The sequence below is a fragment of the Varanus komodoensis genome, unplaced genomic scaffold, assembly GCF_004798865.1.
Source record: "Varanus komodoensis strain SLA01 unplaced genomic scaffold, ASM479886v1 scaffold2, whole genome shotgun sequence".
In the NCBI taxonomy this organism is placed as follows: Eukaryota; Metazoa; Chordata; class Lepidosauria; order Squamata; family Varanidae; genus Varanus; species Varanus komodoensis.
In genome coordinates, this window is record NW_025335568.1 from 14,189,289 (window position 1) to 14,316,784 (window position 127,496).

General features: G+C 43.6%; 1 protein-coding gene across 1 annotated transcript; it reads right to left on the reverse strand.

The window, feature by feature from the left end:
* Window positions 1-30,753: 30,753 nt before the first annotated feature.
* SNCA (synuclein alpha) lies at window positions 30,754-91,676 on the reverse strand. The gene is made up of 6 exons (XM_044429385.1): window positions 91,324-91,676; window positions 83,573-83,718; window positions 74,625-74,666; window positions 71,260-71,405; window positions 33,631-33,720; window positions 30,754-31,370 (listed from the first exon to the last, which is right to left on the reverse strand). The coding sequence occupies exons 2-6, from the start codon at window positions 83,691-83,693 to the stop codon at window positions 31,338-31,340; spliced, it is 432 nt and encodes a 143-aa protein (XP_044285320.1). The 5' UTR covers window positions 83,694-83,718; window positions 91,324-91,676; the 3' UTR covers window positions 30,754-31,337.
* Between the last annotated feature and the right edge of the window lie 35,820 nt (window positions 91,677-127,496).

Below are 127,496 nucleotides of genomic sequence, written 5' to 3' on the forward strand. Positions count from 1 at the left end.
GCCACAGCCAGTGGCTGCTGGGAGATGAGATGTTAGTCCTGCTTAGAATGTTCTCTGAAGCTTTCAGGATAAGGGACACTTGGTCAAGCCTCATAAAAACCAACCTACCAACCAACCAACCAACCTGCATTTGGTTTCTCTGCTGCCATTTCTTCTATACCACGCACATTTTGAGATTTCTCAGCACTGAATGAGAATATGCTTCTACTCCACAGACAGGAGCTGACTGACCCATCTTCTGCATCTCACTTGGATGCTGGCATCGGAATAGCATCCTCCACTACACCTAAGAGCAGTACACTACCATAACAGGGAAGATTTATATTGCACCTTCCCCTTGTTTGGGCTAACACTTTCAAAAGCCTTGTGGAGGTATCTCTCTTGCAATTTTTTAAAACCCTGTACAGTGAGGTTCTAAATCCTGTGGGGAGCTGCCATGCATACAGGAGGAATGTGTGTATAAGGCTGGTCTTCTCCATTCCTTCATGGAAGAAAATTCATGGTGCTGGCTCACCACTGTATCCAAGCTGTGACCCACCTGTTTGGAGGGGTTGACTAGGTATACATGTCTTTGGGCAGCAGGTTTCTAAGACTATCTTCTCTACCCATTTTAGCTTTAGCGAAGGATGAAATGCAGAACTCTAAGATAATTAACTGCCTGGGAGACAAAGTGACCAGCTATTTCAATGGACAAGGCAGCTTGCATTCCTCTTATGCCCTTCATCACATGTAGGTTAGGAATGCATGAGGAATTAGTTTCTACCAGAATATACATGGTTCTTATCATCCAGATTAAAAACAGATTCAGACATAATTTGTGACTGATATGAACCAAGTCTCCAATGTGATTTGTGGACTAGTACTTGCCCATGCCTTTCCAGAAACCTAGCCCAGCTGTGGATTCTGATGGAAGTGACACTTAAGTAGCGAGACCTCCTTTGGTTCTCAGGAAGATCAGCTATATCAAAGGGGTCTTCATGATGTGGGAGAGCCACCTTGAGAAGGAAGGACAGCTATGTGGGCTGGAGGTTGCAGTAGGCTTAAAGAAATGGCCACAGACATGGCAGATCTGCCCCAGAGCCTTGTAATATGTTTAATGCTCCCTTCTAGCCTGCTGTTCCAAGAAAAAGCCAGTGGAGAGAGAGGGAGTATGGTTAGCTGTAGGACCTCTCAGAATGCTGAAGTCACCTCAAGGCTTCCCTTTGTCTGCAGGTTCCCACATGCACCAGATGAACTGTCCCATCTTTCAGGAAGGAGGGTGAAAGATTCAACTACGTGAGTAACATGATATTAAAGCTCCAAACTGGAAAGAGAGAGAACTTCCATATGGATGCGAGCTTTGGGAACAGTGAAGTTTTTCCAGTGCAGATCGATTACTTGGGAAGAGGTGAACGATTGTGACCTTTGGAAATATTGGAAAATCAAATCTGTGAAGTTTGAGAAAAGATTTTGAATGTCATCTATCAATCACAATTATACTTTAAACTTCTGATTGTCCTCCATGTATGGTAACCAATCTGGAAAAGCTTGTCTCCAGCTTGGCGACCTTCACGGAATAAATATGTATAATCAGAAGCCTTCTTCATAATGACTGCAATACTTTCCAATTTGAAATTCTATCTCTCCAATTACTGAAGCTTGCAGTGACTGAATTAAAAAAAAAAGAAATCTCTCAGTGCTTCCCATTTTAATTATAATCTGCATTTTGAAGAGCTTGGCCATCATTCTGCCAGGAATATTATGCTGTGCACAGAAATACACAGCATAACCAGAACTCATCATTTAGCCAAATGATACCTTTGTTGAACAATAAGCTCGATTCCTTAATGGAAACCATTTTTTCAATTTGCATTGCTGAGAACACACAACAAATGCACTGTCAGGGAAAAATGGCATTGTGTTCAACATAATTGACTGCACTGCTGTGACATATAAGGAATTAAATGCAATATCCTATGCAGGTTTAGTCAGAAATAAGTCTTACTTCTTCCAGCATGCCCATAAACTTAGATATGATTCAGTGCAGAGAAACGTTTAAATGCATTTTTTACAATCTTAGAGAAACAAACTGAGAAGAAAAACCTGCATTTTGGGAGTTTTTGCCTAGCCATGCATAGTTTTAGCATGTCCCTTGTCAGACTGCTGCCTTAAATATGTTAGTAAAGTGCTACAGAGAAAGGGAGAATGGCAGAAATGGAATAGAATGAAAACTGGAGCAGAGGGCTATAGAGTTGAAAATGGTAAGGAAAACACATTGTTCCTTAAGATATATCTGCCCCTTTCTTTTGTCTCACAATAATTTCTGATGAAACAGATCTTGCAGGTTTTCAAAATGCTAGGAAAATCTGCACAGTCTAGACAGGAATGGGCCTTTGGTGTCAGCTGATTTACATGATCAGGCAGGCTGCTACCGCAGTCTAGCTGCACCCTTGAAGCTCATGTGCTTTTCTACACAAGGCTTTTAACCCAGCACTTTATCAAACCTTCTTCTTCCCGATTCTTTGCAGAATTAAGACTGGCTCCTTTACATGTGCTTTTTCCACCCTGAGTTTTTCTTTCTTGGCCTTTCTATATGTTCCATTGCACAACCACTAGATGGCACTGTGGTTTCACAGAATTGTGCCAATCCACAAGGATTTAATGTCTCTGTTCACAAATACTAACAACCTTTCATGGATGTAACAGTCCCAACTGCTAGAATAGTTGCAAAGAATGGGAAAGGACCTGCCTGACGAGATGCCCTGTGAAGCACTAAGAAATGGCTCTGAGTAAGGAAACATGAGCATCCAAAAAAATTCTCATGCAGGACATCTCTCCGTCTGCCAGGCTTTCTTTTGGAACAGAACATTGGTGGCAGTGGAAATAAGATCCTGGAATCTATATGCAACTAACCAGCACCATAGAGTGGGAATTTTGCCCCATCCTGGTGCAGATGACAATGGTGCTATCACACACTTCCAGCACTCTGAAAACAAACAAAAAACTGTTAATCTGTCTCTATTTAATGGGCAGTTCAATTAAAAAACACAGCCCTGTCTAATGAAGACATATGCCTTTTGCTGTGAAACGATGCACCCACAATTCATTGTAGAAAATGTTTCCCATGGTGTTTGGGGTTATGGCAATTCTGAAAGTACACAGTTTATGCTGCTTGAAATTATGTTGCAATTTGCTGGGTGTTAAGGGAGTTCAGGGCCTCAAAATCAGGCCTAATAGGGATCCTTTCCATTAAAAACAGTTGGCTCCAACTCCCGTTAGCAACACATTTCCACTGCTGAGCTGTTTTGTAAGGGGAACATTTGCATAATTAGGTCTAAGCATGCATGCAACTGTTTCCAGTGTTAGTAAGCAAGAACCACAGGCAAAGGTCTAATGTTTGCACAGGTGACCATAACGCAAAGGAAGCATAAAGATCATCCTCCTCACTTCCCTGTTGCTAAAAATACACTAAAAATAAACTAGATCACCAGTGTATTGATTACTATCATTTTGCTGCCTTTTTATGATTCCTTCCATCAGCTGCCTAAGGTTTATTGCCTAACTCTTGGTCAAATAAAGGTTGGGTCCTTTCTCAGGGGGAACCTCTGCAGGCTGGATCCAGCCAGGGGACTGGACGCTCCCAGCCCTTGCCCTTGTTGATTTACAGCCCAGCTCTGAAGGAGACCTTTAGAGAGAGATGCCAGCGGCCAGACTGTCATTGGGCAGTTTGTCGTTATTGATGTCTTCAGAATATTTTTATTTCACTCTTCAAGTAAGAAAAAAGTTTCCAGAGCAATTTAGTTATAACCAATATGAAACTTGGTATTGTTCACTGGTCTGGAATTTGCTTGGGTTAGGGCTACTGCTATCCAAATACATCGAATAAAACCCCTGCCCATAACCTTACAGTCTAACTGAGATACCCTGCAAAGAAAAGGAAAGCGTTTAGGGAAGGAAGAGGGAGAAAAAAGTAAGTTTTTCATCAGGGGTCCCTCACTTCTCCTTCAATATGGCCTGCTGGAAGGGCTGCTGGTGGTGACAGTGGCTAGAGGCGGTGCTTTCGGGGGGTGGTCTCCAGAGCTGGTGAAATGGCCCCACTCTCTCTAGCCATCTCCCTCAGTAGAGCTTGGGATGCTCCTTTAGGTGCTCCAGCTGTGGGAAGAAGCCCGTCCTGTCCCGTCCCTTCCCTTCCCTTCCCTTCCCTTCCCTTCCCTTCCCTTCCCTTCCCTTCCCTTCCCTTCCCTTCCCGTCCCGTCCCACTTGGGGCTACTATTAATGAGGTCCATTGGTGGCAATAGCCCTTTTGGGCTCCCCCAAGCTATTGCAGTTGTCTAAGAGGGAGGGTGGAGTCGCATCCTGCCCTGTCCTTGCATTGGGGTGCCGGTCGATGGACCATTGGTGAAGGGGAGCTTGTGCTACGTGTGAAGAGCTTCACTGTGGCTTTCACCCTTCAATGATCAGAATTCTGAATCAGGGAAGACCCTTCACAGGTGCACCAGGTGCCCCTCTTCAGATGCTCCCCCATAGACAGAGAGCAGGGGATAAGACATGTTGCTGCCTGAGGCATCCCCCAGCCCCTCCACATATTTATGTATTTATTCAGGACATTTATAGGTCGTCCATTACTGTCGTCTCTGGACCGCTTACAATATATTATAATCCTAAACAAAATAAATTGGCTACACCAATTTATCGACTGAGTATACACCAATTGGTGACTGAGTATAAAATGGCATGGTTAGAATAAATTAAATGAATAAATATACAATTAAAATTAATTAGCTTTAAAATATTGGTCAAATAAAAAGCGTATAATGATGGCGCCAGGCGGACCTCTCTAGGGAGCGCATTCCATTGTCGGCGTGCCGCACATAAAAGCTGGTGGACGGATCTATCCTCTGCACTAAATATGGCACAACATTCTCCACTGAATCGGAAGGCAGCAGGATTAATTAAGGGGCACAGAGTAGGTAGCAAGGCACACCGTGCTCCCCTGGAACTCCTTGGCCTTGCTGCCCAGCATCTGCTGCCTGAGCCAGCTGCCTTACCCTGCCTCATGGCCAGGTCAGTCCTATGGCTGCAGCCCGTGGGCATGGCTCCACTTCCCCCGCATACAGTTACTGTCAAAGCGAGTGGGGGTCCTGAAAACTGTTCAAGAGTTTTACCCTTACAGGGGAGAAAAATCTAAGCAAAGCACATTCTTCACACAGTAGAAAGTTAAGCTAAATGTTCTGTTTACTCTTGGAGGATAAATTCCATTGTGGGTTGGTGATGGTACACACCAGGCCTGGGCACACCTAGGAAAGAAATAGGCAATGGGTCTATTAGTCACACAATGTCACTGGGTGATTTTAAGGCTCCATCTGCCCATATTTCTTATCCCCAGAATAGTCTATTCTAGCATCAGGCAGCTTTCTCTCTGCATTGTGTCTTTACAATAGACCATTTCCTGCCTCTCCTGGGATGCAGCTTACAAATAGGTTAAGTTAGGGATGTCTTTTCTTTTGATTTCCCAAAGGTCACATGACACATTGTTCAGCATTGTGTATCACTGACATATTAAGATAAACACTGGACAACCCTGACAAAGGAAGTTTAACTGTGGTATGTCTCACAAGCTGCTGCGGACACAACACTGCAAGCCAAATTTAGCTTTACATCTCCAGGGAGGCAAGCTTTTCCTTCTTCCTACAACTCAGTCGATGACTGTATTTGCAATATATTGTGCCACATGCTTTTACTGAATGCCAGTAGGCACTGTTTTCCCGTCCCCCTTCTGCTTTTATCACAAGGGACAGATGACAGCAGAACACAAAGTGATTGTAATACATGAGAAAAGGAGCTCTTTTTCGCTGTTAAAATCAGCAGTCACGGTGCAGGAGGATGTGTCAGAGCACATGGTGGTTTCTGTGTAATCTGTGATTGCATTTTGTTCAGCAAGCCAGATCAGGTTGGTCAAGCTCAGCTAGTTGACTGGCCTCTGCCAGTCTGGAATGCAGGTGAACAACACACTAGAATGCCTACGAAATGCATTTGGATACCCCTTGGTTCCTTGTCTGAGAAGGGGATGGCAGGATTAAAGGGACAAGCCTATAGATGTGTAGATAAAGGTTCTACAGCTCCCAGCAGTTCTCCAGCAGCAGGGCTGGGTAGGGAATTCTGTGAGCTGCAGGACTTTTTTGTGTCTAAATATGCTCCAGATTGTACCCAAAACTAATTTATGGGCTGGATTAGTCTATGGGTTTCCAATTTGTCAGCTAATCCGTATGACTACTCCAACTGATTCCTGGAATCTCGCTGGCCTGAACCTTCACAGAGAAGTCTTAGTGTAGGGTAAGCAGCAGAAGGGAGATCTCTGGATGTTTTGGATGCCCATGCCAGCAGAGGCTTCTAGACACCTGTGTGTTCAGTCACAAAGTCATGCCTGACCCATCACGGCCCCATGGACAACGTTCCTCCAGGGTCTTCTGGCCTTCACCATCCTTGGAGTCTATCCAACCCCATACCCACTGCCCCAGTGACCCCATCTAACCACCTCAAACTCTGCCATCCCATTCTCCTTTTTTTGTCAATTGTTCCCAGCATTAGGCTCTTCTCCAGGGAGTCCTTCCTTCTCATTAGGTGGCCAAAGTATTTGAGTTTCATCTTCAGCATCTGGCCTTCTATAGAGCAGTCAGGGTTGGTCTCCTCTAGGACTGACTGATTTGATTTCCCTGCTGTCCAAGGGATTCTCAGGAGCCTTCTCCAACACCACAATTCAAGGGTGGTTCCATGGGGTGTTCATGGCAAGGGCACTGGAGTGGGTTGCCATTTCCTTCTCCAGGGGATCAGCTTTTGTCAGAGCTCTCTGCTATGACCTGTCCGCCTTGGGTGCCCCTGCACGGCACAGCTCACAGCTTCATTATGCTACCCAGACCCCTTCAACCAAGCCTGCCTTATTGGTTATTCACATATATCCACATGTATGTTCATGTTGCTAGTCCATGGTCCAAATGGATATGACCACCATTCATTTTGTGAGCTGAATAAATTACTGGAACCTGAAGAAATGCAGGTGGGCTGCACATAAGTGGCTATTAGCACATTTTCATAAAGACACTACCAAATGGAAAACTAGAAACATAACAGGCAGAAATCTGATGACACGACAATGGCTAAAAAAGCATAAGTAAAGTGTGCAAACCTTTTGCCTCCCAACATCACGAAAGGGGCCATTGGATTCTCCAGAGTCACCGCTGCAAGATCCTCTGACCTTGGAGCTGGGCTTGGGAGGCCGGGTCCTTGCTGCACCCTCTTGCATCTGGTGCGGAAAGCCACCCACCAGCTGCCCCACTACCAGTCCAAGCTGGACCTGGTAGGGCGGAAAGGTGGCATACTGAGGAGCGGGTGGGGAGGAGTCTGGGACCCAGGAATTATTCAATTTCTACATTCCATTTCACCTGCATTCTCCCTGAAACTAAGTCAAGATGGCTAAACCTGCCATACTTTGAGCAGGGCAGAGGATGTGTGTAAGCTCCTGAGCTCAGAGGGACTGAGAGAATTGCATCCTGTATTTGCTGGCCTTTGAAGTGTCAGAACTCTCTCTTTTCTCTTTATTTATTCTACAACAGACTAGTATGGCCATCCCTCTGGAAGACCAAAAAACAAAAACTAGGTCAAATACCAGAAAAGAGAAAAAAGAAAAGAAAAAAGGACTATGCATATATGTCACTGATCAGAGATTTTGTAGAAGCTAGAATTTACTACAATTTTTGTTTTCAAGGTTTCCCCTACTTTTACATCACATTTAGCAATTTCTTTTGGTCTTAATTTCACAGAAAATGTAGTAAAAATAAGAATACAAGCACCCAGTGTATCCAGCAGGTGGGGATGCCGTGCAGTGATTAGATTTTTGAAGCTAATTGTTTTTTTAACTAAAGGTTTCCACTGATTTTAAATATATATATATATATATATATATATATATATATATATATATATATATGCCTGGAACTAGTAGTTTGAGTGACATGGAACTAGTGCTGAAAATGGAATCTCTCCTGTGATGGTTCTCCTTTGTACCATATAGATACACTGACCCTGCCTTGTGATTAAGAGATAACAAAGTGAAGTGCTAAAGAGCAGTGCAAATAGAAAGCAATGGACACCTCAAATCACGAGAAAATAATAGTGCAGGTTACAGCAATGTGAGTGTGCAATAGTACAATACAAAGTGCATTCTACATTGTAAAGAAGATAATTTCAGTACCGGAATAGCTATTCTATGCAGTAAGTTATTAAAAATAGTGCAACTGATAGAGTTTAACATGTGTGTTAATGCACCATTCACTTCTTTGCTCAATATACTTCAGGGGAATTTTCAGGCACCAGGCTACACCAATTTCGTGCTAAATAGGCTAATTACCAGAACCTAATCCTAAGTAAACCCAATCAAATGCTACACCACATTCCCCACCCAGTCGTGGAGGAAAGCTTGGAGTTGTAGGACGTGTTTTGGTCTAAACTTGCAGTGGATTCCACCCGAAATCTCTTATACTTTACAAGTATCTGTAATATTACCTGATCTTTATCCCACGGCACCAAAAAAGATTTAAATGCTCCCTACACCATCTCTGTATTCTAGTTCCCCAAATCTGGTGAACATTAGATTTGGGCCAGGAGAGAATTTGCAAGGGTAACTGAACCAGACTGATCTTGGTTGGAATTTAAGGTGGGTTAGAAAAGTAGTATAAATCAGGTTTATGGACTATATGTAATGGTTTTTGAGTTTGTTATACAGTTTAGCTATGCTCAGCAGAGGCAACTTCCAATCATTCTGAAGCCAGACAAATAAATATTCAAGAGGATTGTATTAACATGAGAACTTCTGGTAAGGTATAATAGTAAGCAAAAGGCAAGTAGAAGAATAAGCCAAATATGAACCATGATAACTCTTAGCCACAGTGCATTGGAAAGCAGAGTGTTTCTCTTGCTAGACTAACAACAGTTTCTTGTCCCTGTTCTGGTGAAGCCATCTGGTGGGCCCTGGACAGTAACTGAGAGCCTCGGGGTCATTTGATGTCTCCCCTCCAGGGTTGAGACAGTGCTCTGACCTTGGAAGGGGAGTTGGAGAGCCAAGCCTGCCCTCTGCCCCCACCCCAAGCATCCAGGGTGAAAAGGACCATGGCAGTTGCTCTCCCAAGTCAGTAACTCAAGCTCGGAGAGGGGGCAAGGGGCTGTTTCAGTGGAGATGCAGCGATGAGTCTGGAGAGGTCACGATATAAGCAGTCTTGTACTTTTGTCAGCCTTACTTCTCTGAAATGTCCACTCCACTCCACTCCACTCCTGCCCAAAGCCAAAGCATTGTGGGCAGTTCACAACAAGGATGTGGATGGGCAAGAAATGGGTGCTAAAGGGACAATTTTTCCCTAGGGAGCAAATGCAAGGCATGAGAATGGTGGCATGAAGATCTGCTCGGCTGCTTTTCCAGCACTGTGCAGGATGATTACTAGGTCTCTGAATCTGGGGGTTATGGTCATCATGGACACAGTTGACATGGCTGCCACCTTTGTTTGCTTTTGCCCATCTGTGTTCTAGCAGAAGGTTGCCTTACTTGCTTCATTCTTGCTTCTATCACACTACTGGTTCACGGGAATTTCCTCCTCAGCTTTTCCCCTCCACCTTCTCCCGCCTCCTTTTCCCTGGTGTCAAAGATCTTCTCTCTCAAATGGATGCAGTGCTCTCTCCTCCCACAATCCCATGACATCCCAACTTTACCCAGCTTGGAGGCAGCCACTAGATGGTAAAGGAGCATACAGAAATAAAGTTGGCATCTCATCACATGTCACGGGGAGCTACCACGGAAAATGTTCTTGTGTTTGTGATTACATAGTGCACTTCTTATAAGAATGGCACTTGAAGCAGGGCAACTTTGTCTAGCCTGGAACTCTTTGTTGGCTGGGCATGATGGGAGTTGTAGTCTAACACATCTGGAGGCAAGCTGGTATAGCATTTCAGACGATTTTAGCATGTCATTTTTCATCCCCATCCACAATTATCTGTTTTTCTAAACTAAAAGCACACTTTAATTACCCTTCTTTATACCTTCCCTGGCTCTGTCCAATCCTTTCTGAGATCAGGTAGTCAGATTATTCTCAATGTAACCACAACATAGATTTACAGAAGGGCATTATGATGTTTGCCATTGTACGTTAGACCCTTTCTGACAAGGCTGCTGCTCCCAAAAGGCACATATCCTTCACAATTAGCAGCGACATGAGAAACCAAACAGAGGAGCAAACAGACACGCAGATGGAATAACCACACAGGCTGTGGATTCAGAGCCCCTTTACCTTTGCCCTGAGAAAATCAGGAACAGCATTCCTGGCAGCAAAGAGAAAGCTGGCTTAGCAGAGTTGACTCTCTACAGCTGCTTGCATTTTTCTATGGGGAAACTGAGTTTAGAAAACAAGTGGCATAAACAGAAACACAGCTTTCTCTTTCTCTTTTCAAACTGTGCCACATCCCTCAAGAATTTCCCCTGGCTGCTCATTAGCAGCTCAATGAAATACTGCAACACAGCTGCAGCTAGCTCCAGATTGGTTCAGAGCTATGGATCGAGTGGCTGCGGTGGGCGTAATGTAGACTTATTCTCAAAATTTTGCTCTGGTTTTACACTGTTATATCATACTTGAGACAGTGCCTTCTCCCTTTAATCTGCCTGTTCACCAGGGTCATTGGATGGCACATTCCTGGTGCTTCTTTATGGACTTATGGCCAGCCTGGAGCCTACACAGAGCAGGGCCTTCCGTGTGATGGCTCCCTTCCTGTGGAACTCCCTGCATCAGGAGGTCAGGCAGGTAGCACCAACATGGTGCTGTTTCTCTTGCCTTCTGAAAACACATTTAAATCAATAACCCTTCCTGAACTACCTAGTGATTTTTTTATTTTTTCTGTTTTTACATATTGCTTGATTGCTTTTCTCTGTTTTATCTTTCGATTCTTCACTACCCTGGGATCTGTATATTAGAACATGGAGTGGCCTATACATGTTGCAAATAAATAATTAAACAAAGTCATCACTGCTCTTCCCGTTTTATTTTATTTCAGGGCCATTTCACAGAGGATGCTGCAGAGGCAAATCCAGGTTTGGCCCAAAGGACCCAACAATATGATGTATCGAAGCTGTCATCCTATTCAAGTTTAAGCAGAAAAACGCCCCCCAGTGTCTACAAGCCCCTTTCAGCAGTTAGTTACCCTTGAGACTGGGAGGCCAAATAGCAAAGAACCAGTGTGTGCAGTGGTTAAGAATGCAGGACTGGGACTCAGGTGACCTGGGTTCTAGTCCCTGCTCAGCCATGGAGCCAACTGGGTGACTTTGGGTCACTCCCAGACTCTCAGTCCAACCTACCTCACAGGGTTGTTGTTGGAGGGTGTAAGGTTAAGAGCAGCAGGAGGAGAATGATGTAATATGTTCTGAGAGCATTGTAAGGAAAAAAGCATGATATAAATCTAACAAACAAACAAAAAGCTATTCGGGCCAAAGCAGCATTTCGAGGGAAGAGGCTAAAAATTAGGCCTTTGCTTAGAACCCAACTGCTCTGAGGAAGATAAACATGGATAGAAGCAAAGGAACTGGGGAAGAAGGCAAAGAAGGAAAACTAACCCAAAGGCTGAAAGTTGCAGCTACGTAGGCGCTTGTGCTCGACTTGAAACCTTTGTAAGAAGCTCAGGACAATAGCCCACACTTCTTGCATGTCCAGGGAGAGTCATATGGAGGGAATTCAACTCCTGCTAAGCACAGAATAGTTGCAGGGTGAAGTAATGAGATCCCAGAGTGGGCTCTGCCACACATGGGACCTGCCGCTAGGAAAGGATAGAGAGCAGCAGGGCTGAGAGAAAACCCTAGTCAAGCCGGCCTTGGAGCTGCCTTGGGAAGAATCTGCTCATGCTGTGATGAAGAGCAAAAATGGGCAAAGAATGCCCACACTCAAAGAGGATAGAGACCCCAAAACTGTAATTAAAAGATCTTTGTTTGGGCTCAGGATGTGATGCACCAAAAGGATCAATAGCTTGAGGGTAGGGAATAAAAGGGAACCTCAAGGATGTCCCTTGCTACTTGGTTGAGTTAAAGCTAGCTAGCTGTGCATCACAAAAGCCATGCTCCTGGGGGGATACAGAAGAAAAGGGATCCCAAGGGGTGCTCTGGCAGCATTGCACCTATCTTGGGGTGGGGAATGCTTCAGGACTGATGGCTGTCAGGAACAAGAAAGCTTCAGATGTACTAGCAGAGGTGCTAGTCCTGAGTTACTTCTAGGTACTATCCAGAAGGACCATTGCACAAGCAGTCACATTTCTGATTAGCTGCCACATTTTAATTCCAGGCTGCCAGCCAGATTTTAATTGGATTGGCCCATTAAAAGGTATCTGGTCTGGCTGAGGTGGGTGCTTGCTACTTCCAGCTGTCGGGCTAAGACCTTTACATTTCATTGGCGGAGGTCAGTTGATGGTGGCAGGGTGCACTGCACTCCCAGCGATTCTGTCCTGCATGTGAGGTGCAACACTCATGCTTTCAGGAATAGCAGGCTACTGCAAGGAGGCAGGTTAGTGGGGCTCACATAAGAGAGTGCTGCTGATCCACCCCCAGCCAGAAATGATTGGGAAATGAATGGAAATGGGAGTGGGTCCCACTTGTGCAATGGAGCTGGCAGGATGGGCTACTTGTGGAATGGTGTCACTGGATGTTGCCCAGAAGTAAGACTCTCTACTGGTACATCTCTGCCAATACATCCGAGATTCTCTTGCTCCTGAGAACCGTACACCTTTCCCTCTTGCTCCCATTCTCAAAACAAATCTGATTCTTGAGCCGATATGCTAGGATGATGCCAGCCTAAAGCACAAGAGATACAAACATAGGAAACTAGATGCATACAGAAGACCATTATGGTCAAGCTCAACCATAAAGTCCAACAAAATGGATCTCCAAAAGCCCAGCAAAATGCTCATTTCACAGACAACAAACTGGATCACAAACTGAACTTGTGTGCTGTGTAATGGGTGTCAGTTGTCTTGCAGGTATAAAATGAGGCTTGAAAAAACTGAATTGAGCCTATTCCTTCTTGGGCAACAATTCTCTGAGCTCCAGCTTTGCTTCTGGAAGGTGAGATTTCACAAATGTGCAAGCAAATAGAAGGAGGGAAGGAACCCATCTGGGCTGAGTTGGGCACATATGGCCCACAGGGCAATTGACACGGGACCCTTGGACTTGCTCCCCCTCTTCCCCATTGCAAGCTTCTTGTTCACTTGTTCTGGCTCAGACAAGAGCAAGGATGGCAGACGTCACTTCTTGGTTACTCCTCAGCTGTCTTCCCGTAAAGCAAGAAAGCAGTGGCAATAATAAGAAAGAGGCTGAAGAGCAACTGCAGGTTCACCGAGGCTGCCTTATCCAAGGGTCCTGAAAAACCCAGAGCAAGCACTGGAACTCATGACTGCTATCTTCAGATAATTACAGACTATGCTGCTGGAGGATTTTATCATCTTATTATCTTTCCAGCTTTCACTCGTAGTTACCCTGATTTATTTTAATGATCTGACCTGTTTGTACAGCACTCAATATCCCAAGGCTTATGAACAATTATGGCCCAATTATGGCCACTGGTAGCTACAAGGTAGAGAAGCATTTCTTCCTATCTGGATTAGAAATTAGAAGTGTATTCCCTTGATTTTCTCTCCTCCGTTGGCATGTCTTTGTGGTATGATTCATGAGTGGTATTCCCAGACCAGATTTAGTTTTAGTGCTGATATACATTCATACTAAATAAATGCTTTGTATGGTACTTGTGGAAAAATAGAACCCCCACAATTTAAATTAAAGCCAATTGTTTTGGAGACATTAAGCATTTGTCTCAGCTGTCTAAGACGATCTTCCTCAACCTGGAGCCTTCTAAATGTGTTGGTGAGATGGAGATAATAAGAGCGGTCGTCCAAACATCTGGAGAGCACAAGGCTGAGGGGGGTGCTTTAAGGGCCAAACTAGGCATGCTGTTAAATGGGTCTTTTGCATTTAATATGCAGCCCCTCACCCTGCCCAAAGGCAATTACCATCAACAGCAAGGGCTGATAATTACCAGGAGAGCAGCAGGCATGGGGCCATTTTAAACTTTTCCTTTCCTGGCTGTTGGTATAAGCAAACTCTCCTTCAATGGCGTTATTTGCATATGGAAAACATCCTCATTTTCCACCAATGGGGATTTTCCTAACGGTAAAGAAAGTCATAAAATGAAAGCAAATTATCCAAGTAATTTCCTTCATACTGGTATAGTTACTGTGACTGCACCAAATGTTTGCTCATTTTGATTTTCAATTAGAAAACAGACCTTACAAGGGAAGGGACAGAAATTGGTTAAAAATAATATTTAAATCCTGGAGCAATGAAGTGAGAGAAAACAGAAACTTGCAATAGTTTATGAATGTGTCTGCCATTCGTATAAGCATTTTCAAATATATTTTAAAACCAGTGGAAAAATCACTCTTGGGATTAGGCGAGAATATTGTGTGAGTACTAGCCTGTGGATCCCTTCCCCAGGCATAACATAATCCATATTTGTTTTCTTTTCAGAAGAACTGCAGCTAGCTTTTCTGTTTTTTAATCTGGCCCCAGTCCAAATCTACAATTCCGAGGGTTTTTCAGGGTGGTCTGCAGAGGAATGAGAGAGGGAGAAAAGCACATGTGCTTTGAGGGCAACACTGCACTGTTAAATTCCTCTGCATTCTTAAGCCTGGTATGAGCCTCAAAACAAGGGCCAAAGTGCCTGGATAAATTAGTTCAACAGGTGAGTAAGAAACCAAGGAAGGATTGGGGGAAAAAGATAGGAAAGGACACCTCATTGAGGAAGAACAGGTTACAAACATGCTCAAAATGGGAAAAGAAACAATGGTTTCCTCAAAGCACATGGCTGTTCATGTAGGCAGGCTTGCCCTTTTATGCTTGCCAACATGTTGCCTGCCCAGTGGAACCATTAGGCAGGCTTGTGGCAGAGCTAAAACAGAAGCCAGGTCCAGTGGTCCTTGGGGGCAAGCAGAATCTGCCAGCCATCACTGAATTCCTCTGCTCCTCGTTGTCAGGCAGCCCTCTGCTTTGTCAGGCATGCAGAAAATTGGATCATGTGGCTAAGATATCTGCAGAGAAGCGGTAGTGGTGCTGGGGCACAGATGGCACTGCACTGTGGACGCTTGATTCTTTCTCATAGCAGGCTACATGGAAACCAACTGGCCGATTCTAGATTCCCTTGAGCTGGATTCCACCTGTATTCACTCAGGTGAAAGATGGCTTTCGACATCACATTATGGGCGGACATTTTGACTTCCTTTTAAGAGGTGATCTACTGGGGCACATGAAAAACATGATGTGCAAATGGGTTGTCCGGGTAACTTTCCTGGTGTGACTCTAGGAACAGAATTTTAGATTGCCCTTGCATCACATTCAAGGTGAAAGCCAGGCAAATTTGCAGGTGGTGAGACTGGGGGTGGGGGAAGAGAATTTGGGAAACAACCTCCATGTTTTAGCTTTCGGTAACAGCCAGTCCTAAAGGAAATCAACCCTGCCTGCTCTTTAGAAGGCCAGGTACTAAAGCTGAAGCTCAAATACCTTGGGCAGCTGATGAGAAGGAAGGACTGATTGGAAAAGACCCTGATGCTGGGAACGATTGAAGGCAAAAGGAGAAGGGGACGGCAGAGGACACTGGATGGGGTCACTGGTGAGATGGGTGTGGGCTTGGGTGTACTCCAGGGGATGGTGGAGGACAGAAGAGCCTGGAGGAATGTGTCCGTGGGGTTGCAGCGAGTCGGACATGACTTTGCGACTGAACAAGAAACAACAGTTTGTAGCCAAAATCCCACAACAAACCACCAGGAATTTTGGATGACCGTTGGTGATGGGGCTTTGTGTGGTACACGATCCATCTGTGGGCATCATGCAGGCACAGATCTTGCTGCTGGGCAGGAAGGAAGACCATACCAGAGGCTTAATATTTGGTGTAGACACACGGGAGATCCTATAGTGCTGAATGTTTACCTGGGTTTAGTAGGTATGGGAAGCCACTACATCCCTATTTCCCTCTTCATAAATTCTAGGTAGAGTTTGTAACTCAGGAGGTACAGCACTTGTTTGGTATGGAAAAGATCCAGGTTGTGTCCCTGGATTTTGCTGTCTAGAAAGAGCAGTGGAAGACTTCTGCCTAAAACCCATTGGGCAGTACTTAGCTAAGTAAGCCCGTCATTTAAGCATTCTTTACCATTTCCTGATGTACATGTTCTTCTAAATTACCTACTATTTTCTTGGAAGTTAAAATATGGCAAATGCAAATGGATTTTCTGTGCTTTTTGATCACTATGGACATAATCTGATGAAAATGTGGACAGAAAAAAGATTGCGTATTGAAAGATTGATACTACAACACCGGAAAGATAAAAGCTCATTTCCAAAAATGCAATGGATTGAATATCTAATGATGCTTTCAATATTTGAGCAGATGACATAGAGGTGCCACTTTCAAATGGGCAGATAGATGGCTATTTGTTGAAGCTTATGTATAAGTAATGCATTTAAATGTATGCACATATTTATGTGAATGTGTTCATATATGTAAACAATTTTCCCTTTTCCTTCTTTTCTTTACATTTTGTATCTGTATGCAGAACTTATCATAAGGCAAGCTGGATTAGGATCAGAGAAAGGAGGAGTGAAAATTGATGCACCAATTATACATCAATAATTTAAGATATGCAGATGATACCATATTACTGGCAGAAAGCAGCAATGAATGGAAATGACTCCTGATGAAAGTGAAAGAAGAAACCACGGAACTGCAACTGAACATTAAGAAAACAAAACAACCTCCCCCCACCCCGTCCCTATGACTACAAAAGAATTACACAACTTTACAGTCAACAATGAAGACATTCACATTGTGAAAGAGTTTGCATGCCTTTGTTCAGCGATCCTTTCAGAGGGAAACTGCAGCTAAGAATTTAGAAGAAAACTGAGACTTGGAAGGGCAGCAATGAAGGATCCAGAAAAGATTTTCAAGGGGAAGGACAGGCCAAAGTATTGTATACCTGATCACTATGTAGGGAAATAAAAGCTGGATAGTGAAGAAAGCTGACAGGAAGAAAATACTTGCCTTTAAAAGATGGTGCTGGAGGAAAACTTTGTAAATATTCTGGACTGACAGAAAGATGAAGTGGGCCCCAGGCCAAATTAAGTCAGAACATTCCCTGGAATCACAAGTGATGAAGCTGAAGCTTCTCATACTTCGGGCACATAATGAGAAGGCCAGACTCACTGGAGAAGGCAAACATGCTAAAAAAGAGGAAGACCAACGAGGGATAGCTCAGCTCCGTAAAGGAAGCCTCAGCCTTGAGTTTACAGGAGCTAAACAGAGCTATCAAAGACAGGGCATCTTGAAGGGAACTGGTTTAGAGGGTTGCCATAAGTTGGTGATGACCTGACAGCACATAACAATTGTTGTTTAGTTTTGGTGACATTTAAAATAAGAAGAAATTGATCTAAGCAGACCAATGCTCTAGTTCAGCTGATTCCTAGTATGCCAGACTGTCTTCAAATTAGTTCCTGTTGAGTTGGCCATGGCAGGATTTACAGAGCTTTTGGGCTAATAAAGCGGAATATTAGTTTAGCAATGAATGAATACATACATACATACATAAGGCAGTTGCTAGTTGTTCAGACGAGCAGCTGCTCTGAAAGCCAGCATGGTACAGTGGTTAAGAGCACAGGTCTGGGACCCAGAAGATCTGGGTTCTGGTCCCCACTTGGCCACCAGCATCTGTGGGGAGGGAAAAAGAAGCTTTGACATGGCTCAGTGTGATTGATTTAAGTAGCTCCCTATCTCCTGGGCTTTGTGTGTGTGGTTCTGGCCATAGTTCAGCACTCATGTAGAATGGATGCATCTGGATTGCCGGTGATTTTACTAAATCAGCCCTGTCCAACCTATCCTCCCCTCCCCAGAAGCACTGGGTTGCAATACCCAGCATGTTCCAGCAGCAGGGTTGGCTTGGGAATGCTGCAAGCTGCGATCAAACACCTCTGGAAGATGCTGGGTTGGATAAAGCTGCACGGGAATAACATTTTATTAGATTAGAAGAACAATCTTATGCATCTTTACTTAGGGTCCAGGTTCAACTGAGTTCAGTGGAAGTTACTCCCAGGTAAGTGGGCACAGAATCTCAGGCCAGGCTGACTTGGGAGTAAGAGCTATTGAACACAGTGGGGCTTGCTTCTGAACAGACAGGTCTGGGATTGGATTCTAAGATCTGCAAGATTTCGAACCCTTGCAACCAACATGTGGGAAAGCCAGAAGTACAAATTACTTGCAGTCAGAAAACTTCTTAAAAATTTTGATTTGACTTTGCCTATCAGATCTGTAGGGGGTCTTAGTTTAGTGAAACATAAACTGGGTGCCATGTTTGGCCATCTGTTCTAATTCTTCAAAAGAACACAAGAAAACCTCTCAGCTCTATTTCCTATTATTTTTTGCAGACACAACAACACAAAAATAATACCAAAAACTTGGTGATACATTGAGAATTAAACAGAATAAAATGCTAATGCTGTTGACTCCATTTGCTTTGAAAATACTCCTGTGCCTTAACTATTCTGCAATGGGCAGAAATTCAGCAAATATGGGTTTCTCCATCCCTTCAGTTCTACAGGAGGACAATGTCACCTGTGGATTTCTGCCTGTCTTGCCTATACAAAAGGAAAAAGAATACTTTTATGGAGAGCAAAAATGGTGATTGCAGCTGGCCATAATTATTTGGTGTGCAAATACATAGGAATGAGAACAAAATAATATTGATACAGAAAGCCTGCATTCTGCTGTTGGGTTTTCACTTCCTTCGACTCCGTTCCTTTCACTTAACTGCCACGCATCAGCAGAACTGAAGACGTCAGAAGAGTTTGTGGAAGGGAGCTTTGCTGAGCTGCCCTATTGCGGAAACTAGCACTTTGGCTCATTTCTGAAGTAGCCCTAGCAGTGCCGAGCGGCCTTTGGATCAACCGGAGGTCCCATTAGCACAATGCATTTGGCAGAGGTGCAGAGACGGCGCTGAATATAGGATACTGGAGACCATCAGATGTTTGTCCAGGGTTGCTTGCTCTGACCGGTCATGGCTTTCTAGTGCCTCAGGCAGAGATCTTTCCGTCACCTGCACCATGGCCCTTCCAGTATGGCCCTTCCAACCGATGACACAACCATTCCCACCGGGAATCTTCTGCAGCGTTTCTTCTTCCTCTGAGCACTGCTTCCTCAGTGAGCCAAAGGTATAGCTTCTCTCCCCGACATGGGAGTTTTTGACATACAAATAGGGATCCCGCAGGAAATTTCCTGTACCTACACTCTCAAGTTTTTCCTGCACTGCATGCTATTTCCAGCTAGGGAGTGTGGATTTACTTTACTGTGAGAGCTGACTGGGGGGAAATCAGTTCTGCCTGTATGCTTTCAAAAGCAGCTTAATCTGCAGACTTGAACAGGTGGGGCCTTTCATGTACACAGATAAGCAGGATCACTTCTTAATGCCAGAACATCAAACTGTTGTTAAAGGCACTGCGGCCAATTGAAAAATTGGCAACCTTAATTTGAAATCTTTGTTCTAAAATGGCAGTTTACTGGGAAATGAACTATAATGAACTAATTATGATACAGAAACCTAAACTGGCAGTTTATTGGGCAATGAACTTTAATGAGCTAATTATGACATGGAAACCTCAAGGTGGTTGTTCACTAGAAATGAACTGCAGTAGCATTTCCTGGTTCAGGTCAGGTTAGAATTAATGCTCCCAGATGGAAAGACAGTACCTGTTATGTTAATTCCCTGAGTAATCTAATTCTCCACCAATGAATCTTTAATTACCTTTTATATTAAAAGCCAGGATTTTTATTATATCCCTCAACCCCTCTCCTTCCCAAATATCAACAAACTCATTAACTGAATGCGTGAGACAGCAATAAACATTTTAGAAGAACAACAGTCAGTAAAACCCTCCAGTATTATGAAACTGTATTATTACTGGTCTTCAAAGGATGCTGTAGAAATACACTGGCTTAATTATTTCCTAAGGAAAATTGGACAAATAGAGGGAATGCATATGAAATATAAGACAAATAAGCAAATATGATGAGATTGCAGTTTTTCCAGTTCTATAGTTTTAGGATTGTGTGTGATGAAGATTGGAATTGCAGCATTTATAACTCCTGTCCTGGGGTGGGGAACCTCTTGGCCGCAAAGGATTATGTTCATTCTCTTGGGGGCCACATTCCACTGGTGGCAGAAAGCTGGTGGGGTTGAAGTTGAAAGGGTTAGGGACAAGATTATCATTATTATTACTGTATAGTAATCACTCACTCGCGTGCGCACACACACAGAACATAATATGGCTTAAAGCTCTTAGTGCTAGTAACTAAGCATTAAAAGAAGTATTTCAACTTTTGGAATGGGGAAAACACTATACAAAAGCTGGGCAAGCACCAAACCATCTGGGCTGAGCAAATGGGTCAGGAGAAAGTGATATGGACTTCTTCAGAGGGCTGTACCGGGTTTGCATGAAGGCTGATTATTCTCTCTCTCACACCTGAGTGTCCCCCCCCCCCCCATTTTGTGCTGTGGTCCTGAAAAGAAGAGCCCTTCAGGCATGCCACAGTGTCGATTCTCTTGCTGCACATTTCATTCATATATATATGAACAAACAAGACAGATGAAATGCAGTCATGCATTTCTCATATTGTCTAGTATGGCCATCAAGTTATCCTGCACAGATTCTAAGCCATCTGAAAACTCTGTGCCGTGTATGCAGCCCCTGATCGGACTACAAAGATGGAGTCTGTACATGATGCTTATATAACCTATCGGTTACATACAGGTGAGAAGAGGGATGGGGATCCCATACACGGTATGGTACAGCCACATAAGAATACAACAGATGGGGTTAGGACAACACGATAGAGAAAGATCCTTCAGGAAAGACAGGCATTCACAGGTCTAAGGTGTGCTCCAAAGGACAGGACTTTCAGGACATTAGCATTCCTAATGTGCACATGGGAAGCGAGATTTGTAGCATGGATTCATGAGGTGACCCACTGAGATGGTCCTCGTGCGCTCACCTGCTTCCTCTTCACTCTCCCAGCACCAGTTGCTGCCACCGACTGGGCTGTGGTGGAGGAGAGGCAAGGGTCTAGTCCAGCGAGCACACAGGCATGGACTGTAACGCTGCTGCAAAACACAAACACAAACAAAAAACTCAACCAAGCAAGCAAAAAACATAGAGAAGATCCTTCATATTTTGATCAATGCATTATTTTTCAGACTATATATATATTCATTCCTATAAGGGGTGTGGTGGGGGCAGGCGTAGGTGAGATTAGCTTTGCAGCATTAAAATGGCAAATAGGTTTTGTTGCTGTTAAATTCAGTGGAGGGGCCAGGGCTCACCTCTATCATAAGGATTGGATGGTATAATCCGTCCCCCATCCCCCCCAGCCCTCGTGTTCTGCTAGAAGGAATGACTGCCTTTAGTTCTCCTCCCTCAGGTATTTTAGTGTAATGAGTAGACTGAAGGTCTTAACTTGATTCCCTTTGTTTCTAACTCCTCAGAGGTTTCATTAAAGCAGCTTAACACATCGGGGTTTTTTTTTTTCCAGCTTCTCATTTAGAATGGTGGTATTGCTAATGCACTATTAGCATATAATTCCTGACCTCCCCAAATATCTAGTAGTCGCTTAAGAATAATTTTCAAGCCATATTGAGTTCTGGAAATTTTTGACACTTCCAAGGTGTTGCTAATTAATATCCGTCTGGCTATCTATTTATTCTGTTATAAAGTGTATGAGGAATTAGGAACATTTAAGAAACAAATTGCTGCATTTAAAACAACACGCCACGATTGCGTGCATCATGTTTTTCTGTTCTAGTTACTACACAATTAAGCTGAGGATTCAGTTAGGGATGGGCAAGTGTAAGGCCGCTCATTCCAAAAATGAAGTCTTCAGTCTTCAGAATGTGAGACCTTGAGAGGAGCTGCCACCCAGGATCAGAGCAAGGGTCAATCATGTGCACCCCCTGCTCACAAGTGACCAGCCAGCTACTAACTGGAAACCCACAGCTGCAACAGGACCCTCCCACCAAAGTTCCCCAGCTTTTGGGGCACGTAGGCCTGCTGCCTCGGGTACTAGAGGCAGCATATGGCCACTGGGACAAGCGGCCCCTGAGAGCCCTCTCCTCCATGAATTTGTCCAGAGCCCTTTTACAGCCATCCAAATGGGTGGCCATTGCTAAACCTTGTGGGAGCAATTTCTGTGCTCTGTATGAAGAGGGACTTCCTCTGATCTGTCCTTAATCTTTTACCAATCAGTTTTATGGGCTGAGCCTGGATACTGTGGCAAAGAAAGTCCTTAATAACGTTCTGCTAAGTTTCACTAGGGTTGGGTGAGAAATTAGTTTCAGTTCCTTTTTTTATTTATTCAGTTCCTTTTTCAGTCTCCTATTTTTAAGGAGAATGTATTAAATGTGTGCTTCCCAGAATCAAACACAAACTGGAATATAACGAGCAGTCTGATATCAATGCACTTCTGAGTTTGTGATGTGATTCATTGACAAAAAATGTGTGTGGACAATAGATAAAAATGCACGTGAGAAATGCATACATTTGGGAAATGCACATAAGCACACACAATGGGGGGAAAGGGTGCATTTCATCCATGTGCACATTTGAGGCATACATTGGGGGAAATGTTCACAAAAACACACGCGGCATCTCATACAGAACACCCTCCCCTCCAAACTTGCAATGTGATATGGAATTAGAACAGGCTTCAAGATGGAAATTGGAGAAACTTGAAGAACTCCACTTTTGCTCATTTGCACAACCCTGCATTCTGCTCAGTTCCCCTGCCATGCAGAGCAATCTCTCCAGACCTGATTATCTCACCTACCTATGATTTAGGGGAAGCTAATACCCGCGTAAACATATGTACATGTGCCTGCTAAAATCTGAGCCCTCTTAGAATCCACCAGTGATCCAGCTCACTCAGTCAATGGGTAACCTTTTTCTAGCATAACAAAGAATCCAGGACTGGTTTGCCATCTGAATTTTGATCAATTGCCATTTCCCTGGTGTTTCTGTTAGGGCTGTAATTAATGCTCTTTTCTTATTGCCAGCTGCATTTAAAATTATATGTGAATATTTTTCCATGTAGTTAGTGTTGGGTTAAAGGTGGTAATGTAGCATTGGGACCCCAATATCAGACATTTTGGGGACCTCAAATCCCTTTCACTACCAAGAGGTTGGCACCTTTCTGCCTTTCACCTTTGGATTATAGGATAAAATATGCTCATGTGTGACATGTTCTTAACAAAGCATTTTGGAGTCCCCTTAACCTCATTTTGTTTCCGACTCCCATACATGAACCCAGTGTTAAGAGGACTTGCTGGAGCAATTGATTGTAATTCAGCCATGTGAAATGAATGGGTACGATGTATTCCAAGTAGAGTTAAATATGGATTGTTAATAATCCTTCAGAAACAGCTTGTCTGCTTTATTTTTCAGCTCAGCAGATGCTGTTTTCTATCTGAGCTTCAGACTACGTGTGGCAAAGTGATAGCATCTTCCAACTAAATAAGAATTGAAAAACCTAGAACACCTTTCCCCCTCTAACATGAGCTTTAGTGCAGTTAGACTCTGGAATGAATCATAGCCTATTATCAGTGTTAGCAACAAAACAGTTGAGGGATGTTGCATCTGCATGAAAAAGTTATCTTTCTTATGCTGGCCTCTTGCCTTGATCTCATTAGGGACCCAATTCCAGAATGATTGTGTACAGGAATGTCATTTTGCAGGATGGTCCTATAGAGTGAGGCAGCTGTCACAGGCAGCTGATTCGGTATGGTATGCAAACTCAAGAAATGCTTCGATATCTGACATTCATTCATTCATTCATTCATTGAGCCAGGAAGAGGGAGAGGTACCTGTGGGATTTTCTGCCCCAGGGGCCAGACAACATGGATTAATCCTGCGATAAGGATGATTTTAAAAAATACTCACCTCTGCTTTAGACCAGTGACAGATTTGGAATAGGATGCCTCTGGATTGGGGGCAAGGAACATTTGCTGCTCTGCCAGCTTTAGCAAAATATCTTGGGTTGGCCCTTATTGAAGGCTGATTTAAGAGCTCTCTTGCATTTGGACCTTATTTGGAGCTAGATAACATTGCACCCGATTTTAACTTGCAGGGGAAACACACTTGTAAAAAGGTTCAGAGCTGGCTCAAGCTTAGGGGCAAAATAAGCAACTGTGTAATTTGAAATAGATATTCACCCCTTGGAGAAGCTGCACCTATGAGTTTCTGCCTGCAATTCAGCTATTAAAAACAGAGACATGGTCAACTCTGGTTATACAAGAGTCAGAAAAAAGAAATTGAGAAGCTCCCTAATATGGTTTGTTCTCAAGAGGTTATTTTATTAATTTATTTATTTGGGTTTTTTTTTTTTACCCTGTCCAATACCCAGTGGATCTCTGGATGGCTTACAATTCAAATCCAATACATACATATATACCCAAATAATACAAATGATCCACAAACTGAGCATGAAACATAGTTAAGATTAAACATTGAAAGTACGGAACAATAAAAAGGTCCTGATCTGGCACCGAAAAGCAAATAACACTGGCACCAGGCAGACCTCTCTGAGGAGTGCATTCTGTAGCTGGGGTACCAATGTTATTTTTAATCCTGGAAGGTACCACCTGAAAACATCTTAGCACCTGGAAGAGTCTGACTGACACGTTTGCAACTTCTCACTTTCCATCCTTTTCCCACGTTCCATGCAGGCTCTGAGGCTTCAGTATCAGTCACTGCTTTCCTTCTGTATTTTTTATTTTGCTTACCATCTTGTCTGATGAAGGGCTTGGAGAACACAAAGGTTTCCATGCAGCTGTTTTGTCTTTTTGAGTTGGCGTCATCAAGGCCTTGCCACAAATGGATGCTGGTCTGTATCCCTTTTATTAACCTCTTTGATGCACTCTCTCTGTGGGCATAAAGATAGAAACACAGAAACAGGGTGAATCAGAAGGGGTCTCCTGGGCCATCTAGTCTGACCCCTGGCTCCAGCCGGCTCCACTCACGACATGTCCAGCTGTTCTCTTTAGCCTTGGCTGAAGGGACAATTAGGCAGCTGAGGGTACTCTGCCTCTTATTCCCATGGCCAGACAATAATAAGGGGCTTTCCCCACTCTGTCTTATTGGGTCTTCTGATCTGGTGTTAAACTCACTTCTTATGAGGTTTGGGACAGCCAGATCTGGACTGAATAGCTAAAACAGAGGTGGGCAGCTTCTTGCGCTGGGGGCTGCATTGCCCCTGCGACAGCCACAGAGGACTGCACTGCTGCCCCTCATTGCCACCAGATTTGATGCTGAAATTGCAGGGGCAGCAGTGCTAACAGCAAACGTGGGCATGTTGCCCCAGAACAAGGCATGTGGGAGTGTGTGTCTTGCCTGGAAGTTGAACCACACTTGGGACGCTTACAGGAACAGGATTCTGCTTCTGAACAAAACAGATGTTCCCTGCTGCCTTGTTTTCAAGCAGACCTCCACATCTTAATTCTTTTCAGAAGGCGATGGCATTAGGGGCTGTAAAGGTGGATGAAGGTGGCTGCAAATGCCCATGTGTTGCTCACTCTTAAGTTAGAAGAAATGCAACATTTTCAAACTAATGTTTCGACTTTCTGAGCATGTTTCCAAATAAAATTTTGGAATTTAGCAGAGATAGCAGTAAACATACAGGCATCTAGAGAGCTCTTCCTTGAAGAAATATGAACACACAGGGGTATGTTGTAAATGGATGCCCAGCTGATCAGGAAATGTGGGAGTCTATTTGTGGAAGAGGGCATACTCTTTTCTTGTTCTGAGTTATCCCGCAAGATTTTCAGTGGTATAATTGGATGTAACAAGCACAGTGTTGTCATGGTTGATGTTTCCAAAAAAAGGAAGATGAAGGCCTGTTCAGGTTTGTTTTTGTATGTTTTTAAATACAATTATTTACCCACAATGATTATTCTAATGAAATACTTTGCTCTTTCCCTCTATGGATGGCTGACATTTGAACCAGGCCTTTTAGTGAAAGTTTGATCCGTTGCAATTAGCAAAGATCATGTTTATCTCCATGCTGTGAAAAAATTCCACTGATGATTTCTGCACATCAACCCTCTTCAAAGTCACAGGAGGGGCCTGGCTGTGGATGGCTGTATGTTTTCCAGTAATGTCATAAACCATTCTTCTGTTGTAAGTCACCCCAAGATGTCAGTGGTGGATAGGTTAGACAAGCTTTAAATAAATACATTAAAAAAATAAAAATAAATACTGTTTGGATTCTGTTGTTGATTTGAGATGCAAGATGGGTCATATGATATTTGGAACCTCATGGTGACCTGCAAACATTTTGCATCTCATAGTCTGGCTGACAAAGAACTCTGTGTAAGTCATATAGACACTTCTGTATTGATAGATATCGTCTGGGTCTGACTGAGATTTAGCTATTGTGTATTGCATTCAACAGCATGAAAATGTCTATGAACTTTGCTAGACAAGAAATTTTTTGTGCACTCATCATTCCTTAGGCTCAATTGTTTCACAATTCTTTAGATGATGTAGTGAACTTCCAGATTTTCACTCTTGAGTGGTTGTTTAGTGAGGGGCAAGTATTGTTAATGAAAAAGAAAGAACATATTTCCCTACTTGTGTCACTGTGCTATTACCGTAGATCACAGAGCCCCACTTAGAGCATATTGCCATGAGGCGTTGTGCTTAACATAAATAATGAAATTACAAGAAAACATTTTTCCTACAATAATTAGTGAATGTGCACAGAAATATGCTAGAAAAGGAACATTTATTACAGTTGTTGCATGGCTTCTTTGAGGCTAAAAGGGCTTCTTTGAGGCTAAACATGCACATTTACAACAGAACCAGTTTTGTAACTCTGTTTTGGCTTTTCTTCATTTTTTAATATACCAAGAGCATCTCAAAAAATAGATGCCTCAGTCAATCTCTGAGAAGCCTTCCTTAGGACCATGGGAGCCATCAACATGAAATAGAAGGGTCTCGCATCTGGTATGCAGGCACTGATCTGTATAATTCATAAGTCTTCCGCAGTGTTAAAAATTACAGCATATTACAGGGGTACTCATACCCTCTAATCGTACAGCATATTTTCGTAATGGTTTCAGCATCAGGCCCTGCCGCAATGTATTCTTAGAGCTTCCAGTGTACATATTCTGAAGCTTCTGAATACACAGGAAACTATATATAGGGGTATGAGGGAAGGTACGCCCATTCCATTCTCCTTTGGGGAGCTTACCCACAGCAAGGTGGAGAAACAGTCATCTCAAATCATACCCCTCTCCCCAACTTCAATTTGTATAACCTGCAAATCTATGCGCGGGTCAGGGAAGGCTGCCATCTAGTGACTGAAGATAGTACTGCAGGCTTCCAATAAGAGACATATTTCACTTTTTATTAATTAGAATGAAGAAATGGGTTTTGAAACCTAAATTACACCAAGGAGCATACCCCTAGCATATCCTCCGTATGTACACTATGTTTTGGCCGTCTAGGTTTCAGAGTCTTGGAATTTTAGCATTTACAGACACCCACTCTTTTCGTCATTGAGGAAGTGGAAGAACAAGAGCAGTTGGCCATGTGTGCCTCCATCTGCGGACTGGGCTGGTGTAACTCAGGCACAGGTTTAACCCCTCATAGTACACTAGCTCTAAGAAGGCATTGTGTTTTGCATTGAAATGAAGAAGATTGCTTCCCCCATACAAGGAATGCTGAGATGATCACTCTCATCTGACCTACTTTCCTGGCTTTCTGGCTATTGCATCTGTTCCTCCCACCTACTGCTTCCCCATCTGTTCGGCACGTTTAGATCAGAGGAGCTTCCCTGAATACTGCTAAATGTCAGGTAAACTTCACAAAGGCCTGTGCCCACTTTTAAGCTCATGACAGGGTGCGGTTGAAAAAGGACTCTGTTGTTCCTTGTGCAGAAGTGCCAGGACTCAAAGAAAAAGCAAAAGGTGCCCTGAACTTTGTAATCATGTGCAGCCTAGATAGGGTCATGGCTTGTTGAAAACCATCGTCATTGCCATCCTTTCTGCCTCTTGAAAGGAACTCAAGGTAGCTTACAAATGTCTCCTTTTCTCCATGTTATCCTCACAACAACACCACTGTGAGGAAGGCTAAACTGAGTCAGCAGCTGGTGCAAAGTCAGCCAGTGAACTTGAGGGCCAAGTGGGGAACAGCATCCAGATCTCCTGAGTCTCAGTCCCGCATTCTTCATCACTACACCCGAATGTGGCATCCAAGATGGAACTTGGCACTCTTACTGGAAAGATAAGATCTTACCTTTTGTTGAGAAGAGCTCAGTAACTTGATGGATGCACCATTGTTGTATGATGGGCACCAGAAAAATGTTCAGCTTGTACTGAAAATCTTCTGATGGTGAAAGCTGCTTGACAATGTAACGGATTACCTCCGTAGGTGGTGGGCTTTTATTACCAACAAGTGGAGGTTGGATGGCCATATGGTAGGGATATGGCAGTTGCAAGATGCTTGCACTGAAGGGGAGGTTGGATCAGATGGCTTCCAAGTGCTCTTCCTACTTTAAAATTGAATGGTCCTATGACCTGTTGGCCTGTGACAGCATTTGCTCTGGATTTCCTTCCCCAGCTCATACTGTACTATGTGTGGATTGATTGTAGCTTGTGCCACAACTTGGGCATTTGCAAGAGCTTGTGTGAAGCCAATATGTGCAAAGCACTCTGTATCTCTGGGGGTGAAGCATTTGGGAATCTCTGGAGACATGCATGTACTCTCAGGAAAAGGAAGGGGGAACCCTCCTAAGGACTGCAGCAAACCAATCAGGAAGAGGCTGTTGCATTCCATAGGTAAGAATAGGGAGGGAACCGGGATTTTGCTCTCAGGGCCTGCCAGGAAGTGAGGCAAGGGCTGGCGGATGGCGAGGGGAGCATGGAAACCATGCTGCCTGGGTAACCATACAATCATCTAACTGGCAGGTTTAGACAAAATCCATGTGCTGTGTAAACAGCAGAGGGTTGTTTGCTGTGTTGTGTGAACCCACCCAATGTCTGGGTGTGAGTTAGCATGCTGTTATACCCACTGAGGGCAGAAGAAGAGAAACATTACTTCTGCTTCATCTCCTAGCCCAAGCTTATATTATACTCTAGGGAGCTTTGCTTAACACACAGAATGTATTATTTTCAAAAAAACAACCATGGCAGCTTGAAGACTGTGCAGCTCTTTGGATCTTACTCATCTGAGCTTTGCTTGGGGACATTTTTTGCTGGGTCCAAGTTCCACTTTGATATCTGCAGCCTGTTGTTTTCTCTTCCATGGTTCTTCAGGTAACAAAGAAAAATTTGGCTTTTCATTTATGTGGCAAAAAGCCTTCACCACCCCTACAGGAATTTCATTAAAATGCAGCATATTACTCATGCACTGCATTGCATCACATGCACGCACGTGCGTGCACGTATGCGTGTGCACACACACAGGGTTGCCATGGAAACCCTGGGAGCCTATGGGCAGCAGGCCTTTGGGCCATCTGCAGAAAGATTTTTCAGAAAGGTACGTGAACCAGATTCACGATGTGCTTGCAAATGGCCTTGAGCATTAAATGATTTGGCTGATCTTTACCTAGCAAGAAAGAAAAAGATTAACCTAAAGAAATCAACACACTTGATTCATATGTTTCTGGTAAACGTATACACTTCATATTTTCCAAGGACACTGGCTTATAGCAATGCAGTATGTTGGCAACCCAGCACTGTACTTTAAATAATTAATACCAAATTCTTCATAGATACCTATGAAAAATACACTCATTTTTCTGCATATGTTCTGCCTAGGGAAAGCTATGCTATTAGCAAGCTTGGAAACCTAATATCATGAAGATTTCTTGCAGAAGTAGAATGTAGCCCAAGCTAAATATATACCCTGCATCATATTTTGTTTCCCTGCGTTTATTGGGAAAGACTGGTAGGAAGGCTGGTCATCTCATTCTCCCACCCAGAGTTTTTTTCCCAAGGTATGGATAGACACATCTCTCAGGTTTACTTCCTCCCACATTTGATTTATTTAAATCTTAAGTACCATGTGTCCCAACATGAAAAAAAAAAAATGTTCGAAGGCTGGTAAATTCTTATCAGAACAGAACTGAAACAAAATTCTCACCCATCTGCACTGACCAAACTGAATGCAGCTAGTTCCAATATGAAGAGGACCACAGGTACTTGCCTACCATATAAGACTGAAAGCCTTGCAGGAAAAAATTGGTGACCCTCTTTCAGCCCTAATGTGGATTAATACACAGGGATACATTTTGAAGAACTAAGCATTCAAAGCCCCAGGGCCTGGGTGGATGAGTTTGTCAGCTTCAGTTTCCGCTACAATTGATTTTGGAAGACACTCCTGCATTTTGTAAATGTTTCATGCAAAACACAGGGAAACAATTCTCAGCCAAGCATATTCCAAAGCAAGGTGAACATTCTCCCTCTCTAGCTCCATTTGCTGAACCGACTGCAGTACCGACTGCAGTTCCTGCGGGTACAAACGTGAGGTTGCTCTCATGTCGTGTGTGGAGCAACCACAATCCTGATCCTTGATAGGAGCAAAAAGGGGACGATTTCTTTCTACAAAAATGTAGAAACTCCTTTTTGAACAGGTAACATTGTATTTATTCCAGTTGGACACCGTTATTTACAGATACAAGGTAGTAAAACGTGTCACAAAACAAAATTCCACAGTTAATATTTATAGGTGCATAGTTCATGCTTAATCACTTTATGTATAAGTATATATGTATATATAGAAATATATTAACAACTTTCACAATAATTTCATCATTGGACAGGAAAGGAATAATAGGAAACATTAAAAAATTTTCTTATCCTTAAACAATACCAAAGTACCGACAATCTATGAACAAAACATAAAAAGCTTTAGAAATAAAGAACAGACACTTAGGTGTTTTTTAAAATTGTTTTCAAACTTTTTAGAACCCCAAGTCACAATATCTACACAACAACAATGGCTCTGAGACCCAGGCTTCCATTTTGGAGGGAGGAGGCAGGTCACCGAAACGAGAACTGGACACGGTTAGAGATGCTCCAATCACTGCGGATGGAAGACTTCAAAACTATAAAAATAGTTTACGACTGGGCACATTGGAACTCAGCACTTGTACAGGACAGGATGTCTGTGTTAACAGGAAGGAGGAGATGGAGTTGGGCAGGATTCACGCCTCAGGCTCATAATCCTGGTACTCTTCCTGTTGAGAACAACAATAATCAATATTTGTGAGGAAAAGGAAGAAGATACGGAGGAGGATGAAGCAGAGGATGGCAGTATAGAGGAAGAGGAAGGGAGGAGGGAGAAGAGAAAGTGGAGGAGGCAGAAGGAGAAATCAGAATTTGGATCAAATATATGAACCATTCCAGGGATAAGTCTCACTGGAGTGGTAAACCTGCGTCCAACTTCTATTGCTTCAGATTTCAGTTGGAGGTTGAGAAGCCAGAATGCGCTCCCAAAGGGGTAAGGGGAGATTTGTACACATAGTCAATTAGCAAACTGGGGTGAAGACTGATTTGCTAACACCTAGAGAACACTCAGTTCCCAAAAACCTAGTTTTCAGGTCTGTGGAAGAAAGTCTGCAATGGGAAGGTTTCTAACCAGATCTTGTATTGTGAGACATTTCTGTTTTTCTTGGATCCTACAGAATGTTCTGCTTTAACAATGGAAGAGGGCTTGGACCTCTCTCAGCTGCAAGAGAAGCCCCTGCTAATCGGGGTTGCAACAGAATAACGCTTGCACTTCTTCCTTCCTATATGAAATACAGCAACTCGGACCACAGGTTGTGTTTGGGTCCATGTTTGATATAAGAATCAGACACTGCATAAATTCTGGTTAGGAATGAAATGGAATCCTCATACATCCCAGGTTGCAAGTCTGATGGATTTGTTGATTTTTGTGAGTTAGTCCAGTCCTGCTTTGCCTTGCAGTGCTTTGGGTTCTTCATTTCCTTTTGGATATAGATTGGAAAGGAGAGACTGTTGGATTTGGCCAGGCCTGCAACCCTCGACTGTCTTATCCATTTCACAATGGCTGGATGGATGCTTATATTCTATACCACAGCAATGGTGAAAACTTACTGGAACCCTTTCATCAGGACCTTGGTGAGGTGATGGTGGCCTTCTGAGGAATCAGTGCCTCTTCCCTAGCAACATGGGCTTTGGTTCTGAAGGTGTTTGAAGCAACAATCTGGGTTTCCCACAGCTTTTCTTACACTGAATTCTCACCCATGTATAGTTTTGGTGGGCATGAACCAGATTGCTTCCTCCCAAACCTCCTCCAACCCTGGCCAGGTCAACAGCAGGATAGCTCAGTGGGGCAACAGTGATCATGGCTGGGCAGCTATGTACTTCTCTCTGGTCTTCCACTAGCCAAGACCAGATTGGGCCAAGCCAAGGGTCTTGTCTCATCCCTGGCACTAGCTTCTGGTTTTGTACTGAGTTGGTTCTTCTGATATCTTTTGTTTTTGGTAGGATCATAAGAATATAGGTCAGATGGAGCTGGCATACTCCACTTAAAGCAGGAGGCTGAACTGAAGGCAGGAAGCTGGAGCAGAGCGAAGAGGGCGCTGCTTTTATGGATCACACTGGAGAAATGTAATATATCGTATTCTTTTGCTTCACACTAATGTTTACAGAGGAAAAATGTAGGCTAACTGCTTTTAAATTTGGTAAATGTGCAGTTTTAATGGTGCTCATTCTTTAGAGAACATTGCAATGCACTGACATTCACAGTGCATTAAAATCTGTAATTCTGTATTTTAAAAATTGAGCAGGGAGATCTTTGTAGGATCTTGCTGAAGATGGATGGTGGGTGAGCCTTTGCAGAAAGGAAAAGTGTTCACAGGAAATAAAAAAATCTACATACTAAACAGTTTTTCTGAAATGGAATTCTTGGAAAAAGCAGGCTATATGTGCATTTTCTTTGATAATGATCTAGGATCTGGTCAAAGTTGAAGTCCTTACATTGAGTTCACTGGCACTGTAGTATAAAATGGAGAGGTGGAGCTCAAACTTGGACTCAGCTTCAGGCAGCATGGAGAATGGCTAAAAATGGGAACTAAACTTTAACGGATTCTTACAAAATCTCTTTTCCTAGAAATCTTGAAGTACATCTTCTTGGGACCTCTAGTGCAAACACCTTACAGTAGTCTCTACTCCATTCCAGCAATGGGTGTGTGGGTTAGAAATGGGTTGACTCATGAACCTGTATATAGGCACAATCCCCAGTAAATTCTATTGGTCTTTTCAAAACTCTTTCCCCTTTCCTCCAAGTTTCTCCCTTTCCTCAAGATTCTCCTGAATGTGAAATTTGTCTCAGGTCTTCTCAGCTTCAGCACTATACAGAATTCTTTCAGTGAGTGCAAGCCAAGCTTAATGACAAGACAGTTCTTAAATTTCCCATTTCCATCATACCCATTACTGATGTAACCTGTGAGAAGCCATCAAAGAAAGATTTACCTCAGGAGGCATTTCGTAGGCTTCATTGTCAGGGTCTGCCTGCATGTTTGTGTTATCCATAACTCCTTCCTGTGTGAAACCTTCTTCATTCTGAGGTTTAAATGAGAGAATGAAACAATAGAATGACACGGACTTGTTGCAGTTTAATCTGAAATAGAACTCTTCAGTCTCCATTCCAATAAAGTATTGTGTGGCTCATTTTGGTTAATGAAGTACTGAGCATGAAATGTTACATCAAGAGCAAAAAATGAAAGAATTCTCCCAGCTACAGGGAACTGATTGAGAGAACAACAGCCTTAGTATGCTAGTTTTTGAAAGACACTTCAGAAATATCTGTTGAAATCTTGTGGGTGAAAGCTGATCTGCCTGAAGCTGTTCTCATCTGCTCACAGGCTTCCATATTGTGAAAATTTACCCAGCTGCCCTTCATGCTTGAAATGTGGATTCGGGCCATTTCCATTCCTCAGCAAGAGTGTATCTGAGAATAGCTCTCCTCACCCTCAGCACCCACTCTGGGTCTAATGCTACATGCTAATAATTATAGCAGAATTCTAATGCCTTAGCAAAGCAAAGCAAAAGGCAGATCTTCAGGTAGAAGCAAAGGGAGAGAGAAATGGTGCTTAGCCTGTCCTCCACCCTTCCTCTGAGTCAAACTGCCCATCCTTAGTGGCTTTCTCTCCTGTGTGGCTCAAAACAGGCCTCTGCGACTAGGGCATCGTTATATGTGCTACAATGGCAAGGAACACTTCAGGCTTTGCATTAAGAACTGCTTCAATTTTCCCTATATAGGTTTGTCAGCAATTTCTCTGGGATAAGGTTGTCCATGGCTAATACTGGTGATGGCAATATGCTACCTCTAGTATCAGAGGCGGTATACCTCTGCACGCCAGTTGCTGGGGAACATAGGCTGGAGGATGCTGCTGCACTCAGGTCAAGCTTGTGGATTTTCTGTGAGCAGATGGTAGGCCATCATCCAAATAGAAAGCTGCTAAGATGACCCTTGGCCTGGTCCAAACACTGATCAGGCCTTGCCATCTCCTATCACTGATTGGCTGTTTCTAGGGAATTTTTTTTGTTGATTTCAAACTAGGTTTATTTTGCAGTAGGAATAAGTATCCTTCTGGCCTATTCCTCAGGTGTAAAAGCCAGAAGGGGCTGGAAGGTTCTCTTTATTTAAAGAAATGCCCCATGTGTTAGAGATACCCCAGAACAATGCTTTCATGCTTGCAATAGCAAATTATTATTAACCCATAAAACCCTGGACCCATATGGAGCAGATTAGAATGGCCCAGAACTCCAGCTTCTTCATGAGCCGAAGCCACCAGATTCATCAGAGTGATGATGGACCAAACTTCACAGATGCCATTCTGGACAATAGTCTGTATTCAAAAAAATAGCTCAGAAGTTCAACTTCCAAATGAGCTGCATCAACAAAATACACAACTGTATGGCAGGTGAGGAGGTTTAGTCAGTCATAAAAGGTCCACAAAAATCACATGCCAGTTCTTCTAAACAATGGTCCATATTCTGGGAAATAGGCTGGAAAGGCAGCATCCCAGTGAGCCAAACCAACCGAATTCAGCAATCAACCATGCCTAGATGAGAGGGATGCAATAAGATAAACAAATGCAACCACCCATTGTTAGAATGAAAAGCCATCTTCACTGTAGTACAGAAATACCATCCAATCAAAACAAGTTTAAAAAGAATTACGTTTCCTCTTGTGCCATGGAGGTTCACCTGCCTAGGTAGGCACACAGGCCATTTGGAGCTGAGGTTCCTCCTTCAACCATTCAAAAGCCACAGACTGTTTCCTTGCAAAGTGTTCTTTACTGACCCAAAAGCACAAATCACCCAGAAAGAACTCTGAGCACACACAGAACAGTTTGTTGAGCCCACTGTAGGTTTCGCCTCCAGGAACTCTCCTTATGAGCCTGCCTGGGCCCTATTCCTTTGGGATGAGCCTTCTGAAATGCCTCCTCACTGCACGTCTGTCCTCTAATTGGGGTGTCCTCCTCTGCTCATGGGGTAAAGAACCAGGACTGCCTGGTCTGTGTCTGAGAAACTTCCCTGTTCTGAGTATACTCCCACCAGCTATATACCTTGGTTATTCCCAGAGACTGCCTGCCCACCTGGGGAGTCTGGCCTTGACATAGGTGCCTTCCCTCCTCCCATCCCCGTGTCCTGGCATGGCCCACATTCCCAGGCTCCCCCCAGTTTTGCCTCACATTCTGATTCTGATTCGGATGAATCCCAGTCAGAAGTCCTTGAGAACAAGCACTCAAATAGCCATCTTTCTCACTCCCAACACAGACCGATACATGTCAAGGCCAGAATGCACATTTGGAATCCTACTGAGGGGGAAAACCATTAGAGAGTGATTTGGAATAGGAAGCAGGCAGGAAAGACAAGGCTCAACTGCCCTTTCTCTCCATTGTTCCCAATTACTCCTTCTTGAAGCAGCGTTGCTTTTTGAAAGCAAAGGTCAGTGAGAAGTGAAAATTCTTCATTTTGACACAGGTTCCAGTCATTCTAATGGTCCCCAGGCTACTTTTCTACTTTTCATTGAAATGAAAGGCATACATATAATCATATGAATAATATGATTAACAGCATGAATTCATATCTTCTATAGTGCTGTCTCTATATTTCACATAATAATAGAATTTTATTAACATATAATATAAATTAATATATATGAATGAATTAATAATGCAATCTTTCAGTTGCAGAAATTACATTTTTAGTATCAGTATGAGAACTTATTTTCTCCCAGTTCAGAATTTTAGATCTTTCAGTCATGCATATTACCATTTTTTTGTTCATGCTCAGACTTTACCTGATCACCTGTTCTACAAATGGGAGGCATTCTGCCCCACCCTACCCTCCTGACTGCATTTGCTAAATGCCTTCCCTGGTCCAGCATGCATATTTTGCATGTGGTTTGTGTGCATCCAACAAACATGTAGTTCTACATGACTTGCAAGTAGTTCTTGCATTGCAAACAGCACTCTGTTGATGTTTGCCTCTCAGAGCCTGGCCCATCTTAGGTAGAACACTGAAAAATGTCTAAGTGGTCAAGGCATGGGGAAAGGAGAGAGATCTGGAAAATTATGACACCTTGTTGTGAATGGAGAAAGACTAACAAATGTCAAAGATACAAGTCACTTTCCTTTGGATATAGTTAAGGACATGGCACAAGAGGAAACATGAAAGTGCTACATGGGGCTCCACCTCCTTAACATTCTGTCAACCCCCTAAACCAGCCTTCCCCAGCTTCCAGATGTGCTGGTCTGCAAATACAATAATTCATAGGGATCCATGGGCATAGCATAAATCTGGAAGGCACCAGTTTGGGTAAGGCTGCACTTCACCAACATGTTTCAGAAGCCTACACACCTCAAATACAGCACAGCCTTTGTCAAATTTTGTGTGGCAAGAGCAAAGCGGCAGAAGCAAATGCTTCCAATGCCCACTGGACAGTGTATCTACTCGGTTAAGCAACTTAAAGAACTATCCATGGTGCTGAACATGTTTTGGCAGTAGGTTTCAGCATCATAGAATGCTTCATGGATGATACTGGAGCCACCATCCTTCAATGGGGTGAAGCTTCCAATAACTAAGATATATACCAGCTTTCCCCAACAAGGTGTCCACCACATGGGTCAGCTTACAATTTCCACTTTCCCAATCAGCACTTTCCCAATATAATCAAATTATATTGATTTGGGATGATCGCTGGTACAGTCAGACACATCTGTACAGCGGTAGTTCCAAAACTGTGTTTGGTGGAACCCTAGGGTTCTGAAAAAGCCATGCAGGGGTTCCATGAAAAATCTCAAAAATCAAATTTAAAATGGATTTTAAAATGAAACTGCACAAGGCCAACTATTTGGTTGTTTGCTGCTTGGACACGAAATGACAAGGAAATGCATCACATCATTTGTTTCCTAAGACTCTATTATGTAGTGTTGGGAATAATCAAAAGAATTCATTTGGGTTATTCCCATATAATTGCTTTATTCATTTGTCATATTTAAAATGTTTTCTCTTTATTTCTAAACCTTTATGTTATCCAAGCACCCAGGCAATAGGAGCAGATGAAAGAAGGAAGAATGTTGTAGGTTTATTTATTTATTTATTTATATTGCGATTTATATCCTGCCTTTTTCCTACAAAGGGCTCAAGGCAGCTTACATCATCTCTCCTCCTCCATCTTATCCCCACAACAACAACCCTGTGAGGTTGGTTGGGCTGAGAGTCTGTGACTGGCCCAAAGTCACCCAGTTGGCTCCATGGCCGAGTGGGGACTCGAACCGGGATCGCCTGAGTCCCAGTCCCATGCGCTTAACCACTACACCATATAGAGTTAGGGTTCCACGGGGAAAAAAGTGTCTTCCAAGTTCCAAGGTTCCATGAAAGCGTTTGGGAATCACTGCTGTAGAGCATTCAGTTGGGGAAAGGTGGTGTACAAATATGTATTTCTTTTGACTCTGTCTTGCCTCTGGCTTACTAGAGGGAAATGTGGAATGAGTGGTCATAGTGAGCTTGTAAGCTCTCCTTTGAACTGCTTGTCTGCAATGCTGATGCCTTCCCCTTTTAATACATTCCCCACCTAGAAATAGCTTCTATTTTCTGTATTCGATACTTTAGCAGCACCTTTATTACTCATTTTTTTCTTCCAAATGCATTTTCTGAATTTTTGCTAAAGTCTTTCTAAAAGCGTTAGGTCAGATCCTGACTTGATTTTTTGTGTTCAACTTGGGTGTTGTTTATATTAACTGGAACAAAGCTCAACTCATTTAGTCCAGATCCAACCCATTAAAAATAAGCATTTCTGTATTCTGTTTCTCACAAATTAGCTAATCCTAAATTTGTTTTCTCAGAAGTTGAATGGACTCGCTCCCAGGCAAATATGCAAAGGATGGCAGATATATTACATAAACATAAAGAGTCATGCAAACTTATGTGAAACCACTGGTAAAATTTGTTCTGAAAGGTAGTATGAATGCATTGCCTGATCTCCAGTTTTTCTTTTCTGGACACAACAGTACTTTTGGGAAAGTAAGAAACTCCTGTGGGCTCCACCACAAAATGGCTTACATGGAAGATAGCTAGGTAGCCATATAATGGTTGCTGTGGGAGCCTGGCTAATCAGAAGACAAGCAATTGACCCAAAGAACTGGGTGGATTCACATGGCACAAGAAGTCATGGTGTAATAGTACTGTTGTGGGTCTGTTGTGTTGTCTGGAACCAGTTTTGGCATTCCTGTATGATAGGATTAGTTTTCTGAAACCATTGACAGAATCAACAGTCTGTTCTAAGGCTTCCATGCTTCGCTGTCTCTTTTCCATTTCTCCAGAACTGGGATCACCATTTTACCATTCTTGGTATAGAAATACCATAAAGTCCCCTGGCAAGAGCAGCCATGAAAGTGGTCGCTTCTAGCCTTCAATCTCTACTGCTTTCAGCTGCTTAGCCACAAACTTGCTTTATTCCCATTGGAAGAGTAATGTGTCCATCTCCTTGCTTAGTTTTGGAAAAAGGCAGCCAGTGAGAAAGCACATGGCTGGAGAAGGGGGTGGGGTCATGACACTTTTTTTTTCATTTAATAAAAAAAATGGTAGGGACTGGAGTGGCTGGGAAGCACCGCAGGCATGCAGGTATGCTCAGGAGAAGGAAGGGAAGGGGAAGCTGCCTCAGAACCAGAGCAGGCCGATCAGCAGGAGGCTGCTGTGGTCCATAGACACGAATGGGCAAAGGACAGGCATTTCACCCATGGGGCTGCTGGGATGCATGGAAATGCTGAGGGAGTGAAGGAGGGACCACCGAAACCATAATGCTTGGGAAACCACATGATCATCTGACCAGTACATCTGGGCAAAATTGAGCACAATAGAAACAGTGCAGGGTTGTTTTTGCTATGTCATGTGAACCTAGCCACTGAGTACAAGTGGAGGAAAGTCCTGACTGACTTCTAAAGCCAGTCCACATATTTGATCTACAGATGCCTCACAAAATACCCATTTAAAGTTACTGTCCTTTGTATAATTAGTCAGTGGTAATTGCTCCTGAGTGATCCTGTGGAGGATTGCTCTGCTCATCTTACACACGGCCACAAGCCTTTTTCATGCTCCAAAGGGAAGGAAAATGCCCTAGATCAAAAAGAAAAGGTTTTTCCTATCTTGATCCCAGGCTCAGCCCTCAGAGGTTCACACCTACAGCATATGTGAAGACATAGGAAAAAGCCGGGGAAAGCAGAGAAATAGAGCAAGGCCAGAGGCTGGGAAGTGGAAGAAATTTTGTGTGAGTGTATGAATGTGAGAGAGAAAGCAAAAGAGTGCGTGAGCGAGCAAGAGTGAAAGGTGAGGGTGTGAGAAAGAGAAGGAGCAAAACCAGAGATGGGGAAAGGAGAGCTAGAGTGAGGGAGGGGATAGGTAGAAAGAAAAAGCAAGGCGAAAGGTTGGGCGTACAGAGTACATGAGCAAAAAGGGAAAGGACTCTGTAGATGGAAGACGGTTGGGCAGAGCCAGGAAACAACCCCAGCTTCTCTTCCTGTCCACCAAACAGATCAGCAGAAGGTTCCAAAGGGGGACTGAGAAACTGACACCACCCTCACTTGTTCAATGTGCTTTTCTTGCTTTTAAGGGAAAGCCGTGCTGAGCAGCAGCGGAGGTCCTCACAGACGCCACACGGGTTTAGCGTTTTAGTCCAAGCAGCCTGAGGGGCTCCTTCATTTCCTTCCATATCAGGGACAGTTCTGTGTGCCTTCCACGCGGACGTGGTGTCAAATTTTAAGAATTTGGCCTCCAAAGCTACAGATATTATACTTTATTTACTTTAAAAAACACCTTCCATTAAGATTAATAGGAAATAATTTCTTTCCACATACGACTGATGATCAGCTTTGAGTTTTGATGGTGATGGCTTGTGTTAATCCTAACTGCCTCCTAGGGGACAGATAAATGTGCCTATTTTTTTTCCTCTCACATTCAGATTTTTTTTTAACCTCAAGCTCTTCCTATCCCATTTATGAAGGAATTTGCAAATTTTGGTAAGTTCTTATAAGAACGAACAGCACAAAATTCTCAAACACCCACACAAACAAAATGAAATATATTGCTAATTCTGTACCATCCCTGTCTGCCATGGAGTTGCTGAATAGAACAAGCCCTTCCAGAAAAGAGGTGGCAACTGAATTTAGCATGTCTGGCTGCGAATGATGGCAGCTGCAAGACATTTTTTGTCTAAGTATGCCTAGCATTGCACCTTTGAGCATTCAAAGCACCCTTCCTGGTTAGACAAATGGGCCAGTTTTCTCCATCTCCAATATTTGGTTTTTTAAAAATATATGTCTCAAATTGTTTCCTTCCAGTTTATGAAGAAATATGTGAATTTTTCTTACGTTCTTATATTAAAAAAAGAACAGCATGACATTCACATCCATCCCTGTTCTCTCACTCTATCATTAAAGAGCCTTTTTTTTTTTTCTTTTGACTTACCAGCAATGGAATACATTAAGCAAAAGCTGTTTGTGAAATTGCTCTTGAGCTTCCACAAGGGGAAAACGAAAGTGTACTGTCACATGTCATCAGTCGTGGGAAAAACAGAAGGTGACAGATTTTGCTAGCATCATGAGCAAATAAAAAAATTACTAAAAGGAATGTTGGCTTGCTAGTGCAGTTGCAGACAGAATTAAAAATCATGATTTCTGGGTTAGGCCCTAGTAGCTTTCTGAAACGTAAGCCTAAGCGCTTTCCTTCAGCTTCAGCTAATCCATCAGCTGCGTCCCTACCTGGAGGACGATTGCCTAGCGACAGGGATGCACGCATTGGTTACTTCCCGGTTGGATTTCTGCAACGCGCTCTACGTGGGGCTGCCCTTGAAGACAGTCCGGATACTTCAGATGGTGCAAAATAGAGCAGCCAGGTTGCTGACGGGGACTGGGCGTTAATCTCACATAACCCCAGTCCTCTACTAGCTTCACTGGCTTCCCATCAAAGTCTGGGCTCAATTCAAGGTGTTGGTCATCACCTACAAAGCCCTTAATGTCTTGGGACCTGGATACTTGAAGGAACACCTGCTTCCATATTTGCGCTCCTGCCCCCTGAGATTGGCAGCAGAGGCCCTCCTCTGGGAACCCTCTTTGAAAGACATCAGGAGGCTAAGTACCCGGAGGAGGGCTTTCTCTGCGGTGGCGCCCCACCTATGGAATGTGCTCCCCAGAGAGGTCTGCCTGGCGCCATTGTTATTTGTTTTTCGGCGCCAGGCTAAGACCTTTTTATTTAAACAATATTTTAACAATGTTTAATATTAGCTATAGGTTTTAATTTGCAGCTGAAATGAATCGGGTTTTTAATTTGTATAGTTTGTTTTTTGGTTTTTTTTGTACCATGTTTGTTTATTTATGTAAGCCGTCCCAAGGTGTTAAGCAATGGGACGGCGTACAAAAACTCTAAATAAATAAATAAATAAATAAACTGCCCGATCAGTGACTGACGACTGGTCTATATGGATAAGCAGAATGAGGTGGCTTACCAAAGGGGAGCTGAACCCAAAGCCTGTGAGCCTGATCAAGTCCATCAGGCACTGCATCCCAGGCCCCCTGCACAGGCTAGATGGCCAGGACCCTTTTCCCACAAAAGCCAATCACATTGGGACTGCCTGACTTTTGCACAGCTTTCCTCCACCCTATCCAAACATACTGAAATCCCTCTCCTAATGCTTAGTAGCTGCTAGTCAGAACTTGAAGTTAAAATGTGCTGATAGTTTTGGTTTCTGGGGTATTTATTTCATTTTTCTCCCCCCTCCCCCACAGTAGAGCGTCTCTGAAACTGAATTTTGCTGTTAGCCAGTAAAAGGTTTGGTCATCCCTGAGGTTCTGGTTTAGATGACGGGTGAGGAGTATCTCCTTTCTGAATGCCCCCTTATAGAAAAGCCTCTCTCAAAATATAAAACTTGCCAAGTATGGGTGAGCGATTCATCCAGTTCACCTTTCATTGCAAACTTAACCACATTTGCCGTTCCTAAACATGAACTGGAACACAATAAGATGCTGAAATCCACATGTTTTCTTAAAGTTTGAAACGTCATTTACAAAAATAACTTACTAATGCAAGCCAAGAAGCAAAGCAAAAGACAACACCAAATAAGAAAACAAAATCAAAATAAACAAACACCTTTAGTGAAAAATGGAAAACATGCACAAAAATGTTTCATTCAATGGAAATACTGCAGGCAAACGTGGAGACCTTTGAAAAGATGTATATGAAAAGGTATGCACAAAAATGTGGACGTTTAAACAAAAGTGTTCATTCATGATCTGTTTTTCATGGAAGGCAGGCAGGCAGGCAGGCAGGCAGGCAGGCTCTGCTGAATACCCTGAGGGTATGGAATGGGCTTCCATGGGAGGTGGTTGAGGCCCCATCGGTGAGGTTGTTCAAGGATAGGCTAGACATGCACATGGTGGGGAGCTGGCTGGAGCTGGGGGTCAGACTAGATGGCCCGGGAGACCCCTTCTTGTTATATCCCAAAGGACGCCTTGTCAGTCCTTGGCAAACAGACCACAAGACCAGAGTGGAGAGGAGGAGACGCTCCTTTATTTTACCTGCGCAGGGACCAACACTTTAGTAAAGTGCGGTGCCTATGTATGGTATTACAAGCCTTTTTATAGCATTTCTTTATCTCTGGAAAAGTACTAACGTATGTCTTCGGCACGTCTCTTGCCACAGTTTCTGCTGACCACCCCTAATCGTGCTGGTATCCAGGTCTTGCAGGCCTCTTAGACATGTTATCTTCCCTGCCTGACCTTGCGCTCGTGCTTCTTGTGCAAATCTATCACCACCTTGATCCTGTTTTTGGTTTTGCATGGTCATGCTTGCGTGACTCTGAGCGGGTCGGGGTATACCCTGTACCTTTCAGATAAAGTAGTTAGCAAGTAGGTGTGCCGTGCGCAAGGGTGGGTTAGGTTCAATAAGCGGTAAGCGGATATTCTGTGCTGCTAGCTAGTCCAGTTCACTTCTGACCCTCTCTGTTTCTATGTTTCTAACACAGTGATGGCATTAAATGAACTCAGTAGTAGAAAAATGATAATCTGAGAGAAATCAAGCTTCACAGAGTCATTGCTAACTGAGGCCAAGATGGGCTTGAAACTTTTACCCTACATGCAAGGGAGACCCTCCGTTAGGCAGAGTGAAGCAGCCACCTCCAATGGCCGAAGCTGAGTGGAGGCAGCAAGGAGGCCTTGGGAGGAGCCACCTGTGTGCCCTATGACCTACTTTTCACTCTCTAAATGATCCTCCTGGTTCAAGTGCAGTGGAGGATGCTGCCCCATCATCAGCCAGTCCAGTCAATTGTCATACATGGAAGGGAAGAGGCCACCATCTTGTTCTCCTCTTTAGGCAACAAAATGTCTTGGGTCTCCCATGTCCGCATGTAAAAAATCAACATGCTAAGCAATCAACATAATGTGCACTCTGAGTCCCCCATAGCTTTCTGTCAGTGTGAATCAACTGCAGATTCCCAGGGATTCCACACCCTCTCTGTTCTCCATTACAACTGGCCATGGCTTACCCACTCTGTTCATCATTACTGTAACCCACATCTTGGCTTTCTAGGCTCATGCCTAGGTATATTCTCTGACCTGTCAGCCACGCTGCTGAGACTCTGCTTGAAGGATGAAGCACTATAGTTGCCTTATCTTTTATTTGTATGCAATTATTAATTGGTGCTAAGAGAGAAATGGATCTATCTTACCATTTCTAACAAGGTTTTCTTTTGCCAATTAACCTTAGTAACAAAAGTTAGCACTTTCCGGTTAGTAATGTGATCAAATCTATTATCTGTTGTTGAGCATGTTTATCTAGTGAACCATACCTTTCAGCAACAGCATTTAAAAAAAACAGATTGAATATTTTACTGTATCATTTAAGTAGGGTTATGCTTCTTAAGGTATCTGTGATAGCCACAGCTAATAATTAATAGAGATTATTATTTAAATAAGAAACACCTCTGAACAGGCAGCTATCTCTTCTTTCTTCATTTAAGACACCAGAAGAATTAGCATAATTATTCCTGATAACATTACAGAAATCTAGCTCTTTTAATCAGCAGAGTTTATAATAATTTCCTGTCTCCAGCCATTCCTCTCTGGTATGCACTGAAATATTTAACACTTTTCCTCTGTTACAAGTTCAGCCTGTTCTTAATGAGACCATCATGTTTAACAAAACCCTTCGCATTTTCAAATGTGGACAAATTAGATTTGCAGTTCTGCTTCCCTGCAGTTTGTAAGACCCTAATGATTCAGAGGAGACCAATGGGTTGTTAGACCTTTGCCTGAGGACCAATTTGAAGAAGAATACTCAGGGAGCTACTGCGGCAGGGAGAGAGAAAGAGAGACTCCAGTGCTTGACTGTTTACTGAGGTGGTGGCTCCAGGTATTTGAGGACCCTCCCTCAGGGCATCAGCAGGGCACTGTCTACTACTGTATCCTGCTCTTGTCTGGGTGGGGAACCTCAGAGCATGCTCAGCCATGCCTACCCTTGACACCAACCCTGGTTTTATGTCACCAATTTAGATCCCTGCAAAGGAGAGTGTCATTTTCCTGACTCTTTTGTGGGGGATGCAAAATTTCTGTGAAGTTTTTGGAGGAGGTCAGTTGTGTGCTTCCTTTAAGAATGGAAGTTGTTTCTGAGATCACCAATGCTAGAGTGCAGAGTGCTCTTACTTCTAATTATTAGCTTTTCACTTTAAAATGACAACCTGCTGCACTGTTCTCTGGTGCTCCGTAGCTTCCCTGTCAGGGTTGGAACATAACAAAATAAAACACTTCAACATTTTATTTACTCAGGTTTACATTTCTATCTGCCTTTTTTCTCGCAAGGATCTGAAGGCAGCTTATATGAAGCTCCTCCTCCTTTCCGTTTTATCCTCACAACAACCCTGTGAGGTAAATTGGACCAAGAACACATGACTGGCCCAAAGCCACCCAGTGAGCTTCATGGTGAATAGGGCAGTTAAGCCTGGGTCTCCCTAATCTTGGTCCAACGTGCCAAAATCTGCCCCACATTGAAAGCAAGGCCTACGGCAAGCTGAGCCTGGCGCTGTGTGGAGGGAGGAGACATGGCAACGTCGTGCTTTGGGCTCATTGTTTAATGTGGCCTATGAACTGGGCCAGCATCTACAGACACAGAAATGAGATTTGTGTCGCCATCCCATCTCATGCACTAGATTTCCCTCCATCTGTAATCACAGGCAAATGCCACTGGAAAATAAATTTCCCAGCAAAACATGAATAAATATGCGGAATGGGCTGTCTAGGACTGACTAATACTTGTTCTCCTTCTGTGCACTATTTGTCTTCTCAGAATGAGCTAAGAGAACTGTAATTGTCCTTATCTATGATTAATGGAGGGCCGTCCTTCGTAGAAGAAAAAGCTGCCACCTCAGCCAAATTGGGTCACAACGCTGAGAGGTGTATTCTTGATTATATGTTTATTAATGTCACTAGAAACACCCCCATTCAGTGCAGCCTGTCATGACTAACAGTTCAGTACATGAGGTGTTCATTACCTAGGAGTAATGTTGAAAATTTGGGAACAATATAGTAGTATTTACATACTGTTCAGGGCTGCTTCAGCTCTTTATCAGATGCTGTTTCTGTTTGCTGGTGCTGATCAAGCACCAGCCCTTGTTTGTTCATGTTGTCTGGTCTCTGGCTGGCTTTGGTATCAGATGACTGTGAATAGGACAGCCACCACTATCTGCAGCACCACATTACACTTATACTCTGATTTTCTGCCCTCTTGTAAGGAACCCAAGGCAGCTTAGATAATCCTCCTCCTCTGATTTCTCCTCACAACAACCCTATGAGGTAGGCTGGGCTGAGAATGATGGACAGGCTCCAAGCCACCCAGTGAGTTTCAAGGCTGAGTTGGGACTGAAACCTGAATCTCCTGAGTTCCAGTCCAGGACTCTAACTGCTACTCTCATCAATATTCATCTTTGCCTTGGAGCAATGCTGAACCAGGGCGAAAGAAAGGGTGGACAATAGCCTGGGACATCCAGACTCTTAATGGGAGCTATGAATAGGAGTTTGTTCTGTGATACAAAGACCACTTTGAAATGATTGGAATGGAGAGAGAGCCATTTTGAAGGAGGTGATTCAGTTCTTCCTTCCAGTTGCAGGAAGAAGGCAAGCTCACTAGTTGAAAGGGAAGTGAGAGAGTAAGAATCAGATGAAGGGGGAAGGAAGCAAGGTTTTTGCTCTGGAAAGGGTGGTTAAAGGCATCCTCTCTGAGAGATCTGACATAGGGGTATCAGATTTGCTGTTGGAATACAGCTGTATGCCTCTGTCCAGGCTTAATTTGTATATTTAAAAGAAAGTTTACAGAGAAGCTTTTTGTGAACTTTTTCTATAAGGGAAACCAAATCCAGGTAACAGTTATCTCTGGAACCTCTCACTGATCAGGTAAGCGGGGAACATGTTAAGAAAAGTCTATGGTGTTCTCTCTCCCCCCCACCCTCTCCTTGCCCCCTTCCAGGTTTATTTTTAAACCATGGAACAAATGCCCTTGGGTTCTAAGTAAGCGGAAGAGGAGATATGGCACAGCCAATGGACATAGTGTATACGATGCTGGGCCTTCAACAACGGACAATGGTGCGAAGTCCTTGAGCAACTTGGGCAGGTATATCCAGGGATGTAGGTAAGGAAGTTCAGGAAACTAAAGCTGTAGGGCATTTTTCAGAGCAGGAAAACTAGATTCACTGGAGAACTGAAGAACTCTCTTTGCTCTGGCAATAAATGAGGAGGTAGCAACCAAGGTGTTTTGTGACAGATGATCATATAGGAAATCAGAGAAAATAATCAGACAGAGACCAGATACTAAGTTTCCTCTTTGGGGAAGGGATTTTATCTTCATGCTAGTAGTTAAAATGCTAATGCTTCTTTGCAAGATGGTTTGCATTTTTAATTAAAAGCTAAAGGTTGTATTCCAAGATGGTATGTTAAAGTTGCAGAGTGCAACCAGAAGGAATTGACATGAAGGTCAATGGAGCTTACTCTGTAGGAAGCATACTCTGTAGGATTGCATGTATGCCTCATAAACTCTAAGAGTTTATTATGGCTGGTTGGTTTGCCTGTTTCAAGGACCTGGATTGTATGATGGAGTTTTTAACTAGTTAGTTAATTCAGTATAAATAACAGAAAAGCAAGTGTTTGCTCACTCTCTCCCCCCCCCCCCCACACTGCCCCCTTCCTGGGAGGATGGCTATGGAGCTGCCATACTGAGTTTCCACTCACCAATGTTCAGCAGTAGGACCCTTTTCCGCCTGTGAACTGTCAGTAGATACGTACAATCACAGCTTCTGCCCTTAACACTACACAACAAGCGCCGGAAAAGGCAGTGACATATGGGACAGGGCACAGGAGAAGGCCTTTCAGGGTTATCCCTGTCATGTCAACCTCTATTAGGTGAAAGTAAGAAGCTCATCGATGCGGACACGCTTGAAAACCTATACCAAAACCTAAGAAAGGGCCCCTGTTGATTTTGAAGTGGATGCCCTGCAGTTATTGACATTGTAAGTTTCTCTCTCAAGTGCTCCCTTTAGTACGATGCAATACACTACCCTCCATTTACCCAGATGATGTTCAAAATTTCTGCCAGTTGGAAGAAAAGGCATCACTCAGTGGGAGAAAGTACCTGCAGTGATGATTAGAACACTAAAGCTTTCTGGATACCCTCCAGCAGCAGTAAACTACTTGGGTAAAAAGCAAACATTCAAGAACATGAGCACAGAAGCTAACAAGTATTTCAGATGTTTGTTTATTGTTGGGAAGCAGGCAAATTATTATTATTGGCTTGAAGGGTGCAGGTTGTGTCTGCCACTGGAGGATGCTGGTGTTTGGCTTTGTCAGTCTTCCTGCACCAGCTGCGCTGTGTTTATTACAGCCGCAGTGGTAATTGTTGTAAAATTGCTCTCTTCCTCTGCTCAGCCGAGGCAGAAGTCAATACAGAGTTTGAAGCAGAGTAAGAGAGCATTCTCTCAGGCTTACCTGGAGAGGAGCCTCAAAGCCTCAGATGAGAGAAAAGAGGGGCCCACTATTCTTCGCCATCCTTGTACCACTTTCTTGGGATTGAAAGGATCAGAGAGGGGATCCTTTTCAACAAGTTGGTGCATCCATTCCTTTGTCTCCTGTGCCCATCTTTCTACTTGTGTCAACCAGAAATGTTCCCTCTTCTGGTCTTTGACATGCTCTAACTCAAGAGTGATGCAGAAAATTGGAATGTGATCTTGGTCACAGTGGGTAGCTCAGTGAAAACATCAACCCAGAGTTCAGTAGCTGTGGAAAAGGTGAATTTCACCCTTAGAAAAGGGATTCAGAATAAAACCAATGCTTTTAAATAAATCTATGATGTCAGCAATACTGTGTACATAATACAATGAGTTCTGGTTGCTGCAGCTCAGAAATGATATAGTAGAGCTGGAAAAGATGCAGGAAAGGTTAACCAAACAATGGGACAATGGAACAGTGCCCAAGGATTCAAAGTTCGGTGCTTTATATCTTAGAAAAAAGGCAGGTAAAGAGAGGGGGGCATGACAGAAGTACCTAAAATTATGGACAATGGGGTAAAAGTGGCCAGAGAAATATTTTTCTCCTTTTCTCATATTATCAGCACCAGGTGTTGCTGCATGAAACTAAATGGTGGGAAATCCAGGAGAGGAAATTTTCATTGATATAGCAAATAGCCAAACTATGGAAGTAATTCCCACAAAGAATGGGATATCCACCACCAATTTGGATGGCTTTCAAGGGGGATTTGACGAATTCTTGGAGGTTAAGGTTATCAGTGGCTACTAGTCATGATGGCCATATACTCTACTTGGGATTAGAAACAGCGTTCTAGGAAACCGTTGCCCTCATGCCCTGTTTGTGGCCTTTGCATTGGTATCTCACTGGCCACTGTGGGAAAGGGGATACTGGACTAGACAGGGGTTTGGTATAATCCAGGAAGTCTCTTTTTGTGTTTTTAAAGAGTTAATAGTGAGAAAATAGACTTAAACGGCTTTTTATTTATATTTATTTATTTTTCAATTTATATCCTGCCTTTTTCCTACAAAGGGCTCAAGGCAGCTTACATCATTCTCCTCCTCCATCTTATCCCCACAACAACCCTGTGAGGTAGGTTGGGCTGAGAGTGTGTGACTGGCCCAAAGGCACCCAGTTGGCTCCATGGCCGCACGGGGACTAGAACCCGGATCGCCTGAGTCCCAGTCCCACGCTCTTAACCACTACACCACACTTTTCCTTCCCTGTAGCCAAGGAATTGGGCATACATTGCCCATTAAGTATATCACACTAGTATTTTTTTAGCTCTGCAAATTTTCCTTAAATTGCAAAAATCCCAAGAGGAATAGAACCCTTCAGATGATGCTTGGATGTTATAACCAAACCACAGAAAAGTTGTCCTTAGGAGTTTTGTGAAGATCAGCATGTTTGCTGCTATTCAGGGATATGTTGCACTGGAACATAGACAAATGATTCCACTCAATGTCTCCTCATACACCCTGGGAACAAATGCAAACCAGATGTATTTTTGCTCTAGGAAAAGTGATAGCAGTCCAGGTGTGCTGACTTGCTTTCAGGTTTTATAAGGTAAGCATGTGTGCCTGCAATCATGCTCTCTTTAGATTTCATAATGTGCCTTGCTATTAAAGCCCCTCTACAGAGAACAACTGAATATCACCCACAACTATCAAAAGAATGGACCTCCCAGGATGTCCCCAGAGTCTGAATCAGGAAAGTTCCAGACTGCTTGTCTGTTTGAAGGTTATATCACTACCAAGGTTTTTATGTTTAAGAAGCTCTGGACACCTGGAAAACTGCAGTGTGATTAGAACACAGGTGGGGAGCATAGAATTCTATGCTGTAATTCAGTGGCAAAGAAACCAAAAGGGGACAAATGTTTTGATGTTTCAATTAAAGTTAAAGAAAAAAACCCACACTTTGAAGCCAAAATGCAGCGGTGTGGCAGTATGGCACCAACTGGGGGGGAGGGGAGATCCCAACACATTTTTGTTGTGTACCAAATTTTAGTGCTGAATTTTGGTGGGGTGGCAGCACTGGTGGAGTGTGAGGTAGGGAAAATTGGCCATAAGTGTTTGGAGGCCATCCACCTCTTCGTTTAATAGCCTTGCCTATGAGAGCACCAGGTTCCTTCATGCTCACAGTTCTGCATGGACATATTCAATGGTACTTGCTGTTACAGCAGATTGACTTGGTAGTGAGAATTCATAAGAATGCAGCCTTCAGACACCCAAACTACATGCCTGAAACTGAAGCTCTTTTAAAATGTGAACCAAATGATAGTGCAGACTTGGCTGACACATATGGCTGCAGTCTCCTGAATTCCAAGACAAAACATGCTTGCTTAAATATAAATTTCTTAAAAGAACAGTAAGATTATTCTAGCAAAGTCTCCCTTACTGTACAAGAATACCAACTGACACAAAATGAACAAGCATGTAAGTATAGAAATCTTTGACTGTAGAAGCTCAGTGACATTTTGGCTAAAGGTTCTTTCCATGGGGACAAAATTAAACACAATTTGCACCCTGCCTAATTCTTCTACAGAACTTTGTGTACCAGGAAACACCCCCCCCATGGAATATATTATTTCTTCTTGCTCTGGAATTGCAAACTTCATACTCTGTCCCTCTCTTAATGGAAGACAACTGCCACAAAGAATCCCAGATTGTACATCACTGGAATAATGATAGCAGAGGCAAGTACTGTCACTGGTTCTTGCCTCTGCTATTAGGAGTTCCAGTATCCCCAATTTCCTGATGGGACACTGCAACCACCATGACTACTCCTGTATACACCAGGAGTATACAGATACTAGCAATCATGGCTGAATCATTTAGAAGATGACTACATGATTTTATTCTTTTAAGTGACCAAACACAATCTTAAAGTGGGGAATGGGGGAACAAGAGTTAGCATTTTCAAGGATTCTTTCCCATGGGAAAATAAAGAGCCAGTGGGGTATAGTGGTGAGTGTGTTGGACTGGGGACCCAGGAGACTGGTTTTTAGTCCCCATTGGGCTATAAAACTCATTGGGTGACTTCAGGCCATTCACTCACTCACAGCCTAATCTACTCACAGGGTTGTTATTGCAAGAATAAAATAGAAGCGACCTTGGGTTCTGCCCAAAAGGAAAAAGGCAAGATACACATGGAATGCAATAATAGCAAAACAAATTGCCAAATCAACATTTAACACATGGCATTTGTTGCAAAAAGGCAGAGGTATTTCCCAGCTCAGGGCAAATCAGAAGATAGATTTAGATCCACTGGCAAATCTACAAGTGGTGTGCAGTTAATCAGCACAGACCTCTAACTCCAAATTGTAGTACAGCAAAGTGACATCTATCCACTGTGCATACACTTTAAATTATACTAGTGAAATGAAGAAAGTTTAGGCTGTGCAGGAACAGGGATTTGCTCAGAAGGACTGTGACCTCCATTCAGTTCTGGTGTTCAGCAGAATTTTGCACTAGGCTCAGGTTATTGTATCTTAGGTTCTGGTAAAACAAAAACAACCGCATAGCTCTCACAAGGCTGAATCTGCCCATCTCTGTCCCTGGCTCATCCTCATAATTTCATGGCATTACACAAGATGGAAGATTATCACCAGGTACAATCCACTGAGATTAAAGATATGATTGAAAAATCAATGGGAGGTGAGGCTGTTCAGATCACGCATGCAGCCTGAGGATAACAATCACAGCCCTCCCTCCCACAAGTAACATTTGTGGTGGAGCTAATGAATACTGACAAGCTGTCTAGAATTATGTAGTAATACCAGCTTTTAAGAGCTCACTGGCGCTGCTACAGAACTCAAGTTGGGTGTGTTATTTCACATTTGCATAGATGTTCAAAGCCAGAGGAAGGAAGAAAGGAGTGAAACATGGATTTTTATCCACTCTGATAATAATTCCAAAGCAATATCCCTGAGAGATCATGCTTGCAATGCAGCATGTGAAGTCTGCCTTCGTTTTGTTCTTCATGTTCATGTCCACACCTCGAACCCAACAATACGTTTCTACATGTGAGTGCATGAAGTTCAGTCCCACCAGCACCTTGGAAGGCCCGTGCGAGCCACCAAAAGCCAGCTAATTAATCCGACACTGGTAGGACCTGGGAGGGGGATTCCAGTGTGCTCCTGCCCCCTGCCCAGCCACCTTGCAGCCCTCAGGGAAAGAATCATGCTGCCTCCATTCCAAGCTGCCTTGGGTAGGTCTGAAAGGAGGCCTTCCAGCCCCAGCCCCACCTTTGCCAGTAGAGGCCTAATGAGAGGGGAAGTGGCAGTCCTAAGCAGAGGGTGGGAGGTAGAAATGGCTTCTGTCACTCCTCCTGTCCTGCTTGGCCCTTCCTGATTTTCCTCCAGTTAATTCTGAGCAAAAGGCCAGGAAAATCAGCACAACTCAGCCCGCTGGGCTGCAACCACCTTGCTTCTCACGGACAGGGAAATGATTCTTGTTTCAGTGGTGCTTCTTATCTAGGGAAGGTCTTATTTTGAGCTGTCCGTGCTGCTGAATCTATGCTGGGGATAGAGTTAAGCACTGTGGGTCGCTTCAACAGAGTTCAGAATAAAAGGAGTCACCAGCCTTCACCTGTTAACACGCATTATAAAGACAGCCAACAGAGGATTTGAAAGTCAAGTGCTTCTTCTGCACACTGCTGCGATCCTGTCACATGTGTATGCACATGCTTTCCAAACCAGGCAGGCCAGCCTTTTCAAAAGCTTCTATTTTCTATTTAGGCATGAAAAAGCACTTTCCAAATTGCTGAAGTATTTACCTGTGACTCAGCCTGGCAAGAAAACATCTGACAAGAAGGTAATGAGATCTCCCCAAAATTCTGGGAGGGATTTTTTTAGACCATTTGTTTGTGGAAAAGCTTTCCACATTAGAAACATCCTTTAGAGAAGCACACTTGGCACAACTTGGGCCTACATCTTCTGTGAGCCCCAGCTTGCAAGGCTATGATCAGAAATGACGGGACTTGCAGGCCAAACCTTCTGGAGAGAGCCAGTTGAGGATGCTGCCATGTGCTTTCTCTCAGGGTCAGATTAGCTACGACATCAAACAGGGTTGAATTCCATATTTGGGATTCTTCTCTGCCTCTTATTATAAATTGAGGTGAACTGCCCAGAAAGCCTTGGCTCATGTCAGTACAGAAATGAAGCAAGTAATAATGATACCAATATTAAACAGTGAGATACATGATGTAGAAACATGATATGGATCCCGACCATGTCTGGGGAAAGTTAATTTATTTCCTATGCTGTCTTCCCACTGAAAAGCTTTCCCGTGCTGCTATTTGCTCTGAAGGCTGCTGTCTGCTACAAAAAAATTAGAAGAAGGGTGTGTTCTGTTGGGAAAATAGCAGAAGGGTCACACTCTGAAAATAAAGAGCTTGCCTCCCCCAGATCTCTCCTGCTTCTGTAATATAAAGGGGAGCCAAGCCTGGGATTCAAAGACATCCACATCACACATAGTGTAAACCTCAGTGCCAATTTCATAATGTTAGGGACATAAGATGCTTCTTTAGACTGAATCAGGCCGTATGTGCCTCTAGTCCAGTATTACTGACATTGATTGTCAGAGGCTCACCAGGGTTCCAGGCAGGAGTCTTTCCCTGCTGGCTCAACCTGGGGAATGAATCAGGTAAAGAATGTACTCTGCCACTGAGCTACATCTCAAGTCTGCACTGAAAGTAGAAGGGATGCCAAGGTCACTAAACTGTAACACCCCCTGGCAGTTGTTCTTCTGTGCTGTCAAGTAATCTCAAACATATGGTGATCCTATGAATGTCCCATCCATGACTCCTGCTCCTCTCTTCTAAATTCCAGGCTGCGGCTTCCCTTATGGAGTCAATATATATACTTCACCAACTCAGTTACTACCATTTGTCCCTTAGAAATATTTGAACAAGAGCAAAATAAAATTTCAGTGCTTCCTTAAGCAAGACTTTCCACTGCCCAGCTGTCTCTCTAGAAGATGTTTGAATGAAGCTTTTATGGTTACTGGATGCTACCTTACAAATCTATTTACCAAACTTAGGGTACAACCCTATGACCTCCCAACATCATCAGGGAGGCCAAAGGATCCTTCAGAGTCCCAGTTTTCAAGTCTTGCAACCTTGGAACTTGGACTCCAAAAGCTGATATGCTATCCTATCCTCTCACAGCCACCTGCTAGCAGCCTCTCTCCCAATATTGCAAGTGGGACTCAGAGTGGGTAGACAGGGATGTGGCAGGGGGTGGGAAGGGAAGGAAGTTAAGGTTGCAGAGTTATACCAGTTTCAATCAGTTCCTGGCCTCCTTCCCTCCCTGGTATTCTATCTAGAAGGCCAGCAATGTCTAGAGAAAATGCAGGGCATGAGCCAGACAGAGGATGCATAGAAGCTGCCAAGTTTGATCTATTTGTCATGTGGACAATGGGATTGTGCCTCACTTGCTCCTAACCCGCATTGCATTTCAGATGGACACAAATAGCTAACAGAGCTATGGAGCTCCTCCCACACTTTTCTGTCACAGAATTATGGAAATTAATGCTGAAAGCCCACTGAGAAAGAAAGTATGAATTCTACTCTAGGTACAGAACTTTCAGTTTTGTTGTGTTCTCTGCTGACAGTCAGCTGGTTTGCATGCTATTTGCTGATTCATGAAATGTGCCCAATTTTAGAATTAGGGATTGTGTCATTTGGTATACCACATCAAGTAACAGCACATCATGTAACAAGAGTACAATAATAGCCTGTCTTTTTTGCAGAATCCCTGAGCCCAAAACAGTCATTTCTTTCAAACCATGGATGTTATACATTTAGGGATAGATGAGCAATACGTTTGCTTCATGGTTTAAGGTGAATGTACCTAATTTTGCACAGTTGCAAACAAACTCAAAAATTCTCTTTGAATAGTCATCCTTATCTAAATTTTGCTATGGAGTTCTTTAATCCAAAATGTGTATTTTAGAGAAAAGTGGGCATGTAGATGCATGTATTTCTCAAAGCAACCTACCAAAATCCATTATATTAGTAAAATTGTTCACACAGATCTGTACGTTAGACAAAATTGTGAATAAAAATACAGGTACTAGGAGAAATGCCTACATAAAAAACACATGAGTTCCCTTAAGAACTTAAAAACCCACCTCAACATTTGGGATGAACCAAAATAAAAATCAGAGTTGAGTGCTGGCATCATTGAACAACAGAAGCCATGCTCATTGTTGGTTAACTGTGAACAAGTCATCGTCCACAAACTGAAAACAAACCATGGGTTCTCTCCATGTGTTCTTTGTGGTTAACCAACCATGGATTGCTGTTTCAGTTGGGTTCAGACAACATGATAAGCTATTTCAGTGGGAACCCATGGTTCAACAAACCACATTCAATCCAGACTCATTCCTTGAGTGGGCTATTGTGTTTAGCTTTAGTCCTCTTGAGAAAAGGGAAGCAAGATAGATGTGGACAATGGGATTGTGCCTTACTTGCTCTTAACCTGACAGATTCCCATTCCCAAACCAGGTTCTTTACACATCGCTGCCATGCAAAATTATCTTGCTTTATGTCCAGCCATGCACACAATACTATTTTGCTTGCACACATTTTGTGCACCTTGAAGCCTTCATATTTGGTTTGTTGGCCTAATATAAAATCTAAAGATATAAAGTGTGTAGCTTTATTCAGAGGTTTTGGTTCTTAGCTGAAGCTGCTACATCAGAGAAGGCCAAGTGTTGACCCTTGGGATAATCTTCTAAGATCATTTTCTAATTCAACAGTTTGCATTCTTAATAAATAGCCTTTTTTGTATCTGGTACTTCAGATAAGGGAAGGAAAGGGGCATTAACAGAGAAGCTAGTTTAGGTCACTTTTGTTCTTCCCACAAGCCACTGCTTTTTCAAACTACATATTCTAATCTCTTATGTCAATGTGAGGCAAGTGGTAGATCAAGGTCTACTGTAGAGTTTTGGATGTTTGCCAGCTAAGATCTCTGATTCCTCAAACAATAGCAACATTTAATCCACCCACCTGTACCTGGGCTGCAGTTATGTTGCTGAGATAAAATACTGGTGGAGGTAAACTGAGAATACTTTGTTTTATACGAAAGGACGCATGAGGAGTTTGGCTCTAGGTTTGGGTTACGATCCATTATCAGATTTTCTGCATTTTTCATTGGTTAGGGTTTTGAACTGGTGGCACAGAGAAGTTTGTTCTGTTCACCTGCCTGCATGTAAAAGAGAGAGAGAAAGAGAATCTCCCCCCGCCCCCCACCGTGGCTTTTCTCTTAGCAAAATCAAATCCCATCTTGAATCTACTATCAGCTAGAGGAGAGCGGGGAAGGGGAAGGCAAGTGCAGTGTGGGTATGTTGCTTTAACACAGACATTCAAAGGACTGCTAGTAAGAAGAAAATAATTACATAACCAGAAGCTGTGAGGGAGCGCTTTGCAGCTAGAGCTTGGCTGAAACCTGTTATTCCTATTAGTTGTCTGTTGTTAGGGTACATCACAGATAATAAATAATTATTTACCAGCCTATTAACAATCTTCTCTCACCTACTGCTCTTGACCTTTGTGGGCATCGTCTTCAGAGAGGTCAGGGCAGCAACAAAGGTAGGCACGATTGGGCACTTGCCAATGGCCCATCTCTTGGTAGTGGCCCAGTGGCAAGAGCCCCCTGGAGTTGTTCCTCCTCTTCACCATTGCACCTGTTTGCTCATCTGCCTCCAACTCCAGCCCAGACAGCAGCAATGGTGAGAAGTGGCAGCAGGAGATGCCTCCGCTGACTTGCTCCGTGACTCTGCCTGTCAGGCAATTCCCTGGTATCTCCAGGATAAGGCAGGACAGTTACTGGCGACAGGGGCGCGGAGGTGGAAGGCTCACTGGGCAAAGGGGACTATGGAGCATCTTGCTTAAGGGTCCTCAAAGAAGGGTGTTGTAAGTGCTCACTTGCCCTTTGACAAAAAAGAGGAAACGCACCGCCCAGAAAAGACCAAAGACGACATTGCACATGCCAATTTATATTTGGAGGTGAACATTTGAAAATGACTGGCAGAAATGGAAAGACTGGGCTAATACACAGAATTCTTTGACCACATGTCCTTTGTACCCATCCATTCAGACTGCTATCTGGACCCCTAACTGGTCACAGACAATGTCAAGGGCCCTGCGGCTCTCACTTCTTAAGAACCTTTCAACCAGGTGTTAAATCAGCCTTTCCAGTAGAGGACTGTCTTCTGACAGTCCTTAAAATAGAGAACTGGTCATAAATAGACCCCCCCCCCCAACATCAAGCTCAGCCATTAGTCACGAGCTGCAGCTGTCCCGGCTTCTCACTGACAAAGTCTGCTGCAACCTCTCCACTGCTCACTTATCTCCTACTCAATCCTTGCAAATGGGAAAGTGTTTCTTCAGATCGCACAGCCCAATAATTACTTATCTGCTTAGTCACTAAGGAGGAACAGTCTGCCCAATTGTTTAGGTCTCTCCGCAAGCATGCTATTATCTCTTTCAGTGGGATGCTCTGATAAAAAGAGAGGGGAGGGGCACTACGTGGATCTCATGCATTCTGGATTTGTTCTGAAACTGCATTGCATCTTCATTTTACTTGACAAATTTGGCAGACAATATTCCTGTGATGTATACCAGTAAGCATTAAAGGTGAGATTATTTTGGCCTTGGTAGGGGTGGGAGGACATTGTCCTATTTTCAAGCTGTATCTTTGGAGATAGGAATTTTTATGAATCGGAATGAATTTCAAGATGGTGTTCTTACTAAAAATGCTAAGATCTTGAAGTGCAACCATCAATTTCAGATCTCGAACATTCTTGAATTTGTGAATGCATATTAAAGAAATGGGCTTCTGACTTTCAGACTCCCCTTGGGTTTATTAAACCATGCCAGGAACCTGTCAAGCTGCATCCTGTTGATAAAATGAATTTTGTCTGTGAGCAAAATTCCACACGGACGTCTGAGAACAACTTGCTCACAGATAAGATGCAAATCTCTGAAGCTGGTTATATCTCTGCAGCAGGGGGCACCCTTTCAAGCAAGTTTGTAATCCTATTCTTGGAGTAAGCCCCATGAGAGCCAGTGGGACCTACTTCAGAGTAAACCTATATAGGATTGCCCTGAAAATAGAAGGAATGGTGATTTGATCACTGAAATAAAGCTGTTTGCCTACACCAGGTCATCTCTGCCCCCAGATTAAAATGGAAATGGACAAGTACCTCTCCCCCATGAGTGGAAGTGGCTCCTCCTCACACACAGTGATCTTGGGATCCTACATGGAGTAACCTATGAGCATTTTAGGTAGTGGGACAGAAGAGGTACAATAAAAGATATTCTTTGTAAGAGGGGAAAACAAAATGTACTGGACATGCAGGGATGTGCAGTAGCCTACAATACCAAGAGTGCCTCCAGATTAAAATACCTTTCTCTCCAAATTTATAGTTAAGCTCACCTGGGAGGAACACACTGCTCCAACTGACAGTTCTGTCAGGGTACAAGTTTCTCTGTCAGGGTACAAGTTTCATGCATCATCCAGAGAATCAAGGGGCACAGAGAGACCGTGCCCCCCACTTCTAAGAGGGACATAATACCAAGGGGCAGAATCAGCCAAGCCAGGAAAGGAACGGCTATGCTCTGATAGCCTTTGATTTCCTGCTGAAGAGAGTGATGAAAATATTGTAAGTACAAGAAAAAATACATTCCACCTGAGAGATATTTTTGAAATGCTCTTTTCTGCAGGTAAACAGGGGTTGGACCTGATGGTCCCCTGGCTCCTTCCAACTCTATTAGTCTATGGTTTTAAAAGCAGCACCTGCTTTGGTCACATGTACTCACTTCCCATTTGAAAGACCTGTGAAAGAAAGCCTTTCTCTTGAAGTGAACAAGAGAAAGGCTGTACCTTTTGCATGGTAGCCATACTGTCCTCTCAATGATACCAAAGAAGTGGTCCTGCTCAGTTCATTGGCTGAAAAGGTTTCCTCGCCCATGCCAGATAAGGAACTGTGGAGCCCTTGACAGTAAATCGTACAATGCAGCATTGAGAACTCTCTCCGCTCCTGCATGCTAACAGGACCCTGCACGAACAAAGAGGACATTTAAGCTGACCCTTCCATTGGCCTTTTGGTAACTCTGCAGTAATTAAGTATGGAATGTCATTTTGCATGGGAGTTATGTTAGTTATTCATAGCTTTCAAGTGTGTAGGATGTATAATTGGATTTAATCGCTGACATACTATTTCTTACTGACATTGTGTGGTAAATTGGCCTTGTAAGAAACCGCAATGGAAAGAGGAAAAAAAGCACCCCTTCCTCTTTGAAAGGTGTGATGAACAAACTTCAGGTTTGTGGGATCTATTTTTTAAATTGAGCGTGGAAGTCCACCTGCCGGAAGCTGGTGCAAACGACATACACTTAGTACAACATGATTCTGAATCCTGGAATTCGCTTTGACCCTCGGAACAGAAGAGAAATCGCAGCTTTTTGACTTGAAAATGTCCTCCTCAAGCTTTCTTCATCTCTGCAGTATAATTTAAGTTGGGGAAATTTTGTTGCTGCTATTTGTAAATCAATGGAAGTCAGAAATCCTGGTCAATCTACTGTAAATCACCCAGAGAACCACCAAGAGATTTAAATCGAGCTGTTGCCTACCCCTATTTTGGAGAATGTGGTTCATTTTGGAACATAAGATATGCCTTATGTTGGGTCCATCTTGTGTTCTGTTTAAAGGTGTATCACCGGTGTCTTTCCTAGTGCCTGCTCCTTTGGATCCTTTTAAGTGAAGATACAAAGGAATGAATCCGGGCCCTACTTCTTGCAAAACATTTATTTGTCTACTCTGTCAGGCCCCCTTCCTGTCTAGAAAACTGGATGTTTTTATTGATTACATTTATATCCCACTTTTCTTCCAAAGAGTGCAAGGTGGTGTGCACATGGCAAAACTTAAGACCATTAAGGCTCTCTGAAACACATTCTAATTAATTTCTATATCAAATTGTGAACTCTTTTTCATTTTTGCATGGCAATTTGTATGTATTGTATACACTTTCCCAAATGCAGGCAATCTATTCCGCACACTTTTGAATTGCGTGCCATTTTCTCCTTTCAAAGAAAGCACATTGCTGCCCATTTCTCCAAAGTACATGGTTTTTCAGGCACATCTTCAAATGTATGCAAGCTTTCCCTTGCCGTGTGTTGCAAGCTGGGAAAGCATGGGTTTCATCTGCAATTTGTGTTCAGGGCTACATTCAGGTGTGAGCTGGGTATATCCTGTTCAGAACCAAACTGAAATGGAATTCCTTCTCTGCCCACCCACCCAATCCACACCGCAACCATCTATCATGTGACATTACTGACTCCAAAGTCTTCCCATCAGGTTACCATTGCAGATAGTAATGAAGCATCTTGTATTTCTCACCCTGAGGAATTAAGTGCTAATTCCTCCACCCACTCGCTTTCCCCAGATGCATTAGCTTGGCCACTTCAAAAGCCCCCTAATGCAGGCAAGCACCAACTGTCTGTCTGCTTCACGAAAGCAGCCAGTCCTTAATATGTGAGAAGAGCTACATAGTCTCCATTGTGACAAATACCATTTTTCTGTCTTTGGGGAGAAACCAGAACAGAGGCAATGAGGATGTGACAGACCATTTGTGCCAAACGTGTCTGCTCATTTGTGCATCATTAGACAATTCCAGGGGTACACAGAATACCACGATTCCCCTCGTTATAGATTTTCCTAAAAGACTAGCATGTGATCACCATTCGTTTTGATGGTTTGGAAGCAAAAGTTCCTTCCTACTTTTTCTGAATAGCAAAATGTACTGAGCGATGTCTGTGGATCTGTCTTTGGAGGGAGGGCATCCTTTGGACTGTGGAATACTTTAAGGGAAGTAGAAGGGAGAATTGGAAGGCGTATGAGATGACAACTGGGGTGCTGGTGGGAAATTGGTCAGAGGAGAGGGATGGGGGAGGAGGGTGAGCTGATCAGCTGAGCAGGATTGGGTTCAGGAGATTCCAGAATCTGGGCCTGTGCAACCAAGACTCCAGCTTCCCGGGAATTCATTTCATTCTTCCCCAAGGAAACACTCTGTTTTTAATCTTGTGTGATTGTCAGTGAAATCTACACATTTACCCAAAGAGATACTCCACATGCAAATAACTCTCTTCAAGCCAAGGGCTTAATTTTGGTTTAAAGGAATTCTCGCAGTGGGGGAGTTCCAGCAGTGGGTAGGGCCAAAGGCAAAGGGATGGGATCAAATATTTTTAAAAATCAGCGTTTGGTTCATTAAACCTCCTGCTGCCAGCAGCTAAGCAGTAGGAGTATTTCAACCTTTTTAGGCTGGGGGAAAACTGTAACAAAGCTGCGAAAGCACCCAACAACCCGGGATTGGGGGAAAGCAGAAAGGAGCATGGTCATCTTAGGAACTGTAGAGAGCTGTACGGGATCCCTGAAGGCTGGCCACCCCACTCCTGTTAGCTCAGTATGACCATAAAATGATATTAGTTATGAGCTTTCCTGAATATGTATTTGCAGGAAATGCAAAAAGCAACACATCCCGCATTTTGCATTTCCTGCAAAATGTAGCATATTTTACAACATATGCTATCCAGGCAACCTACATATGATGATGATATCTTGATATTAGTAGTAGGGTTGGAGGTTTAAAGGAGCAACCCTATGGACAGCATCTGAGGAGCTATTGGGTTTTGTAAATTCCCAGAACAGATGTTGGAGACAGAACTCAAATCCCACATCCCTGCACAACCAGAGCAGAAAGGACTGGAGCAGCTGCTTTCCAAGGCCAGGAAAACCATCCTGAAGACAGTGAGGAAGGGGACTTTTGAAGGGCAGGGAAGAAATTGACCAGAGAGGTTAGCTTGTTAGTTATCTCTAGCCTTTTCCCTCCTACCCCAGGTGTCATCACTAGAAACTGTGGTACAGTGGTCAAGAGCATGGGGCTGGGACTCAGGCGATCTGGGTTCTAGTCCCTGCTTGATCATGCAACCAACTGGGTGGCTTTGGGCCAGCCATGGACTATCAGACCAACCTACCTCACAGGGTTGTTGTGAGGATAAGAAGGAGAGGAGGAGGAAAATTATGTAATCTGCCTTGAGTCCCTGGGAAGGGAAAAAGGTGGGATGTAAATATAAAAAATCAAAATAAAAATATGTGTAAATGACCATCTCATGAAATGCATGGTGGGAGGAGCAGGAAGGTGTAGATTCTCTCTGTCATTCTTCCTGCTCTGGAGAGGAGGCTTAGCAGCCTCTGAGTTTGGGGGTTTACAGCCCTCACCTTAAAAGAGCAGCCAAAGAGGGTGAAAAAAATTATATATGTATATTGATAGATTCTAATCATACACTGCTGTCAGTAGCAGGGTTAGAGGTTGAAATCCATTTGATCAACCATCAGCAAACGCCTTAGTGAATTAATAAAGGGAAGGCCCATTTAAACAGTGAGTGAGGAGGCAGCAAATAAAGAGCCCATGGAAGAAATGAAATTTGTTTTTGTATTTTCTTGAGTTTTCTCCTTGCTGCCTTTTTCATTTTTCCAATGGAAAAATTGAAACTTTTGGTTGAACCCAGGGGAAAAAGACTCCTATGAAATATTTTCTCATTTGGAGAGAGTAAAACACTGTACTCGTTTGGAGTGACTAAAGTACTTTTCATGAGAAGAACCCAAGGTGAGGTCTAAAAGGACGGTGGTGAAGTTGCATTGCATGAGCAAGCCCCACCCACAACATCTGTGTCTTAGCTACTCAGTCCACAAAGTTACTGTGTTGAGCTAGGAGGTCTGAAACCTCCTTTATCGCGTGGACAATTTTATCACAATTACGTGAGAGAAGCGCCCTTCAGGGATGGAGTGGGCAGAAACGAGGGCTTTCAGGACAGCTCTTGCAGGCATTGCATGCCCTCACTAAACTCCCACTCACTGAAGGTGCTTCCACCTGAGAATCAGGTATGTCCATCACCCCAGACCGCATCCCACCCTATTCATCAGGGTCTCCTTATCCTCTGCGCAGCATTTTGGGAGACCGGAAGGACTGCCATGACAAGCTGAGGGTGGGAAGGCCAGTTGCATAAGCCTCTGCCCCCCACATGTGCAACATGTTTGTTCAAATGCTGGCACAGACACACCGAACAGCCATGACTTTCTCATAGGGAAGTCATGACCTCTTTTCTGCCCCAGAAAATGGTGGCACAGCATTTGTTACGGAAGCAAAAACTTTCACATTTTGAATATGAATGATCTCTTGTGTGATATCAGCATGCCATGACAAGACATAATGAAAAAGGAAGTTGGCCATTTCTTTAGAAAATGACTGTATAATCCTGAAAATCAAAATTACTCAGTTGAGACTTGAAAGTGAAACATGCATGATTTTCATTTCCTCCTTCCCCATTCATCTAAAATGGCTTTAACTCAGGCACATTGCTGGGAAATGCTGCCTGCTGCTTGAATGTGGGCATACCAGCTTTCCCCAGTCCAGTGCCCTCCAAATAGGTTGGTTGCTCTGCAGCCGAGGGCCCTGCCGTCCGCTGTGGGGTGTGGACCGCTGGATTGCACCAGGAGAGCTGGGGAGAGCTGCACTGCACCAGGCCAAGTGTCTGAGAGCATGTTCGCCCGTCTCTTTAAAACTAAACAGATTGCTGGAATCATATTGGCTCTGGTCCTAGTCAGGCATGGGGGCTGGGGTTGCTCAGTGCATGAAAACATTGGTGGCTTAAGCGTAGAGCTAATCCATCTCTATTGGGAGACAGCAGTGAAACGGGAGGCACCAAAGTGAATACTGAGCCAAGTCTGTACTACATGGTTGTTGATTGAAATGTCACCCACTTGAGGCACAGCCAGGGGGTTAACAGTCCAGAAGACAACCTATACTTGCATGGTGTTGACTTGGCCTTCTCACTTCCATATCCTCCCAGAGAGGACAGGTGGGGGGGGGGGTAGAGTTCTCCCACTATTGCCATGTTGTGGATGCTACTGAATTTAATTGCTTATCACTGGGATAGTCACCACTACTGCTAGATTGTCGCTTAGGTCCAGTTCACACACAGGATAGATTTTAGGGCAGCCCTTCTTGTGATGGGCCAGCATCCTTTTCTATCGATGGTTGCTATTGCTCTTCCCTCCACAATCATGATGACTAGAAACATACTTTCTTGCAAATGTAACACAGCAGAGATTCATGGAACGTTAATTTCCCTTATCAAACCTGGGCTCAAGAATTGTTTTAAAGAAAGGAGCATGATCAGGTACTTGGTCCTATTTTGACTTTTAAAACTTATTATTTTATAGCCCTGTATCATTATCATCTTGATGGCTAGAAGGCATATGCTCTAGCCAGATATATTGAACATCGCAGTTAATTGGTAGCTTACAGCTGAGGATGAATAATACTATTTAAAGGGCACAGATATTCTGTATTCTTGAGTAATCAAGCTAATAGGCTCATGTATCTTTAAATGTCATTAGTACAAGATACACATTTTAATGGCATTTGAGGAAATGGCATAAAAGACTATCACAATATAGCTTCCTGGCATTGCCTGGTTCCAGTAATCCATTCTCCTGGGTTTGCTTCATGGGCTTTGGCACATAAAGAATGACACTTCTGTAATGGATCCATTCCAACCATTAAGCAAAACACCAGCCAAATATAAAAAAGGGAAGGAACACAGAGAGGAGGAGTTCTTCACATCCTCTAGAAAGTCTCCAGACCTATCCAAAGAGAAATCTAGCATGGTGCTTGAGATAACACAACAGCACAAATTTGGACATTGTTTGGTGGAGCCTGAAGGAGAAAAAGAAGAGGGAGGAGGAGCAAGAGGGGACTTCTGAGAAAAACCTATAACAAAGCAACTGCTAATGGGCTGTACATGGAAAGTTGGAAGGCGGCCACCGACATCACAGTTACAGCAATTACTCTTCCCAGCAGGGCGTCTGGGCAGGAAATAAAAAGCTTTCTTCAGAAAGCTCTGACATATTTCACTGTATTTATTTAAGGCATAGTCCTGGATACGTTTGGGCAGAAATAAATGCTACAGTGCCCAGTGTTCCCCAGCCTTTCTTTAAACTGGGCTTGGGCTGGACAGCCTTTCAAATGGAAGGCTGGCTTCTGCAAAGCAGAAGCATCACTGTATTCTGATATTGGTGTTACAGCAACACGAACATGGTTACCAGAAAGCTACGCCTGAAGGATGAATAAAACAGCCTATCTGATTGATATCTGGTGCCCACAAGTAATAAAAATACAGCAGCTCTTATCTTAATAGCTCTTTACCCAGTTCCTCAGTGATTTGTTACTTGTGAGTTGTAATGTCTGAAAACTGCATTATAAATGCACAGTAAAGTGCCATCTCTTTTACCCTTTAATCTATATGTGCTTAAAAAGAAAGTGCAGAAAATGCACAACAGTATCTTTAGAAAGAAACAGCTCTTTAAAAAAAGAGACAGAAAATGCAATTTACTAAGTGCTTTCCTAGAAGGAAAGAGTGATTTGGAGAATTCCAAAGCTCTTGCTGTTTCATCTGGTTTTATCTTTAAACTGGACTTGGGCTGGACAGCCCTTCAAACAGAAGACAACCGTAAAGTAGGACGCATGACCACTCCAGAAGTTGTTTGTCAGTTGGTGATCTCAGAGAACATCATTTGTCCGGAAGATAAGTAGCGCAAAAATCTTCACAGAGAACTCCAACAACTTGAAAAGCTTGTGTGGGAGGTGGAAAGGAAAAGTGCTAAATATGCATTTGGTCCTGTGAATGCTGTTCGCACAACTTGCCCTAAAAAATATGCTAATGTATTGAATACAGTGCTGAGTATAGGTTTAAATAGGGGTGTCTCACCAAGGCCTCCATTTAGGAACAACTGAGCTTTGAGGGGGCCCTTAGCTTAACATGCAGGAAGATATTTTTTGTTGTCCTCCATAGTTCAGCTCAGCTGAATGGTCGACCATTCTGAAAAAAGAGGGATTCCTAATTGAAGGAAGATGCACTGTAAGTTATCGCTTGAGAGATAATGGGTCCTTGGCCCTTCCTTCTTGGCCTTAAGTTACATCTAAGAGTTACACCTTAAGAGAAAGACCTTCCTTTGCTCCTTCTCCATGGTTCAGATGAGTTGACTGGCAGACCACTCAGATAATGAGTGAATATTAGTGGACAGGAAGCTCGACCACAAAAGTCCAGCCTGTCCTGGGTCTGAACTGTGCATAGGAGTGACTGATTCTTCCTGTTACCAGTAGAACTCAAGGCCTATTCATTGATTTGGGATCAAGGTGGTAAGGGACTCACAGGAATGAGTGGACTTGCCCTGTGCCCTAGATGCCAAAGCACATAATCAGCATCTGTTGAGAGGGCTGGTACAGGCATACAGATATACAGTATTGCTGCATTAGCAGGAATAACTGCTCGCTTCATGGGAATGTAATGCAACCGGAAACTACCAGAAACTAACACTTCTGGAATGAGACCAGTTAACAGAGGTTGCAGAAGGAGCCATGCAGACCTGGGTCATTTTGGAAGCAGTAGCTTGGGGTAGTTTCTTGGGTGGTGCTAGTGAACGCTTCTTTTCACATGGCGCCAACTGCCATGTCTGCTAATGCCATGTATTTAGAGCTGGTGGATTATCAGGACTGGATAGTCCCTGGAGAGCTTGATGCTGCACATGAATCCTACAGGAGACTCATGAATTGGCATCTTAGGGTGGAGCTAACATGCTCTTTCTCCTCCAGGGCTATTTGTACTGGACACCTTAATAGGGTTCCAGCTCAGCAGAATATTGATTGCTAATCCTAAATACCCTTGGGAAGTTACCTTTCTCCTAGCTTCCATCTGGAGAGTTGACTACCTTTCCCTTTCTGCTGAAATAGTTCCCTCTTGCCAGTGTTACAAACAGCATAAAAACTCTCAAAAGAATTAGTTTTTTTTGAAGAGGTGGTTGAAAGTATACATTATGCACTACTTTATTCTTGACATTTGATCGGTTCCAATGTATCACTCTTAATTAGATAGTCAAAATGTGTGCCTGCTGGCAAGGTCTACTCTTTTTTGCCATGCTTCAAAAACACTCTGTTATTTAACTTAGCTCTTTTATTGTGCTTCTAAGAACCAGTCATAAGGGGATACCAACTCTCTGATTATATAAGAGTATAAAAACCCACCTGTAATGTTCAATCATACTCAGGCATCACAAAAAACGGAATCCTGAGTGTAGCCAGACTAGGGATGGGACAGGACTGTGCTGGAAAAAGCAGACTTCTTTCTCGGGACCAAAACAGACCTTACATGAAATCTGTCTGGCAGCAATGCCCTTTTATCATCTTGACTATAGGCTTGGAATGCCGGCCCAGTTCTTAAAGGTCCCCTAATTACTCATGCTAGGATTAATGTCACCACACTGGGTGCTGGTGTCACTTTCCCTTTACTTTCTCCTTTACTTTCTCCCACATAAGGGAATGATTGTCATACACTTCCACAGGCAGAAGTCGAACACCCTGGGTTCTACTCAGTACCATCTCTGTGCAAGCTGGAAGCACTTCTATGTTTTGCTGATCCTCTCCTTACCTGCCACCCTTCCAGCCACAGAAGGTCATGTTCTCCAACCTTCAAGAGCATCTTTGGGAGAGGGAATGGGAGCTGCAGTGAATGAGTGGGTGGGGAGACCTGCAAAAATGGGGCATCCAATCATGTGTGAGCAGAAGTGCTTTCTGTCAGGGAAAAGCCACAACTGGATGCAGACCATTTCTTTTGGTGGGGCTCTCATGGTCTAGGGAAAACCTGGCCTCAGTCCCTCACACTAGGTGGACACAAGGGCATGGGGACCACAACAAATGTCCTGCACAGATGCCATGATGGCAGTACTCCTGCTTATTATTTCCTCTGAAGAGCCTTAGCATTGTTCATGATCTCCTGCCTCTCAATTTTATCCTTATAACAACCTGGTGAAGAAAGCTAGAATGAGAGTCGGCAGTTGGCCCCAAATCACCCTGTGAGCCCCATGGCTGAGCTGGGACTTGAATCCAGGTCTCCGCACTCTTGAACCCCAGTCTTCTGGTCTGGCACTATAACCACTCCATTGCACTGGCCTGCTCCTGCTTGCTGCCCAGTGGCTGGTTCTGCTTGAAGGGCTGAACTGGGAGCTTCCCTTTATTTGCTCCAAGGACTGAGGATAGCAAAGTCACATTAAAGGGCCAAGGAATTTCCAGAACCCACCTGATCCAGAAGCCTATTGTGTCTCAGACATTATGCAACCAGCGCTCAGTTCTGAGTCAAGCTACACAATACACGCCAGCCTCCTCAATGGTAATTCTAGCACTTTTCCAATGTTATTGGATGGATGTACCACGAGTTTAAAGGCATGGCAATGCAGGTCCTCCTCCTTCATTTGACTGAACATCACGAAAGGTGTCTCATGGTTGAATCGCCTTTCCAATGGCTGCCCTTTAGACCTGTTGAAGCAGGGAATCTTCTCTCTGCCGGGAAATGTATTCAGTCCCTCTTCTGCTTTTCCAGGTCCCCTTCCCTCATCTGCTCTCTGCAGGCACTCTTTTGATATTAGAGGCTGTTCTGATCTCCTTTTAAAAATTATGCCTGGAGAGCTTTGGATGATAAAAAGAGCATCCACTGGGATCTAGTAAATGACCAAAGAATTAAGCTATTATGACATATGAGTGCAAAAGCTGTTAGAAATGGATGCATTTATCTTGCATCATTGACTCACATCATAAATTTATCCTGACGTGGGTTGAACAAGTATTTAATGGAAGATTAGTATAATCTTTAAATAGGCTGTGCTTTAAATGATAATGAATCAATGATTCTGAAAAAGTGGTAGAAGCTGAATTTGATTTTATATGTGATAAAATATTTTTATTTTATTTTCCCAGTATATCATATATAAAATTAAGGGCTATAATTTAAATAGAAGTGCAACCTATCTCACCCTGGTGAAGAGAACAGGGCCTGCCTGCTCAGTCCGGGTGTTGCTGTTGATGGGCAATTTAAGGCCCCTGATCTCCTGTTCTAGGGTTCTTAATGTTTAAACTGGATTTGTTCATATGGCCATTCAAATAAATCAGGGGTGCAGAACCTCAAGCCTGGGGCCATCTAGCTTTTGTCTGGCAGCCCTTTCCTTTGGCGGTACCCCCTTGTCTCAACCACCCTTCAGTTCATGGTTTCCCAGCTTTTGTACATGTTACCCTACTTTCTAAAAGGCTTAGTAACTGCAAGTAAGTGCTCTAAGATAAAATATGTTGGTGTTTTGAGGCCCATCCCTTTCAGCCCCACCCATGACTGGAATATGACACCCAAGAACTAATCTGAAGCTGATCTTGGTCTGAATTGGAATTTGGCCCTCAGGCTGAGAGAGGTCCATCACCCCTGAAGCAGAGAATGCCTTTGCACAGAAGGTTGTCCTCTGTAATGCAGGGGAGACAGCCCCGCTAGTTGTCTTCCCATACCTTTGCTACACCATCATGAGCGTGCTTGTCAGAGAGCTACTTGCAAAGGATGGATAGAACTTGCCTTCCAGCAGTTGACAGAGAGGAATGCCCACAAGTTATAAAAATATAACAGCTTCCTCCTGAACAGCTTTTCACCCAATTCCCTGATGGTTCGTTCTTGTGAGTTACAAATGTTTGAAAAAGGCATTCCACAAAGACACCAAACCGAGTGTACATTAACCACCACTTGCTTTATGCTTTAATCAATAACCAAAATCCTTTAATTCTCCTTTAACCAATAGCCAAAACCCATGACTAGTGCAAATGTGGAAAGAACACTTCCACCATTTCTCTAAGGAGAAGCAACGTCCAATAAACTTCTTTCAAAATAAGACAACATTGAGATAGAATGTGCTGTTTACTAAGTGCTGCACTAGAAGCCACAAGCAATTCAGAGGGAATTTCTATCCCTCTATCCTCATCCTCGCCACATAAGGGAAAGGACGGTAGCTCAGAGGGAGAAACTTGTGGTTTGCACATGGAAGGCCTCTGGTACACTTGGAACTATTACACTCTCCTGGTACTCCACAGATGGTCTGAAAGGCCAAACTAGGTTATTTGGATAAATTGCCTGACCTGGTAAAGGCAATTTCACATATTCCTGTGTTTAGGTAGGCACAAATCCTCACTCGGCTATGCAATGGATGCATGCAACCTTGGACCAATCACTGCCTCTCCTGAAGTGAGAATAAGATCTGGGGAAAAGAGCCAGATGGGGAGCACGAAGGGTGCTATTTCGTTTTAAAATGTAGCCACCAGTGGAACACACTTGATGTTCATAATGTGCAGATTCCAGTGCAACGAGGCATGGCAGGCTAAGGCAACACATAACACAATGTTGCAAAGGGAAATGCATAACTCAGACATCTCCTCACGCATTAGGTTTATCCAGAAATGGAAGAGAAGAAAGATTTTTTTAAAATCCAGAAGCTCATGATGACTTAAAGATTCTTCATTTTGGTTTTTGGTTTACAAAAAACAACAACTGTGACAACTATATAGAACAACTGCAGTGCTAACCCCCTTCCTATAAAAGCAGTTGAACAAACCTGTTTGGCCAGTTGATCCTTCTTGACAAAGCCAGTGGCCGCAGCAATATTTCCTGCACCTTCCACCGTCTTCTGCGCAACAGCTGTTACTCCAGTCACTACTGCTCCCCCAACATTCGATACCTGTTCCTTAGTTTTCTCTGCAACTGTGGAAAGGTGGAAGGTGAGGAAGGGAGAAAGTGTCATTTCTCAGTGTTAAGCTTGAGGCAGTCAGCATTTGGTTAGAACACCTTGCTCCTAAGTAGAGCTGTTTCGAGCTACTGGGGCCTTTTCTTAGCTCCCTCCTTTAAGGAAATGTTTAGACCTTCCTGCTGAAAATCATGGGTTAAACATTTACTAGTAAATGTACAAGAGGGGGATTCATAGCTAGGGATGTGTGAGGAATCAGTCCAATGGTGAGAATCTGTTGGATTCCCAGGGCTTGGCTCTTTGGATCCCGGTCCACTTTGAAGTGGCCCAGGGTCTGAGTTCTTGGTGAGGGTGGTCAATGACTCCTGGGTGCTCACCAGGAATTGAGTTCCTGGTGCTGCATAAGCTCCTCTTCTGCTCCAAGGGCAGTTGCCCTTGGAGTGCCTACAACTGCAAAGAAGGCTGGGCATGAAGGGCTCGCCAGGAAAGCAGTTGCTGGCGACCACTGCACCTCTCCTGTGCCAGCTACAGCTGCCTTTGGAGCTGCTGCAGCTTGCATTGAAGAAGGTTACCAGTTACACCACTGGGGCTCCACGCTTGTTCACGGACTTCCTCTCAGCTTGGCTCACCAAACCGAGCACAAGGGGAAGCCCACAAATGCTTGGAGGGATAGATTCCGATAAGGCTCGTCCCAACTATAATCACAAAGTTTCTTGTTGCAAACATGATGCAATTATGTTCATGCTCGGAGGAGTATGATGTAATACTTAAGTCTGTTTAACTCTTTCTTTCAGACAATGGTTTCTTTAATGCAAAAATCCCTGAAACTTGTTGATTGCTTCTTAGAGTCACTAATTGCTGTAATATGGAGAAAGGTGTGTATCACGACAAGCGACTATGAGTGGTTTCCACACTTTGCAAGTTTTTGCATGAATGTGCCTGGCAGATGATCTGGTCATCATGGTAACTCTCCTCCCTCCCTCCATCTTCTTCCCTCTCAGTCTTCCCGGCAGTCTCCCAGGAGACACCATGGGGAGGGATGAGGCTCCTCTCTTTGACAGCTGTGACTGTGAGCCGAGTCCAGCTTGCCACAGCTGTCAAGCAGTCTCCTGTGCAAACAGGGCTCCTGCCCTGAAAAGCAGCACAGAAGAAGAGGGAGCCGATCAGGCATCTTTGCATCCTGCTCCAGATGTGGAAGGAACAGTGTCACTCAGCTTGTTCCCCTTGGTCACTCTTGCTTGCAAGGAGGAATCCCCACCCCGGCACCCACCCAAGTGCTTTTCTCGTGAGTGGGAGAAACGAAAGGACAAGCAGGAGAATCTGCTGAGCAATGCTGCTGCCAATTGAGCTCCATCACCCAGTGGAGTCCCGCTGCTTGTCCTTGTGCATATGAGGAGCTTCTCTCTCTTGTACATGAAAGGGACACCCAGTGAATCACCCACTTCTGCCCCTAAAAGACCTTTAGAGCAGGAGGCAGGTGGAAGAGAGATGTCTCCAATGGTTGTGCAAAACAGCAGCTGTCAGTGGCATTCCCTGGCTAGCTGCTTGACAAGGCTAGTAATGGGCTGCTCTTGACAAGTAGCTCTCTGTTTCATGATGGGTTGTGTCTTTTGGGTTCAGATGACACAACAAGCCATTGGGGTACCAAGCAGCCATAGGACAGACTGTTCCAAAGAGCAAACCTACCATGCTAAAATACCGCAGTGGGATTCTGACAGCATGACAGACGAGGAATGCATTGAAGCATGGTGGATTCCATCCCTCTAGCATTCATGGAACAAAGGTTGCACTACCTGCGATCTTCTTCCACGAAGGCTGCTGCATGAGATGCAGAAGAGGGATGCTGCTTGCACAGCATTCATCCAGGGCTCCATTCTTGGTGAGTGCTGCATGAACAACCTTCTTCTGTGTTATGTACAGCAGCACAAAGGTTGCTACGGATGGCATGGAAGCATGGGGCTCAATTCCTGTCCAGTGCTCCATGAATGCTGCTCACATTCAACAGAAGCTTGGACACATGGCTACTTCAAAGAGAAATGAATGCAGAGAGCTGAGCCCAGGAAATCCATCAGATTCCCCACCCACAAAATGGAGTGCTCACACATCCCCATGGCAGACCAACAATGGTAAAAAGCCACCGTGGCTTGTCATGTCACTTCAACCTGCCCATGGGCTGCTCTGCGTGGTTCCAAAGGATGAGAGTCACTGGAGAATATGATACAAATCTTCCTACAGCCTTTCTGATCATCTGCCACAGAACTGAATTTATAGACAATTGCCGGCCCTGCAAGGGAGAACCACCTGTGGAAACAGCTTTCTATATGGGAAAGGTAAAGGTAAAGGTTTCCCCTTGCCGTTAAGTCCAGTCATGCCTGACTCTAGGGGGCGGTGCTCATCTCCGTTTCCTAGCTGAGGGAGCCAGTGTTTGTCCGCAGACAGTCTCCGTGGTCATGTGGCTGGCATGGCTAAACACCAAAGTGCACGGAACACTGTTACCTGCCCACCGAAGTGGTACCTTTTTATCTACTTGCATTTGCATGCTTTCGAACTGCAAGGTTGGCAGGAGCTGGGACGGAGCAACGGGAACTCACCCCACTGTGCAGATTCAAACCGGCAACCTTTCGATCTACCAGCCCAGCAGCACAGCGGTTTAAACCACTGCGCCGCCTGCAGTCCCCTTCTATATGGGTAGGAGACTCAAATGCTGCAGTGCATTCCTATCCCCATGGTGATGCTCATCCAAACCCTGCTGAGCCAGCTTGATGCACAAGAGTGTCACCATGTGTATTGTCACTAGATGGGGGTCTACACAGTACGCGAGAATGGTGACTCCCATGCCAATTGTATAGAAATTACTCTGGGGTTTCTCATTAGGAATGGCATTCAGTACCATGGACAGTTCCTCTAAAGTGCAGAATAAAAGCTTCATTGAGTCCACTGACATAAGAGGCATTAGCTCTCCCACTAAACATATTTTCTAGTCCAGCATCTGCTACTGATGGTGCACCATTCGGATTGTCAGTGGAATGGAAGCACAGCAGAAACTAATATCCTAAGAAATTTATACTTATTCATTTCCCAGTGAGACAGGCTACGTGTTTCCAGGATGCTTGATTGTATTATACACCTACTCACCTCCATGAAACTGAGCCTACACAAACATAAATATCACTTTAAGGGACAAGTGGGAGATTTATTGTGTAGATTTAGAAACAGAAATGCAATTATGCACTTACCTGTTGTGACCCCATGAACAACTCCCTCCTTGGTCTTTGAACCTGTGCATTAAAACAAGAAAGCAATCATCCAGTGGACTGAGTAAAACTAGTCTTAGTAAACACAAGCATAAAGTTAGCAAATCACATTGATTCAAGCATACCTCATTTCTCCATACTGTAGCAAGTTCCTGAGCAATCTTTCTGCAAAGTCAGTCTTGTAAGAAAACAAAAAGTACCAGTGATATTGGGAGCCTTTTGCTTTAGGGAGACCAAGTTGGAGCAAAGTTTCTACCCTACAACCCTGTGAGTATGACCCAGTGAACTTCCAGTGAGTAGACTTGATTGAATTTAGGGTGGTGTGAGGCATCTGATAGGAGAATGGGAAACCAACAGATTTACATGGTTTAGTGCTCTGGATTCTGGTTTTTGAGCCCCGTGCTGTGAGCTCAGCCAGTTTGCAGACTTCCTTCTCTAAGACAGACTGTGGCTTGTGCAGTTTTTTATGCTTATGACTTTGAGGCAAATAAGCACATAAAACCATGTGGTTCAGAGTCACATTAATTGCAAGTTGTGCAAATTATGATTTCCACAAATTGGTTGATTTTACACCAATGCTGCTAGAACCACATGGTTTTAGGGTGCTTATTTGCATACACATTCCAATAGTGATTTTTAAAATCAGTTTACATAATAGATAAGATCCAGGCAGGGTGAAGACTTCTGAACTGTCAAAGGAAAGAAGGCACACATTTTCATGCAATGAGTATACGCTACTGTATACTCTGGGTGCAAAAGGAGAAGAAAAGAGTACAGTTTAAACAAAAATGCAAACATGCAATCCTATGCATGTTTCCTCAGCAGTACGTCTTGCTGTGTTCACTCCCAAGTAACCTGGTACAAGATTGCAGCTTAAATGTCAGCATACTGCAAAAAGCTGCCACCATACGATCTATGTACTTGCCTGCAGGCTGCTATCTGGGTGCTAACTGGCAACAGTCAACCATGTTAATGGCTCCTTGCATTGAAACACGAATCAGACTGAACAGTCATTCAAACAGAAGACACTGCTGGATAGGAGCTGGTTCACCAGCAGCCCTTCAAAGGGAGAAGGGTCCTCTGCAAATGAGGATGCCTGGTCACCCTAGATCCTGGGAATGAGACTGTGGCTTCTTCTTGGGGGCTTGAGTATGAGGACTGTCACAATGACATTTGAACACTGGCCACTTACACCAGCCTATCTCCTTGGTGTGCAAACTCTCACAGAGAGAGAGTTTCCCAATACTCTGATTGCTAACACTGAACAGATGATCATTTGACTTTTTTCTAATTTGAAGGCCCAGTGCCAGCCTCCTCCAGAACACACATAGAAGGTCTGGCATCCTTATTAAGCAGGTTACTTTCTGGCTCCATAATAAGCATGAAGTCATCTTTCATGACAAAGGCAGAGCTGCCTTCCTTGTGTCCAAAACGTGTGTTGATTCCCAGATTCCCCAGCCTCCCTTTCCTCACTGGATGCCAGTTATTTTCAGCAATCACATGCAATGGAGAGGGTTCCTTGGTGTGCGGGGTGTGTGTGTGTGAGAGGATGGAAGACATACTGTAGCAGGTGAGCTTGGGGAAATGCTCTAGTTTTGCTAAATGGCCTCACTTAGTAAATCGAAGGAAAACAAGCCCCACACTTTTGCTCCTGTGGGGTCCCAAACCCTTGCGTGTCAGGTAAGTGCAAATCTGCTACAATGGCAGAGAGAAAAAGCTGTTACTTTCCCCTGGGGAGAGGCTGAAGAATCTGGAAAAGGACTAACATGCTCCTACCCACCCATATAATTTTTTACAATGTAAATTGCCCCTTCTGAGGACACTGGGCAAGGGAAAGGGTTATATAAGGTTCTTCACCTGTTGCAGTGCAGCATAAGGAGCGGTTTGCATTTACACAGAGCAGGGGATTAGAACCTAGAGCCCAGGAGTCCAGCCCAGCCCCCTGGAGTTCTTCTGATGAATGCACTGCCTTCTCTGGCGACTTCCTGCCCTGACCTGCCCTGCCCTGCGCACCAGTTATTTGGTGGTTTCTTGCCTATTGTGCTCCACTGTTCCATTATAAAATGGTCGAGCGCTGCTGCTAAGGCTCCGTCAGTGGCAGCAGCAGCTTCAAGCTAAGATATGTGAGTATCTTGGCCCTCCTCCTTTGCCGACTGCCCTGCTCACCAGTGGAGTGTTCCCCCTGAGCATTTTGCCGTACTGCAATTTGGCCCTTGGATGGAAAGAGCTTCGACGTCTCTGATGGAGGCCCCCATTCTGGCCTTGCAAATCTCTGCTGACAGGGAACAGGGTCGCCTGTGCTAGACCTGCCACAATGACTGTGGGTGTTGGATCCCTCCGACCTTCCCAGACTGAGCAGGAAGCTTCGAAAGGGGGTTCTAAGCACACTAGGCTGAACATGCTAACGATCCTCCACACAACCAAGGAGGACAATGACTTGAAATTCCTGATGACGGAAGGATTCTATTCATGTTGAGATGAACTCAGTTGGAATGGCCCTTCAGACCCTCTCATGGATAGGAACTCAGGAAGCTGCCATGTCATGAGTATCCAGTCCAGTGTTGCTGACACTGACTGGCAGCAATGGCTCTCAAGGGTTTGGGGATTTTTTCCAACACTACCTGGTGATACTGGGGGACTGAAGCTGGGACCTTCCTCATGTGCTCCACCACTTCCCTACAGCTCCACCCCAGGAAGTGGGACCAGCACATGTGGCCCATCCCCTGTAATGGCTAAAAACTGGAACGACTACAAAAGTCTTAAATCTTCTGCTATTCCTCTCCAGCTGTGCAGCAAAAGGAGTTACTTGTATAGGTTTCAACACATCAAATTGCAGCTTCCTTGCCTCCAGTCTAGGTAAAACCTAACATTTGTTTAAAATGATATCCTGTCTATCTGGCTTCAAAACAGCTTCAAGAATCTCAGAAAGACTCGAGCATATAAAAGCAGAGGTGAAACCAGGAATCACGGCACTCAAGAGGAGTAACATGCATAAAACAGTAGTTTAAAAGAGGGCTGTTGAGCCGTTCTTTCCCATCAGGCCATCTCTTCAGGCTCTCATTCAGGGGCTTCTCCATCATCTGCTACCAGATCCTTTAAAAAATCTGCAGATGTCAGGACTTGAACCTGTGACCATCTATTGCAAAGCAGATACTCTGCCACCTTCCTATGTGAAGCAATTACGGTGCACTTGTGATTTCTCACTCACAATAGTTCACAGGTGCTTTGCCATCCTCCAGTCCTTTGCAGCCATTTCCACAGTTTTTCATTTTAGGAAACTCTGGTGCTATTTGTGCAATTCTGCTTCCCACAGCATCATCTAGTACTTGTATAATGGAACATACAGCAAGGAAGATCATTCAAAACCCTGGGGAAAAAGCTGTGCAAAGGATCCAGTCTTACTCCTACCAAGTGTCTGGAGGCAGAAGCCTTGGCAAAGTGGCAGGTTAAAAGCCTCATAGAAAAGCCTTAGAGTCCCACCCAGTTTATAGCATCTTTTACTTGAACTGAAGGAGGAAGACAAGTCTGCTTAGATCAGCATCATCACGTCAGATAAAGAGAGCCCAAAGCAGTTGTGTGAACCAGCTGTTAATTAATGCTGAAACTTTAGTATTAATGTCACAATACCATGTAAATGTTCCTACTGTATTGAATTTCATGACTGGGAACTCTTAAGTCACTAATAATCCCTGCCATCTTTCTATTATGGGGCCTGCAATGCATCAGAATAGCAACAATTAATGGAACAATTAGCGAAAATGAAACATGAACTTTGGAAAATTAATCAAATGAAGGATGAGAATTTGCTGTGCACTTTGAAGTCAGTGGGATGATTAATGTACTTAAAAAAATATGCTGTGTCGTTAAATGCCCTGCTGAATACTCCAGTGGACTGATTCCGATATTAAACTTCCTTGCTCATTTATATGTAAGTGGCAACAAAGAGACAATTTAATATAGTCACTGTACTTGGGAAGGAATAAGCAGGTTTCCTTTCTTTGTTCTTCTAAGAAATACACATAAGGTGCAATCCTGTACATACTTAGAAAAAGTCCAACAACTCCTACTAGCTGTTGGTGGAAGTACTGGGAATTATAGAAGTTTTTTCTGCCTGATCTTCATAGGATTGCACTCTTATACTACCTCCCACCCTGAGGCTATGCTCTCCATTTTCTGTTTCAAAGGATGGATCAGCCGGGGAGGTTTGTGCAATGGGTCTTTGCAATGAGAATTGGGCTGTCCTCAGAAGCACATCCACATCCTCATCTGCGGAAGGCTGGAGGAGATGAGTGAGAACTTGCAAACTCTTTCTTGGGGGAAAGGCACAAAGCCTCTTTCATGGGTTCAGCATAGCAATGAACTAAATCAGGTGATTAAAAGAAAATCCCTCTCAGCTTGCTTTGGTTTAATTTTGCTGCTACAAACTCACATTAATATTCTCCTGATTTAAATGTCGTGATGTGGTTTATTAAAAGGAGAAAAAAGAGACTGCTTCTATAGGAAAAATAAAGGCTGTGTTTTACCATCACTTGTGGAAGGACCTTCCATGCATTTTGTTCATAGTGCAAAGCAGGGAATACATTGCTCTTTAATTGGCAAGTGGAGGAGGCATTCTTCACAGCCAAATACCCCTTCCTAATGGTAGGGAGAACCAAGAGTTTTCTCTCAAGGCAAATCAATTATGTAGCTTTCTATTTCTTTTCAGCTGCTTGCACAACAGATGGTGGTGGGGGGAGATGAGATAATGAAACTCAGTGAATGCATGTTCTAAAGCAGAGCTGCTATGGAAAAGCTGTCCTCACACCAGCCATGAGGCATGAATCATGCAGTCATTCAGTTCTTTGCCATGACTGGAACCCCACCGAAACTGTCTGTAGAGATGTCCATCAAGGAACAACCCGAAATACATCCAGCATCGAGCATCACACCCTGGCAAGAACGGAATCCAAGGACAAGGTGGGGTGATGCAGATGGCGGCTGGGCTGCTTTCCTGTGCATGGTGGGGGGTGGAGTCAAGCTTGCCTTTTACCCTGGCAAGAGGAAGGGTTTTCTTCAGTCCAGGGGAGTTGTTGGGCGCTTTCTTTGCTTCCAGGGGCTGGCAACTGGGAGTCTCCTGCCTAGAGTCAAAAGTGCTCTGCAAACAATGAATGCAGCTCTCTGGCAAGGAAAGCCTGTAGCATTTGTAAGAATACTTTTGACATGAACTGGTTATCCCTAAGAGACAGAAGAAGAGCCTGCAGGAGCAAGCCAAGGGTCCATCTGCTCCAGCATTCTGTCCACACAGTGGCCAAATGGTTGCCCACAGGAGACTCACAAGCAGGACACGAGTGTAACAGCACTCTCTCATCCATGTTCCCCAGCACTGGTGTACATAAGCATACCACTTCTGTTATTGGGGGCAGCATGTGGCCATCAGGGCTACTAGCTATTGAACGCTTTCTTCCCCATGAATTTGTCATCCAAATCAATGGCCTTCACTACCTCTTGTGGAAGTGCATTTCACAGTTGAACTGTGTGAAGAAGGGCTTCCTTTGATCTGTCCTCAGTCACCCAGCAATCGGTTTCATGGGTTGATCCTACTGGGTTCTAGAATTATCACTAAAGGAAATAAATGCCTGCTTCCCCACACCATGTGCTTTTGTATCCCTATCAGATCTCCCAGTGCTCACCGGTTCTCCAGCTTAAACAATCCCAGAAATCAGTCCTTTCTGACAGGGGAGTTGCCACAGCGACTTGGCCATTTTAGTTGTCCATTTCCAGCTTGACACGATCTTTGTTTATACAGGGATCAGAAAAGTACAAAGTATTCTAAGTGCGGTTGCACTGAACAATTGTAGAAGAGTGGTATGATAGTGGCAGTTTTATTTTCAATTCTTTTCCCAATTATGCCTTACATGGAATTTGCCACATGCTGGGTTGACATATTCACCATATTCACAACCCCAAAATTTTATTCTTGTTCAGTCACCACTACCAAGGATCCTACTAGCTTATACCTGAAGTTGGGGTTGTTGTTGTTGTTGTTGTTGTTGTTATGTCCTAATGTACATCACTCTACATTTGCTTATATTGGACCACATTTGTCATTTTGATGCCCATTCTCCCACTTTGGAGAGAGCCTTTTGGATTCTCACTGGGGGTCCTCATGCTCAGACAGCTGTGTTGAATATTTTAAGAGATACAAGATTATGTGGATGGTCAGACTAAAGAGTAGGCTATTTGCTGAGTTACTCATGGAAGCAAACTCCTTGGAACAGAAGAGATGCTTAGGGCAGATCTTCAAAGGCTGGGCCTGGCTGTTTGAACCCTATGAAACTTCTGAGTGAGGTCATCCAAAGTTTTGGCCTCAGTACACTGATGACACACAGCTCTACTTCTCCCTTTCATGCTCAACAGGTGTGGATGTCGATGTGCTAAATGGATGTCTGGATGGGTTGGATGAGGGCTAACCAAGTGAAACTCGATCCCCAGACAAGAGTAAGATGCTTTTAGTGGGTAGTTCCTCTATTGGATAGAAGGTGTCCAGCTTGTTCTGGATGGCATTGCACACCTCCTGAAAGAGCAGGTTCATTGATCCTCGTTTGTTCCTCAAGGATGAAAATATTTCTACCAGCTTTGGCTGGTGGCCCAACAATGCCCCGTTTGGACAGGGATAGCCTGATTTCAGCAACCTACTGGTAATCTTAGATTACTGAACCAGCCCTAAATACACTGTAGACTAAGAGTTAGGCTTGACTGTGGCCAGATTCCCATGGACAGCCAAGGAGCAGCAGCATCATTCACTATTGCAACAGTGGGCGACGGATGACCCTCCATATATCTTCAGATGTCAACTTACACCATTCCTCAGCATTGACTATGCTGGCAAGAGGGGAGAAAGGAGTTACGGTCTAACATAATCCACAGGGACATAAATCACCCCTTCTTATTCTGTTGTACAACAAAGATGCACTACCCATCATTCCTGCTCTGCCATCTCCACTTCATTGACAAAAGCAATTCTCCACAAAGAAAAAAAAGCCATTGTCCACTGGCATAGTGTAAGGAGCCCCCACTTCAATCAACCAAACTGAAACACCACAAGAGTACACCAAAGGGACGCATGCATTCTATAGCTTGTGCCACAGCACCCGTGCAGCACGCTTGCGATTCAGCCTACACGCATTGGCAGAACATTTGGCTCCACCATTGAAGCATGAAGGCTGGGTGTGTATCGACCAGCTGGTCAGCTGGCTGATGAAAGGATCCTATTCTCCACTATGCCAAACCAATAGAGTTGTGGACAAGTAATAACGCAACCCTGACTTCATAATTATTAGGTGCCTTTCTTGGGTTGCTGACGACTAGGCACCTGGGGCATAACAGGAGTGCGACAGTTGCCCACCACAACACTTCACATCTAGATGGTAGCAAGAACAAGACACGTGGGTCACCTGATCACAGTGTCCCCTACTGGGGTGAGTCAGGCTGCATTTCTTTTTAAGTTCCATTAATGATTTCTACATTTGCATCCATGTAAACAAATTAGCACATGCAAATATTATGCAAGTTTTGTATCTTTTTTCCTCACTTTCTGAAGATGCAGAAAGTGAGGAAAAAAGAGGCCACCTTTTGGTGCTAACAAAAATGTTAACTAAATAATGGGGAAAGCACCGGTAAGGGCAAGTTTATGTCCAAAATCATACACAAAAGTGGCCCAGAAAGGTGGAAGAAGGAATACAATTAAGGTTGGTAGTGATCTTGTGAATTGGGATCCACTCAGTACACAAAACAATCTTCAGCCACCTTCCTTAGAGAAAAACATTCTACCCTCCAGCTGTAAAAAGAACAGAAGCAACAGGTACTGGTTTTCTTGTTGTGAAACTCAGTGATTAGGAAGGAGAGCTCCTCCAAGGCTGCCATTGCTGTCTGGCTGCTTGTATTCCTTCAAGAACACTACAACTTTGGAGGAGAACATTAGGAGCCAAAGGAATATTGGGTCTATCTAAAACATGGTCTTAATTTGGTTTAACAGGCATTTCTTCTTCCCAGGTAACCCCAGGATTCACTTCTTTCTTTAATATCTTATTACCACATCTTTTTCCCGAGGAGCAGAAGAAATATATGTGGGTCCTCCAACTACATTTATCTTCATAAAAATCATGCAAGTTAGCTAAGGATGTGATATCAAGAGATCGCATTGGCCCAGGGCCACCCAGTGACTCTCATATTCAGGTGAGCTTTCCTAGCCCTGTTCTGGCACTAAAGGGCTTCTGCAACCCCCTGGTGCGCTCCACACCCTCCAGCTGTGTTGGATCACAACTATCATTCCCAGCCAGGCACCTGGTCCCAGAAGACTGCTTCGTTTGGAAGGAACTGGCTAAGACACAAAGAAGTTGCCATTTAGACACATCCAATGCTCTTTTCACCCACAAGTCATTGCAGTAGCCATCCATCCATCCATCCATCCATCCATCCATCCATCCATCCATCCATCCATCTCATCTGTACCTCAGTTAGACCATTTGCTTTTGACCTTGCAGTCACATTACATGCACATGTTCCCTTTTTTATGCAGACCTTCTAGGGCCCCAAGTGCCCAACCAAGTCTGTTTAAAGCAGTGGTCCAAAAGGCCTGAGGGCGGAATCTGGTCCCCTGGGGTTCTTCAGAAGGCCCCGTCCCTCTAGGGCCCCAGCACCTTTCCCCAAACACCAATCAGTGGGCATTTACATGCAGTTTCTCTTAAAGACTGAAATGCCTCTCCTAAGGCTTCAGTACTATCTGTAAGAGCTTTTGGCTGAAATAGGATGGGGTATTTTTGGTGTTAGCTTCTTCCTGTGGCTTCATCCCCAACCAGAATGCAGCCCCTGAGAGGTTCTCCAAAATGGAATCTTGCCCTCAGGCAGAAATAGTTTGACAAATCCGGATTTAGAGCCTCCTGCCAACCTACCCATGTAAAGCATGCCTTCTTTCGTTTTCCCAGCTGCATCCGCCATGCCTTGCTTGGTCTTCTCAGCTGCTGCCACGACCCCTTCCTTGGCTTTATTAAATCCTTTCATGAAAACATCCATGGCCAAAGGTTGTTTATATCCAGTTCTGGAAAGAAAGATAATAGAACAAATGAAATGGAGTATGGCATTTAATATTCGTTTTGCATTTTGCCTGTAGCTCTGGGGCTACAGAAGTAACGGTTAATATGTTCTGGCCCTTTACAGTGTCAAAATAGTCACAAAACGAATTTGTGTTTCAAGCAAAAATGCCAGCAAGGAAAGATCCGGCTGGCTTGAAGTGCATGTAAAAGCTCACTTGTAGCTCACCATCTCGTTCTGGCCTTGCAAAACTGCTCTCCTCCTCTTCCATCCCCCTCCACACCCCTTTCCTTGTGTCTCTTTTTTTTCAGCTGATAAACTGGATGGTGGGATCTTGCTCTGTATCTCTGATTGATATTAATCGCCGTGAAAGACTAATTAAGAGCCCGCGGAGTGGCTGAAGTGGTGGACTGGGACTCACCTGCCGAAAAACTCCCTCTCTCTCGACAAAGAAGCAAGCAGTAGCAATGATGAAAGAAAGGATGAAAAGCAAGAGGAACTGGTCACCAGGGTGGGAAGAAGGTAGGTCCCTCCCCCATGGAGGGGGACTAGTGACAGGGTCTTACTGAACGGCCCTCAAAACTGGGAGCTGACATTGCACCATGGTGATGCACACATTGATGCACACATTTTATCATCTTTTCTATCTGCATTTTGCAGGTTGTCAGACATGGTTTGCTTCATTGTTTGATGGAACTGGCTTTTTTTCCTCTTTTAAGAATGCACGAGAACTTTGTTCCTGTTTGCAAATGTGCCTCTGCACTATGCGCATTTGTGCTAAGGGACATTTATGCAAATTGCTCCAAAAGATAAAGCAGTCTACAAGTCCAAGGAATCCATACAGCTTGAAAAATGCTGTTGAGAAATCCACAGGTCAGATTCATGGAAATCCAAAATAGCTTGAATATGTTGCAGATTCCTTTGGCATCTTTACTTTCTCCCTGTGTTATTAAATCTTGAATATGTTGCAGATTCCTTTGGCATCTTTACTTTCTCCCTGTGTTATTAAATCTTATATGCAGGCATCCTTTCCCCTGCCAAAAAGCTGAGGAAAAGCTAACTGTAAGTTACTGGCTAACTGTAAGAGGCCAGAAAAACAAAGCTGTATTGTGTTGCAAAAACAGCTGGTGAGTGCAGAGCTTGAATGAACTTGGAATAATTTTCTCTAAGGAAGAGTGCTCATCATAGAATCATGTGGTTGGAAGGGGTCTAGAAAGCTGCTTGGTCCAACCGCCTGCTCAATGCAGGACTCAAGTCTCCCATCCAGACTGTAACCAGGCCTTGGCCTGTGTTAGACTAGGTAGGATCAGGCACTTCAGACTAGGGTGCCATGCTGCTCACCCAGGAACTGTAGCAGCCAAACATACCTGGCTGATATGTAAAACAGCCAGAACTCATGGATCAGGCACAGGTACAGCTTGTGCCTCTGTTTCTTCATTTTCTGTAACCTTGCAATTGACTCTTTAGAGCAGTCTCTGTGGCATTGCCCAGTATTATCTTCACAACAACCCTGTGAGGGAAATCAAACTAAGACTAGCTTGACTGAACTCAAATGCCCTGCTTAGGAGCAGCCACTTTACCTGCTAACAAATATTGGTCCTTGCTCACTGTAAAACCATGTTCAGCATACACAATCTCCATTCAACAGTGAGTCATCCCTTGACAAGACGTTGAGCAACATGTCTCCAGGTGATGCACATCATGTTCATTTCATTGAGCATCATGTTCTTTTTGTTAGAGCTTACGCCTCTAGTCTTCCTAGTTTACCAAAAGCAGACACTCACTTAATGGATCTTTCAGTTCAAGACCCTAAAATAGCTGACAATTTAACTACCATTTATAAGTCTCAGTGATGACGAATGTATGGGGTGTGTGTAGTCATTCCACTTGCCTTATTTGGTTCTTCTGTTTATCACGTTTGCATCCTGCCTTTCTTCCTCCAAGGAGAATGAGGGGCATAGACAATCCACCTCCTCTCCTCTTTAGGTTAGGTGAGGCCAAGAAGTGGCAACTGGCCTGAAGTCACCCAGTGAGCTTCCAAGGTGAGTCTGGGTCTTGAACCCAGGTCTCCAGAGTCCTAGTCCAGCTCTCTAACTGCTGCACTGGATTTCTTCTTTGACAGTGAATTTTTGTGTGTTTATTATGTTTCCTTGTGTCACCATAAGGAAAGAGGAAATGAAGACTTCCGATTAATGCCAGAGAAAGAAGTACTTACTTATAAGCATTAGGAAAGCACAGCGAAGTGGCCAGTTTTGCTAATAACGTGACATATTTTGGGTGGTTAAAACTCCAAGAGGATCTTTCTAAACTGGGAGATTATTATTATTACATTGCATTTTCATCCCAGCTTTTTAGCTCTTGTAAGCAATCCAAGGAAACTTACATAGTCCTTCTCCACTCCATGTTATCCTCACAACAATTCTGCGAGGTGGGCTAAAGGTGTCAAAATGGTAAGTGCAATGCAAGGAAATGTATAGTAATGTGCACTGAGCCAGCCAGCCGGTCAGCAAGCAGGCTTCAAACATAAGCTGATGGGATCTCGGCTGGCAGTGACTGACCAAGTGAGAGATCTTAGGGCTGTGATGGACACCTTGATGAAAATGTCACTCTACTGCACGGCTGTGGTGAAAAACGCTTACTTAGGAAAGGAATGGAAAATGAAGCCACCAGTACCATACTGTCCTGATACCACACTTGGAATACTGTGTATGGGTCTGGTCACTACATCTAAATATTTCTATTTATTTTATCACTGGGAAAAAGTGCAGAAATGGGCAGCTAAAATAATCAAGGGTCTAGGAAAACTGCATGGGGAAAGGTTACAGAATATGAGATTTTTTAGCTCAGAAAAATGGTAAGTAAGAGGAGACCTGACAGAGCTGTGCAGAACTTTGCACAGTGTAGAGAAAGTGAAGAGGGAGATATTTTTCTAGATCTCTCCTAATACTGGAACTCAGTGGAGTCATCCCATGAAGTGGATGGGTGGGAGATTCAGGAAAGAGTATAGGAATACTTTTAATTGTAGAGTTAGAAGAGTCAATGAGCCCATGAGGTCCAACCCCCTGCTCAGGGCAGGACTCCAGGACAAAGCATCCCTCATATATGGCTGTCTAGCTGCATCTTGAATGCCTCCAGTGTGGGAGGCCCTTGACTTCTCGAGGGGTCCATATTGCCTTAACAGTCAGGAAGATTTTCCTGACGTTCACCTGGCATCTGGCTTCTTGTAACCTGGGACATTATTCCATGGTCTGCATGGAATTGAGAAGAGATCCTGACCCTCCTGAGTATGACAGTTTTTCAAGTACCTGAAAAGTACTACCATCTCTTCTGTCAGTCCTTCCTTCTCAGGGCTAAACATGCCCAGTTCTTTCAATCTCTTCTCACAGGGCTTTGTTTCCAGGCTCCAATCATCCTTGCTGCTCCCCTTCATATCTTTTCCATTTTCTCTGCACCATTCTTTAACTGTGGGGCTCAGAACTGGCTGTAGTATTCAAAATGAGACCTGACCAATGTTGAGTAGAGAGGAACTAGTACTTCATGTGATTTGGATACTTTTATTAGTGCAGCCCAAAGTAGTATTGGCCTTTTTTTGTAGCCATATCACATTGTTGCCTCATATTCACCTTGTGATCTGCAACAATGCTAAGATCCTCCTTGCTTGTATCTCCCATCTTGTAACTACATCCATCTTGTTCATTTTTCCTTGGGATTTGTCCCTATTAAATTTCATTCTGTAGATCCCAACCGAGTCTTCAGCCCATCAAGTTCACATTGAATGTTGTTCCTGTATGTCAAGGTATTAGCTATTCTACCCAGTTGTGTGCCATCTGCAATTTGTTAAGCTTCCCCTGCCCCGCCTCATTAATACATGATTAGTTGGCTAATAAACATATCATGGGACACTTTGTCAAAAGCTTGTTGAAATCGAAATATATTATATTCATAGCACTCCCAGGGTCTATCTGGGAGGTTACCCAATCAAAATATGGAATTAAATCAATCTGGCAGGATTTGTTCTTGTCGAATCTGTCCTGACTTCTAGTAATCACTGCATTGTTTTCAAAGTGTTTGCAGAGAAAATGCTTCATAATCAGCTTCAGAATTTTCCCTGGGATTGTCAGACTGACTGGTCTGTATTTCCCTGCTTCCTCCTTTCCCTGCTTTTTGAAGATAGGGATAATGTTGCCCCTCCTTCAGTCCTGTCCTGTCCTGTCCTGTCCTGTCCTCCATGCTTTCTCAAAGGCAATGGAAGTGGTTTTGAGAGTTCTTTTGCCAGTGCCTTTATTACTCTAGGATGAAGTTTATTAGGTCCTGCAGTTCTCTTCACTCAGTGCATATTTAAATACAGAATCCACTTCCACAACATGTAGTGATGACCACCAATAGGGATGGTTTTAAAAGGGGATTGGATACATTCTTATAGACAATGCGTATCAATGCCTACGACCTGATGGTTGTATGCTACTTCCGGTAACAGAGGCAATATGTCTAAGTACATCAGTTGCTGGGGAACATGGGCAGGAGCGTGTTGAAGCACTCCTTTCCTGCTTGTGGGAACCCATGGGCAGCATGTGACTGTCTGCACACAAGCCTGAATTAGATGAAATTCGTGGCCTGATTCAACACAGCTTTTCTTACGTTTTTATCGACTGCAACACCACAGGTTTAGAAATAGTACCTTTAGCAGCCCATTCCAGTTTTTGTTAACTAAAAAGTTAACTCTACTAAGTTCACTTAAGTTTAGTCTTAGCTGGGGAGCATTAAAATTGCAACTATGCAGCTGAATCCTAGACACTATTTGCATGGCACACAAGGCACTAAACAGACATGCTCTCAGTGGGATGGAACTCACTCCGACTCTGATGGCCAGGGCTGATAGCAACTGCAGTCTAACAATGTTCAGAAGCCAACAAATTGCCCATCCTTGCAATTCCAAGTGTGTGGAATTGCAACCTGACTTTCCCTGTTCAGAAAGAACTTTTCATATCCAAAAATACAAAAGCTACCCTACTGAGTGAAATAAAACACTATCTAGTCTGGCATTCTGTTTCCAACAGTGACTGTAAAGACAACAAAGAGTCCTTTGTCATAGTTACACTCTGTAGTCCCATTGTGTTTTAACCAGTTTTGAAATAAAACAATCTTGGCCCCAATCTTGCCATTCTTTCCACAGAAAGAGTGGAAGCTGCACTTTGGTGATGCTGCAGCTAGCCCTTCTGAATGATGATTAATTCTTTAAAAATAGGAGTGTGAATTGTTAACACACCCTGATGAAAAATATCCAGTTACTCTTAGGGAACGGGGTGATGGGGAGGAGCATTAAACCAAATGGTCTTTTGGGGAGGATTCTACCATGAACCGCTGAGATCATGCTAATTTAGGCACCAGCCCTCTAGAGTAATCCCTTTAACACACCCTACATCATAAGGGTTAAGAGAAATAATAATCACAAATCCGCATGGAGATACAGTCACTTTCAGAGAAATTGGGGAAAAACCAAATCTTCACCTTGATTTAATTCTACACATACACCTTTTCAGGAAATTGATCCTGCCTCTCACGTATCTGGCAAGAAGATTTATTTCAGTGTTGATCCGGTTGATCAAGGACATAAACCTTGAAATCAGCCTGGATGCCAGTTTATGGGGTGTGGGGAGGCAAGAGTACAAACTTCCTCAGACTTCTCAAGAAGGTATCCTATAGCTCTTGCCCTACTTCTCCTGAAAGGAAGGTAGGTCCGTAGATATTTGACTCCACACATACACAAAGACACACAAGACCCTTACACAAAGCAGGAAAGACCATTAGTCCAGAAGGGGTGGGAGAATGAAGACCCCATATCCAATCATTCATCATCATAAATGAGCTTGTCTGTAAGCTCCAGCAGATCTTGGAAGGTGAGACTCCCATGTGGTGGCGGCTTCCGCCGCCATTCTTGGGAACCAAGCCCTCTTCCATGGGTGCTGTTCTCCACATTCCAGCAGAGTTCTTCACGGGGCAGGAGGTGGGGAGGTGTGCACAGCCTCTGCCCATGGTGCACAGACTCTCAGTGCCACCGTGGAACCAGTTTATACCTCTGTAAGTACCTCAGGGGCTACCACAAAGAGGAAGATCAAGATCTCTTCTTGCTGGTGCCAGAGTGTAGGACACGGAATAATCAATTCAAGTTGTAACAACCCAGATTCAGGCTGGACATCAGGAAGAGCTTCCTCACCATCAGAGCAATATGACAGTGGAACCAGCTGCCTAGAGAGGTGGTGGGCTCTCCCACACTGGAGACATTCAGAAAGAAACTGGGCATCTGAGTGGGATGGTGTAACTTGGTGACCTGCAAGTGCAGGGGGATGCACTCAATGGTCTTCATGGCTCCTTCCAACTCTACTGTTCTATGATTCTATGAGTCTCCCAAGCCTCTTTCAAAGTGCCATAAGTCTTCTCTTGAATACTAGTCAGTGGCGCAGATAGGGCTGAAGTTCCAGGATCCCACAGCTCTGTGAGGTGGCAATGCTCACCCAGACAGCAAAAGGCTCAGAAGCCAACTCCACTTAATTACTGAAGCCATGAGGGTGCTCTGATTCAAGTGAGTTTAAAATGCAACTCTGCACATGCTCAGAGGAGGTTGCATGCTTGCTTGCTGTCCCTGAGCTTGGCAAACAGTTTTGTTCTTGCTCTAAGCCACAGGTATGCAGAAGCAGTTGCAAAGAATGAAATGGGTGCTATGGGAGAAGGGTGCGCACTGCTGGAAGTGTGCGTCAGAGCTGAGGGGATACACCTGGCCCTCGAAAAGACCCTTGGTACCCACGCAGTTCAGGGTTTCAAATGACTGAGTTGCACAACTGAGCACAGGGCAACTGGGCAAATGAGAGCCCAGGTATGTATTGACTCACGCTTCAGAAGAAAACAGGGCAGCTTCCTCAGTTTTATACAACACACGGAGAAACTTGGTTCTCCTGAGGATTCCTGGGTTAGACTCCCATTCTCCTGTCCACACACGCACAGCACAGAGTCGTCTCAATTTGCAGGCAATGCTTTCCAGTTGTGCAGCTCCATACCCCTCTTGTGCAGCTATTAGGAGGTATTTTAAATAAATGTATTATTGCCATTATCTTTATTACTCCTTCCTCACACAGCTTGTCTACCGCCATTTCATTTTATTTTAGCCCAGGCAAAAGGTGGCCTTGCAGCAGCTGATTTGCTCAGAACGAAGTCCTGCATGTTCCAGTGGGTCTTAAGCCAACCCAGAGCAAGTGCACGACAGGACTGCAGCCATGGGTTGCAATCCTGCACATGGGAGCAGGCACGCACTGGATCGCACGCTTAGGCTGTGATCTTACAGACGCTTACATAGGATCAAGCCCTGTTGAACAGAACGGGAGTTACGTCCAAGAAAGCATGCATTGGCTACGCAGAAGTAAACAAACACATAACAGCTCACCTCCTCTGAAAAGAGCCCTCCTGGAGTTCTATGGGATTTACTTCCGCGTAAATGAGCAGAGGAGCCCAGCCCCCGAGATCCCTCGCCCGTTGGCAGTCGTGCACGACCCACCTCCCTCCTTTGACGCCTGCCCCCGAAAAGGGGGAAAGAAGCTATTGACTCATTCAGGTTACTTACCCTTTTCCTCCCCACCTTCCCCTTCTCTTTTAAACGCTCCCTGCCTCTTTGGAACTGTTGAACTGAGTGGCAAAAAGAGAAGGCGAGAAAAGCCAGCGAGTTGCCAAGGATGCGCTTCCTCCGCTAGCGCATCACCGCCGAGGGATGCAGGACGCGGGAGCCCAACGCCCAGTGGTACCCTGGTCCCAGCGCGGCCGGGCGGAGCGCGGCGGCGGGGTGGCGGGCACGGCAGACCGTGGCGCGGAGGCGAGGAAGGCGCGCGGGAGGAGCTCGGCTCGTGGAGCGCGCGTGGATCGTGCCGAAGGGAGAGCCCCGCCAGCGCCTTCCCCGGCTGCCTCCTCTCGCTCGCCGCCTGATTTGTCAGGTGGAGGAGACAGGCAGCGCCCACGAGCTCACCCGGGGAGAGGACACCGCCTCCCCTTCTCGCGGCTCTCCATCTTCCGAGGCTCCGCCCGGTGCCGAGCGGCGCCTGGCGCTTTGCCTGGGGGAGGGTCGGAGCGGCGAGCGCCTTTGCGCTCCCCCCACCGCCCGCCGGCGAGCGAGATTTGCAACAAGTAGGAAGCCTTGGGCGAAGAGGAAAAGCATTGCACCTGTTTTCTTCGGCTGGCCGCGGGAGGAGCAAAGGACACCGGGGCGGGGGCGGGGGCGGGGGGCAGGCGAGTATTTTTCAGGGTCTGTGAGCTTGACGTTGTTGCTCCACTCGTTCATTGCAGCCACGCCCGTTTATGCCTTACCGGCCCTTCTTCTGCCTTGCTACCTCTTTAAAGCAACAGGCCCATCAGTGAAGAAAATAATCTCTAAGCATCCCATCCATGCTTAGACAGAAAAAAGTCCTGCACCTTGCAGCCTCCCCGCTGAAGCTGTAGGCCTCCTTTGGTCTAAACGCGCACTTGAAGTCAGCATTGGCCAATTTACCATCCTCTGCTGAGGAGTTGTTTGGGGTGGGTGACTGGGGCTGGAGTTCAGATCTTGGAAGACCGCTCTGCTGTCCCTGGGCACTTGCTGAAATGAAGCTCCAGGGATGCTGATCTCTCTTACATCCAGTCCCCTTGTTGTTGTTGTTGTTGTTGTTGTTGTTGTTGTTGTTGTTTCAGCCTCTCCTCCTGCTAACCGTTTGATTCTTTCTGCCAGAAGGGATGTCTCTGTGTGTGTGTGTGTATGAGAGAGAGAAAATGCACCCCCCGCCCTGTCTATACATTGCTTGGACATATCTTTGGAAAGCAGCATGGAAAGCAACACTAGAAACCATTGCAATGATTTTCAAAGGAAAGTGAAGCCTATGTGTCTGGATCATATTCCAGAAGGCAGAGATGGTGGAGAGCAGTTGCTGCTCCACAGGGAACGGGCATTGGAGAGAAGCCTGTGAAAGGTCTGGGGTTGGAGTTTCAGAACATCTGGAGTGTACTAGATTGAAGAAACCTGGCCTAAGTATATCTAGGTTTAAGGGCACAGTCCTATCAGGCTACCCATAACTCACTGAACTTGGAGGCTTGTGGGCATCTGGTACAGAGCAGGACAAGCACTGGAGGCAATCTTTGCCTCCCTGTCCACCTGCTCTGTGTGTTCCCTTGATAGATTTTTCTGCCTGTCTAGTAGAAATGTCTCAGAATGGTGGCTGGGACAGCTGCAGGATACCTCGTATCCTGACGTCCCCAGCTTTTTCACCTCTCTGCTCAATTTAACCCCTTTCTGAGGTTGCTTTTCTGATCTCAAAAAGAAAACAGCATGGATCATGCTGTGCCAGCTGAGATGGGGCAGAGAGGTGGAGCACTGTCTCTGAAGCTGGGAATCCAAACATTCCTATGGCCGCTCAGGCAATGAACAGGGGCCAAAGGATAGTTTTAATAGGGAAGTGGATCTTGGCAATTCTTATTATTTTGCATTTATACTCCACCTTTCTTCTTTTTGCAAGGAATCTAAGGTAACTTACAAAGTTCTCCTCTTTATTTGAGCCTCACAACAACAACTATGTGAGGTAGGTTTGGCTGAGACTCCATGATTGGCCCAAAGTCACCCAGTGAGCTCCATGACCTAATGGAGATTAGAACCCAGTTCTCAGTCTCAGTCCAGCATGCTTAACCACTACATTGCATTGACTGTCAATGAAATTAGAAACTTCCTAAGGCAAAAAGCTACATGGCTGTATAGGGGTCTGGATAGTTCCGGGAAGCTCACAGCCAGAATATGAATGGGAAAAGCCTTTCATTTTTGTTCCCCAAGCAAATGACACTCTGCATATATTGCTTCTGACTGTTCTGGTGGTTCCTTATTGCCACCAAAGTTAATATCCCCTGCAAAACATCTCCTCCCTGTATATGTTGAAACCCATTTCAAAGCTGTCCATCACTTTATCTTTGGGCAGTGAAATCCAGTTTATTGAGTGACAATGGTTCATGGTTCCCTTCCAGGGTGGCCAAAAGATTTGCTTGATCTTAGGCAGTTCTTTGTTAATAATGTTTTACTCAGAGATGTTTTGCACATCCTACTGTAACTTATACCAGTGCCTGATCATTACCTTCTGACTTCTGCCACTTCTCTTCCAACCCAATGCTTGAATTCAAAAGTAGGTCTTAGTTTTTTGGGAAGATGAGGCATGCCATCATTTAAAGGACTAGAAAATGTGGGACCCCAGTCTGGGTTGGGAAGGACAATAAGGGGCTTTAAGCCCTTTACTCCCTGCTCTGATCCAAGTCTGAAACCTCCTCCCCCACAGTGCGATATTTGCATGGAGTAGAAAGCCCTCAAAGACCTTCTTGATTATATAAATGGCTTTGCTTCAATGGGAGCTTTCCTGGGTGTGTGAGAGTCAGACTGGAACCACACTGGGGACAAGGAATTAAAGGCCTGGTGACCTCCTTTAAGTTGCCTGTGCTTGTCTGCTGTTTTCACTTAATAAACCATCCAAAACACAGGCAAATCCCTATGTCAATTTTATATTTTCAGTGATGGATCCTACAAATCACTGCATTCTTAAACTGGCTTCAGTCTTGATCCATGGTAAATAAATTGTGTAGGCAATTCCTTAATCTTCTTCCTGAAAATAAGGGCTTGTATTATTATTATTTTCAATCTTTGTATCTCAAGCTTGAGGATAAAAGCTTTTCTTTTGTTGACCTTACATAAAGTTTAACTCTGCCACTCCCCACCTGATGTCCTCAAATAACTTGAGAACGGTTACATGGCTTCTTCTTCACACTGCTTCTGTCAAGTATTCTTTTGATGGCATGATTTCTCTTCCTAATCACAAAGGCTTCTGGTAGAGCAGAGCTACCAGTCTTTCATACTTTATATAACTAGTCTAACACTTCCTTTTGTGTGTTTTTAAAGCAATTGTCTTACATAAATGTGTTCCATCTGGCTCACAGGGGGGTCTTTCTAGAGAAGAAGGAGTTCTGGGGAAGATTTATTTCCCACCTACATGCTGGAAGGAGAAAAAAATAAGAACAGTAATGTTTGCTGCTGGTAGACCAAAGAGCATTTTCTATATCGCCTCTTCTGTCAGTCTTGGACCTGTATGTTTCTACTGATCTAAGCAGATGCAAACATTCAGACAAAACCCAAAGTGTGTTCTGTTTTTCTTCTTTGAAGAACCAGTAGCAAATTAAAAAATAATGAACTGGCTAGAGGTAAAATGAATTCTAATATGAGGGACTTGTATAACATGCCAGATTTTCTTGAACAGCTTAAAACTGCTATCAGTTCTGGGATACTAAGAAACAAATATTTATGGGAAAGCCCTGAATCTATTTATTTATTTATATTTTATTTATACCATTCTCTCAGCACATTGCTCTTAGAATGGTTTACAAATAGCTAAAATAACATAACAAGTAACAAAAAAACCCTATATGAGAATACCAGAAAAATTAAGATGGACAACTATAACACAGAATAAATAATAACATATTGAACCAGTGTAACCAATCATTATAATAAAAACCAATTTAAAACACATCTCTAATCAACAATTAAAATAATGGGAGAATAGAAAGATTTTGACCTGGCACTGAAATGTATAAAGTGTCAGCACCAGACGCATCTCCCTGGGGAGTTGTTTCCATAAATGGGGACCACTAATGAAAAGGTGCTAGATGGATGAATCTAGAGAGCCAGTGTGGTATAGTGGTTAAGAGCACAGGTCTGGGACTCAGGAGACCTGGGTTCTAGTCCGCGCTCGGCCATGGAGCCAACTGGGTGACTTTGAGTCAGTCACAGACTCTCGGTCTAGCCTACCTCACAGGGCTGTTGTTGTGGGGGTAAGATGGAGGAGGAGAATGATGTAAGGTGTTCAGAGTTATTTAAAAAAGAAAAATTGGGACATAAATCAAATCAAATCAAACAAATAAATAAATAAATAAATAAATAAATAAATAAATACTGAAGCAGCTAAAGAACCAAAACCAAAATATGGAGTGGATTGATAAATATAAATATTTTTGAATCTAGCTCAGTAACCAATGAGATCACAATAGCATACTAAAAGCTAAAATCGAGATGGCCAGGAGTAGTAGCCTTGTTAAGATGAAAAATGTAATATGCAATTAAAATTACCCTGGATAATGTACATTGTGAGGTATTGTGTACTAGTTTTACTCTATGGCCTGCAACTGTGGCCTTTAACACAGACTACCATAGAAAATTAGAAGCCTTTGAAATACAGATTTATTGCAGGATGTGATGAATTGCTTGGACTGATGAAGAAGCATTAAAAGCATGTAGCAAGGCCAAAAGATTAATAAAATACAGACAACAAAGGAATGCAAAATATTTCAGTTAAACAGCAAGAAAAGAAAACTATAGATTGTTGTGACTGATTGTTCACAGTAAAATAAATGGGGGGCAAAGTGTAGGAAGAAGTCAGTCTTGGCTGTAGAGAATGGCTTGGGAGCAGTTCAATTTCAGTGTTCACAGTGGCTTCATCTAAAGACCATCTAGACAGGTTGATGTCCAAGCTCCAGTAGGTTAGGAATGAGAAGGATTAGAACTCTTGATTTTTACTGAAATCCCTCAGATATATTGAGGTAGGAACTTTCCAATTTGCCACAAAATTCACTTTAGGGTGACTATTGTGCCAGAAATTCTTCCAAGAAATATGGAAGAATTATTAAAATATATGACAACAGCATCTAGAATTATAACTGCAACAAAATGGATATCAGATGACTGCTCAACTAGGGAAGCCTGGAAAAACAAATTAGTGGAATACATAGTAATGGCAAAATTAACCAGCTATATAAATAGACAACTGACCAAAGAATTTAATAATAAATGGAAGTCTTACTATACATATTTTATTGAATGATTGAAAGAAAAAATAGAATGTATGTAACAATGACCTAGCTGATACACTTAGTAATCATCTATATTTAGAAGACTGGTTAAAGAATTTTATATTAAATGGAAAGTGTACTATGTGCACTTTACTTAGCAACTGAGAGAAAAAAAACAGAACCTGTAGACATTATTAGTATAATTAAACATAATTACCATATAATGCTTTTTCACCATTTAAGATAAATATTAAAAGATTGGAATGCATGTTATTATTAAATATTATTTATACAATTAATATAATTGATTTATGCATCTAACTTTTATAATGTAGTTTTATCTGGGAGAAACGGTGAAAATTTGCTGGTGGGTTTGCAGATAAGTTATACAGTAAATTACTATTTACTTGATACCCATGCTAACATTTTTTGTTGTAATAACCAAGTATTATAAAGTCAAAACTGTAGTTATAAAATTGATAGAAATAATCATGATTATTGACTTTTTGTGTAACATCTTTCACTTGGTAGTATATGTATTTTTTGTTTATTGTCCCATGGTATCTTTTTCTATCTTTTCAAGTTAGAGTTTCTTGTTTTCTCTCTCTCTCTTTTATTTATAAAAATAAAAAATAATATTGAAAAATTCACTTTAAGGCAGCTCTGATGCTGATTCCGTGGGATGACAGCAAGTCACCAGCGATCTCTCTCATCCCTCATCTAGCTGTTGGGGGCTGAGGAGGTGGTGTCTGTCTGAACATGCATGGTGAATAAGTGGTGACTAATAATGTGTGCAGGAGTATGAATGGCGTGGAGGAAATGGATAGGGAGGATTTATCCTTACTACCCTCCTTACTGCTACAGGACTTGGGGTCATCCAACAAAGATGAGTAGTGGGAGATGCAAGGCAGACAAAAGGAAGGCTTTCTTCAAACCGTGCAAAAGGCAGTCCTTGCCCACAATGCACTTGGTAGTGATGGGCACCAAACAGGATGACTTTACAAGGGAATTAGACAGATTAATGGAGGATATAGTTATCAGTGGCTACTAGCCCTGATGGCTATATATGAGCTCCACTATTGGAGGCAGCATGGGTGTTTCTGGGGAACATGGTACTATTGTTTGTGGGTTTCCCACTGTGAGAACAGAACGCTGATTCAGCACGGCTCTTTGGTTCTTCTGGAATGCCACAGGTGGGCATGCGGACAATGGCCCTTTCCCCATTTCTTGTCCTCAGCATTTGGTACTTGATAATACTGCTTCTGAATATGGAGGTGCCATTTAGCCCATAATCAAGACTGTGAGCCACTGTGTGCAGCATTAGAGTGTTGTACTAGGACTCAGGAAATCTGAGTTCTAATCCCTACTTGGACCATGAAGCCCACTAGGTGACCAACTTGTAGCCTTACCTGCCTCACATGATTTTTGCGAGGATAGAATGGAGAGGAAGAAAACCATCTAAGCTGCTCCAGGCTCCTTGCAAGAGAGAAAAAGCAGCATGGAAATACAACCTTTACCATCCCCTGCATAGGTTCCATAGGTTCCATCACCTATAACCCTTCACAGGCCCATCTTCCATGAACATGCCAAATCCCCTTTAAACATTTTGTGTCATCACTCAGATCCTATTGCCATGAATTCCATAGGGCAATCCTTATATTATCCCACACCAAAGAGCTGCTACCAGCATAACTTAACAAGGTAGACTTAGCTGGGGGCAGATCTTTCAGATCTGTGGCCCTTAATGCTTTCCAAACAGTGCATTTAGGATTTGTGTGATAAGTGCATGTAAGATTTACTTTCACTATTACATTACTCCTGTAGATTGGGAAGAATAATTGGAAGGCTTTGTAAGACAGAGTTCAGTGCAAAGAGTTCCCAGAGTCCATGAAAGGTGTTACGTGTAGCCATTGTCAGGTTCAATGGTTGTGAGAAACCCTCAGGTAGGCACGTGTGAGGAATCCATCTGGGGTGGAAATCCATTAGATTCCCTGCGATTGGCTCCCCAGACTTGGTCCACTTTGCAGAAGCCCAGAGTATGAGTTCTTGGCAAGTGCTTCCGGTGTTTGTGAGGCACTTTCCAGGAATCAGTCCCCACATGCTGTGCAAGGAGAGCCCTCTTCTTCTTCTGCAGGTGGGGAAGATGGCTTGTTGCACAACTGGGGATTCATAAGCATTTGAGGACTTCCTCCTGGCTCACCTGGCTTTGCAGCTCTGGGCAGAAGAAAAGGTCTATGGATGCCTGAGGGATGAATTCTGCAAGGGTTCATCCCAACCCTACCCTCAAGGTCTCAAAGAAAGTATAAGGTCACAAACGACCAGGCACTGTGAATTCTCATCAAGGTAACAAGGATGCTTACACACTCTTTTACTGAAGTTGGTTGGGAGAACTGAGCCTTCTGCTGCCTCCCTTCCTTATCTCCCAGGAAGAGGACCTCGTTTGTATAGCCTGACCACCACGGAAGCAGAGGGCAAAAAGCTGCCAAAGAGCATTGCTCTTTGGCTTTCCCCTTGGAACTAGGGGTGCGCAAGGTGTCCAAATAACCAGTGGCCCAAGAACAACCTTTGTCACTTCAAGCAGTCTTGTGACTAAAGTGACAGCTGCAAGCTGCAAGCTTTTCTTGGTAATCTGCATGCAAATTGCATCCCTATATGTATTCAATAAACTGCACATCTTCTCTGACACATGTGCTTTTGTTTTTTCCCTAAGCATCCTTGAATCTGAAGTCAGGGGCCTTGACTGGACCAGGCCCCTGGGCTTAAAACATCCTCTTCCCTGCTTTTTAAAACATTTCCCTAAATGAAAACTATAAATGTCCACGGAAAGTAGATTTGCTTCTCTTTGCTCTGCTCTGTTCCAAACTAACAAGATCTCTAGGGAAACTGAAGGAGTAATTTAGTTCACTGGTTCTCCAGCACTGTTCCCCGCTGAGAGGAGAAAAATATTCTGTAGTGCCATGTAATATGGAAATCTAGACTATTATACAGATAATAGGTCACAACACTTGGCCAAAACCTTAAGTTCAACACACATGAAACTCAAATTGTCAAAAATATAAAACTGCAAACAAAAGGATGCATCTGCAGGCACACATGCACACACACAGAACATACACACAATTAATACTATCTGTGTATCAACCATATCACTGAACAACAACTTTAATAAAGCTTTCCAACTTTTCTTTGCAAAAAAACCTGGCCCATGAGCAGGGCTACGGGGTAGAGCTGAGAGGTCTCTGATAGGCAGTGGTGTAGTAGGAAGCTTTGAAGGTCAGGTGCTCATCGCAATAGCCCCTTTAGGCATGCAAACAACGGGAGGCTGAAAATGGAGCTGGATGTGCTGATGTATAGCAATTAGCCAATTTTAGCAGTTTTGCCTCCATGGGGACTCTTTTTTTTTTTTTGGAAGCTATATGATATAAGTGTTGGAGAAGACTCCAGAGAGTCCCTTGGACTGCAAAGAAATCAGATCAGTCCATTTTAAAAGAAATCAAGCCTGGCTGTTCTTCAGAAGGACAGATACTGAAAATGAAGCTCAACTACTTTGGCCACCTAATGAGAAGGAGGGACTTATTGGAGAAGACCCTGATGATGGGAACAATTGAAGGCAAAAGGAGAAGGGGATGGCAGAGGTTGAAGTGGTGTAATGGGGTCACTGGGGAGGTGAGGATGAGGTTGGGTGGACTCCAAGTGATGGCAGAGGACAGGAGAGCCTGGAGAAATGTTGTCCGTGGGGTTGTGAAGGGACTTTGTGATGAAACAACAACAAAATATGATCATAAATTGCCCATTCAAGACCAAACCATCCAAGATACTTTGCATTACAATAAGGAATAATATAGTGTTGCTGAAAATATTCATTTTCTCCCAGCCACTGGGAAGATACACTCAGAGCAGGAAAGTCTGGGGTGGGGGTGGCAGCAGATGACACCTGTGGCTATGCTAACAAAAGAAAAAAAAAGCCAGCGGGATGTCCCTGGGATCCCTGCCTCCATTATATCACTGCCAAGAGAAGCAGGACAAATACTAAATGCGGAAGGACCATAGCTCAGTGGTAGAGAAGCTGCTTTGCATGGAAAAGGTCCCAGGTTGAATGTCCATCATCTCCAGTTAGAGATGGAATGGCTCCTGCTGGAAACTCTGGGGAGCTGCTGCCAGTCTGTGTTGACAGCCCTGGGCTAGATGGACCTGACTCAGCAGAAGGCAGCTTCTTTTGAACCAAGCCTGTGCGTCCTGAAAGAAGCAGAAGGGATAGCACAAGCTTTGTGACTGCGCCTGCAGTTAGGGCTGACTGATCAGATGTGCTGAGCCTGTGGCTGAGGTAAAGAAGAAGCATGTTGGGAAAACAAGTTTAAAAGCAACTCCTGCAGCTTCCACGCTGCTCCATTGATCCGTATCTTTCCCTCCACAGCATCCCGTGTTCTCACAGCTCAACTGAACCCATGGGGAGCAGCAGCTGAGGAAGTTAACACATGCTTTCTGAGGTTTTGTTATGTAATGGCATTGAAATGGAAATCGGAGGCCAAGCTTGGAAACATAGCTCCTTATGGATGTGCTAGAGAGCTTGCATACTAAGCGGAAGTGTAGGGATGTGTGAAATGGATTATTTTGACTTGGCTCTGCAGATTCCACCTTGGGAAGCATGCACTGGTGCTGCCTCAGTCTGAAGTGGCTCAAGCCAGGACGTGGACGGCTGCTTTTACGATGGCCTTCAGTTTGTGTAGTTTTGCTTTTTTAAAAGAAGTTTACACAAAGTTTGGGTCTTCGCTGTGCAACTTTGCACAAATGGCAGAGTTGGGGGCTGAATTTTCACACATCAAAAATTAACTGCCAGAAAATCCATAGTGCCCAAGATGGCATGTGGGTATTTGCAGTAAGAGAAGGAGTTGCTCATATTCCTCCAGGTAAATATTACAGCAAAAACAACTATGTGGAAATATGATGTTTTTGGATCAAAATTATGCAAATAATTTGTGCAATTTTAGGGACGCTAACCCTGTTCCCAGTGACTTGGACCTCTTTTGGCAGTTAGGGTGGAAATATATTGAAAATCCACTGAGTTCAAATGAAATAAGTTTACCATTGTCACTCATTCCTAAATGCTTGTGCTGGTTTTTACTAGGAAAAAAAAGAAAAAGAAAGATCCAGCTTCACTCAAAAGAATTTGGCAATCAGCTCCTAATTTTGGCTTAAATAAATAAATAAACAAATAAACAAACTGGGCTACTACCTAAAAAGTAAAACAAGCAAACAGACAAACAAACCACCAATGGACAACCACGCCACTTGCATTAAATCGAGGATTGTCATTTTCCCCTGGAGGTTATTTATTTATTTCTTTATTATTTAAAATTGAATTTGTAATCTGCATTAATCAATAGTCCAGGAGGACTCTCTGGGTGTATGTATAAAACACATGAAAACAAAACAGACCATTACAATGAAAACAATGTACAACAGCATAACAATCAACCCCCACCATAACCACAAACCATGGCAATATATAATAATCATACAATATACTATATAATATACAGCTGTGAGTTTAACCTGAGAATTAAAACAGTCTAAATTAAACTCACACCAACATTTAATTCTATCAAAATTAACAAATTATGCAGAATTAAAATTGATTATTAAAATAACTGGAGAATAAAATTGTTCTCACTTGGCACTGAAAAGATTGCCAAGAAGGTGACAGGCAAGCTGCTGTAGGGAGGCTATTCCACGTGGGGAGAGGGGGGAGGCAGCCACTGAGAAAGGCCCTCTTCTGTTTGCCATCCTCCTTACCTCCTTGGATTTAGGCTCACCAACTCGCCCTGCATCTTAGCTATCTTTTAAAACAATAGGATTCTTGACCTTATGGTTATCCTGCCTGTATGGGTTCACTCCTACCTTGGCCTTCCTTATATTATATTATATTATGCCTCCCAGAGACATGTCCCCATACTGCACAACCAGCCTGACAACAGAAGTGATGCTTGGAGTGGTAGCAGCTTCTCATGATCCCAGTAAGAACCTTTCCAATTTCCAGATAATCTGCTCAGTAGCATATGGACGGGCCAGACAGAAAACTGGCTCTCCTTTTGAGCGTCTTACTTGTCCAGGGAAATGGCTGGCTCTGAAGAAATGGAAGATGAGAGAAATGTTGCTCAACTTGATTTTATTCACATATGAGGATTGGCAGTGGCCTGTGCTGGCTCCACTTGGACTTCTAAATTAGTTTTCTGAAATGTGGTTTGACTGTCAAATCTCTAATATGAAAGAGGTCAGTGCACTCGGTATGAGAATGGATGAGATTAGAAATACAAAGGAAGGGCAGCCTCACTCCTTGAGAGCAAAAGGAGTGTGTGTTTTGTAATTCTGTGCAGATGCAGGAAAACAAAAGACTGTTTAGTATTAGGCAGAGGCTCAAGCTTCCTAAAAAGTGTCCTGCTGCTCAGGAATTGCAAACTCAATGCTGTGGCTTCTTTTATGGAATAACTCCATCTTGTAGTTGGCCTTCCCCGTCTTCTTCTGCCTTCAGCTTTCACTGGCATTATTGCCTTCTCTAGTTCTGGTTTACCTTTCTTTTTTGCGTCACTCCACCCCACCAAAGTTCTGGCCCTTAGGGTTCCAAGCTTAAAAGCTTGGAAGGTAAGGAAATATCTGGTAAACAGGTATTCTCCCATATGTCCCTACCCATCCATTAAGATCAAGTCAGAAGGTCCTTCTCAAAGAGCTGTCGCCCAAGAAGGTGGGGGGGGGGGGGGCAGCCAGAAGGGCCTTCCTGCGGGTTGTGCCCCATATCTGGAATAGGCTCTCAGAGAGGGATGCCAATGAAATGACTCTCATTGTTGTCATTTCAGTGACAGGTGAAGACCTATCTTTTCCCCGGCTATTTTAATAGCTGATTTTTGTGTCAAATCTTGATTTTAACTCAAATCTATTCCTGTCTTATAGTTCTCATTTAACTTGATTTAAAAGTTTCTAATGTAATGATTTCAATTTGTTGTATCTTGCTTTCTTATATTTTTGGAATTTAACATTAATGTTCCATTTTTAGAGATTGTAAAAATGTTATTCTGTTTTAATTGTTTTGTAAGCCACTCAGAGAGCCCTATTGTGGACTAATGTAATGGCATATACATTGAAATAATAAATAAATGAATGAATAGACAAACAAATATTCATAAGCCAGTGAGGAGAAAGTGGGTAGGACTTCCAATGGGGGCGCTACTATCTTTTCATTATCCTTCCTCAAGGTAATAAAGACTAAAAGATGCATAATAAAGTGCTGTATGCAAATAGCTTTTCCTTATATAGATCATAGGATTTTATTCTGATGCACATTTTGATGTAACAGAGTGGCAAATATATGGCCCCAGGAAAAGATGAGCTTATATTGGCAATTTGGGTGCCTGAGCATGATTGGGTAGTCTGTCTTGAGAGAAGCTTGCATTGTTTCCTTAAATGTCCTGAGCTGTAGCCATGTTGCAGGAAAAATCTTCAGTTTTATGTGCAAACATATCCAAGTTCAGACAGAAAAGAGGCCTACAATTCCACCTATGTTGGTCAGGGCATTCTGGGAGTTGTAAGCCCTTCTTTCCATGTAAATCTGCATAGGATTGGACCTTTATTCTTGAATAGGTTTTTGTGGGCATCTGGTGAAGTGACAGTGCCTACAAATGCTTATAGCAGACTCTTTGTTATTCTTGCTGCAACAGACTTGCTCTAGAAATAGCATCACATAACCAGCATCAATCTTTATAGAAAAGAGACACAAATAGCAACAAATAGCAACCATCCTATTCAATAGAGTGTCTTTGCCAGGCACTCTTCCAGATAAAGTTCAAATACCCACACACAGGCACAGAGAATAATGTTAGGTATCCTAAAACAAGAAGTGAAATCAGCAAGAAAAGGCAGCTCTTCCTTCTACAGTGCTGGGAAGATGCTCTCCAGTTCCCAAGGGTAAGAAGACAGAAGAAAGCAACCATTCTTCAGTTTTCAGGTGGTGTAAAAATGTAATACGTACGTAAATAAGAAATGCTGCACAACCATTATGGAAAATGAGGCCTACAACCTGGGGTAAGAGAAAATTGCTCTCTAAAAATTAATTAACACTTATATGGATGTTTAATCATGTAAACTCTGCCTAAGAGCGTCATCACACTCAGGCAGGGTCTTTCAGCAGCTTTCCCCATCCCTGGCCTGGAATGTTTATTTCCCAGCTCAGGATCATTGAAATCAGTTGCTGGGGCAAGAGGTTCAGCCACATGGTGAATGCTGAATATTTTCTACTATGTACAGATATAATTGGATCACTGATATCTGTGATTATTCTGTTCATGCCAACTGGGATGCTGTTCTGTGATTTTCTTTAATCATTTTTGGTCACTGTGGAGCTCAGGTCTTGCAGCTCAGTGGCTGCCCTGCAAGTAACACAGAAAAGTGTGTCAGATGGGCAGACTTTGTTTGGAGTGACATGTTAAGGATCAAGTACTTGGCCTGTTTCAACAACCCCCATTCAAAGGATGGGAATCGTCACAAAGCTGCAGCAGAAGGTACACCTTGGATTCTAAAATGGGAGCTACAGGAACGACCAGGCATTTCATGCCTGGTAAACCAGAAGACTTGTCACTAGAGATGATAGAGTGATGGAGCAGGGTCAGACCTTACAGCCAGAATCCTTGTCCCACATGCCTGTCTTCCTGACCATCACCACTGAGAGATTCGAGCACTTTGTATGCCACTCTGTGCAAAATTTGGTGGACATTCTTAAACTTGAAGGACTTGGATCCTGGCCTTTCCCATTAAATAAGTCCTCTGTGGGTGCACACTTAGAGCTCTTACAATAACAATAGACCAGCCCGACTCATGACTCCTCTGTTTTTTTCCATCTGTAGGAATAACAAATAGCTGCTCAGAAAGTGGTGGTTGCAACAATCCATTCACTTCTCTATGATGTATGAAAATACAGACTAGGGAGTTTCATCTATAGATCTTTTCATTTAGAGGGCTATGAGTAAGAGATACACCACAGGGTTTCTCAGAACTGCATCCACCAATGGTATGTTCAAGAGAATTATCTGCCATTGAAAAGTTCTCAGGGGACATTTCAATATTGACTCATCTAAACCTAGTATTGATTCTCTTAAAGCTGCAATAGTGAACCACCTGAGTTTAAGGATCTCTAAAAGACCAAAGAGATTAAAGTCAAAATGCTTTGACTATATTTTCCTTTATGTTCCTTGCAGTGCTGAGCCTTTTTGGTCCTTCAGGATGGTGTGATTAAAGGCCAAAATAAATGTGACATGGGAGATTGCTGACTGGCTTTCTTATTTCTTTCCTTTACACAGTGTATTTGTGATGGGTTCCAGTTTTGTCAAGAGAGGTGGTGATAGGTGATGGGGACGCTATTCTTCTCTCTTTCCCACTGCATTATTTTAACTAACTAAATTCCCTGTAAAGCTTTCACTGTCCCAGCCTGCTTCAGTGTTTCCCCCCACCTTCCATGGTATGGCTAGTAGTAAGTTGGTGTCAAATTTAGGGAGAGAGTGGCTTCATGCAAAAAGGAGATTTTCTGCATGTTAAATAGTTGCATGAAAGAGAGAGACTTGTATTATTTGTGTATTCTACCTTCCCTCTTATTAAAGGTACAGCAGCCCTGTCCCCCCCCAGAACTTGTCCTGCCTAGAAAAATGCTCAAGAGGAAAGGGTTAATTCCCCACGAACACCAGCCCATGGCATGCTACTGCTCCTTTCAAAATCAAAACAAAACTGTGGCTCCTTAAGACAACAACAGGTACATCTGTGTTCCAAGCATCAGGGATCCTGGGAATTGAAATTTTCACAAGTTCCCTATGATCTTTGTTTGGATACCCAATGACATCTCTTTCCCACTGCTGGAGAAATAACTGGGAAGGAGGCTGGGCTGGAGAAAATTTTCTCTGGGTAGGTGGGTAGGTAGCAGGTAGGTTGGTAAGCCTTGCCTCAGACTAAAGGTGAGGATTATGAAGGAGGTTCTCAGTCCAAACTAGTAAAATCACAAAATTCAAGGATACTTGTAGTGCTCAGGTCACCTGATTCAACTCAGCTCTGGCTATGTTCTCCTTCCGAAGCTTGTGGCCATAAGAAATAGGACTTTTTCTGAGATAATACTACCAGGTTCATTTGGCTTCCATGAAGCTACTGGGCTGTTGGGCTTATAATGCTGCATTCTGCTGCCACTTTGGTGGGTTTTTTTCCCTCTTTCAATTGTCATACCTCCCCTGGAAGGGTTCTCATCTTGAGAGTAACATAAGCATTGATCTGGGGGCTGTACTTGATGCCCTTGTAGGCCCCTTCCAACTTGATGATTTGATGTTCTAGGCCCATCTCGTTAGGATACCAAGTACTCACTTTTTAGCTCATAGATGGAAACTGGGCCACTGCCCAGTCTTAGGGAACACATGTATCTGAAGTCACAGGCTCAGTGGCTGGTAGGTGAAGTGACTATCCCAAAATAAGAACTCCTCATGAGTAAAGGATCACTTTTGTGTAAGACTCCTCTCATAATTTAGAGAGTCTTCTTAGAACTTTCTAAGGCACAATGACTTGCAACTGAGCCCTGGGTAGGACTCCCAGAGCACATCCTTGAAAGCCCTCAGTTCTGGAAGGCTAGTGGTTATGTGAATGATGCCTGTGCTCTAGTTCTTTGACTTCTGTCTAGTAAACTCTTGCTTCCTAGAGCCCCTTGGACCGTGTGTGCTCTGCTTCTTTGGGTGGTCTCCAGACTTTCTCTCTGAGTAATCTCCAAGCCAAGAGTAACCCAGTGGCTGGTCCCTCCCTCCACAGCCCCTGTCGCCCTTCAGATGGCACGAACAACTGGGAGTGGCTTTTCCTGGATCAGGAGAGTTGGCCTGTCATCTCATGTTGGCTGTCTGAGAATGTATTATAAAGCATGGGCACAGGTTGCATTGAGGAATGCATAAGCTGAACGACTTCTACAAATGGCTGTCCTTTTGTTTTGTTTTGTGTGTTTGCTTTTAACTCTCATGGCTCCTTCATTACTCACATCATCAGTCCAAGCAGAAATTCAACAGATGAAGCTTTCCACCCATCACCGCCTCTGCGTTCTTCATTCTCTGTCCATCATGCATCCCACTGAGCCTATATACAATGGCGGACTTTCTGGCCATGCATTGCCCTGGGCATGGCTCTGCTCCGTTGTATCTTAAATATGTAGCTACAGAAGTAACAGCAGTTCTGGCTGAGCAGAATAGCTTGCACACCTCCAGCAACACCAGTGCGGGTTCCAGCTGTCTCCGGAATCGCATCATGTGTCTTCCTCTGTGTCAGAATGTAGGCTGCCAGGTCAGAGCAGCCATTACAAATCTGGATGTCAGCCAGAGTGTCAGAAGGAGGAAACTAGGAGGAAGGCAGAGAGGTTAATGGCATATTTGATATTAATGATAATGGTCATATATTCTCCATCCAATGGTTGCTGTGCAACTGTGGCTTTTATTTATATATTACTGTGAATTTCATTAAAATAAAATGAAAGACGTGGGCATACAGCATGAAAGACGCACAGAGCAATTAAAAAAGAAAGAAGAAAAAGAAGGAAGGAAGTGCAACCCTGAAATATATTATATGGTTTGAAACAGAGGGAATAATTAACTCGATGACTCAGAGGTGGGACCCAGAATGAGCCCAATCAAATGGAATTATAGTCAGATTCCAATGAATGCATAGAACATTTAGGATGTTTCTTGCTTAAAGTATCTCTAGCTGGCTATGCAGAGCATCCTAGCAGAGTACTCAAAGGAAAAGGTGCCCTCTGGGGTGCTCAGGTAGTGCTTGGCCTTTAAATTGGAGATATTTCAGGACTGGGGCATTTTTCATTAGAACTTTTGATTGACCATTTCAAGTTCTTGCATGAATCAGCTCGCTGTGTGGTGTTAAGTAGCAACGGTGATGAACTCCCTTTAAACACATTAAAATGCATATTTTTTCTTGTGGCTCTGGTGCTTTTGTGGTGGTTCTGATTGGTTAGCTCAGGTATCCAACTAATGCCAATTAAATCCAAAGTGTTCAATGTCAAAGAGCCAGCAAAGTCAAAGAGCCAGCAAGTTTGAAGCTTCTCTATAACATCAAATATAACTTGGAATGGATGAGTCTCTCAAGGTCTCATTATTTCCAATCTTAAGTTGGTTTGTCTCAAACTTTGTTAATTTGTTTCATTCATTCTGACCTTTGATTTTTTTAAGGTTGTGCCAAGAATTATATGTCTTTTTGTTTGCATGTATTTTGTATACAATTACATTTTTATACAATTCTGATTAAAATTCCCACTTCTTGGAAGCAAATATCCAAATGTTTGCTTTTTTCAGTAAGAGATGTTTCACTTGGAGTTACTTTCCCTTTATGTGCACATTCTTTCATGAACAACACTGAAAAACTCTGGCAAGTGTGCACTTCAATGAACAACAGAGTTTCTGTTTGTGCATAGGTTCAAAAGTACTCCAAGAACAAGCAGGAAAGAATGTATCCTGTTCATAAACTTACAGATTTTTTAAAATTTTAAAAATTGAAAGATTTGATAGATTTAAACCTTTTATAGATACCAGTTTCATTACAAATTTATAAAATTATTTATAAAATTGAGCATGCATATTAACAGATTTTATAAATGGATTTTACCTGTTTTTCATAAGGATAGGATTTAAATATGGAATGTTCTGATATAAAATGCCAGCTCAGTCATGAACAGGAATATGTAGCAGCCCCACTTAAAAAAAACTGAGCCAGAACCAATCTGGAACAGGCCAAACCTCAAGGAGGGAGCAGAAGTTAATAATTGGCACCTCCACAGCCTTTTGAGTTGCATTAGTAATCATGGTGTGTTTCATCTAATCTTTTATATGGATATTGGGTTTTAGCTGATCAATAAACTTTGCTTGCTTTATCTTTCTCCTTCAGAGGCATCATTCAGCTGCTAGCACAGAGTTCATCACTGAACCCCTCTGCCTGTGTATTTCTCCTTTGGAGGACAGGACCAAAGTTTAGCCTATGTTTCATTATGTCACAGATGCACCATGCCTCCTTATCTTTTTTCTTTATATGCATCCCCTGCCTGTATGTTGATTGGTTCAAAAGTGCAAAATTGGTAAATTTGAATTGAAATGCAAACTGAATTTTGCACAGAAATGCAAAGGGCTTTGTATCATCTCTCCCCAGCATTAACAGATTGCAGAAAATGAGGGGCTGCTCAAATGAACCGACCTCTCATTTTTCTTTTCGGTTACCTTATCTCTGTAGCCTGACCATTGCTTTTACACAGGCAGGCTAAACCTTATGTTTCACTACCACTATGTGGTGAAGAGAAAGATAACACCAGTGGCCAGCAATACAAAATTTCCCATCTCCCAGGACGGGAGTGCAGCCTGCACTTACTTAGCAACAAGTCCTGTCGAATTTAGTGCAGACTGGCTTCTGAGTAGGCGTACCCAAGATAACATTTGCCAGTGCGTTCTGAGTGGATGCGGCTGGCAAACGCTAACATAGGTCGTTTCACATTTCCTCTGTCCAAGGCAGTTTCCTCTTTCCTAATATAATAATATCATTGCTGCAAAATGAAATTTCATCTCATGTGCTTTTGAGATGATTCCCTTTAATTCCTCTTTCCCGCCTTCGTTTGAGCCTTCTGCTTTCTAGATTTATACAACAGCTTTCTTTTCCTCTTTTCATCATCAGCAAAAAGTTTTACCTGGAACCACTGCTAACTGTTTGCCCCATACTTCCTTCTTCCTGTTAAAAAAGTATTCATCCTTTCCTTGCTATTGTTTAGCCATGAGCCCAATTTCTGTCCTTGCTTTTCTGCTCTTACCTTAATCATCTTTTCTGGGTAAGGCTTGTGAAATTCCTGGGTTCCACAGCCTCTAATTAGACAGGTCTCTCTGTCTGTCTGTCTGTCTGTCTGTCTGTCTGTCTGTCTGTCTGTCTAATCTATCACATTCTGTGGCCAGGCAGAAGAAAGCACCAAACCTGGTGATATTAGGTACTCAGTTCAGTTTCCAATGATGTCAGTGTTCCTGATGATGATGATGATACTAAAGACTGCAATTCTTTACACACTTACTTAGCTATAAGGTTGTACTGATGAGTTTAGTGGGTAAGGGGTAAGACTAAGATGATCTTTTAAGATACCCCTTCTAACATGATAATTAATGACCTGTTCAGCAGTGAGAGGCTCACATTGAACTGAATTAGATGAGATATACCCAGACTATGTCCCATGCATGGTGAATCATGAGAACATGTCTCACTTCCCATCATTTTGTCACTGTTAATATCTTTGGATATCCAGCTCCAATGTAGCATTGAAACACCCTAAAATCTAGTGTTTTTAGGTCCAGACATGCATACAAAGAGACATCAACTATGAGACATCATCTGAGACATCAACTATGCAATCAGGGTGGGCACACATTGGAGTTTATGCATGCACACTCTTTTCAAACATTGTGCCCATGCATGGGCACCTGGTGGAATCAGGGATGGAGCATAGTTTTACCTGGTTTAGCAACAGAAAAAAGAAGAGCCTTCTTGTTGCAAAAGGAACTAGTGGGTTTGGGGGAGGTGGTACTAAGCCTTTCCACTGATCACCACCTCCCACCTGCAACACCTCCCCAGTCACTTTTTCTTTGGACACATAAGGATATGGATACTGTCTTGGCATACATACAAATAGTGCATGGAAACTCTGCTGAATTGAATCGCGGAGGTGGAAGCCAGCAATTTCCAAATCTATATTTGATGCCAGTCACCTGGTTTCAAGCTTAGAAAAGTTTGTTTGGTTGGAGTTTGATAGCTGCAACTCCGTGGGCTGAATGCCCAAATCCCCAGTTGCTGGGGGTTCTTGCTTGGACCATTGGATCTGGACAGACTATGGAAGTGGGCCGGGGACAACAGGATGACATTTGATGGGGCATAGGAATGGGCATCGTAAGTACAGGGTAGGGGACAAGAGGCTGGAGAGCAGCAATTGTGAGGATCTCTGGGTGCTGGTTGACTGCAGGTTAAACATGCAAGCCGTGTGACATGGCAGTGAAGAAGGTGAACGCCACCCCAAGATGCACAGCTAGAAGTGTGGCTTCTAGATCAAGAGAGGTATTACTGCCACTCTCTATGACTCTGGTGCGCCCGCAGCTGGAGTACTGTGTTCAATTCTGGGTCCCTCGTAACAAGAGGGATTTAGCAAGGTTGGAATTGCTGCAGTGAAGGGTCACAAGGATGGTGGCTGCTTTGCAAGGTAAGTCATATTAGGAGAGACTGAGCGGGCTGGGTCTTTTCAACCTTGAGAAGACATGCAGGTATGTGAGGGGGTGTCATGCAGAGGTGGGCCGTGACCTTTTTCCTCCTGCAGAGGAGGGCAAGATGTGTTCCAATGGAGCAAAGCTCAGGGAACCAAGATTTAGGGTGGATGCCAGGAAGTACTTCCTGGCGGTTAGGACCCCTAGGACATGGAATGGGCTTCCACAGGAGGTGGTTGAAGCCCCAGTGGTGAGGGTGTTCAAGGATAGGCTGGACATGCACATGGTAGGCATGCCATGAGTGGAGGCAGCTGTATTTGGGGGTGCCTCCTTCTGACTTGCTTTGTTTCTATGTTTCTATAATATGCACCATGATAAGTGTTGGGAAGGATTAAGTTCTGGGGTTGGACACTTGGTTACCCAAAGGGAGGTTCCCATAATGACCCAAGGAAGTGGAATCTTAAGGATACCCAAATTCTGCCTCCCTCTCTATGCTGAAACCTGAGCAATATGCCTGAGACCTGGCTGTACAATTACCAGATCCTTGACCTATGTGGTTTCAACACTCTTAGCATCTTCCGCTGGAGCAGATAGATATCTGTAGTTTATTACATTATAAAATAACACTCTGATTCTACTGTATTTATTTAGTTGGGTATAGATTAATAATATTTCCCCTGAATATCAGGGAGTGGGAGGGAGTTACGAACTGAAATAAGCACAACATACTTGTGCATTTCACCCATCTTTGGAAGTTGTTTGTATTCTTGGAAAGAGAGAATTGTGATTGATTTGTTTATACAGTCTGCTGGTTCTGCTCTACAGTTCTAATACTGATCTAGTAAATTAGCCAATGATTCAATTAAAAACAAATCTATACATCATCCTGGTAATTAGCCCAAGCTGTTTAATGTGCAACCTGAAATGTGGTTTCTGTGTCATTTGATTTTTTTAACAAATAAGTCGGCCATGCATAATATTGGATACACAACTTTTTACTCTTTTTTTGCAGAAATTCAGAATTTTGAAATAATTTGTAATGCATCAACATTATTTGATTGTTTCTAAAAGATACACTTACACTACTTACTGTTTTATGATAAATCATCAGGTGACTGATTTTGACCGTAGTGATTGAATGGCTTGCTCTCCTTCAGGGCCACCTCAGTCATTTCAAGTTTAAGGGACATCTAAGATATGTTGCTGCACACTTAAAAAGATAGAATGTGGATGTAACACAGATGTGTTTGCAAACATATGGTCATGCTGGTGCACATATCAGAAAACTGGATTAGTTGTAGCTCCATGTTGTATATATCAGGTCTACATTCCAAGTCCCTCACTTCCCAATCATGGGAAGAACTAGATTCCCTCTGCTCAGCACTGCTCAAGCCTCATCTTGAGTACTGCAGGGATGGGACTAACCCTGTCAAAGTCCTCCCTTCCAAACATTTGTGGGCTTACTCTTGTGCTCAGACATCTTCCAAAGAGAGCCAAATGGAGAGGAAATTTGTGAATGCTTGCCAAGTCCCAGCTGCAAAACATCAGAAACTTCTTCAGCAAGAAGACCATCCATGTGCCAGAGCAGTTTGAGTGGCTATTCTGGCACATGAGCGTGCACTGCTTGAGCATCATGTAGAACTTAATTTCTAGAGAGTGACCCATGAACTCTGGGCACACTCACCAGGAACTCAGACTTTGGGCCTCCATAAGTGGACTGAAGTCTGGGTAGATGAGCCCAGGGAATCTGATGGATTTGCAGCCCTGAACAAATTCCTTGCACATCCCAGTTCTGGGCCCCACCGTTTAAGAAAAATGCAAACAAATTGGAAAAAGTTTGGAGGAGGACAGCAAAGATGATCAGAGTACTGGAAACACAGCCCTGTGAGGAGAGATTGAACAAACTAGTCTTGAGAAGAGAAGTCTGATGGAAGAGATCATAGCACTGAATAAGTACTTGAAATGTTGCTACACAGAGCATGGCTGGGGTCACTCATCCTGAGAGTAGGACACCAAATAATGAGCTCAGTTTACAGGAAGCCAAAAGCCATCCGGACATCAGGAAAAACTTGGAGCAGTATGACAATGGAACCATTGACCTAAGGAGGTCAAAGGCTCTCCCACACTGGAGGCATTCAGGATACAGTTGGACAGCCATCTGTGCGGATTGATTTAGCTTGGAGTTTGCATTAAGCATGGGGGTGGATCTGATGGCCTTAGTGCCCCCCTCTGACTTCACTAATCTATTATCGTATATTGAATGACTAGTGTAAATTCAGTAGCAATCTTGGGCATGCAGTGCCTCATTTCTCAAACATTTCTCAGATGTTTTGGGGCTGAATCCAGATTTCAGTGGTTCATACTTAAAACAGACCCACTGAGATAAATGGGACTGTATAATGACAAACTCAAGTTCCATTGATTTTAATAGCAGTATTTAAGATATGATTCTCAGGATTCCAGACCATTGGCAATGCTGGATGGGCACGATAGCAGCAGAAATGGAAAACATTCGGTAGAGACCAGGTTGGACAAAGCTGAAATATGTACAGTCACCCTACTATAACCACCCTAGTGGTGCAAGCAGATGCCCCTGATTTGCAGCTGGGTGGAAAAGGAGTAACAGTTTGGGAAGATGGAGCATTACAATAGTCCCATTCTCCAAACAGCTGGAGTAGTAAAGAATAACTTAATAATTGGGAGTTTACTGCCCCAACATTTTCTCTTTCCAAGGAGTTCAGGATAGTACAGATTCTTTATCTTCACATTCAGCCCTGTGAGGTAGATTACAAGGACAGCTCCAACACAGATGACCATGACCACATGGCAGATCCAATCCCTCTCTCTCCTCTTACAGGAAATGTGCGTATTTATTCTGGTCTTCTTTTTAACACTGCAACTAGAACTGCTGTTTTGTGAACATTGTGTTTTACTTTAAAAGCAAATACATGGAGAAGAACAATGCTCTCTTTCCCTCTTGGTGTTCTATCACATATCTATCAACTTTTAGAATAGTGGAAAATAGCAGCAAGACTGCATTGCTGTAATTAGGCAGGGATGAGTCAGTCTATTTTTAGTTCGTGTCAGTTTCACACATATTCATTGATAGGTTTGCTCTATTTTCTACCTCAGTCTGCCATTAGTGATGCAGAAGAATTTCATTTCTGTTCACTAACCATGCACATGTGCCCTGTTCATGATGACGGCCCCGAGCAGGTTCTCTGAAAATATTTCCAAATCTTGAACTTGCATTCCAGTTTGAAAAAGACACATTTCCATGCTTTTCTGTCAGGGAAAACTGTGAATTTCAGTGCCCTGTTTTTAAGTTTTTTCCTTGTGCACAAGGTGATTTTTTCCTGGTCTGGATGAAACACACACACACATACACTTAAAATAGTTATACTGGTTTTTTCCTGCAAGAAATCCAAGGCATAATAACTATGTGACTAGGCCAGGCTCAGGGTCAATGACTGGCCAAAACTCACCCAGATGCAGCTCAGGATCTCCTGAAACCCAATCCAGTGCTTTAACACTTCCCCACACTGATTTTCGCCGGTGCAAATGGAAAAAAGTGCAAACAAATGAGCGATTATGGGGCCCTGCCCTGAGTTGGGGGCTGCACGGATGCCTTCCTGGCTCCTTCCAACTCTACTATTTTGTGCTTCTATGACCAGTGCTTCATGGAAGTTTTTTGAGAATCTGGGTAATGGCCAAAATTGCTTGTTCACTTTTCTGTACCTGCAAGTGTTTTCTAAAAAAATGCACAAACATTATCGTTATATTAATGCATTCAGACTGAAACTATACCTTTATGTACACATGTCAAGAAAAATATGCATTGGTGTATGCAAATCCACCTAAAAGACACATAGGATTTTTGAGCTAAGATTTGTATTGTACAATTGGGAACAGTCTACAAAGCCAAGAATAATGGTACTGCAGTCTGTGTATTAGAGTGGGAAGTGCAAATTGGGATGCTTTGCTTAAAAAGGTATACTGAATGAAATCCTTGAGTATCACTACCTATAGCAACATGCTCCCTCCACAAAGAGCAAGATGAGATTGCTGCAAAACCAAAAGCTTCATTATTTGAGGAGAAAAACGCAATGGACAGGGATACCACCGAGATTCCAAATTTGACTATGCAACTTCTCAAGTCCATTATCCCTTTTTCTTGAGTGCGTTCATCAAATTATAACCATTTCCCAATTTATTTCCTCCTTATAGGATGGCACTTTGTGCAAACTCTTATGAATGTATTCTATGCACCGCCACCCTAGTTACCATAACAACCTAATGCAGCACATTTCCACTCCTTGATCTCACTTAGGGTATCTTTTCACATTTGATTACTCAGTTTAACTAATAAGTGACTAGAACTGAGCTGTTTGCTGCTTTTATGTCTTTAACCTTACCCTGCTTGATTGTAGAAGATCCTTTCTTCGTGGTTCTCCTAATTACATTGAAGGGGATACTCAAAGGAGCCAAGCCTGGTGGCATTTGCAAGCCGATGCATGGGCACCAAAGTGTGAAAAGGCCATGGTAATCAGCCTATTTCAGGGAGCGGCCTCTGCACTATCTGCTGATCTTTGACTACTGCATTCAAGGTCCATTTGTACCCTGTGCAAGCAATTGTCTGTGACATGAATAGTGTTAAACAGGAATGGAGAGTCTAAGCATCCCTGTGTCCTCCGCTATGTCAGTCAGATATTCAGTGAGGAGATCTATGGCATAGCCAAGGGCATTGAAAAAGGGCTTGAAAGCATGTTTGACTCACTGCAACTGGGAATCCAGAGAAAATGAAGAGATTTAAAGAGGGTTCTTTTCCAAGGGTTCAAGGTGTTCCAGGAATTTGCTGCTAGAGCTGGTGGGTTGTCCTTTATGAATTGGACAAATTGTCTGTGCTTCTGCAAAACCAAACAGCAGGGCTTTGGCAGTTCTAATAAGTCACATGTACTTTTGGCCCCCCAGCCCAGTCTTCATGGGAACAAGGACTTCCTTGTCCCCATGAAGGTTGGGTGGAGGATCAGTAATAAGGATGTCTTATTAGATGCCCTTGAGCCCTTCCAAAAAAGGAGGAGATGCTAGAATAGGGGTGATCTTCCCAATCCAAAGTCGGAACCTCCTTGGACTCCCTTTTGGAGGAATCTCCAGTATTAGCTCCGATCTATGAGCAGATGGAGATGAGACCAGTGAAGACAGAGCAGCTGCTCTGTCCTGTCCTGGCTTAGACAGTTTTCACTTCAATCTGACCACCATGATAGGGATGGCAGGAGGCTCATGCAAGAAGCACCCAGCATGGCCAGAGCTGGGAAGAGCAGTCACCTCTCCCAGCTCCAGGGGGGTCCCTTTACTTGTGCTGGGAGAGGCAGGGAACTCTGTTCCGCTCCTTAGCATGGAGAAATTGAAAGTGTGTGCGTGCAAGGGAGGGCAGGGCAGGGCAGGGCACTAGCGGGTGGGAGCACATGCAGAATGGCCCCTCTAGCAGATACATGCTTCACCCCTGCTCTAGGATCAAAGTATATTAGGCATGTCTGAACAGTACCGTGAAATCAAATGCAGCTGTTGGTCACTTCTCACCATCAGGGTATTTCTCCTAATGTTTAGGCATAGCCTGCTTTGGAGCCACTGGTTCTAGTCCTTCATCTTCTATGCAGCCAATTTGTCTCCCCTTACTGTTCTTATTAGTGGCTAGAAAGTACCTTCTCTGTGCCTAAAGCCTCCTTTGGATCCAAAGAGAGGATCCTGCACAAAGAAGTAAGCCAACTCCTCCTCCTCCTCCCATAATTTCTGCACCCCTGGTTCAGCTCTCACCCCATGTATACAAAAATGGAACTCCTTATACGAGAGGTCAAGACAATTAGTCCCCGTTCTTCATGTGGCTTTTCCTAACAGCAATCTCAAAGAGTAAAGAAACAGAGAATGAACCCTTGAAATCAAATCAGAAGCCTTGAACATTTTTATTAGAAGTAGGAGGTAATATTCATAGATGGCAAGATTGTCTTGTGCTGGGTCTTTGTCTCCAGCTTTACTGCAAAGCATTTTAAAATACTCAGCATGAAGATCATTTAATAAACTGATGTTGTCATTACTTTATCAGATCCCTGAACTTAACCAAGCTTGTGGGTCTTACAGTCTGCACTACACGGAGCTTTTCTGGAATTGGAGAGCAATTTATTGAGCAGGAGACTTTGATTCACTTGTGTCTTATTTTTGGCATTTCATTATTAAATGCTTTTATTACAGCAGCTCACTTGGTAAAGAATGAAGTTTTATTGGGTCTTTTCAGTTAATCCAGAGCATTACAGCCATAGACAGGTAGATGATATATTTAGGTCATCCAACACTGTTCACACACTGCTCATTATTTTTCTAAAATGAGATCCCCTGCAGCATGTAACTATGGGGCCCTTGATATGATGCAACTTCCGTCAAGTGGCCACTTAAAAGCAAGGATGTGTGAATCAGCAAAACTCAAGCTTGTCATGGCGCCCCAAATTCTGCCTTAAATCTCATCCTGTTTCATAGCCATACCAGAAAAATTGAAAAATTTGCAAGATGAAAATGTCCCTTGAACATTCTGACATATTGTCACCTGCTTTTTTCCCTCAGTTCCTACAGCATTCTTGTGGGCCTTTCCCTCAAAATTTGCATTTCCAAGCACATGCATTTTTTCTAACACTTTATTGTGACTGTTCCACAAACCTCTGAGTATAGTGGTCAAAAGCATGGATCTGGGATCCAGGTGATCTGGATTACAGTCCCTGCACAGTCATGGAGCCAATGGGTGACTTTGGACCAGTCACAGACTTTCATCCCAACCTACCTCACAGGGTTGTTGTTGTGGGGATGATTGAGAGGAGAATAATGTAAGCTGCCTTGAGTTCTTTAAAAAAGATTTTGTCAGGATATCATTCTAATAAATAAATAGTGTTGCAAGCTCAGAAATAGATAAACCTTGACTGGATTGCATTTGGGTCCACATTCATTTCTTCTCTGGGGAGGTGCAGATGTGATAAATTCTGATCAAAAAAAGAATTTTTCTTGCACCTCAAAATATGTAACTTACCTGAAGCTAGTCCTTCAGATTTACAAAGGACAAAGAAATGCTAGACAGACAGAAAGGAAAACATATAGTTCCACAAACTCAGGACTATTAGCCTTCATCTGGAGGATAATGTGTATGCTTTATACCATCATACCTCCTTCTCTCGTCCTTAGGCATTTTCCCTTTCCAGACTGACACTCTTGGTATCCATGAAACAACAAAGCTACTGATGAGGTCACAATGAAACCTTTTGCTCTAAATATAGTTTGAAATAATTTTGCTCCTTGCTCTCTTTTTAATCTCTTTCATGTATATATTTGTGCTGCGCAGCCCTGCACATAGAAAAAATATCCTTTGTGAGGGAAAAGGGATTCTCCGTAATCTGTGAATACTTTTAAAGATGCAATTTAGGAGTAGGCTATTTGGGAATTATTTGAGATTTTCTGATGCCCATCAGTCTCTCGATCCTCTTGCTTTGGCAAGATATGAAATAAAACACATGTTATTACAGCCTGACATAATTGAGAGGATTGACATAATTGTGGCAGGAAGCACATGAGGTTTCAGAAAGGACAAAGTTGTTATATTAACATGGTTGTGGCAGTTACCAGACACATAAATCATGGCCAGAAGCCAAGCTACAGAGAATTTATCTCCCTGGGGTACTATATATCACCACCTTCCACTTCTCAGTAGTACTTTCAGCTGGACAAGGAGACTATAAAATCAATATTTTTAGTCTACTCTGAACCTCAGTCAGTTTTTATTTACTAGCTGTGTTGAATGTCACACAGTCAAGAGGATGAGCACATATGAAAGCATTGTGTCAGAGAGGTGAGAATATGTCTCTTTTCTGAGCTAAGCACCCTTCACCAAGTGAGGAATACTGGAGCAAATGTTCATCAAACCCAATGCTTTCCCTTTGAAGGCTTAAAATGATGAGATATTGCCTATGGTTAAAGAAACCAGCTTTCCAATTCAGAGGCTCTCAATCAATAAAATCTAAAGCTTACCAGAGTAAATGGTTTATTTGCTATTCATTTTTTAATACTTGCGCAGTATTCTTCCTGTATGAAATACAGAGTAGCTTAGATGGGGGTCCCAGTGGTCTCCCAGACCCCTTTGCTTATCTTAAACACAGTTATAGTATCTGAAGCTTCCAGGCCATTTGCCAGGTCTATTCATATTTTGATGAGATGTGGGGAGAGGGAATTCGTTTAAATGATTTCTCAAGGATTTCCTTCCCTCTCAGCAAAACCCTGTGTGACTGACGGAGTTCAGACAATATCATAATTGTCCAATACAATTCAAGGTGCTTGTATGAATATTTAAAGCCCTAAATGGCTTATCTGAAGGAATGCCTTTTTGCATATGCACCTGCCCGGCCCTTAAGATAATCTCTGGGGTCCTTCTCAAGGAGCTCCCCTAAGGGAAGTAAGGGGGTGAGGATTAGGAGAAGGACCTTCTCTGATATGGCACTCCATCTTTGGAATAAGCTCCACAGAGAGGTTCTCCTGACACCTACTCTTTTTTCCCTTTTGGCACTAGGTGAAAATGTTTTTATTTCCCAGGCATTTTAATAGTTAATGTTGTAATAAGGTCTTACTGGATGCTGGTGCTGTACCTGTGTACCAATTTTATTAGTTGTCATGGGGGTTGGGGTATTTTTTTTAATTGTTGGTTTTTAGCTGCTGTTACTGTTTTTATTGTGATATTACTATTTTTGCCTCTGCTTATATGGTTTAACTTTGTAAACCACCCAAAGAGCCTCTCTGGATAGACAGATGGCATATTAAATACATACATACATACCCACTCTCAAGGATTGAATATAGATTGTTGGTGTTGTTGAAATGTGAGTTTTCATGTTGACTGAACCCAGCTGAGACAGAAATCCACTTTTCACAACACAATGTGGTAAAAGATCCATAATTTACAGCACAACAAACCATGGTTTCTCTTCATAGGTTGTTCAAGGTTAGTAAACCACAGCTTCTCGGTACAGCTGGGTTCAGACAAATGACAAATTATGTTTCAAAAACCCATGGTTCAATAACAACATACACACAACCCATACCCACTATGTTTGTGAAAAGAGAAGACTAGAATGAATCAACCAGTTGGGCAAGTTTTGTCTGCCAGGGTTTTTATTGTAAGCTCCTCAAAGATGGCTGTAAATAGAGTATTCTGGGAGGGGGCTATTTTGTCCCCTTCCTTCTCCACAGAAGCAAGCTAAATCTGTAGTAAATATCATTCTGTGAGGGAGCTGGACCTGAATAGGAGGCATAGAGTCTCTGAAATAATCTTATGGGAATACAGATCTGTCTAGACATCTGATGGAGACCAGATGTAAACTTGAAGCTTAATGTGTTAAAGCCCCATCTTATGCTCAACTGGTATGTATCTGTCACCTCACAGAAATGTCACAAGTGTCTGACGGTCTTCTAAGGCAGGATTGCAGAATTTCTTTCAGTCTGAGAATTTTGAAGAAATTTTGGGGGGCTACATTGCAATGATGGGTGGGATCACAGGCAAAAGTGGTGGAGCCAAAGTTCTGGCATATTGTAGTTTAAAGTTCTTATTGCTTGAAAGTCTTATTACTTTGCTTGAAAGTATGCTTTGGAAGAGGCCTCTTGACAATTTAGAATGGGGAAAACACTGCATAAGATCCGCCACACAAAAAAATTCCTTGGGTGGGGAGAGCATTGAAACCAGGGGAAGGGTGTGGCCACTGGGAGTCGGACTGGCCAAGCTTGGTCCCTGAGCCTGGGGCTCACTACTCCTGTTCAAAGCAAACAGAACCCTGAGAAAGCGAAAACCATGAAACTTTCACTGCTCAGAGGTGGGGTGCATGAATATAGCAATCTAAGCCAACTTCAGAGCTTGCCTAATGCTGCATTTAATTGTGGTCAGTGTGTCACTTTCAGTCCTAACCTGACCCTTGAATATGCATCCTTTTTTGTACTTCCCTTTCACCCAACTTCCTCCAGCCATGAGATCTCATCTTTAGATATCGGTGCTAGGAAGTAGCATTATATTGACGTTTTCATTCTCCTCCAGACTGGGCATGGTGGGAAGATGAGCAACATAAAACATGGTTACAGAAACACATTACTTCATTTCTTCCTGGATAACAGGCCATCGCTGCTTCTCTCAACCAGTAACCCTCTAGCTTGGGAAATTCTCTGTTCTATCTTTGGAATGTTGCAATATTAAACTGTCAATTTTCCTCCTAACCTCATGAAAAGCCCGAGCTTTTCTCGCTTCTCTTTTCATAAAACAAGAAAATGTTACTGTGTGGAACAAAATTGCACCATAGCGATTTGCAGTAACACTGTGGCTCCACCTTCAGGGTGGATTCTGCTGGTGAAGGGTCAGCTGGTGAACCTGATGCAAGACCTCTAACTTGGCAGCTCATCCTTTCCAATGCCTCAACTTGGGATCAGGGGATGGGAAAGGAAGCCACTCTCCTTCCTCCCCTTCTCTGTCCCTTTCTGTCCCTTCCAAAACATTCCTGCTTGGTTTGGGAACTTGTGGTCCATGACCTTGAGGGTGCTTCAAAGGCTACTGCCTCTCCCTGGACTTTGAAAACTTCCATTTCCAAGTCTTCAAGGACTTCATTTTCCAAATCCCAATCAGGATGACTTTAGGATGTCCACCAAGAGTGGCAGCTGGATTCATTCACTACACCCTGCCTTGAATGCCAAACCCCCCTTCTTCCAAGTATTTGTCATATTCTATATTTCCCCAAACTAGACTGGCTACCTGTTGCAAACCACCAGGAGACCTTCAGCTATGGACTGGCATAGAAATGAGAGCAACAACAAGCACTGTCAGCAAAGGGGGAATGCATCACTCCATCCCTCCCAAAAGACGATTGACATGAATGTGGACATGTTAATTTAGACATAGAGAACCATAGTTAGAAATAATGAGTATAGTTTGAAGATAAATAATATGCAGCTGAACGTAGTGGGGAAGACTGACCAGGTCAATTGTGTGTCTGCCTGCTAGCAATGGATGGGCAGTTTCAAGGCAATGCTACTCTGTTTTCTATCCTTCTGGTTCTCTTTCTTTAAATGTAGGGATGTGAATGAGCAAAACTTAAGCTTAGCAGCATTGCCCAAACCCATTTCAAAGCTAATTCTCATCTGAATCCATATCAGATTGTGAGCTTTTTAAACTTGAAAATATGTGCATATTTTGCATGCATTTTCCCAAATAAATGCAATCTTCATTAAAGAATATTTGTGTGCATTTGTCAACAGTATACATTTTTCACGCACATTTTTCAAATGCCTCTTGTGGTCAGGCAGGTTTTGTTTTGTTTTTTGTTTTGGTTCACAAATCAAGCTTGGAAATGTACAAATCCAACTTCAGTCAGGAAGCTGTGAAATAGGTAAGTCCTGATAAAACATGACATGCATTTCTCATACATTCCTACATTAATCCAGACTTAACAGCCCTGCCAGAACTGAAAGGAACCTTGGCTCTGCTCCTTCTTATAACCATCCTTGATACATTACTTTGAAGAAACTTTTCCACCAGTTCTTTTGCTCTTCCTTTTCTTCTGTTAATACCAGCAGTTTATTCTGCTGGGGTCTGGAGAGGTCAACCTCATGCTTGCATGGTGGGATGGCAGAGTCCCAAACTTTCTGGCTGCCCTCGCCATGGCCTGCCCCCTGTCCATGAAGCATTCCGGGTTACCCTGCCACATCACCCCTCTTTCATGAGCTTCCCCTTGCACTGCTGGTTTCCCCAAAGAGAGAGGAAGATTCAGCTGAGGGTGCCTTCCTCCTTTCTAACATGGATGGGTGCTTTCCCAGTGGCTCTGTCTCACAGGAAGGGGTGCGAGTGTTTGTTTCACTCTCTCCCACATTCATATTTTAAAAACCCAAGTTCTTCCTCACACAAATATGAAGACCTTGTGAATTTCAGGACAGTCTCATCCAAAGTGAGAAATTTCTCATCCAAAATGAGAATTCCAAATAAAATTCTGGCCCATCTGCAGTAGATGCATTCAATGGGTACAAGAATTCCTAACATCGTAAAGATCAGGATGGACTTACCTGTTATAGAGCTATTAAAGATGAGAAACCTGTGAGGAAAAGAAATATATGAGAGCCCCAAACATCCTTGAATACACAAGGACTCCAGCCTGACTTTTTGGAGCTAAGTCCTAAAAGCCCTGGGCCTGAACAGACAGATCTGTCAGTTCCGGTTTCTTCCGTGTTCCACTTTAGATATAAAGCTCCTTTTCTCCTCAGTATGGTGGACTTCATAAATCAAAGTAACTTCTTATCCAAGCTGAACTGAGATGAAATACTTACCCATCCCTACTGTCCCCTATAATTAAATTCACGTTGCTTTTATATGTAGCTGGAATGTGCTTGAAAGGAAGGGTAATTGATTCTGCCCCAGACTGGTTGATCTGGCACCATGAAAATCCCGTGTTTGTGCTTGGACTGCACTGTTCCATTAAATTCTGCTTTCACCTTTCTGGACTGCCAGGGGGCACCCTGCTTTGAGTACGTACAGAGCAAATATTACCCTTTTGTGCAGCTTTCTCTTCCAGCCTTGAAAAACAGTGCACTTGGCTTTCAAAAGCACACAATGTAAACACGAGGGATCTGGGTTTGTCTAGCTCAGTTGTCACAATCTCGGCTCGCATCCAGTTCTGCCCTGCTGCAGCTGTAACTTGGCATAGCAGCTCTCTGTCCAGCTAATCCGTGTTGTTTATGTCTTCGGTGGCGCTTGCTTGTTCCCAAGGAGGGCTGTTAATGAGATGCTGTCCATTGCCATAATGTGGTGAACCTGTACACTAACAGCAGATGAATCAGCTGGGTGCTTTAGCAGCTGTGTGGAGTTGCTCAGAGGAGAGGCCTGCCTTTCAGTTACAATTAGTCCACATGCTGCAAGCGCTGGCAGGCTGCGCACTGTATGCCCCCTTCACTTTGCTGTTGGGATGAACATCAGTGCCAATTCTAGGTTGTTCCACCATACCCTGGAGTCACAGCCTGCTGAAGACAATGGGGTTTCTCAGGTAGAAAATCTAACTGGTGCCCACGCCTGTGGTGTAGTTACCTGGTTGCCCAAAGCGTGGTGCTGTTTGTGGATTTGTTTTGGTCTTCTTATGGAAAAGTGAAAAATTTAAGTCATTTTGGAGCAATGAGCAAAATTCTTTTAGGTGGATTTTGGAGATTGCAGTGAAGAAATTCTAAGATGACTGAGACTGGAAAGGGAAGTAACAAAGAAACTAGACAAGATCATCAAGTGTAGGGACATTTCAGGAAAGACCAAGGCCAAGATCATCTGCATACTTGTATTTCTGTTTACTGTATGGATGTGAAAGCTAGATAGTAAAGAATGCTGTCAGGGGAAAAAATGGATGAAGAACATGGTGCTGGAGAAGAACTTTGTGAATACCCTGGACCAACAGACAGACAAACAAGTGGTTTGACTTGATTAATCAAATCAAGTCAGAGTTTCCCTTAAAGGAAAAAATGAAAAAAAAGGCTGTTGTACTTTGTGAACATCATAGTAAGCCAAAACTCCCTGCAAAAAACAATCAAGGAAAGTTGAAGGCAGAAGAAGAAAAGGAAGAGCAAATATGAGATGGATTGCATGCCGAAAGGAAGCCACAACCTTGATTTTGCAGAAGCTGAGCAGGGTTCTCATGGATAGGGCATTCTGGGGGACTTCCATTCATACCACTGTCATCAGTTCAAGACAACTTGTCAGCATATAACAGTTCCACCCAAGAGGAAGCCTTTCCTGGCTGAAATGAATGCAGTTGGGGTTCTGTTCTGTTCAGACATAGGAACATAGAAACAGAGCAAGTCACATGCCCAGCATGTGCATGTCCAGCCTATCCTTGAACACCCTCACCACTGGGGCTTCAACCACCTCCTGTGGAAGCTCATTCCATGTCCTAGGGGTCTTAACCGCCAGGAAGTACTTCCTAGCATTCACCCTAAATCTTGGTCCCCTGACCTTTGCTCCATTGGAATGCGTCCTGTCCTCCACTGGGGGGGGGGGGGGGCGGGCATGACCCACCTCTGTGTGGCACCCTCTCACGTACCTGTATGTCGCTAACAGGTCCCCTCTGAGTTTCATCCTTCCAAGGCTGAAAAGACCCAGCTCCCTCAGTCTCTCCTCATATGGCTTACCCTGCAAAGCAGCCACCATCCTAGTGGTCCTTCGCTGCACTGATTCCAGCCTTGTTATATCCTCCTTGTAATGAGGGGTCCAGAACTTAACACAATCCTCCAGCTGCAGGCGCACCAGAGTCATATAAAGTGGTAGTAATACCTCTTTCAATCTAGAAGCCACGCTTCTGGCTATTAATCCAAGGGTTGCATTGGCCCTCTTGGCCGCCATGTTGCAATGATGGCTCACGTTTAGCCTGTAGTCGACCAGCACCCTGAGATCCTCTTCACAAGTGCTGCTCTCAAGCCACTTGTCCTCTAACCTGTACTTATGATACCCATTCGTATGTCCCCAGTGCAAGACCTTGCACTTATCTGCATTGAATGCCATCCTGTTGCCCCCTTCCCCCTTCCATAGTCTGTCCAGATCTGCACACATGCTGGGACATGGAGTCCCCATGCCTCTGCCAAGAAGCTGACAGCACCTGCTGTTTCATGTGCCACTGTTGCTTTCTCCTTCTCTTGACTGATGCACATTTGGGAACCTTGGCAGGCAGCCTATGGTGGCGAAGGCAGCAGAGAGCACTGCAAGCGCCTGCAAGTGTTTTGCGCTTGGATCATGCACTAGACATCAATTGATCGTATTTCTGGACTACCCAAAAGCTTAAACTCTCTGGGCAGTTCGCATAATTAAAACCATAAAATACAACATGATAAAATACAGTATAAAAGAGGAAATAAAATAAAAATAATAACCAAATAAAACCTAGCAGCAGTACAAAGATTTAAGATACAGTGAGGACTCATTCTTCTGGCTTCCCAGTGTTGTTTAGGGGAGGCATCATGCTATTTGGTGCTCTGGGACTCAGACGGGCAGTGCAGAAAGAACCATGCCAGAGGCCTCTGCAAGATGCAGCGGGGCCTCGGAGAGGTGGAAAAGGGGCACGGCGGGTGTGGGGAGGGGAGAAGGCCGGGGCCAATCTCCTGGAAGGTTGGAGTCAGGGCAGCATTGGGCCACAAGGATGGTGGCCGGATTGCAGGGAAAGCTGTAGGAGGTGAGACTGAGGCAGGTGGGTCTCTTCAGCCTGGAGAAGAGGAGACTCTGAGGGGATCTGTTGGCGACATGCAGGTATGGAAGGGGGTGTCACATGGAGGTGGGTAGCAGCCTGCTCTTCCCTGCAGAGGAAGGCAGGACATGCATCAACAGAACCAAGCTCAGAGAACCAAGGTTCAACTTGGATGCCAGTTAGGACCCCAAGGGTATGGAATGGGCTTCCATGGGAGGTGGTTGAGGCCCCATCAATGAGGGTGTTCAAGGATAGGCTGGACATGCACCTGGTAGGCATGTCGTGAGTGGAGCTGGCTGGAGTCGCGGGGTGGGTCAGACTAGATGGCCCGGGAGACCCCTTCTGACTTGCTCTGTTTC

Excerpts from the sequence above, each read along its gene's own strand:
- SNCA (XM_044429385.1), bottom strand. The coding sequence starts at position 83,693 with ATGGATGTTTTCATGAAAGGATTTAATAAAGCCAAGGAAGGGGTCGTG. Across the intron at positions 74,667-83,572 it reads AGAAGGCATGCTTTACATGG|GTTCAAAGACCAAGGAGGGA; the intron begins GTAGGTTGGCAG and ends TTTAATGCACAG. Across the intron at positions 33,721-71,259 it reads AGGATCAACTGGCCAAACAG|AATGAAGAAGGTTTCACACA; the intron begins GTTTGTTCAACT and ends TTTAAACCTCAG.